General features: G+C 43.5%; 3 protein-coding genes across 3 annotated transcripts; 2 read left to right on the top strand and 1 right to left on the bottom strand.

Annotated features, from left to right (window-relative positions):
- Positions 1–4010: 4010 nt before the first annotated feature.
- Positions 4011–76045, top strand: PDSS2 (decaprenyl diphosphate synthase subunit 2). Its single transcript, XM_054393143.1, has 8 exons — positions 4011–4237; positions 35302–35433; positions 48131–48329; positions 59490–59564; positions 65740–65910; positions 67284–67415; positions 71140–71175; positions 75863–76045. Exons 1-8 carry the CDS (start codon positions 4011–4013, stop codon positions 76019–76021), a joined length of 1131 nt encoding a protein of 376 aa, XP_054249118.1. The 3' UTR covers positions 76022–76045.
- A 22775-nt stretch (positions 76046–98820) lies between these two features.
- On the top strand, positions 98821–106776 carry BEND3 (BEN domain containing 3). Its single transcript, XM_054393182.1, has 3 exons — positions 98821–98854; positions 99276–99499; positions 104524–106776. Exons 1-3 carry the CDS (start codon positions 98821–98823, stop codon positions 106774–106776), a joined length of 2511 nt encoding a protein of 836 aa, XP_054249157.1.
- A 6899-nt stretch (positions 106777–113675) lies between these two features.
- MTRES1 (mitochondrial transcription rescue factor 1) lies at positions 113676–118248 on the bottom strand. The gene is made up of 4 exons (XM_054393141.1): positions 118228–118248; positions 116067–116490; positions 115166–115238; positions 113676–114125 (listed from the first exon to the last, which is right to left on the bottom strand). Exons 2-4 carry the CDS (start codon positions 116480–116482, stop codon positions 113949–113951), a joined length of 666 nt encoding a protein of 221 aa, XP_054249116.1. The 5' UTR covers positions 116483–116490; positions 118228–118248; the 3' UTR covers positions 113676–113948.
- Positions 118249–143033: the final 24785 nt, after the last annotated feature.

Below are 143033 nucleotides of genomic sequence, written 5' to 3' on the forward strand. Positions count from 1 at the left end.
TGGATGCTTTGGAAGGAACTGACATATTCCTGTTAGCTTTCATTGTTGTAAACAGCCTTAGAGTGCACCTGAGCTTTAACATAACAAAAAATGAAGCAACCTCTAGAAGAAGGTTATATAGATGGCATAGTTAGCACAATAAATTGACATTGCTGGCCTCATTCTCCTATTTATTCTGGATAAACGTAGAGTAAGTGTGAAAGATTGAAAGGTCAAATGCTCCCAATCACATGAGAATGTTTTGAAATTGTTTTACTTCAGATGGTAGCCAGGAAAATATTTCCACATTTCATTTGTTAGAAAAGACATCCAGAGCTGGTGTTAGTGGTGACTTTGATGTATTCTCTGGTACTGCAGTCCAGAGCATGCTGATGTAAACAAAAGTGTCTCTTCACCTTTCATCTTTGTTCTTCAACTTTTGATACTGGCCCCCTGCAGTAGCTTCTTTCTCCTCCTGGGGAAGCTTAGCAAACTCAATTGATAGAGAAAAAAAGGAGCTTCATTTTTCTTCTCTACTTAAGGGTCTAAAGAAACAGACACATCTATTGTACAGCCACTGAAGCTCTTGAAACACTGTGGGTTTTTCTCCTGAATCCTGAGGGGAACCATGACAAGAAGGTGAAAAAAAAAAGTAAAAAAAAAAAAGTTAAAAAAAAAAAAAAGTGGTTTTGTCCACAACTTAAAATATGGTAACTAACATCATACTTTCACTTCTGATGGGGTTTTGGAGAGAATGAGAAACTCTAAATTACAGGCAGTGCAAGCAGCAATGCCTATGGGTAAACTGGCCCATCACTACCCATCACAAGCCCCTGGCTTTTGATGCCTGTAACTGTTAAATATTAACTAATCTGGAATGAATTTTTTCTGATTAGTGTGTCAGCCTGAAGCTGATTTTTAAAATAGTTCAGTCAGCCTGCAAAATGAGGTGGGCAAAAAATACATTTTGCTTGTGTTGAAACATATTGCTGGATTGCATGATTGAGAGACTGTCCTACCTCCATGCTCTACAAGCTCAGTTTGGCAAAGGTTTTGACAAGGATGTGATGGGTGGGAATGTCTCAGACTGTTTCCATGAGAAAAGCATAAATACAGACCTCTGGCCAGAATGGTCTTTCCCCATTATGCTGTCTGAAAAGTCCAACAGTAATGGACATCTGCTGCAGGTTTACTGGGGGTGGGCAAGATTTCCTGGCAATGGCTTTTCCTAGCAACAGAGGCTTTTGTGGAGGTGAGTGCATGATCTGAGAGAAGGTTCTGCTATTGCTCCCCACAGTCCCACCCAGAAACATGTATGAGAAGAAGAGTCCATGATTAGGATGCAGGCTGTGCAGACAAGAGAGTGATAGGAAGTTAATGAGAAAAAAATGAGGAGGCTGTGACAAGAATGAAAGAACAGTAGGGATTGTGTGTGGGACTGAAGTGAAAAAGTGCAGAAGCTCGAAGAAAGAAGCCATGAAGTTGGACCAAGAGTTAAAAAATGAACTACTGAGGTGAGACTGTTATATTGTTAAGAGAAGGGAAGGGATGAAGGCAGAGTTGAGAGTGAGGGACAGAGAGTCTTTGGGTACTACAGTATAACTTTTTCAGAGTCTCTGTTGCCAAAATAAAGCTGTGAAACTCACTGCCAAAAGCTATGCTTTATTTTTCCAGCAATTGTTGCATCGACCTACACCTGGTGAATGCTCTAGTGGCAGTGTGCAGCACTGTGGATATCAAAGGTCTTGACTTAGTTCTAAAGTTAGTTTAGACTTGGGAGAATTTCACATCAACGGGGCAGAGGTCATCACTTTCTTAGACTGTAACACAAAGAGCAGTGAGTTTGAAAAGCTAAAGTCTCACACATCAGGAGATGGTTGGTTTCCTGCTCATAGAACTCTAATTCTCCTCAGTTTATACGTATTACTATTTTAAGCAGACTTTAATTGCATAATCCTGTTAGTTTTCACAGAACACTTACCACATTAAGTGCAAGAATGGATATGGCTCCAGCAATGAATCAAGAAACTTGTCACCATTACAGGATAAGGTGCCTCGGTAGCTCCTCTTAAGTGCATCCCTCCGGCAGTTCTCATTAACTTAGACTTTCTGCACAGACACATGCCATTGCATTCTGTCATTTGCAGACTATTTATGAGCTGAAACTCCTCTTTTAGCAACAGTTTGTTCTGTGGCACCAGCTAACTAAACTGACTCAATGGCAGCTCCTTCAAAGGAAAGCTTTATTCCCTCAGAGACAAGCAGCACAGTAAGCAAAGACTGGACACCAGAACCTTAACTCTCCTGTCATCTCTCCAGTTCTTGCAGGTTCGCTCCACTCTTGTTATTCCCCTCTCCACTTTGAGAGAGGCTGCTTACAGGATGCCCCAAGCATGTGCAGCCATTTTTGATGCCACAGTCAAACCCCTTTCCTTAGGACAGTAACTTCTTACAGTTTTGGTGCTCCTTTTGAGTTGTCTGAGGTGTAAGCACAATAAACACCTTGTCATTGTCACTGGAATCAGGTAAGGAGGTTCCTTTTTAGCAGCTCCCCCCTTGTAACTTGAAAAGTTACTTGTGCTTTCCTGGGCTGGACTTCACCTTTCTTTGTGATGAAATTGTCTTTCTATTTGCACCTTCTTTTACAGTATTCTTCAATGTAACCCTTCTTAGTCATGTGGCATAATGCAAATAAAATAAAGTGACTTGCATCTTGTAAAGATCAAAACCTTATTTTTCACATGAATGTGGTCAGAAGGCCTGTTTCCTCATCAGAATTCTGCATGATTTGTTGCATTAGCACCTGGAAGTTACAGGAGGAATGGCTATGTGTGATTGTGAAGACAGAAGAGATCATATTCATATTTGTGGAATTGAGAAGTCACTTAAATCCAGTTTCTGAAGATGGCCAGTGAATTTTCCTCCTCCAGGGCACAGAAAATCCATTCTCTGAAGCCACAAAAGCTTTGGATGTGTGTAAGCTACAAAGAAGTGCCATTGATGGCTGTGCTCACAATAAAGGTTAATTGATATACAGCCAATTACACTGTAGAATTACAGGACCCAGAAGTCTTCAGTTAGGCACTCAAAATTAGTTGTCGTTTTTGCCATTGACTGTTTGGTTGGAAGCATCTCTTCAGCTCACAGGAAGGCTGCTCAGAACACCTCAGTTGTGTCACAGGGAGCACCACAGCACAAACCTGCACAGCAAGAGCATGCAGTAAGGCTTGCTGGTGCCACGGCCCAAACAACTATAGGAAAAGACATTAAAAAAAAAAAAGAGAACGCCCATACACTGCGATTATAGAAACCGAAAACGTGACTGTGTAGCTAAAGCCTACACGTTGAACACCTTATGTGGGAACTCGAACGCTCTCTCCCGTTGGTCTCTGTATGCAACGCTGGGGGCAGGCAGCGCACATCAGCATCTCAGAGGATCCCCAGACAGCCAAACTCCGGCCCGCTGCGGGCCGCACTGCCCCTCTCGCTGGGCTCTCCACAGCCGGCACACACAGGCCGCTCCGGGAAGCGACAAGCACAAAGCGGGGAAAAGAAGCGGCAGCCCCTTACCCAGTGCAAGGGTTAAGGGTGAAGGAAAAAGGCGAGAAACACCCCAAAGGCTTCAGAACTCCTTCCCCAAGTGCCAACCCCCCTCCGCTCCAGCACGGCCGCCCCGGCCGTCAGGCACGCAGCCGGGTGGGCGGGAAGGGGCTGTCGTACCGCTGCGCTTTACGGCCCGCCGTATTTTGTGATGCCCAAGATGGCTGCCCCCAGGGCGCAATGATCCCGCTTCGGCCGCCGCGCCGCTGTGGGAGACGCAGGCAGGTAGCGGGGCAGTTGCGGGGTCCCGCCGTCCGAAGCTGAGCCGGCCTCTGACGAGAGGGTACGAGGGGATCCTCTGGTCGCAGCGAGCTTGGAGGGGCACTCGTCTGAGCAAGTGCCCCGGCCGCTTGCTCTGCGGAGCCCCGCCGGGGCGAGTTAACAGGAGAGAGAAGCCAGCGCCGGGAGCCTCCCCGGGACGGTGCAGTGGGATGTGGGGCGCTTTGCTGCGGCGCGGGGGCCACGGCGCCGGCGGCCTGCGGGGTCTGGCATCAGGCGCCCCACCTTGGAGCGAGGTGGTGTCGGAGGCCGAGAAGATCGTGGGGTACCCGACGTCCTTCATGAGCCTGAGGTGCCTGCTGAGCGACGAACTCAGCAACATCGCCATGCAGGTCCGCAAGCTGGTGGGCACCAAGCACCCGCTGCTCGACACTGCCCGGTAAGCACCCGGCCCGCCGAGAAGCTGCCCCCTTCACCCCCGGCTGGGGCTCCCCAGGAGTGTTGGGGTCTCGGTCTTTGCGGTTGAAACTGCCTGCAACCCTCAGGAGCCTTGTCAAAACCTGGGGGTAGTTTTGGGCTTCATTAGCTGTCAGGAGTTAGGCTGGGGTCTGTGGTGGTGGTCAGCATCGCTTCACAGGCCCTCGGGAGAGCAGACGCCTTGGCCGTGGCAGGCCATGGAGGACTGAATGCCCCTAGGGTGTCCCCAGGAAAATACTGCCCTTGAGCCTTTTGCGTGGGCAGCTAGCTCTCTGTGCCAGGAGCTTCACTGACTTGCTGCAACAGGTTTTCCCTCTGCCATTCAGAATTTGCTTGGTTGTAGTGCCACGTGTGATGAATGAGTTTCCCCATGTTATATGCAAACAAACCTCTCTTGATAATGGGTGAATTGTGGCTGTCTCATTAACAATTATGTGGTTTCTTAATATTAAGAACTATATTGCAAGGAAACTAATGAAGAAAAAGGAGGAACTCATCAATTTAAAGGCTGAAAATGACACTGCCTTAAAGTGCATACTTGATTACTAAGAGCTGCAGAAAGCATTGCGTGTTTTGTAATATCCAGCTGAGAGATGTAAGGTTTTGTATATTGTTGAGGTTTTTAGGGTTAGTAAACTAATGATCCACTCTCATTGGTAAGGCAAACTAATGGAAGACTTCCCTTCCTGCTAGCAAGCAGAAGTTGAGGTTGTTGGTTCTTTGACTGTAAAACAAGTCGGTTGGCAGTGTTTTCTTAATAAAATGCCAAAGCTTAACAAAGGGAAAAATAATTAAAGAAGTGTAGTTTTCTAATGACATTGGGTTGTGGGTTTGAGTTATTTGGCTGGGTTTTCTGGGGGGTGTTTTTTGTTTGACAGAACTGTGTTTGCTACAACCACAAGTATAGAAATGTCAACAGAATCACAGTATGTTAGAAGTTGGAAGGGTCTTTGAAAGATCATCAAGTCGAACCCCTCTGCCAGAGCAGGATCACCTAGGGCAGGTAACACAGAAACTCATCCAGGTGGGTTTTGGATGTCTCCAGAGAAGGAAACTCCACAGCCTCTCTGTCACCTTCACAGTGAAAAAGTTTTTCTTTATGTTCACATGGACCCTCCTCTGCTCCAGCATGCATCCACTGCCCCTAGTCCTATCATTGGACATCACTGAACAGAGCCTGGCTCCATCCTCCTAACACTGCTCTTAACATCTCTGTCAACATGAATGAGGTCATCCCTCAGGCTTCTCCAAGCTCAAGAGCCCCAGCTCCCTCAGCCCTTCCTCACAAGGGAGATGTTCCACTCCCTTCAGTATCTTTGTGCCTCTGTACAGGCTGGACTCTCTCAAGAAGTTCCCTGAGGCCCTTCTTGAACTGAGGGGCAAGAACCCAAGTTTAATATGCATTAGTTTTGAACAAGCATAAGCCAAAACATGAGCATTTGTTCAAAACAAATATTCTGCTTTTCTTTTAAAAGTTGTAGCTGCGTAGTGGTCCTTGGTAACTCCACAAATTGATATAAACCAAGATTTGCTTTTCAGGCTCTCTGTCCCTAAATCTGGTTGTGTTGAGTGAATAAAAGGAGCACAGCGGGACAAGCCTGGCTTTAAAAAGAAACATTAATTTAGGGGAAGAGGATTGAAGCATTGTGGACTTTTCTGGAAGAAACAAATCAACTTTTTAGTGAAAAATGAAAAATAAACCTAACTTTAGAAAATGTTTATAAATGCAGGTTGTGATGTGATGAGTTTAGCAAAGATTTTGGGGTTTATTTTTTTAAGAGGAAGGACAAGAAAAAATGTTTTTTTGCCTTTGATTCCGTCTTTAAGGTTGGTGGATGGGATGCAGGCAATAGAAAGGCCAAAGTGCAATAATGTATTTGGGCTCCAAGGCTTCCACTGCAGGTCTAGAAATACAGAGACCCCACAGTACTAAAGTGGGACTTCAGTGTTAGCTTTAGAGAGTCTCTTCAGTGTTGTAGTAGTTGCAGGTTTATTTGTGAATGAAGTTTAAATGTGGGACTTTGGGGTATGGTTGAAGGTTTTGTGGTGGAGCTGTGATGTGTAGGAGGTTTTTTGTTTATTTGTTTGTTTGAAGTGTGTGGCTTCAGGCTTCATTCGGTAAACCTGTGGCTTGTGGAACAACAGGAGGAATATAGTCATGCAGGTTGAATGCAGGGTGGAATACCTGAGTTTTTAAATTCATATATGTTTCAGAGCACACTGCTAGCCTGATGTGTTGTGCTGGCAATAAAAGTCAGAATTTACTCACAGAAAACCAAAACTCTGTATCCATATATGAACATTCTTCACTGCTGTTTTCAGAGGCTTCATTGCAGATGAATTTCCATTTTTGACCTTTGTGTTATAGGTAGAGTTAATTTCCTGCTGACAAGTCTTAGTACACCTGTAGCCATGCACAAATTGTACCTCACCTTGGTTTATGGTGTGATTTTGCAATAAGGGGAATTCTGACCTTGTTCTTAGCCATCTCTTTCTGATATTTGACTGTTGACTGTTGCATGTTTGACTGTAAAAGTGATTTATTTTAGTTATGGGTCTGGCTTACCATAGGAAACAGAGCTTGATTATTTTTTTTTCCCCTCCCTGTTTATTTATTTTAATTTTTGGTCTCACTATGTGTTTTAAATCTCTGCCTTGTTACCCATGCTTATAAAGGAACAGAGGTTTCCTCTTGTGTGGTCAGGCAAATGTTTTAAAGTGTGGGTATCTAAAAGATGTCCTTTGGTGATTTGCTGGAAATACTTAAGTGGTTGCTATGTTCTGTAACTCTAATCTTTCAGCCTGTGAGTGCATACATACTGTATCTAGCTAGTATTCTAATACTTGAGTGTTTTCTGTTTGTGGGAACATCTAAAAAACTTGTGCAGTAAAACTGATTAATTGCCTGTGCCATTTCTCAGGTTTCTACTCATTTATTTCTGAGGTTATAACTGGTGACAATCAAATTAGGATTGCTTGCCTTCATTTCTTTAACCCTCTTTGACTGGTGGCATTTTGTCATCAGTGGTTTTGTGTTTGCCCACCCTACCTATCTAAATGCTTTGCTAGCCTTTGAAGGTCTTCCTGAGACCTTTAGGGATTTCTTAAGTGCTAGGAAGAAACCACTCTGCTTTGCCTGCACAGAACAGGTTCTGAGCTGAGGTAGCACAAGACATAACTTCCACCACACTGAAAGCCTTTAGTGTAACATCTTTAACTCTTTGCCAGGCTTTGAGGCTGTTGCTGAGAGCCTTAAAGAAGGCAGCTTAAAGGTGAGTGCCCATGTGAGACAGGACATGTGGAGGAACAGCTGTTGGGGCAGTCTAGGTTTCTCTGATGATCCCATCCATTTCTTCCTCTCATTTGGATGTGGCAGTGCCTGGGTGTAAGTGCCTGCCATGAATCAGGGCTGCAGCAGGTGTTCTTCTGGGATGATGTGCGACCCTGATGCTTCCTACCAAGGCTGTGCCTGGCCAGCGGCTTTAAATCTGTGACCTACTGCTGAACCTGCTCTTGGAAGGGCAGGGATGGGTGACTGGGACTTCAGAGAGGGATTTGGAAGTTCTGTAATCCCTGTGATAAAACTGACTTTAAGTTTTTGGTTTCTAAAGTGAGCCATGTGAAGTGAACATCCTCAGTGCTAGCTTTGCCAGACGTGTCAGCAAGAGGGTGAAACGTGAGGGCAAGGTTACATTTCATTTGAGAAAGGCTAATGTCTAGTGGTTAACAGATCATTGGAAGCTGGAGTGTATGGATTATATTCACAGCTGTGCTTTTGGCTCTTTCACTAGGACAAGTCACTTAATTTTTCATCCTTGCATTTGCTTATCTGGAGACTGAATAATGCAGCATCTGCTTGCTGGAGGTGTTACACTTCATTCATTACAGCCTGTATTGATCAGTGATCTCAGAGTGGAAAATGGTGTGTAAGCAATATTGATAAAGAAGTCTTTAAACAAATGCTGTCCTTAAAATATTCACCTCAAATGGATGCTCTGGAAACAAAATTGCAATCTGCCTGCTTCTGGATCTCTCTACTTGCAGTCCTGTGAGTCATTGTATGGTTCTTCAGAGCTTTTACTTTTCTTTCCCTATAATGAAGTGTTTTCAGCAGTTATTCAGAACCAACATTTACATTTTTTTTTTTGCTCTTCAGGCTTTGTTGGACTAAAAGAAAACTTTTTTTCAACACATGAACGTATGACCTCCTTTTCAGTTGGAAAGCAAACAAATTTCCAGTCTTCTCCCTTCCCTCTCCTTTCTCAGCTAGCTTACATCCTTCTTAATATAGGAAAGAATCTGTAATTGGCACAGTGATCTCCTTTTCTCAGATGCACAGTGTGAATAACATGGTCTTGATTGTTCAGTCTCCCTTGAGAAGGGTATAGCTCGCTGCAGATTGTAAACAGTAAATGTTATGGCCAATGCATCACTTTTATAATATCACTAAATGTAATGGAACACTTCATCCACCTAAAATTATTATGGGATACCATTTAGCTCTAGCCATTCTGTCATTAGCTTGCGGGAGGAATGATTATATTTTAGTTGTGTCAGAATTGTTTGTTGGTGATAAATGCTTAAGTAGACATAGTTATGGTTTTCCTGGATTGCTACAGAAATAAAAAGCCTCACTGAGCCTGGGTTTTGTGCTGTTGCAGCCCTCTCTGTGTAGATGCCTCACTATTTTAAGCACCCAATGTAAAGAGTAGCTTCAGGATGATGTGCTTTTTGGTTAAAAATGTCTGATAACACTGAGTTACTGATAATTCTGGTTCTCTGTCAGCTTGAAATGGCTTAGCTCAGTTACACATGCCTTGTACCGTCAGATGCAGCCTGCACTTGGCCTCCTGAGTGACTGATTTCAGCACAGACGTAGGGATTTGTTATAGCCTGGTGTTGATGGAATTCTTATTGCCACTTTCTAGTTTGTCTTAACAGAATGGTGACCTTAAAACTGCTCTTTTCTTTTTTTTTTTTTTTTCAGAACTGTAGGTGCTGTAATTGACCACAAGCAGCTTTTTAGCAACTAGTTTCAAATGTTAATTCTTTGGTTATTTTCTGGGCTAGAAAAATGAAAGTGTCTGTTTACTTGAGAGTGACTAATGAGGTAACCTGTCTGAAAACACCCAGCAGCAGGGGGTCTGCTCAGCTTAGAGCTTCAAAAACTTAAACTTACTACAGCCTTCTAATTTTTACTGAACTGCTCAACCTGTAAGGGACTTTAGGGACATAAAAGCCCTCTCTGGCTCTTGATACATCAGAAATTAAAGCACCATATTCATGTTTGGGTCACTGGAAACCGTTTTCACTCACTGAATCATCTTTTTGGCTAAGTAAATTAACTTTGCCTTGCAAGAATGAGGGAAAATCTCTCTCCTAGGGCTTTTACTCTTTCTGAGGTCTATATTTTGTAGCTTGCAAAAAGCTTCTCCTCTACTCAAGATATTCCCCCCCTGCCACCTTTTTTTGTTGGCACTGCCTCCCCGTTGACTTCTCTCCTTGTTTTGGAGGTCCTGACAGTGGCTGGAGACCCCATTTACAAGTCACCAAGACTGTTTTCACTCCTCAAAACCCTTGGGCAGCAGTATGTCCTCTACAGCATTGAGGAAAGGACAAAGTTCACAAGGGAGAAGTGTGGGCTTGGAAGTTAGATGTTTCTTTACTTAGGTTATTGCTTTCTCCTAGGGGTGGCAGACCATTGTCTTAAATTATTAATATCTTTACCCCACATCTGAGTGTCTTAGTTTCCCTCAGGGTAGGCAGACTGTCTGCACTGCTTGCCCTAAAGGAACTGCTGCTAGAGAGAAGCTTGACAGAGTATAAAGGAACACCATGAATTTAAAAACCAAATCCATTACAAAAATTAAGTTTCAAATCTGTAGCAGCTGCTTTGCTGTCCTTGAATTGTCCCTGCCAATTCCCTGGAATTGACAATCACTTTAGCTTTATTTTTTTTAAATCTTCTCTCCTGCTGTGTGAAAGTTTCAGTTAAGGAAAGAATGCTCAAGGAAGCTGGAAGTGTGGTAATTGTGGGGGAAGCCCTTCTTCCAGTATGTGTTTATTCAGGCAAGGGAAGGTGTTAAAGGAGTTTCTACTATTAGAATTTACAGCATATTTTATGTGTCTTTTGTCCATAATATAACTTCATAAAACTGAAGCAAATAGTCTTGCCAGTTGGAAAGTAGGAAATGAATCCATGTAATGACTATAATGTGTCATAGCAACCAAGGTTTAAAACAGTCAAATTCCAAAAGAATGTTATAAAAATGACATCAGAGGGAGGAAAAAAGATTATTAAGTAGTATGTTATAGCAACAGAAACGGAGGCTTGTTTGTTTGTTTGTGAATCACTTGGGATCATATTGCTGCCTGTAGAGGGAAGGAGGACTGCAGTGTGTGCCCTAACACATGTTGCACTTTTGAGGAGGTGTTGTGAGGGTTATGGTTTTTTTGGTCACCCTTGTTCCTGTGACTCTTTGAAAGAACTGAGGTTAAGTTTTCCTGGTTTTAATGTTTCCGATAAAGTACTCACTGAACATTTACTTTCTTTGCTTTTCTGCTTCTAAGACTTCAGAAGTTCCCTTGAATCTTTTGGGTCTTTTACCAGGGCTTGTCAGAAAATGATTAAACTCGAGTAGCAAAATGTTATGAATGAAACTTGAAGAGGTGAGATTTTTTGTTAACGTGAGTGTGACGCTCTTGGTGGATGGCAGCTTGCAGGGTGAAGTTTTTGCACTTCCCAGAGCAGTAGTGAGATTCCCAGTGGGTCTTTGTGCATCCCTCTTGCTGCCTTGTGCTCACACCAGACTGCGAGCTGGGAGGAGCTGCCTGGGTGGTGATGCAGGTTCCCAGTTCATGCCTTCATACCCAAGTGCCAACTGAGACTGGAGATCTGCAGTAAGCAATTGGCTTGCAAGCACGGTGCTGCACTGTCTCATGGCTGCGTGAATGGAAATGGCTGGCATCAGATTCCAGGTGTGGCCCCAAAATGGGGTGGATTATGTCTTTTTCTGCTTGCACAGATGTTCTGCTTTGTAAGATTAGCATGTGCAGTTAGCTGCCTTTGAATGTGTTTTCGTTTGAGGGCTTTGGTTTCTAATTTTCACAGGTCTCAGTCCGCAGTGTTCTTTCAGACAGACCACCTTCCTAATAATTCATTTACCCAAAAATACATATTTCAGATAACTCCTGTGAACTAAACATGCCTTGCAATCACAAGTTCAGGTGTCTTAAGAGGTGTTGTTCCCCTCTCTTCCCTCGTCTGTTGTAATTGCTGGGTGACTTAATTGCTAGGAATATCCAGTCTGGATTAAGATATCATCCCTGGGAGGTACCACTGCTTCAGATTACCTTGGTGTGCATGTAGGTATTAAATATTGAAAGCTGTTTTCATGTTCTCATGTGGTGAAGCTCTGTGTAAACAACTTGGGAAGCACAGACTGATATGCCTTAGGAAATCTGCCATTTAAGCCTTCCTCCTGATTTTCTCTGGCTATGATAAATGGAATGGTAGACTAGGAACCTTAATAGTGAGTGTTATTGACAGGAAGAAGCATTGTCCTGAGAATGGGAAGAAAACTTGTTTAAACTCATGAATAGCTTAAAAGCTACTAAATGCCAACTACAGTCACGAGACCTTATAAAGCATTTTTCAATCTGTTTTTCACAAATTTAAAAGCAAAAGTCTCTGCTGTTGTATAAAACAGTGTTCATGCCTTAGAGTTGTAATCCCATGTGTTAGATCAGGAGACAAACAAATATAAGTCCTGCTTATCAACACAATTATTAGGAAGGCAGGAAAATGCATTGAAGAAGAATGAAGGCATTGTTAATACTTTAAATCTCCATGGAATGAGTGTTGCCGTGCTGTAGAATGTCATGCCAATATCTGAAACCTAGGAATGGCACTGCTAATTACTCACTGTAGTTGTGCACCCCACATTTAAAAACCACAACCAACAAAACCCCTCCACTTCGAGAAGTGGTGGTGTGCAAGTTTTGCTTTCTACCTCCAAATGTGTGTTGTTAAAGACAGCAGAAGCTCAAACCTTAGATGTTTAGACCCTTGTCTCGTTAGAAGTAATTTGGAGATGTTTTTGTGCTTCTCTATCAGGAATGGGAAATCCTTTCCTCCTTTGAGTGCTAAATAAACCTTTCCAGAGGTGGTCTAGCTGTAGAAAGAGAGTTAGAGGAAGAAAATGAGAGCTAGCTCTCTTTTAGCTCTAAATTCCCTATTTATGATCCTTATGAATTCACAAACCAGTGACTAATTTATTTTCACTACAGAGACACCAAGGCAGAAGCCTGCAGGCTGGTTTTGGTGAAAAGAAGTGTAACTGTGAGAAGCCTATTGTGTTTCCATACCTGATGTAATTCCATTTAAAAATGGAAATTTGCATTAGATTACCTCAAAAATGTCATCATTTGTTGATGCAAATAATTTTAAATTCTTCCCTTCCCTGCAAATGATGAATTATTCTTTCATGAGAGATCTAGATTATTTTAATTAATTACTTGGGGGTTTAAATCTTTAAATTTTAAATTAAGTTACAGGTGAGTTAAGCTCTTCCCTGAGGAGCTTTTACTATGTTAGCTGTGCAGAAGGATAATATTTCTGCATAATTCTCTAATGGGCTGTTGGATGCTGCTCTGCTGAGCATGACTGCTGGTTTGCTTTTGATTTCTGGTCTGTGGCCAGCATTTCAGGGAACAATGTGGGCAATTAGAAGATATCACCAGAAATGTATTTTCCTGTTGGCTGTGGAAGGGAAAGATCAGGACCCTGAGAAATACATTGCTTTGGTGCAGTTGTGGAGAACTGCAGCAGTGTGATGGAAAACTAAATGAGGCACTGATAACCTCATCTGTGAAATTTCTGTACAGAGACAAATTGATTGGTGTTAATTTCATATTTTGACTTCAGTAGGTATTGCCCTTGCTTCAGCTCTTTCTCATGCATGTATACAATTATACAAATGTATGTCTGTGATTGTATAAAGGTATCCTTATCAGTTACTTCTGGGCTGTGGGGTTTGAAGCAATGCTGCTTTTCCTCTTCTCAAGTATGATTACTTGTTGAAGATGTGATACATTTAGGTCATATTTGGCATATGTTTAAACTGAGCCTGAGAGTGATTTATGAAAAAGGGGGAATAACAAACCTAAATTGTGTTTTCCCTTGTGTGGCTGTTGCAGCCAAGCTGCAATTTATTTTGTCGTGTCTTAAGTTACTAGAAAAGATACATTCATAAAATAGGGTAAAGAGTTCAGACATAACATTTTATTTATTTATTTTTAAAAGATGAGCTTTCCTCTTTGTGCCTTTGTGTTAATTACTTCAAAGAATTTTCTTAGAGGCTAGTTGAAAAGCAGAATCAAAGGGGCAGAGAAATTGCCTTAGGCAAAGACTTTTTGGTGAAATCATTCATACAGGAACTTGAGAGAAACATCACTAAAGCAGTCACTTTTAACACCTCCCCACTTTTCAAGCTTTTTAAAAATCTTAGTGGTTTTGGTTTCCTAATAGTTTTCCAGAGCACGATATTCCAATGCCTGTAGGCAGTAGTAGAGAGCTAAGTGTATGCCCTGTAATCAGAAGTTTCTCATGTATCTGCTAAGAACTCAGCTGTTGAATTTGGTGTGCTCTCTTGGCTACTTTTTTTACCTTTTTCCTCTCCTCAGTGTTCAGTGGTTAGAGGGCTGAGAAGCCCAGACTGGATTCTTCATTCTGCCTGTGGGACTGTTGGCATGTTCTGTTTTGTTTTGTTGTTTTGTTTTTTTTTGTCTAATCTCCCCAGAGCCTTCTCTTTTCCAGGCTGAACAACCCCAGCTCCCTCAGCCTGGCCTTGTAGGAGAGGTTTTCCAGCCCCCTGATCATTTTTGTGGCCAATATTAATATTGGAATGGAGTAACTGTTTGAGATATCAAATAGCAAAAGCATTGTTTGCAGAACACATTGAAATTCAAAATGCCAACTCAATAGGAACTTTTTATTGGCATCCTGTGATACTGAAATAAAGGAAATCTTCCTTTATTTCCTATATAAAGTTGTATCCAACCTGACTTATTTATTTTCTTGCTTCATGCACAAGGGGTCCTATCACATTTTTTTTGACTGAGGCAGAAAGTAATCTCCAGGTAACAAAATTCTGTGCTATTTTAAGGATGTGTGCCCTGCTGATGGTTTTTAAAGCACAAAATAATGATGACATACCATGCAGAGGTCTTGCTTGCCTGAGGCAAATGGTCTTGAATGCACTTGGTGCAGACTTCTGTTTCCTGATGAAAGTGTTGGAAAGGAGCTGGGTTTCATTGTTTTGTGGTTGTTTGTGGTGTGTTTTGTTGTTAAAGTTTCGTGGGTTTTAAAGTTAACGTTTTCCTCAATTAATTCTACTGCATTCGATTACCAGCTGAAATATTTTACACAGAATAAGAAAAGAAGTGTAAGCCTCTGGAAAAGAAGTTTGGTGCTCAATTTTTGGCTGCAGTAAGGCTGAGTTGGTTGCTTGATAATGGGAAGAAGAATGACAGGTGGTTTGGATGAAGTGTGTCATGCCAGGGGCAAGGTAGCTTTTCAAGCCAAGGCTAAGGATCCCAACAGATTTCCTAGCAAGTGGGGAGTAGGATTGTTACCACTAAATTAGAGAAACAGCTAATGAGAGGAAGGAGGCAAGAAGGCTAAGAAACCCCCAGATTTCAAGAAGCAAGAATAAGAGGAGTACTTTCCAGAAGTCTGATTAAAGAGGGGTTGGGTGGAGAGTGTGCACCAAGGGCTGATCACAGTGAGGTGGTTAGGGATATATATGAAACAATTCCAGTTTGTGTCCAGAGCTTTTCAGTGATTTTTCAAGAAGGTTTTGGCCTTGTGGTGCTTCTAAATCTAAGCACTGTGCTCTTTCATCACTTTAAATTGAAAACAAGAGAAAGATGTAGTTCAGTGGACTAGCAGCTCCCCTTATGGGCAGCAATTCATGATCTTGGATTTCCAAGGAGTGCACATCTGCGTTGTGCATACGTGGTCTGACAGCCTTTTTTTCAGCATCAGTACCTAGCTGTCATGTAAAATTGGAAATACTGAGCAATTTTCATGCTAATCTTTAATTTTGGCTTCATGATTTGCTGAGGGATTTAATATTTCATGTGAAATCTTGTATCGATTCTTGTAACAACTCTTGAAATTTGAATCTCTGCAATAAAGGCAATAAAGCTCTGCAAAGCTTTTCCTTTGGCAAGAGAAGCTCTCAGGTAGAGTAGGCTCTGCAGTTTTACTCCTTACTCACTGTATTGTTGCTTCTTGTGGTTCAAAAGAGCTCTAAGGAGGAAAAAATTGGAGCAAAAGTAGTTCTTCAAACAGGTAACAGGGTAGGAAAGAAGGCTCGAGGGAGATGTTAGAGTGGCCTTCTAATACCTGAAAGGGGCTGCAAGAAAGCTAGGAAGGGACTTTTTACAAGGGCTTGTAGTGCTAGGATGAGGGGGAATGGGTTAAAGCTTCATTAAGGCAGATTTAGGCTGGAGATGGGAAAGAAATTCTTGACAGTGAGGGTGGTGAGACACTGGAATAGGTTGCCCAGGGAGGTCATGGATGCCCCCACCATGGAGGTGTTCAAGGCCAGGTTGGATGAAGGCCTAGATCAACTTGGTCTGGTGGGAGGTGTCCCTGCCCATGGCAGGAGGGTTGGGCCTGGATCCCTTCCACCCCAAACCATTCTGTGATTCAAGCCACGATTTCGGTTCCGTATCTGGATTTTCTGTTTCCCCCTTCATTTCAGGACTATTAGTAGGGGAACGCAACTGTTGACGTTCCTTGTACACATCTGGCAGGAGCATTCCTTCTGTATTTCATGATAATATCATCTTAGTACAGAGCTCAGTGTAAGAAAGGATGTTTTTGTCTTTCACAGGCTGTCTAGCCTTGTGAGGTGAAGAGGTGTCAAATATGCCTTGAATACTTTAACAAGCTAGTTTTGTCTTAGCCATAAAAAAAAGATTACAGATTTATGTTCCTCTTAAGGATTGCCAAGGTCAGACTTAGTCACCTCTACATGTTTTCTGAAATGTAAGTTGTCTTAAGAACTAAATGCATTTCAGTGCTATTCTATTTTTTTTTAATACTTTGTCTGAAGAATTTCAGCTAAGCTGAGATGAGAATGGCTGCCCTCCCAGACAGGGTAAGTGGGATGTTTGAAATCTTCCAGCTGTTTGTCAGATACTTAACTCTGCTCTGAACTGCTGTGCCATCTGTCTAGCTAAAAAAGGTGCACTGAGCAAGAAGAAAAACATCTTTCCAATTCAGATGAGTCTGCTGCATCCTGTGAGGTAATCAAGCCACAGATGAGTATGGGAACAGTGAATTTTGAATTTTATAGGGATAGCTGCATAAAAGACATGAAAGATGAAGTTTAAATTAATTCAGCTTCAACATCAAGAGCCTGGAATACTTTGTCCAGTTTTGGGTGCCCCAGTTCAAGACAGACAGGGATCTGCTGGAGAGAGTCCAACAGAGAGCTATGAGGATAGTTGCAGGACTTGAACATCTCTTCTGTGTGGAAAGACTGAGAGACCTGGGGCTGTTTAGTCTTGAAAGGAGAAGGCTGAGAGGAGATCTTATTAATGTCTATAAATATCTGAGGGGTGGGTGTCAGGACAAAGGTGCCAGGCTCTTTTTGGTGGTGTCCAGTGACAGGACAAGGAACAGTGGATACAAGCTGGAACACAGGAGGTTGAAACACAAGAAGACACTTCTTTATGGTGAGGGTGCTGGAGCCCAGAGAGCAGGCTGCCCACAGAGCAGGCTGGCCCAGGCTGTCTCCTTCTCTGGAGACTTTCCAAACCTGCCTGGCTGCGTTCCTGTGTGGCCTGCCCTAGGTGATCCTGCTTTGGCAGGGGAGTTGGACTGGATGAACTCTGGAGGTCCTTTCCAACCCCTAACATTCTGTGATTCTGTGGTCTTAAGGGGCAATGGTTTGAAACTGGAGCAGGGCAGGTTTAGGTTGGACATGGAAGAAGTTCTTTATGATGAGAGTACTGAAATACTGGAACAAGCTGCCCAGGGACTTTCTTTGTAAGTAAGCTCTTGCGTGCTTTGAAGATAAGAAGGTGGCTGTAGTACAACTACCTGAGCAAGTGATTTGAACAACTGTGCCTCTCTGGCCTGATTAACCTACCATTATGTTTCAGAATCGTAAGAAGTTTTCAATTTAAAATCAGCTCTTTGCTTGTACCAGACCAAAAAGAAAGTTCTGAAGTGTTCCATCACTCCTGCAAACCACCAGAGGAAAGTAAACAAACAGGAAAACTTGGATGTATTGTCAGGGTGCAGTCGTTAAGATACACATCAAGCAAGTAGACTGCTGGCTGGGAGCTCTCCTAGGAATGTTATGCCTTTTGATACCGTCCTTTTTAAAATGAAAAATAAAATATGAAAGTGAACTTCTGATGTAGCTCAGACATTATCAAAAAGCAAGGGTGTGTAGAAATGGTGCTGATGCTCCATGAACAAATTATGGAGAGGTTGCCATTGGGCACTTGCCTTTTAAATGTGCAGAATAAGTGTCTGCTCCTATGAAAGCAGCTGGAAGGAGATCCTTTCTTTCAATCTACAGAATAATGCTGGCTTTCATTGTCATTTGTGTCCTGTTTGTTTTGATTCCATCTTGGTTTAGACTACTGTAGATGTCTAGATAGCATGCAGGGATAAAGGAAAGCCTCAAACAGCAGGTTCTGTGCAGTCTGTGACATCAGTTCTGCCTCACTACCAAACCCATCCATTCAAATCTTTAAAAGAAGTCTAGCAGAAGCAGTATTTATTTGCTATTGCTTATTAAGAGCTAAGCAGGAATCATAGTTTGAGAGCAGCAGAGCAGTTTGTGCAGATCAGGAGATGTTTCATTGTTTAAAGGTGGGTGCTAAGCAAAGCAGAGTTTCCTCTTCTTTAGCTGAACATAAGTTATACATAAACTCTCTCTTCATAACTGATTTCCAAGGGGCTGTGCAGAAGAGAATAATTCTGTTAGGCAAGTTTTTGTAGTAAAAGCATATGGAAGTTTGGCCCAAGTTCTTCTCTAACTTGAATGATTTTCTTCAGAACAAATTTGCCTGTGAATGGCTGTGCACCCAAAAGCAAGGTTAGCATTAACACGAGGCAGTGAAAGCAGATGCCAAAGTTGATCCTCGATTAGAAGAGCTTTCCCCTCAGTTTTAAGTGACATGATTAGCCCTTCACAATGACACGGTGGGGAAGGTTTTCAATGCAGCATGCAAGAGTACAACAATGAGTTCCTGCTCACAATAGGAACAGTGTAGTTAAATCCTCACACCTTGTGCTGAACGTCTGTCACATCATGTCAGTTATTAAGATACAAACCTACTGGGCAAAGCAAAGAGCACAACTTAAAACACTTCAGGATAGCATTTTTACAGCTATTGGAAGCTTTTATATTAGCAGGGCACCCAATTTCTCTATTTGTGTGAATGTTTTCCTTTCTCTGTCCCTTTTTATGTGAGAACTTCAGAGAGTTGCTGCAGAAGTTGTTAGGAGCAATACTACTATGTCACCTGTATAGTCATCACCTGTGCTGTGCTTGGATTCCAGTGAATAAAGTGACATCAAAAAAATCCATCCAGTAGGGTGCTTACATCCTTACAGCTTAAGTAGCCCACACTTTGGTATTTCTATTCAAAAGCAAGAACAGAGAGAGGAGGATGGATTTTTCTCTTTAAAGCTCTTAAGATAATTTGACAAAAAACAATTATTATTCTTCCTGTCATAGCAGTGAAAGAGCCTGCCTGGGCTGTGAAAACTTTGGATTGAGGGTTTTGGTTTAATCTCCTGGCTTCTTTGAGCCTTTTCTCTCCCCTTTGTCTTCTGTTATTGAAGAAAACTAACTAGCTGAGATGCTTTTTTTTTGGTGTGTGGATTGGGTTTGGTTTTTTTTTTTTTTTTTTTTTTTTTTTTTTTTTTTTTTTTTTTTTTTTTTTGTCATTTTAACATGGCTTCATGGCTGCAGGAGTCCTGATGCTGGTGAAAGTCCTGAAAGTGAATGAATTTTTTCTAGTGTAGGGGCAGTCTCCTGTCACAAAGCTTTCACTCAACTAAAGAGGGGAGCAGCAGCCAATGAAAGTGGAAGATTGCTCAGTGGCCAGGAGTCAGGAAAAGCCCTGGAGCCAGAGAGAACAGGAAACTTTCCCTGCATGGAGTCCTAGTTACAATGTGGAAAAAAAAAACTGTTCCCATTTCCTCTTTCTTTCTCTGGAACCCTCCAAGAGACCCTGTACTGTAGAGTTGTGGCCTAATGGGATGATTTTTTGCTGCATTTTTGAGAAAGGAGGAAACTTCCATCAGAAATCAGGTGCCTTTTGGAGAGGAGCAATCAACTTCTCTCCTTGTGTTCATCTTCCCATCTTTCTGCAGCACCTTCCATTGTTCACCAGTTGTGTGTTCTTCAGAAGGTTTCTACAACAGCTTTCCAAAAAGGAAAAAGCGAAGAGCTCTGAACAGGAGCAGAGGAGATTTTCCTGATGGAGGACTGCTGTGCTTATTTTGGGAACCCAGAGGACATACATGTCTGGATCCACGTAGGTTAACATACTTGGACATTTGGATCTGGTAGAGCAGAATGATGCTGTTATGGAAAAATTACTGTTCTCTGCAAGTAACTGGATCTTTCTGAGCTGTCATGGCAGGCCTGACAAGGCTCTGAGCAACCTGATCTAGTGGAGGATGTCCCTGCTGACTGCAGGGGGCTTGGACTAGATGACCTTTGGACATCCCTTCCAACCCAAACCATTTTATGATTCTGTGGAATTAATGTGGCTTTTCATTTGGGAGTAGATTTTAGGAATATCTCACTTGAGATGGTAATCTACACTTACAAAAATGATGTAATTTTTGTATCCTATTTAAAAAAAAACCTAAAAATACAAGTCCTACATTAGAAGAGGTAGACAGCTGTTAAACACAGACTTGCACTGGTCCCATAGTAAAAATTCTGTACATTCCTTTCATGTTTTAATCCTCCATTCAGGTGCACAATAATTTGTGTGTGTGTGAGCACAAAAACAAGCCATGTGCTAAATTTCAGGATCTATCCTCTGTATTGCCAGTGGCAGCAAACTGTTAAGTGTACAACGTTATCTCAACATGTGTAATTGAGTCTTAAAACCAGAAGTGTTAATAAAGAGTGAGCAGTCAGGTTAGTGCTCATCAGATGAGCTGTGAACACTGAAAAATGTGTGTTCACCTAGCCCAGAGCAAATGCAAAATAATGCAATGCAGCCTGACCTTTTCTCATTGCAGGTTAACCTGAGTCTAATTATCTTGGATGTGCCTCAGGCTAAGAGTGGACAGGAATCACAGCTTGACTGAGTAGAAACTTTTTAACTCTTAGTGACTTGCTTTTGTGTTTACATCCTGTGCTGCTAGGAGGGGAGGCAAGGAATTGGGGAACAAAGGAGGACAAACCAAAAATGCTTGTAGCAGAGGTGATAGTCACCTGCTGTAAATCTTAGCTGAAGTTCAGGACCCATCTGTTGGGCATTAAGCTACAGTCTTCAGTAGCTTGCAGTCTAATCATCTTTAGGACCAATCCTAAAAATAAGGAGATTAGAAGCTTTGTATCAGTAGCAGTGGAGAAGGGTGTGTTAAGATATGCTAGATATTACAAGGAAATTCTTTACAGGGAGGGTGGTGAGACTCTGGAACAGGTTGCCCAGGGACATTGTAGATGCCCTCACCCTGGAGGTGTTCAAGGCCAGGTTGGATAGCAACGTGCAGAACATCTGGTAATACAAGGTATTTTGCCATTGACCTAGGGGAGGGAAGGATCAGCCTATACTGATAGCTTAAATGAAAAGCAAACCTGTTCACAACCCCCTCTGCCTTTCTGCATCTGTTCCAGTACAAAAAGCCTTGTATATATTCTTGAAATAGTCCTGGTGCCCTCTTTTTAGCTGCAGACTAACAGCAGAATTGTAGCAGAACCCCAAGAATAAGAGAGTGCTAGAAGCACCAAGTATGTGGTATTGGAGAGAAGAGCTCATTTTCCTTTATTAATGGGACTTTATCCTTTAGTTGAACCAGAGAAGTACAATCACTCAAGCAGCATCATTCTGTTAGAGTTACAGGATGCAGCTGCTCTCTGCAGAACTGGAAGGAAATACAAGGTTAGCAAGGGAATATTTGTTCCCCTCTCTTTTCACCTCTCCCTAAAAAGAGAGATGATTCTAAGAAACTGTCAGAGGAACTTTTATTGCATAATCCTAAAGCTGGGATGTTAATATTCACTGCAAACCATTTTTCACATGAAATTGAAGGCAAATCATGACGCAAAGGAAGAATTAAAAGTCCCAAGACAAGCTCTTTTTGCATTAGCACACTGTGTATTTACTCCAGGGGTTTTTATAAGAGAATCTAATGCAAGAGTAAAACTCTGTTCTGAGTGTTTATGTTCATGGCTACTATTATAGCTGACTATAACAAGCATAATCTGTGCAGATATCAAAATACTGCATCATTTCTATAGGATGAAAAAGGGAAATGAGTTGAAAAGAAAGACTTGGTGGTGCTTTAGAAATTATTGGCTTGAAGTAATTTAAGTCTTCAGAGTCTGACATTTTGATGACTTGGGATATACCTGGAATTACAGATGATGTGTGTTATTTGTCATTTATACAAGCTAACTTGAATTGCCTGCTTGATGCACTGTCATCTTCTTCAGAGCTAAATTGAAGCGTGTTCCATGTTCCTAATTCTTCATTTTTTGGGTGGGTTTTGAAGATAGGTTTGTTCAATTTGATGCAGTGTTGTTGAATTCAGATGTCCCATGTTTAGGTGTTATTTTATATCGATGCTGTTCTACACTTGTGTTGTTTTGCAGAAAGAATGGTTTACAATTTTGTGGTTTGATTCTTCTGCCAGCTTGTAGGCCTGGCAAGAGTGAAACCCCAATACTACCAAATCATTTGACAAGGGCATGTAATAGATAGGACAAGGAGTAATGGCCTGAAATTAAAAAGAGTCTAGATTTAATGTAAGGAAGAACTTCACCATGAGGGTGGGGAGTCACTGGAACAGGTTGCACAGAACAAGCTCTTTACCACGTGGGTGATGGAACCCTGGCACACGTTGCCCAGGGAGGTAGTTGAGACCTCATTCCTGGTGCTATTCAAGGTCAACAAAGCTCTGAGCAACCAGATCTAATGGATGATGTCCCTGCTGACTGCAGGGAGGCTTGACTAGATAGCCTTTGGAGGTTCCTTCCAACCCAAACTATTCTATGATTCTATGTCCCCTTCTTGGAGAAGTGTTGAAGGCCAGGCTGAACACAGATGGGGCTTTGAGTGACCTAATTTGATAGAAGGTGTCCATGGCAGTGGGGTTGGAACTAGGTGATCTTTAAGGTCCCTTCCAACCCAAACCATTCCATGATTCTATGTCTGTCACACATATTATTAAGAACTTGCAAATATAAGTTAAAGGCAGTGGTACATTTGGGTTTATATTAAAATGGAGTCTTTAAAAGAAGGATTATCCTAAGACAGGAATATGCACTGGAGCCCTGGCCAAGGACAGTGTATTCCAGTAAATGTTAATATTAAAGTGAGCAGATGAAACATACCAAGAATTACTGTGGCTGTTCTCTCTTTTATTGCCTGGAAGAAGCATTTGCATTAAATGACGACATTGTCATTCAAGTCTCTAGATGGCATTAGCAATGTCCTCTGACACAGTCACCAAATTTCTCCTGGTATGAAGGCTTAATACACTGGTTTTATTCTTTTATCAAAGTAGGGTCCATGGAGTCAGTTCTTAAAAGGTCAGTAAGGGGAGCTAATTAAACTTTACTTGTTGAGAGTTTGCACCAGAATTGACATTTTCCATCTCCAGTCTATTAACATTTACATGTTCATATTTTTTACATTTCTAACTTGCCTATAACTTTTTGATGCACCCTTGACAATTGAATCATAGAATTACAGAATAATTTGGGTTGGAAGGGATCTCCAAAGACCATCTGGTCCAACTCCCCTGCAGTCAGCAGGGACATCCTCCACTAGATCAGGTTGCTCAAAGCCTTGTTCAGCCTGACCTTGAATAGCTCCAGGGATGAGGCCTCAACTACCTCCCTGGGCAACATGTTCCAGGGTTCCACCACCCTCATGGTGCAGAACTTGTTCCTAACATCCAATCTAAATCTGCTCTGCTCTAGTTTCAAACCATTGCCCTTTGTCCTGTCACTGCAGGCCTTTGCAAAGTCTCTCTGCAGCCTTGTTATAGCCCTTTCAGGTACTGGAATGCTGCTGTTAGGTCTCCCTAGAGCCTTTAGTCTTTAAATCTAGAGAACAAGAATCTGATTGCTCAAGGACTACAAATTTTGATTTGATCTCAAGTTCTGCTCAGTGAATACAACTAGTAACTAATCTTTTTGTTGAATTTCGTTAGCATGCGTTGTTCCAGGTCCTGCTGCAGTGTTAAAGTGCCCTCAGGAGGTGCTGTGTGAACAAACTGGGTTTGTTCCTTTGAATTTTTAAACTTTGGGGAAGGTAAGCATGAAATCTAGAAGAAAGTTTTATCACCCTGTGATTCACCTTGTACTTCAGTACCTTGTAGTGTTTTGGGAGTTGACCTGAAAGCTTGCCTAGCAGCTTGGGCAGGAAAGCCAGACCACATGTCAGGATCTATTGGTGGCTTTTTTTCATCACTGACTTCTGCAGATTTATCTGAAAAATTATCCAAGTTATAAAAAGCACTGTGTGTTCTTGGATGGTGTTTTTTTTTTCTTCTTAGAGGTTAAACAATGTTTGTGGCAGGAGATGATGGAGCTGCAATTGTCTTTCCACACAAAGGCTTCTCAGGAGGCTGGGCTGTTAAGGAGCAGTGTAGATGGGCAACAGTGCATATACAGATGGGTTTGTGGATTCTGGCTTGCCTCTGGGTCAGACTCTTCATTGTGTCTGGAGGTTGATGTACACTTTCTGCTTTCTTTCTTCTCATGGAGTAAAGTGTTTGTAGTTTCCTCACCGCAGGGCTGCATGTCTCTGCAAAAAATTGTCATGAGAGGCAAGACTTTTTGATTATTATATTTTTTTTCTTGATGAATGAGTAGCTGGAATAGAAAAAAGCAGAGAAACAGATACTGGGGTTTAGGGGAGAATCCAATTTCTTCACTTCCTGCCTTTTCTTTACTTCTGATCACTGAGACTTCACCACAGAATACTAATCTTATTTCATTTGAAAAACCTCAGGATCCGCTGTGGCTGGCCTCGTTGGCAACAAGGAGACGATCAGAGCACGAGCACAGAGGCACCAAAAGGTTCTAGCATTCTAGCTGGCTAGCTTCTAGTCTGGTGAAGAGACAAAATGAAATCCCTCAAATGTTTTTTGGAATGGCATCTAACAATGCTAAAAGCAGTGTTTGCCAACTGGCAGAAGCAAAGTTGATAGGTAAAGAAAATTGTTGTGAGCGCTGTGTGTTGTGATCGCAGCAGTGCTGGGTTTTTTAAAAGCTCTAATATGTAATTCCAGTGCCATGCTTCTTGGGTATCTGTACATTTTTCATTTACATTTTGACATTTAAATTTCCATCGTTTTCTGATCCTGTAATTTTACAGCTCATCTTACATACGCTGTTTTTTTTTTCCTCAATGGCAAATTGAAATCACAGCTGAAGCGCGCTTAGCTTGAGTGAAGAGGGGAAAAATGTTTAGTGGGATGGGGAGAGAAAAAAAAAAGTCATAGCACACAAACATATTCCTTGGCTGCAAGCTTGTATGTGCAAGCTCACTTATGAGAATGACCTTTTTCATTTTTTTTTCTTGAGCTAACAAATCCCAAGGAAAGTGCATATGGTTCCTCAAAGGATTAAAATGTATCCCGCTGCTGGCATGGTACGGAACAGAGTTTCCTGTTCAAGAAGTTGCCAGCAAAATGCAGTAAAAATATAACTGGACTTTGGGATTTTTTAGTGAAAGTTTAGCAAGTTTGCTGGAAGTACTTTGACTGTGATCCAAGTTGAGTTCTATCCTTCAGATGTAAGGTAATACAGGAGAGAAAAAAAAAGTCCTTTATCTCTTTTGGCATGCTCTAGCTCTTAATTCTTTTAAAATATGTTGGTTTTGCAAGTTGACATTCAAGGTCAGGCTTGATGGGGCTCTGAGCAACCTGATCTAGTTGGGGATGTCCTTTCTTATTGCAGGAGGGTTGGAATATTTGACCTCTGGAGGTCACTTCCAACCCAAACCATTCTATGATTCTGGGTCATGAATCCTGGAAGCATTTTCTACTGGAGAATTCTCCCTAATGTTTGTCTTCTAAAAGATACTTCATAATTACACATCTGTACATTAGACATAATAAATTGCAGTGCATTGGGAAGAAAATTTTGAATATGTGGTAGTGTTTAGACCAAAGATAGCCAAATTATAGAATAGAACAGGCTGGCACTCATACAATTGCTTCAGTTGGAAAAGATGTCTACGATCATTGAGTCCAACCAGCAACCTAAGACCACCATGGTCATTAAACCATGTCCCAAAGTGCCATGGCCCCAGGTTTCATGAACACCTCCAGGGTCAGTGACTCTACCACGTCCTTGGGCAGCCTGTTCCAATGCCTGACTACTCTTTCAGGAAAGAAATTTTTCCTAATATCTAACCTAAACCTTCCCTGGCACGATTTAAAATCTTGAGCATGCAATCTTAATGTTTTCCTCCTGGACTGAAATTATGTTAAGAATATTTAATTCATCATATAAAGCATGAACTGCCCAATCAAGTTGTTTTTATGTGCAAGTAGTACAGAATGTCTGTTTCTGAAATCTCATAGAAGGTGTAGAAACTGAAGTGGATGTTCCTAGGCTGTGCAGTTGTGTTTAAACAGTAGCTCTCTCCTCAGGTTCATTCAGATTTACTTACAGGAAGGTTTGTAGTTGCATGGCAGAAGCAGAATGTGGTTGGCATCATTCTAGTGATTAATTAAGGCATGGCACATCAGGCAATGTGCATGCTGGAGCTAGTCTTTACCACTGTCTCATGTGAACTAAGTGAGGTCAGGCATAGCTGGTGCTTAGCTGAAGTAACAGCTGGAGAACTGGTGGAGGAAAAAGCAGTGTCAACAGGTAGCTGGTGGAGGAAAAAGCAGTGTCAACAGGTAGCTGATGGAGGGAAAAGCAATGCTAACAGGTAGCTGATGGAGGAAAAAGCAGTGTCAACAGGTAGCTGATGGAGGGAAAAGCAGTGTCAACAGGTAGCTGGTGGAGGAAAAAGCAGTGTCAACAGGTAGCTGGTGGAGGAAAAAGCAGTGTCAACAGGTAGCTGATGGAGGAAAAAGCAGTGTCAACAGGTAGCTGATGGAGGGAAAAGCAATGCTAACAGGTAGCTGATGGAGGGAAAAGCAATGCTAACAGGTAGCTGATGGAGGGAAAAGCAATGTCAACAGGTAGCTGATGGAGGGAAAAGCAATGCTAACAGGTAGCTGATGGAGGGAAAAGCAATGCCAACAGGTAGCTGATGGAGGGAAAAGCAATGCCAACAGGTAGCTGATGGAGGGAAAAGCAATGCCAACAGGTAGCTGATGGAGGGAAAAGCAATGCCAACAGGTAGCTGATGGAGGGAAAAGCAATGCCAACAGGTAGCTGATGGAGGGAAAAGCAATGCAACAGGTAGCTGATGGAGGGAAAAGCAATGCAACAGTAGCTGATGGAGGAAAAGCAATGTCAACAGGTAGCTGATGGAGGGAAAAGCAATGTCAACAGGTAGCTGATGGAGGGAAAAGCAATGCCAACAGGTAGCTGATGGAGGGAAAAGCAATGTCAACAGGTAGCTGATGGAGGGAAAAGCAATGTCAACAGGTAACTGATGGAGGGAAAAGCAATGCCAACAGACAGCTTGTTAACTTGTTTCTGCAAGTCAGCACTGGACTAATCCTGACAAAGTGTCAGTCAGGAAAACTGCTTCAGAGAAGCTGCTAAATTTGGGGTGAAAATTATAAAGATCCTGAAATCTGAGAGTTGGGGTTTTGTATGATTTTTTTTTCTTTCCCTACAGACAAGATGTGGCACTGCCATTTCTGTGCAACAGTTGTTAGAGGTTTTCTGGAGCATTTGGAGGTTTTCAGAAGGTGGTGATGATTTGTCTGAACAATGTTTCTTTATTTTCCTTTTTCCTGTGTCTTTTTTTCCTCTTTCCTGGTTCTATTTTTTTAGGATAAGAGTTTACATATTTTTCTCTCAGTGTTGATTTGCACTGTATATGAAGGGAACTATTAAGCAGAAGCATTATTTCAGGTCTTTAAAGAAGAAATGGACAGTCTTCAAAATAAGCTGGACTTCCTCTAGGAATTTGGGTTTGTTTTTCCTGTAACACACTAACATGCCATCATAATCTCTCCAAGATTAAACTACTGCTGAAAACACCAATCCTGTCTTGAGGTACTGTCCATGCAAACTTGTAGAGTTGTGGGCTACATGGCAAAATGTGTGCCAGGTTAGAATAGAAGATCAGCTAACCTAATAAAAAGCTACTTGTGAACTACGTGCAAAATACCTCAGTTGTCTTCCTGCATGGCATAGGCCAAGATTTCTCTCTCCTTGCTCTTACTCTGTCTCAGCAAAGGTTTAAGATCAATGCTGGATTCCTTTGTCAGAGCCTGGCATTTCATTTTTATTTGCCTGTGTATCTCTTGGAGGCAGGATCAGATTAGTGACTTCAATTTCCTTCCTTGTGACTCTTAATTCTGGGGTACTTTTGCTTTTGGCAGCTTCACTTTGAGGTCTCTTCAGGTTTTTCTCTGAGTAGTGGACCTTGGAAAATCTTTATTTTCAGATTGCCTGAAGAAGATTCCTCTCTTTTCACTTTTCCTATGATGATGTTTGCCTTGGAAATGCTTCCAAGGTTGCCTGCCTTGTATAACTAACTTGAATAACAGTTTTCCTTGCACTGCAGGCATCTGAAGTCGTAGATATGCTTCTTTAAAGCACATTGACAAGTCTAGCCTGTCATTCATTTTTCATTTTTCTTTTCATTCTTGCTTCTGCTCCAAGAATGACATTTTCATAAGGTGCCCTCCTTTTTGGCAGTTCTGGAGTGTCATTTCTCCTTCTGTTAGCAGTGCTGCTTTCCACTTGTTTGCCATGCAGTTGAGGTCACTCCAGTGAGGAGCAATGAGGCTCTTTCTTCACATTCCACAATTAAAGGTTTTGGCCCTACCTGTGTACTTACAACTATCTTTGTAATTTCCCAGTCTTGTTCAAACCAAATTCTCTTGATACTTTCAGCCAACTCTGAAACAAGGATACTTGTATGTGGTGTGCCATGGCTATAACTGAAAGATTACAATGCAAAGGGATTTTAAAATCTGTTTTACAAATTGCCTGCACTTACGAATGCAGAGTGAAGAGAAGTTTCACTGAGTAATTCCAAATGTGACACAACAAAAAGGTAATTCTAAGTCCACTTTAATACCACTGAGTGAAAATCACAGAATGGTCTGGGTTGGAAGGGACCTCCAAAGGTCATCCAGTCCAACCCCCCTGTAGTCAACACGGGCATCCTCCACTAGATCAGGTTGTTCAGAGCCTTGTCCAGCCTGACCTTGAATAGCTCCAGGCATGGAGCCTCAACCACCTCCCTGGGCAACCTGTAACCAGCGTTCCACCATCCTCATGGTGCAGAGCTTGTTCCTAGCATCCAGTCTAAATCTACTCTTCTCTAATTTCAAACCCCTCATCCTATCCCTGCAGGCCTTTGTATATAGTTCCTTTGCAGCCTTCTTGTAGCCCCCTTCAGGCACTGGCAGGCTGCTCTAAGGTCTCCCTGGAGCCTTCCCTTCTGCAGGCTGAACAGCCCCAGCTCCCTCAGCTTGTCCTCGTAGGAGGGGTGTTCCAGCCCCCTTATCATATTGTCACATTTCTATTTCCTGTTCAAATTCATTATTTTAATCCCTGTCAAATCCATATTTGTGGCAGTAATGTACCCTGCATGGCAAGTGCTGAGAAAACATTCATAAAAAGCTTTGCCAAAGAAATCTGACTCCGTGGACTACAGTGACTTCACTGTTGAGACTCTTCATGTGTTTATGGAAAAGGAAAAGGTACTAGTTAAGCAAGGCTGATTTGTAGGTTTTGTTGCTCAAATACCCAAGTTACTTAATAACTCTAATACAGGAGATGGAGTAGTACAGCAGCTCTATTGATACGTTGGCAAAGAAGCAAACATGACCAGTCTTTACCATCTGTTTATCATGCTATATAAAGAAGACCTTAGTAGTTGCCATGGAAACCAGCATTTCCAAAACCACAAGTGTTTGCTTAAAAACTCAAGCCTTCTGAAGTCTTGTCTTTTCTGAGGGGAAAAAGAATAGAAAATCTCTAAAGTTTTCCAGTGATTTTAATTCTTTTTTCTCTAACAGTTGCTTCGCTGTAAGACCCTTTCAGTGTTTTGCTCTGTATCTTCTTTCATGACTTCAGAAATGTAAAGCACGCTGCTAGTAACTTAATGAGCTCAGCAAGCCTCCAGGAAAAGGTGGCAGGTATTTGGTTTGGTGTTCATCCTTGTGAGAGGAGGTTTTTCTTGGTCAGAAGAACAAGTGTCATTGTGATATTGCTACAGCAGAGTGAGAACTATTGGATTTCAGTGGAGGTCACATTGAAAATACTTCATACCTGTGTGAAAACTCAGATTCATCTTAATTACTAGAGTCAGCCAGCTGGGTCTCCCTGAAAGGAGATTCTCTAGGATCAGTTATCAGAATGGATTGAGGCTAGAGGAGGGCAGATTTAGACTGGAGATTAGGAAGAAATTCTTTAGCATGAGGGTGGTGAGGAACCCAGGGAGGTTGTGGATACTTCCTCCCTGAAGGTGTTCCAAGGCCAGGCTGGATAAAGCCTTGAACAATCTGGGCTAGTAGAAGGTGTCCCTTGCCCATGACGGAAGAGTTGGACCTAGATGTTCTTTAAGGTCCCTTCCAACCCAAACCATTCTGTGATTCTATGAATCTAGAGAAAAGCATTAAATGAAGATCATACTGGTAAGTTTGTCTGTATTCTCCACTGTTGGCTTAAAATGGATTTTTAGTTTATTCACTTTTTAAACCCAGAATAAACCATTGAAGAGCCCTCAGTGTACAGTCTTTAGAAGTAGATATAATTGTTCTAGTATCAGGGAGCATTTATATCTCTTCCCATTGCTGTCTGTACATATTGCTGCCTTGCACTCTGTCCTGATTCTCTACTTTGTTGTAAGGTGTTTTGGGTTTTTTTTCGTTTTTTTCCACACTCCACCATTTAACAAAAGGCTTCTTCTATGTGTAACCACTTGACTCTAGCAGGTAGTGGCACATGGAGAGATGCTGCCTTTGGACTAATGGTGCTGGTTGGTTTTCAACCATTTAAACCAATTTCCATTTCTTTGTATTTAGGAGAAAGATTTGGATTTACAGGACTCTTGGTGTGTGTTTGGCTTAAGCTACTTTGAGAACAGTCTACTAAAGCACAGAACCTGGAACCTCTTTTTCACCACTAGTAAAGAGCTTTTCACTACTGGTAAAGAGCCTTCAGTGTTTTTAAGGAATAAATATTTGTAATGAATTCATCTGAATGATGCTGAAGGTCGATTAAGTTGTCATTTAGAAACATTGTTGAGTACAGAAGGTTAAAAGAACTTCTTAGGTCATTCTGTAATGACAATGCATGTTCTAACTTTTTTGGGGCCATTTTATGTGTATCCATTTGTAAAACATGCTGTGAGCATTTCCAGGGTGAGATAATGGCCAGGAGTTGACCTATTTTGTTGCTGCATTTCCCTAGTAGAGTTTATTTAATGCAAAATACATTTTTATGACAGGCTTTACAATCACTGTGTTGCTGCAGTGCCACTGGACCTGCAGAGGTGTCTGAATTCATTTAGCCTTGTCAGGCTAATCAGCTTTCTGTCATTCACAGAACTCTTGCAAAATATTTGTGTTTATTTCACTTAGCAGAATATTCTGTGCCTGGGAGAGGCTGTTTTTGAAAAAGTTAGTGGTGTGCTTGGGTAGACCTGTTGATATTGGTCGACAGCAGGGTGCTAGACCTCCCACAAAGCTTAAATAAAGTAAATATTGGTGGAGAAATCAGACACACAAAAATTAGGCTTCTGTCTAAGTATTTGTGGTTAGAAAAATAAGAGTGCCAGACCTGCAAGCTGCTGCTGGTCAGAGTAATTGCACTCAGACACTGACTTCGTTTTTTTTTCTATTAGCTTGCCTGACGTTGCATTCCAAGATCCAGTCAAATACTGACCAGGAAAACCAGCAGAGACTGGCACTGGGCTTAAAAAATAAGTTTTGGTGGCTTGAGTTGTCACATCTGGGATTGGCAGTTTGAATAGAGGGGCTTCTTTTTCACAACAGTTTGCATTTCAGCCCCAAAACCAGCCTGTTTTCAGTGGCATTGTCCTAAACTTACAAATCCTTTTCATCAACATCATTGATTTTGGTTGTGTTACAGATTTCTCCAGCTGCCTTCTATTACAGATGTGTGGCCAGGTGATTTTAAAAATATTTTCCCCTCCTTTTGTTAGACATCTAAAGTGGGAAGGTAGAGGAACGACTGATCACCACCCTGTATGTTTCCTCATTTTCCTTCTCCTAGTAGCTAAAGAGCTCTTGTATGATCTGAAACAAAATGATTGATCTTGTCAGTGGGACACCTTCAATAAAATGCATGAACAGGAAGGATACCTTGCCAGTGGAGGTGAAAAGAGGAGAGTGGTTTATTCTCCTGCCAGCAGGCCTGGGATATACAGGAAGGCTGGGGTGGGACTATTTAGAAGGGCTTGTAGTGATAGGATGAGGGGCAATGGGTTGAAGCTGGAAGAGGGGAAATTTAGACTGGAGATTAGGAAGAAATTCTTGATAGTGAGGGTGGTGAGACTGGAGCAGGTTGCCCAGGGAGGTCATGGATGCCCCCTCCTTGGAGGTGTTCAAGGTTGGATGGGACTTTGAGCACGCTGGTCTAGTGTCCTTGCCTATGGCAAGGGGGGGTTGGAACTAAATAGTCTTCCAGGTTTCTTCCAACCCAAACCATTCCACAATTCTATGAACAGTCTTTTATTTTTTTTTTTCCCTTTCTAATGAAAGTGTAAATTACTGCTGGAGTTAAACCTGACAATTTTAACTGCCAAGTCTACTGGAATGGCTGCACATGTGGAGAAACACACAAAGCAGCAGCAAGTGAAACGCTCACGTTTGCCTGATTTATTCCCTGCAGCAGAGGGCCACTGGCAGTAGGAGGTGTGTAATTTGCAGCACAGTAGCTATTAGGCAGTGTCAGTGCTTGAGTGGGTGGTGTGAGGCTCTTGTGCCTGCACACTGCTCTGCTGCGCATGTGGCCGAGCCAGGCACTTTCCCTGGCTGCAAGAGGAATGTTTGATATCTAAAACTGGGAATCTGCCAGTTTTCAAGTGGCTTATTCTGTCACACAGGTAATATCTAGAGGAAATGCTTTTTTTTTCCCCCTTTTTGTTTTCTGGGGGGTTGGGGAGCAGAGTTTTTTTCCTCTTTTCTTCTTATTTTTCCCGAATTCTTAATGTCTTGCAAAGCAGAACTGCAGAAACATTTGGCTCTACCTCCTTATTTTAGTGTGTGGTCCCCTGAGGATGAAGGATGCCATTTGTAAGATACTCAGCCTCTAACTTAGAGCAAACAAAATTCTGCTAATCTTTCTTTTTTGGGTACCTTCTCCATGTTCAGCAGAGGTTTTCCAGAAGAGTCTCAGCTTGATGCATCTCTTTTCGTGTGCACAATTTCACTTGGGTTGCTTTTAGTTCACTTTTTTTTTTTTTTTTTTTTCCCCCCTAGAGGCACCTGTCTCCTGCCACATGCCCATCAAGACTAATTGCACCATCTGGAAGACTTTTGTGTAGCTGTTACTCGTGTAGAATATCTCTAGGGAGCTTAATTCAGAATGTGAATGTGACCCCTGAAGCCATGTCAAGTAGCTGCAATAGTTAGTATGATCACCACAGGCTTTATTTGTTTCAAGTCTGATGTAGTTTGCTTTAGTGTGGATGTGTTACATGGCAGGAGCACAACATCAGTCATGTTTTGAATGGAGTTAGCCTTTGACTACTGGTTTGGTAATTCATAGAAAATCCTATCTGCAGTTACATCCAGACCCTATGTAACATGTAGCCTGTATGATTAGGTGTAGAAATGACAGACATGATGCTCCTTATTATTACACTAGTTGATTATTTTATGTCCTGTTCTTCCCCTCCCTCCCCCCCAGCTACACTTCTCATTAATAGTTTTCTGCTAAGAATCCAAGGCTTTTGTTGCTAGAGGTGTTGCAAGCTCCTTGAAGAGCTCTGAACACTCAGCTTGGTCATTTTGAGTATTTTCAGTACAGGTAATTGTTGTCCTGTACAGGTATTGAGTGTTTTGAGTATTGAGTACAGGTAATTGTTGTCATCTTCTGTTCCTTGCTTAGCCTGAGTCAGGTGGAAGTATTGTAGAGTTTCACTTCTAGTGGTGTCTATCTAGGCTTATTTAATGGCCAGTGCTTTATAACCCTGTGGTGAACACCTCTCTTCTCTACTCCTGAAATATTCTTCCCCTGGGCAAGCTGTATAAAAAACCAAGGTGTTCAGATTGTTAAAAGTATTGCCATAATTTGCCATATTTTGGGTTGGTTTTTGCTTTTTTTTTTAACAGAGGTATGGGATCTTGGATTTAGTAAGACACTGATTTTACCAGCATGCATATTTGGGGGAGGGGGGGAAAACGCAATTTCTTCCTGAAACTACTTTACTTTTAAAGTTACGGAGTTATAAATAGTGTTGAGGGAAGCAATTGGTAGATATATTTGTATTTAGTTGCATCACGTGTAATTTGTGTGGTTGTGAGTAGTGTGGTAAGCTGAAGTTCAAGGCAGAGGAGTGTTTAAAGCACCACAATCAATGATGTGTTCTGTGTACACACTCCATGTATTTTGTGTTTATTTCCCTGGGCAGTGTAATGCTCATTGTGGGCCTGACTTTGGGCATCCCTAGGGTTTGAAGTGTTTGACTGTCTTCACTGCATTCTGTTCACTGTATCACAGAATCACAGAATGTTAGGGGTTGGAAGGGACCTCCAGAAATCATTGAGTCCAACCCCCTACCAAAGCAGGATCACCCAGGGCAGGTCACACTAGAACACAGCCAGGCAAGTTTTGAATGTCTCCAGAGAAGGAGACTCCACAGCACATCTGGGCAGCCTGCTCCAGGGCTCAGTCACCCTCACAGTGAAAAAGTTTTTCCCTGTGTTCCCCTGGAACCTCCTCTGCTCCAGGTTGTACCCAGTGCCCCTTGTCCTGTCACTGGACATCACTGAGCAGAGCCTGGCTCCATCCTTCCCACACTGCCCTTCACATCTCTATAAACATGAGTGGGGTCTCCTCTCTCCAGAGCCCCAGCTCCCTCAGCCTTTCCTCATAAGGGAGGTTTTCCACTGCCTTCAACATTATAAAGTGAAGGCAAGCAGCTGCCTCCTCCTTAAAATCCCTCTCTGCATGCACCTGGTAAACAATTACGGTGCCCATGGCAGGACCACAGTGTGTGCTCCTGGGCAGAGATCAGAGCTGTGCACAGTTACAGAATTTGGTTGCACCTTTCCTCCTTTCCTTTTCTTCTCTTGAAGGACAAAGTTTATTTTGGCTTTTTTTGTACTTCAAACAACAAACTGAAAGCTCTTCTGTTCCTGTTACAGTAAGTCCCATTAAATTATTCTGAAATACTCCTTTCATGGCATGACATGAAATGCAGAACATATGCTGCTTCTTGGAAATAAACAAGAAAAATCCTGAAGGTTTGCTTTTCTCTGCAGCAGTATGTCAGCGTCAGGTAACGGATGACAAAAGATCATGGTTAGTAACTGCAGCTGATTTCCATGCAGATGTGAATATTAAAGGCTTGATGAAACGACGGCAGTCTTTTCTTTCCACTTTGGTATGACCAGTGAAAATGGGTTGTTAAAACATGCTGCTCTTTTTTGTCCCTTCCTTTCTGCAGGGGTTTTGTGTATGACAGTCGGAATAATCTGCAGATGCGAGGCTTGGTCGTCCTGCTCATTTCCAAAGCTGCTGGACCCAGCACAGCAGAACTCTCCTTCCAGCACAACATGGTCAGTGGAATTTATTCCAGGTATGTAGTAACTTTCTTTAGCAAGATCATAGAGTCATAGGACAAGGGGCAATGGCTTCAAAACAGAGAAGAGTAGATTCAGATTGGATGTTAGGAACAAGTTCTGCACCATGAGGGTAGTGTAACACTGGAACAGGCTGCCCAGGGAGGTGGTTGGGGCCACATTCCTGAAGATATTCAAAGTGAAGCTTGACAGGGCTCTGGGCAACCTCATCTAGTGAAGGATCTGCTTACTGCAGAGGGGGCTGGACAAATGACCTTCAGAGGTCCCTTCCAACCCAGACCATTCCATGATTCTATGAAATTCTATGAACTGTTTTGGTTGGAAAAGGCCTCTGAGGTCATCTAGTCCAACCATCAAAGATACACCAAGCTATGCTTGATGGGCAGCTTCATGGTGATATCAAAGTATCTTAAGTGACCTGCTCAACTGTTGAGGAAAATCAGTACTTCCCTCATCGTAAAACTTTGGTTCCCAGGATTGTTATCAGCTTTCCACAGTGAAAATAATTTCCCATGCTTTGTATAACTCTATAATACTGATGGCTGTATCTTTAGTGTGGCTTTTGGGCACAACCAAATTAAAACCATTTGGATCAAGACAGTTACTTGGAAGTTTATGTTAAGGAGTACTGAGAGTCGAAAAAAAAGTGAAGAAACTAGCAAATATGTTTTAACAGAATATAATTTTGAATTATTGAGGTGTTACTTGGGTACTTCCTAGAAATGTCAGAGTCTTGTGCAATGCCTGGAATACAGCTGGTTTCACTGAGCACATAAAGTTTTGTTATAGCCCTTTTGAAGGATATTTTCTCATACAACAGCAGTGTAGAATAAAGCTTTTACCTTCCACATGTCACAGCAGAATTACTGAGCCTACCATTAAGATTCCTCAGGCTCTCACTGAGTTAATTCAGCTTCATTAAGTTCCTAAATATATTTTCAAGTATTTAAACTAAATTCCTTAATTCTAGTGACAACAATAATCCAATATATGGCTGCTCCTCTTTCTGTGTTTGACAGCTAACTGTTCTGCTGAAGTAGCAAAGGGAGATCTGGTTGAAAAATGGTAGAGTGAGTTTTTGAAATCCTTTTGATAAATTGTGAGTGTTGCTTGGTGGGAAGAACGGACTGCTGTATTTTTGGTTAATTGTGTTTCTGACAACTGTGATGTATTGAATGGAGATGCATGAGCTCAGTGACAGGTTTGTATCCTGCTTTGCTTTGGAAGTGCAGAGATACCATTGTGAAATTGGGAAGACCAAACAAATAAAGATGTTAAAATATATAAAGTAGCTTAAAATAGTAGAGAAGGAAAAATATGTATGAGTGGGTGCAGACAAAAATAACAGTAAGAGAACAGGCAAGGCTATCCTCTTTCCCAAAAAAAGGGTTGTCAATCCCAGGGCAGTGGTGTAGTCCCCATCTCCAGAGGGATTTCAAAGCCATGCAGATGTGGTACTGAGGGACATGATTTAGTGATGGACTTGGCAGTGCTGGGTTAAAAGTTGGGCTTGAAGATCTTAAAGGTCTCTCCCAACCTAATGATTCTATAAAAAAGCCTTCTTGTGGAGGGCTGTGTTGTCCCTTTAGCTGTTTAATTCCATTCCTGTTTTGTTTTGTCCCTAAGGTCTCCCTAGGGTTGTACAATGTTTGTATTTCTCTTGCAAATGACCCTGTGTGAAAGAATAATTCTAGACAGTTAATTATGGCACAGGAGGTACTTTAGTTTGGTTTGTAAATGATGTTAAAAGTTTACCTTGAGCATGCCTCAGAAAAGGAGAGCAAAAAGCATTATTTTTTTTTTGATAACTAAGTTCTTGAGTATGATAGGTCTGACCATGGAGGTAAGGTTTGAGGGTTTAAAGGTGCTGTTGGGAAGGTGACTAGTGGATGTATTCATTAAGGAGCAAATAAGACCTTGAATTAATAATGAGCCATTTGGTGTCAATGGACATCCCTGGAACTCTGCCAGTTCAACCATCTGAAAATCTAGCCCAATAATCTTAAATTTGAGCTAGTCAATAGCCATTATAATATCTAGTTCAGAGTTACAAAGGTACTCTGAAAATGAAGCAGTTTTGGATAGGCCCACACAGGTTCACTTAAGGCTCATTACTGTCTGCAGAAGTGAGAACTGTGGAGTTGTCCATTTAAATGGGTTTTTAATGACACTTTTAAGTCTCTGGCAAGGTGTAGATAAGAGCCAGTTGGTGCAGCTAGGAAAATGCTCATGGATTCATCCAGTCAATGGACCACTAGGTGTGGCTCAGAGGAGTAGAGTCCCTCCCACTCTAAGGGAAGGTCAAGTTCAGGACCACCTGAGGAGCCTCAACATATATACATTTATGGAACCTGATGAGATGCGTCCTGTAGTTGTGAAGGAATTGGCTGATGGAATTGCAAGGTCACTCTCCATAATATTCAGAAGTCGTGGCAGACAGGTGAAGTCCCTGGAGACGAAGGGAAACATTGCACCCATCTATATAAAGGATTAAAAAGAGGACCCTGGAAACTATTGACCTGTCAGCCTCAGTGCTAGGGCAGATCATGGAACAGATCCTCCTGGAAGCTATGCTGGAACACGTGGAGTACAGGGAAGGTGATTTGAGACAGCCAGCATGGTTTCACTCAGGGCAAGTCCTGCCTGACCAGCCTAATGGCTTTCTAGGTGAGGCTCCATCCCTGGAGCTAGTTAAAGTCAGGCTGGACAAGGCTCTGAGCAACCTGATCTCTAGTGGAGGATGTCCCTGCTGACTGCAGGGGAGTTCCAACCCAAACCATTTTATGGTTGTTTCACTTTGTGCCATTAGCTGGTTCTTGCCCTCCACTGAAGTCACTGTGGGCTTTGCCTTTGGGCTCCTTTATTTTAGGAGACTTTTCCAAATACACCCTTAAGTGTGAGTCTAATTTCTGATTTGGATTTCTCCAGTGTATAAAGCTAAGAGAACAGGCAGCTTGTAAAACTGTGATCTTCAAGGGCTTTTGTGACTGTTTTATGTGTTACAGACAGTGTTTTACAAACTGCTTTCTCCTGAATAAGAACAAAAGGACATCGGTTTCCATTAGTGCATTTGGATCTGCTATCTGGGTCACAACTGATATGTGGTGTGTATATTAGATACACATATCAAAGGCAAAGTATTTCCCTCAGAGATAGGAAGAAATACACTTAAACTTTCCTTCATCATATATGTCTGCAGCTTTGGAAAGTATTTTTTGGAAACAGATTCTTAGAGATTTTCAGCTGAGTTGTAAACTCTGCAGCTCTTTTCGTTGCCATGCCATATAATTACTTCATCTTAATATATAATATTTTGCTGGAAATATTATTTCTGGCACTGTAATGAGCATCTTCATTGTCTGGTACTTACATGCTGTGAATGTTCTATTGTGGACTATTAGCTGGGGTATGGCTCACTTGATTTTAGGGTACTTAGTAAGTGATTAATTAATTGCATTCTTGAAATGTGAGCATGAGTTAAGTTGTTCCAGTACTTGTCAGTGATTCTAGCAGCCCAGTCTTTCTTTTCCCACTGTTTGTGTTGGATTCAGCTCCTCTGCTCTCTTTCAATACTCAGTCCCACAGTGGATAGACAGGTTACATCACCCCACTATATCTGGTACTACACTACATGTACAATCTGTGACCAGGAAGATGTGATAATTATTTAACTTAGAAAGCCACCAAAAAAAAAAAAATCACAGTGGACTCTTCCATCCTGGGACCTGGCATGTTCTGCATAACCCCCTTTCCCTGTTTTTCATTCCTGACTCACAATATAAGCAAGCAATACAATAAGTGTAATTAAACCAGAAAGACACAGGGACCTGAATTTGGAGTAGCAAAGTCTGGGGTTTTTTATCCTATTCTCTTGTACTCCAGATATGCCAATTCATGGCACAATTGACCTAAATGTATAAAAATAGATGAGCTGCCTGCTTAGCTGGCATCTGTTTGTCTCCTGTGACACAATGGAACAAAACTGATGCCTGCTACCAGAGAGCAATCTTTTCCAGAATGATAAGGATTACAATTTAGGTAGTTACAGGACCAGGGCTTATGTAGTTGTATGATGCTGCCTCTGGCCAGCGTTGCCTCCAGCTTCAGCACCTCATAATTTGCAGGAGATATGATCAGCTCATATTAAGCTGGGGGCCTAAGGGTCATTGTATGCAAGGATATCACAGTAACTGCTGGTTGCCTTATGAGCCATGCTGAAGATAAGGGGGGAAGTGTTATAAAAGCCTGCTTGGCATGCTTTGCTCTGTACAACCACCTACCTCCCAGCATGGTGCCAGCAACCTGACTTCATTCTTGTTGGTAGGGAAAAGAACCTGGTTTTACTTCCAGCTCAGCACCAGTGATCCCAAACCAGGATGAAGAAGAGAAGTAGTACCACAATCACCAGCTCTATTTCAGCTGCTGGACAGATTACCTAAAGTTGAAACTTTCTGCCAGTCTCCTAGCCTTAAGGAAACCAATTCCTTGGCTACAGAAGCATTGCAAATGTAATGATGAAGTGCAGTGTTCACTACAGAGGATGCAAGCACTGTCATGTAAGAGTTGATGTCATTGCCTGTACTCCAGCAAAGTATGCATCCTGTATTCCCTGGAAACTCCTTCCTACTCCTGTGCTGAAGAGAAAACAAAATTCACTGTTGGGTTTAGGCAGAACCTAAGTAATGATCATTTAACATGCTGCTGGTATCAGAGAACATCTTAGATGTGGCACAGGAGTATGTGACTTTGCACCTCACATTCAGACCTTGGCCCTCTTGCAGTTTCCATGCTCTCAACTGCTCTGGCAGGGGGGTTGGACCTGATGATCTCATGAGGTTCCTTCCAACCTCTGTGATACTGTGAACTGTACAGGGTATTAACTTGGGAGATTGGATTTGACTGCATCTTACCTTCTTAAGGTAAATAAATGATGCCTAACTTTATCATGGTCCCCTGTCATCTGAAGAGTAATTCTATATTTGTAAGGAGGTTGCTTGTTGTTTGTTTTTTTTTTTCCTATTGCTACTCATCTGATTTTACTGGTAATAGAAAACTGAATGGATTTACCCTGAGCTGGTGCAATGCAGAGGGAGTGGCTGTGAACCCCAGTTTGGGAGATTTCATGCTGCATTGCACCTATCCCCATCACTGTATCATCATAGAACATGTTTAAACAAAATAAAAAGCAAGAAATGAGATCTAGCAAGAGCCTTAGTGTTTGTAGGGACTCAGAATTCAAAAGGCAGCAGAGCTTTTTCTTTTGTCTGATCTAAGTATTCAGACTGGGAGTTTCAGTGCAGAATAGCTGTTGCACTTCAGATTTGCACTGGCTTATTACACACACAAGCCCTGGGTCTCAGCTGCAGATATTGCAGAGATTAGTCTTATTAATGGAACTGCTAATTGGTGTTTGACTTCTAATTATAGTAACAATAGGCCATAACAATCAATCCTCACCTTTACTGGGGCACATTAGGACTCTTTATCATCAAAATTATTTCCTTTGGGATTTACCGTTCTATTTACTGTCCTATCTTGTGGAAGGCAAAGGTACAGTATCCCAGCTTGCATGTACTTTGAAAGCTAATTAACTGATGGAGAAAATGTGTGGCCCTAAAATATTCAATACCTAAGTACATTAGGAAGTCTGATGCCTTTGACAGAATTATTTGTTTGAACATTAATGGGAAAAGCATCTCAAAATATGAGCAGTGGTGTCTTTTATGATCTTTAAGAAATGTATCATTTCCTTTCCCACTCCTTGGTAGCTTTCCCCTTCACTTTTAGTGAGAGGAAATCTAGGCAATTATTCTAAATTATTCTATTTAGTTTTTGCTTTCTGTGATAAATCCTGTGAGATTCTTCATCTCATTTACAAGATGAGTCTCAGGAGATGAAAAGCACATACAACATGATTACATATTCCTATTGATCATCTTCCACACACAACAATACAAATCAACTCCAAACACAAATCTAACAATATTACTAATTCATTGCAACCAGTACTTTTCATCATTAACTTTTTATTGTTTTCAGCATGCACAGCATGTGCAAATACAGCAGTTATGTGTGGAATGAGAAAGGGTCCTCTCCTTACACTGTGGAATAAATCAGAAGGTACTACAGGTAAAGACTCTGCAGAGATACTCACTCAAGTCTTGTTCAAAACAAGTCTGTTCAGCACTAGATTGCTGAGCAAGGTAAATTCAGTATGTACAGGAAAAAGGGTTTTGGCTTTTAGAAAGTAAGGAATTTTTAGTGTCTAGAAAGCACAGTACAGATGGCTTACCTTGGAGAAACCATGATGCTGCCTGCTCTCTGTTTGTCCAGCCCACCCTTCCCCTGGAGTTTCCTCCTCCTAGTGCTTCTGAAGTGAGTACTGGGTGGCCACAGTGTGCAGCAGAGCACACACACCAGAGCAGCACTGAGGAAACTCTGCAGTGGGTCAGGAGCAACAAAGTCCTGCCCTCACCCTAGCCACAACTTTTCAAAGAGCGACCTGTGGATGACAAGATCCAGCACAGCCTTCTTGGGGTGTGGCATCTCCATGCACCAGAGTGCTTCACCACAGCTGTTCTTTGGTGCTTTGCTTTAAATACTTCCCCTTGCAACAAATTCCTGCTTGAGAGCTTTCACTTTTTCTTAAAAAAAAAAAAAAGTAGTATTTGTGAAGAGAAATTTCCAACCATCACCTAAGTGCAATCGACTGCTGTGAAGAAAGCACACGACAGCTATGGGGTCTGCTTATGTCTCAGAACTATGATGTCAATGTGACCAATTGCTTCAGAGCAATTCTTAAGTAACTGTATCTATGTAATTTATTTGTTGTACAGCCCCAAAATATCTCCCATGTTTTCCCATCTGCTGAGGTACCAGCTGGCCTCTTCCCAGACACAGCCTATTAACTTCTCCCTTGACAAATTCTACAGCACAGCTATGCAGTTTCATTATAAATTCCTGCAATACTCAGAACATTGTAGCAACATGGAGTTGAGCATTGCAAGGCTTACAGTCCCAGTTCATTCATTTTCTTAATATGATTCAGTCAGTACTTGGATGCTGGATTTAGTTAGCAGAGTATCTGCTCACTTAGCATGAGCCAGCGGTGTGCGTTTGCAGCCCAGAAGGCCAAAGACATCCTGGGCTGCATCAGAAGTGTGGTGTGCATGTCAAGAGAGGTGATTCTGTCATTTTACTCTGCACTGGTAAGACCTCACCTGGAGCACTGCATCCAGCTCTGGAGCCCTCAGCACAGGAAGGACACGGACCAGCTGGAGCAGGTCCAGAGGAGGGCCACGAAAATGATCAGGGGGCTGGAGCAGCTCTGCACCAGGGACAGGCTGAGGGAGCTGGGGGTGTTCAGCCTGCAGAAGAGAAGGCTCCAAGGAGACCTAATAGCAGCCTGGCAGTACCTGAAGGGGGCTACAAGAAGGCTGCAGAGGGACTGTTTGCAAAGGCCTGCAGTGACAGGACCAGGGGCAGTGGCTTCAAACTAGAGAAGAGCAGGTTTAGATTGGATGTTAGGAACAAGTTCTGCACTGTGAGGGTGGTGGAACCCTGGAACAGGTTGGCCAGGGAGGGAGAATTGAGGCCCCATCCCTGGAGCTGTTCGAGGTGAGGCTGGACAAGCCTCTGAGCAATCTGATCTAGTGGAGGATGTCCCTGCTGACTGCAGGAGGGTTGTACTGGATGACCTTTGGAGGTTCCTTTCTACCATTCTATGATTCTAGACTTACGTTGCCTGGTATTAATGGTATCATTTATAATTCTGTAAGGCTTTACATTTTGAAGACCCTATTAAAGAAAGAATCCTTTTTTTCTTTCAAACAATTGCAAAACATGGTTAAGATTTGTTGGCTGATTTAATTAGGAAATTACCTAGGTGAGTTTCCTGGACTGGGGATGTGCTGCTGCTTCATGTTCTTTAGCCCCTGACTGAACACTCACTGAGCATGCAGGAAGTCGTGTTTTGGCTCCCTCAAATATTTGGAAGTAGGCAAATTCCCAGTACTCCTCTGCCTGACTTTCCTAAAAAATCCCCTTCACACTTGGGTGTAGGACACCTAGGTGAGCAATGCCTGTGTGTGTAATGTTTCCTTCCTGGTAGTGTCATCAAGCAGGAGCTGGAGTGCAGGTGTCCCACCTTTCTCTGTGGTAGTCTCCTTGAGACTGATTGACTCAGGTGAACTTTTCAAGAGTGAACTTTTGCCATCTGGCTGCAAGAGTAGTTCAGTGTGTTGTGTAAGGGCAGATTAGCTCAGCAGGAGTGGCTGAGGGTACCTTGGCCTTGTGAGCTGGGTGGCTGCCTGATCCAAGTCCAGATCTGAGTGGTGCTCTGCATGCTGCAAAAGAAGAGCTTGGACTGAAATCCAGCTCTTTGTGATCCTGTTGTCTGGTGGCGTGTCCAGTGCTCGGCTCCTCTCGCTCACGCTTTCTTGAGTTCCAAATGCTGGCTGTCACTTGCAGTTTGACACCAGCATTTTTTTTGGTTGATAAACACATCCTTGCTTGTCCTGACAGACTGCCACATTTGCCCTGTTCCAGCTTTTCACCCACATACCTGTTACAAACGCAGAGGCAGAAAAATACTTGTGTCTCTCAGTCATTTTCTACCTGGAAGTCAAGATATTAGCTGGGTAGAAAGGTCCTGTGGGTGTTTTCTCAGAGGTGGAACTCAGGCTGTTTGCAACAACTGTTTTTCCAACCTGCTGTGAAGGATGTGGGGGTTGCCTTTTGGACACTTGAAATACTTCTCAGCAGCAAATTGAAAAGCAGATGAGACAGTTGAAAGGCAGGGCTGAAAGTTCAGTATCAGCTTTTAGTTTTGTGGTTTTCGTCACTTTGTGTCACAACCTGACTGGGGTTTGCACTTAGTGTTATTAATTAAGTAATAGAGAGTTTGCATATTTAAAACAGGCTATCTGTCTTCGTGGCAGATGACAGTGAATTTCATTCTTTTTAGCATCCTGTGTTAGATAATAGTTGAGAGAATAACAGATTCCAGTGACCTTTGATCCACCATTACTGTAAAATAAAAACAGAGCTTAATTTTAGATTTTTTTTCTTCCCTCTGACCATAATGATTTTAACCTTGTGTACTAATCTGAATGGGTTTGTGGGGGCAGAGTCTTAAATGAGACACAAATGAAGGAAAAATTGCTAATGCTGCCACTGTATATCTAATGAGCACTGTGTAATAAACCATAACCTCTTCAACATTTCTGTGGAAAATGGTGTGATTATTTTGGATGGCTGGCCCTTTGTGTATGGCTCATTACCATCTGGCATAATGTGTATTGATATAGCCTGTAATTGTCAACTCTTATTTGACATGCTGCCTTTACTAAATGTGACTTGCATGGCTAGAACCCCCTCTTGGTTATATGGAAAACTGTAATTAAAGAAAAATTTGTGTGCTTAGGTAAAACACACACCCTTAGACACAGAGAATCATTTTGGAGATGGGCTCTGCTTTTCTTTTACCTCCTGTTCCTGGCAGGAATACTTGTGTGTATTCCCACCTTAGTACAGTGCCAGCTTCATGGAATGGTTTGGATTGGATGGGACCTTAAAGATTATCTACTTCCATCCCCCCTGCCATGGGCAGGGACACCTTCCACTAGACCAGGTTGCTCAAGATCTTGTCCAACCTTGCCTTGAACACTTCCAGGGAGGAGGAGCATATAGTGGCCTTCCAGTACCTGAAGGGGGCTACAAGAAAGCTAGGAAGGGACTTTTTACAGGGGCTTGTAGTGATGGGATGAGGGGCAATGGAATGAAGCTTGAGTAGGGCAGATTTAGGCTGGAGATTAGGAAGAAATTCTTGACAGTGAGGGTGGTGAGACACTGGAACAGGTTGCCCAGGGAGGTTGTGGATGCCCTCTCCCTGGAGGTGTTCAAATCCAAGTTGGATGAGGCCATGAGTGACCTGCTCTAGTGGGAAGGTGTCTGTGGCCATGACAAGGGAGTTGGAACTAGACGGTCTTTAAGGTCCCTTCCAACCCAAGTCATTCTGTGATTCTATGGACTTCATAACAGTGCAGGTTGTTGGGTGCTGGCCTTCCCAAAGTCATGTCAAGAACCCTCCTGTATCTGTAGCAGCAGCACAGACTTCTTACTGTGCTTGGGTATTATGGAGGTTATCATAAAAACACAGAAATCTATTGCCTGCCTGGGATGTCTGCACTAGCTTTGGTTCTTAGATTTTGAGTTTGCTAGAAAGAGAGTGTGGAAGAGCAGCGTTGCGAGATCAGAATTAGATGCAGATTATCTGCCTAACATGGATCTTGTTAGCACAAATTATATGAACAGAAAAAGAAATGAAAGCATCCAGATCCTGAGCATTTGGAAAGGCTGACACTGATGTATTTGTGTAACCTTTTCATGAAGAGCGATGCTGAAGTCAAAGAGGGGATTTTGCTTCCCTTCATTAAAAGCTTATTAAATGAAGAAATAGGACAGTCGTTGTTTTGCTTCAGTAGTTGGGGGTCAGAGGGGTGGGCCTGGTCTCCTCAGGATATTAATGCCTGCTTTCAGCTGGGGGAAATGAGCCTTGCTGCAGCTCGATGTGCTCGTCACCAGGGATCCCCATATGTCCTGGGCTCGGCGGCAGCCGGCAGTGGCAGAGCTGGCAGCAGGGAGCAGAGGGCTCTCATTGCTATTCAGAACAGGTAGCTCGGCTCAATCTGCCCAGAGCAAGGCTGTTTAATGTTGATCAGCTGTCCATCTGATAAACCCAATTGATATGGACATTTCCTCCAAGGGCTGCCCTGACAATGACAGCAGGAGCATCGGGATGTCTTGTTAGTCTTTTTCTCCAAGCTGGAAATTTTATTAACCCTTTGTTAGGACTCAAATGTGATTGCAATACTGTGGCTGTAGAGGCTGTATGAGTTCCTCCCTCAGCTCTTGGAAAAACAGCATCAGCCTTCAGGTTTGTTGTGTAGAATCGCAGGATAGAAACTTTGTGGTTGGAAAAGGCCTTTAAGCTCATTGAGTTCAGCCACAGAAAAGGGTAGCTGTTCTGTTTTCAGATTGGTTTTCTCTGCATGGAGCAAAAATTGTGAATTGTAAAGGCAGCTTTTAAAACAGCTCAGGTTTTTTGTGTGTGTAGGATAGAATACATTGGGAACCTCTGTTTATCTTCCCCCACCAGCTTGTCTACCTTTTGCATGCCTGCCCAGGCTGTGTGACTCTACCAGTGCTTCTCTCTTGCTAATTGGCACAGATCACTGGCCTGAAACAGTTGCTGCTGGGGCTCTTCACAGGTCAGACACATCTAAGGCAGAAGGTTACTTTAGATTAATATCAGGGTGGGTGCAACACATCTGCACTATCCAGGGGAAACAGCATTCATGTACTCAATTGTGTTCCACTATGGAGACAGAATCTAACCTGAGCATACATCAGCAGGTGCATGCCTGTGTGAAGGTGTGGAGCAGTTTGGTTACTCAATGAATCAGTGCTTGGCACTTTTTGCATAAGCACAGGCAGCAAACCTGCCTTTGTCCTAGGGTGCAATTTAATTTGAACTTTAAGGCCTTTTAGTCATCTGTCTAGCTGAGGGCGTGCATTGTGGTTTTGCTCATGTGTGAAGTCCATGACACAAAGGGAACTGCCTGAGTCAGAAAAGATGTGAGTGTGCTGGAGGTTTCATCCAGGGGGTTGGATGGGCTGTGTGCAGCCTATGTGGGTTTGCAGTGTTATGAGGATCCTCCAGTGTGTTGCTCTCTTCCCCCTCCCCTTGTCCCTGGCTCACTTATGTCTGTTCATCTCCCTATTGTAGTGCTGAGCTAAGGTGACATCCCTGTGCTCCTTGGAGTGACAGTCACTAACCATGAGGGTTACCAGATTGACCTGTGGGAGAAGGGGAGGGGAGGGCTGTGCTAATGACTACTTTCATGCCTTTTCCAAAAAAATGAAAACAAATAGAGGGCAAACCTCCATGGGATAACCTCTGTGGCAAACCTCTCACAGGGATTTCAGGCCCCTAAAATTCAGAACGTAGCAGACTGTGTGTTGAAATAAGAAGTGATTTGTAAACCTGTCCAAATAAAAATGGGTCTGCCCCTTTGCTGGACACTCACCTTTGCTCCTTCTGGCCAAAGCAACCTGTGAAATTGCATTAGTACACAGCTCTCAAATGCTCAGCTGGTTCTTCTCTAACCCCTGCTCCCTTCCCCCTTGATATGATTGAGCTGCAAGGTATCCTGTTATTAATTTAACTCTAATTTGAGCAGTCATTGACTGAGGCACTCTTGCAGTATTTGGATCAGCTTGCTCATGACTCCCCTGCTGATTTCTCCTTTGTTCCTTCCCATCAGTACCTTTTGCTTGTCGTTTTCTTCATGTCAGTGTCCCTCAATCTTCTAGAAGACAAAACAAAACAAAAAAAAAAGCAAACATCATGAGGACTGTAGTGATTACTTTGCTTTGTTCTGTGAAAGAATTCAAACAAAGGGCAATGTTCCTCCAAATGGAACTCCTGGAACCCACAGCTGACCTGGAAATGCTTAGTGATAGTAGCCTGTGCGTAACATCTCCTGCTTGTGGCTTCTAGAAGTACATAGAAAAGCTACACAGTAGCTCATAAATATCTGTTTAGCACATGCTGTTGGTTTTTTAGACACTTTAAGAATCTAGATTTTGTTCATAGCAGCAACACTACTTGTACTTTTCCTTTGCTTTCAGTCAAAGAAGCCTGGCTGAGATTACAGAGCTGATCCACACAGCCTTTCTGGTGCACCGTGGCATAGTGAACATTGGGGAGCTCAAGCCCTGCGATGGCCCTCTGAAGGATATGCAGTTTGGGAATAAAATGGCTGTTTTGAGTGGAGACTTTCTTCTAGCAAATGCTTGCACAAGCCTTGCTCAGCTGCAGAATACCAAGGTAAAAAAGGAAAACATTCTTTTACGGCCAGAGCAAGTAACTGTTAGTGAATCTTCCGGACAAGAGGCTCTTTAAAAGCTCAGCAGTGATGATGTGGAGCATCAAAGGATGATCAAATGATCAGTATGGTTAGAGATGGAGAGAGACTGGCAGGCTGCTGCTACTCTGAGCATGTTTACCACTCCCCTGTAAAATCACTGTGGGGAGATTTCAATGTGCATTCTGAAGCACTGGGTGAGTGGTTAATGTGGTGAACTTAACATATATGCAGTGGCATCCTGTTCTGGTGGATGAGAAGCTGGACATGAGCCAACAGTGTGTGCTTGCAGCCCAGAAGGCCATTGGCATCCTGGGCTGTATCAAAAGCAGTGTGGCCAGCAGATGGAGAGAGGGGATTCTGTCCCTCTGCTCTGGCAAGACCTCACCTGGAGTACTGCATCCAGCTCTGGAGCCCTCTACACAGGAAGGACATGTCTAGAGGAGAGCTGTGAAAATGATCAGGGGGCTGGAGCACCTCTGCTATGAGGACAAGCTGAGGGAGCTGGGGGTGTTCAGCCTGCAGAAGAGAAGGCTCCAAGGAGACCTAATAGCAGCCTGCCAGTGCCTGAAGGGGATTACAACAAGGCTGCAGAAGGATTGTTTGCAAAGGCCTGCAGGGATAGGATGAGGGGCAATGGCTTGAAATGAGAGAAGAGGAGTTTTGGATTGGATGTTAGGAACAAGTTCTGCACCATGAGGGTGCTGGAACATTACAACAAGTTGTCCAGGGAGGGAGAGTTGAGGCCCCATGGCTGGCGATACTCAAGGTGAGGGGACAAGGCTCTGAGCAACCTGCTCAGGTTGAGGATGTCCCTGCTGACTGCAGACACTTGGGAACATGGTCTAATGGCCATGGTGGTGTTGGGTTGATGGCTGAACTTGATGATCTTAGAGGTATTTTCCAACCTTAATGATTCTAAAGAGTGCAGCATTTTAGTCATAACAAAATGGGGTGCAATTGATTGTATTGGTTAGTGTTGATTTGTATCCTTTTTTGGGTTTAGTACCCATTCATTTTATATTTGATTTTATTTTATATTACTTTATTTTATATTTATTTTTTATTTTATATTATTTTTTATTTTATATTATTTTTATTTTATATTATTTTTATTTTATATTATTTTTATTTTATATTATTTTTATTTTATATTATTTTTATTTTATATTATTTTTATTTTATATTATTTTTATTTTACTTTATTTTACTTTATTTTACTTTATTTTACTTTATTTTACTTTAAATTTAATTTTATTCTATTAATTTTTTTTTTTTTTAATTTCTTAGTAAGATTTTTTTCAAGACAGACCAAAGAATTTAACCTTCCATCAAATGTTTGTTTCAGGAGAAGAGAAAACTTTGCATTTAGTCCATCATTAAGTATTGCAAGCAGCAATGTGTAATCCCTGAAGGCTTGCCAGAAAACCAGCCTACAGGGATCCGAAGCACAAGTGCAGAGAAAGACTTTTTTATGTGTTTTTTTTTTTCCCCAAAGCAATCATTATAGTGCATGTCAGAAAAATTCTGCCAAAACATTTTAACACTTTTTTTTTTTCCCCATTTTTCTGACATCTAAATACTTTCATAGCTTCTACATATGATAAGTGGGATGCCATTATGGAAACTGATTGACTTAGTAAATTATTCTTTTTCATATGCCTAACCCCACAAGCAAAGTTAGGAAAATTGAAGTAGGAGCTATAGAAATCTCTTGACAGGTGCAGTGATTTAACCATACTGTATTTATTCTTTTGTAAATGATGAATTTTCAAATCTGGCATCTGTTTTTCAGCAATGTGAAATAACTGTGACTTTTTTCCCTTCGTAATGTTGTGTTTTCTTTGATGTAAAAAAGTAAAAATCACAGTACTGCCTTCCCCCCCCTATTTTTATTGTTATTATTGCTGATATTTATTTGGGAGCCCAGGAATTCAGCTGGAGAAACCTAATAGAAGCTTTCAAGCACCCGAAGGGGGCCTACAAGAAGGCTGCAGAGGGACTGATACAAAGGCCTGCAGGGATAGAACGAGGGACAATGGTTTGAAATTAGAGCAGAGCAGATTTGGATTGGATGCTAAGAGCAAGTTCTGCACCATGAGGGTGGTGGAACACTGCAACACCTTGCCCAGGGAGGTAGTTGAGACCTTTCCCTGGAGCTATTCAAGGTCAGGCTGGACAAGGCTTTGAGCAACCTGGTCTAGTGCAGGATGTCCCTGCTGACTGCAGAGGGGTTGGACTGAATGACCTTTGGAGGTCTCTTCCAACCCAAACCATTCTATGATTCTATGAAACTGAGCAGCATTATCCATGGTACTGCCCATGCTAGGCTGTAACCTCTGTAGATGTGTACAGCTGCTGCATAGACTGGAATTTAAACTAAAGGGGGAGGTTACCATTAACTGAAACTACTGCTACCAAGATAATTTTATTGTGTTGTTAAACTCTTGTCTGAGCTTGTGTGTGATGCATTTATCTCAGTGCTTCTCTCGGGGCTGACAATTAGATGTGAAATTCTGTAGTCGTAATGAAATGCAGAGCTATTTTATAATTGCCAAGGGTAAAATTAGCAAAGTCAATTATTTTCCCTTAGGCTTTTCCCTGTAGACATTAAAAGGCTGCAAGGTAATTGCCTTAGGTAACACTTTGATTTTTAAATAACATTAAACATAGGAATTGTTGTTGTTAATTCGTAGTAATTTTCTTCTTCTTGCTACTGCTGTAGAATGTAACTGTAATGATGTTAACAAGATTGAAGGCTGGTGTTAGGGGGGTTCTTTTAAACTAGGGCTCCTACCAGGGTAATGAAGGGAGTGGAACATCTCCCTTGTGAGGAAAGGCTGAGGCAGCTGGGGCTCTTTAGCTTGAAGCAGGGGAGCCTGAGGGGTGACCTCATTCATGTTTATAGAGATGTGCAGGGCAGTGTGGGAAGGATGGAGCCAGGATCTGCTCAGTGATGTCCAGTGACAGGACAAGGGGCACTGGGTACAACCTGGAGCAGAGGAGGTTCCAGAGGAACACAGGGAAAAACTTTTTCACTGTGAGGGTGACTGAGCCCTGGAGCAGGCTGCCCAGATGTGCTGTGGAGTCTCCTTCTCTGGAGACATTCAAAACCTGCCTGGCTGTGTTTTAGTGTGACCTGCCCTGGGTGATCCTGCTTTGGTAGGGGGTTGGACTCAATGATTTCTGGAGGTCCCTTCCAACCCCTAACATTCTGTGATTTTGTGTGTGCTACGTCTGCTATGTTTGCTAAAGTTATGTGAAAGAAGTGTTTGAGGGGAGATATTTTGGGGCTTTTTTACATAAATCTGAGGTATAGGGACTCAAGGTGATTCTTCCCCTTTGCTCTGCCTACTTTGAATACTGCATCCTGTTCTGGTGTCCCCGAAAGAAGAAAGACACAGAGCTCTTGGAGCGAGTCCAGAGATGATCCAAGGGCTGGAGCACCTCTGCTATGAGGATAGGCTGAGGGAGCTGGGGTTGTTCAGCCTGGAGAAGAAAAGACTCTGGGGGGACTTTAGAGCTGCCTTCCAATGCCTGAAGGGATCCTGCAGCAAGGCTGGAGAGGGACTTTTCCTGAGGGTGTCTAGAGACAGGACAAGGGAGAATGGTTTGAAGCTGAGGGAGAGTAGGTTTAGACTGGATCTTAGGAAGAATTTCTTCAGTACGAGGGTGGTGAGACTCTGGAACAGGTTTCCCAGAGAGGTTGTGGATGCTCCCTCTGTGGAGGTGTTCAAGACCACATTGGATGAGGCCTGGAGTAGCCTAGAGTTGTTGAGAGGTGTCCCTACCTACAGCAGGGAAATTGGAGTAGCTGATCTCTGAGGCCCCTTCTAACCTACCCTACTGTGTGGTTCTATGGTTCTATGTGGTTCTATGATTCTATGAAGAAAAACAAACAAATAAATACAACAAAAAACCAACCAACCAAAAAAAAACCCCAACCAAGCAAAAAAACCCCAACCAAACCAAAAGAAAGGGAAAAAAGACAAAAAGAAGACAAAAGGAAAGCCCAGCAAAATATGCTAGTGATATTCTCTGTGGTTCTTACTGAGATCTTAAGAATGATTCTCTTTTTCCCACTATCAGTCAGCGAGCTCTTGTTGGAATGATTAAACTGTTCACAGAAGCACTTCAAAATCTGCAGCCTGAAAGCTTGGAATTGAATTTAAGAATCTTGTCTGTCAATGCAGAGCTCTGCCAGAAGACTATGTTATAGAGCATTGTTTTATTAAGCATTATTTGTTTAGAAATAAACAGGAGCACAGATGCAGTACTTCCATAGTGGATGTGTTTCCTTATGTTAAGTTTATGTATTCCTAGAGGCATAAATGTGCTGTTTACGAAATAGGCTTTGTGTTCCCATAAACATCAATAAGTTATTTATGTAAAGGATTCCTCTTTCTTCCTGTTGCAACAATCAGAATGTACATTGTGCTTCAGAAAGGAATTGCTTCATTTCAGCTAGGGCCACAAAGATGATGGGGGGGTGGGGTTGGAGCACCTCTGCTATGAGGACAGGCTGAGGGAGCTGGGGGTGTTTAGCCTGCAGAGTAGAAGGCTCCAGGGAGGCCTAACAGCAGCCTGCCAGTGCCTGAAGGGGCTGCAGAGGGACAGTTTGCAAAGGCCTGCAGGGACAGGATGAGGGGCAATAGTTTGAAATAAGAGATGGCCAGATTTAGACTGGGTGTTAGGAACAAGTTCTGCACCGTGGGGGTGATGGAAGACTGGAACATGTTGCCCAGGGAAGTGGTTGAGGCTCCATTCCTGGAAATATCTAAGTTCAGGCTGGACAAGGCTCTGAGCAACCTGATCTAGTGGAGGATGTCCCTGCTGACTGCAGGGGGGTTGGACTAGATGACCTTTGGAGGTCCCTTCCAACCTAAACCATTCTATGATTTTTCTATAGCATCAGGTGTGGTCCTATGAGGAAGACTCAGTTTAGACCTCGAACAACTTGGTTCTTTGTTGCCCATTGAAGGCTATGGAGAGAATCCCCTTTCTGGAATTGTGCCAGTTGCTCTTTGAATGTAAATTGACATTTTGGGGAACTGACAGACAAGTCAGCTAGAATCAACAATTTTAGTTTTTAAATGTTATTTAAGAAAAATAGTTCTTGTCTCAGGCCTTTTCTTTCCCTGAGTGATACCAAGAGAAGAACATAAATGTTTCACAAACATGTTTTTATTAAAACAGTGAAAAATCTTGGTTCAGCTAAAGAAATGTTTCATAGGATCAGTGTCACTTTTCTGGTCTGCTTTTCAAAACCAAAAGCTGCTTCTAAAGACTTTATAGAGTGCACACTATCAAGAATCCTGTAGGAAACATCCTTTTAAAAGCAAATGCTTTCCAAGAGCATTTAAAGCTTGCTAGAAAACCACTGCGAGGAGTCCATTCTGTGTGTTTCAACTAAGAGAGGGCCAGCTTCAAAAACCAGTAAAGCTCAAGATTATTTTGGTTGGTAAATGGGATTAATGGAAATAGGATTCAATAAGCATTACACTAAAAAAAAATTCTGGAGGCTGGCACACTTAGTTACCTGTAAGATAATGATGTTTGAGGAGATTACCAGGAAAAAAAATTGAATTCCAGTGTTCTTGGAACTCCTTGGAGTGTTTGCTTCCATTTTTTAATTTTTTTTTTTTTTTAGTTATTGTTGAACAATCAAAATCCAATTTCAGCTGCTTACTGAGTTTTGTCTTTAGCTTCCTAGTGCTGCAATGTTTCTGTGTCAAAAGCAGGAGAATATTTAATTTTAGTTTGTGTTTTTTTTCCCAAGTGTGGGCAAAAAAAATCAAAAAATTAATGCTTGTTTGGAGAGGGAATTGAAATGCAGGATGAAGGAATTGTTCTCTGTATATTTTATGTCTCTTGGCTATCTAATTTTCTTCTTTGCTTGTGCAAAGAAGTCTTGCTGTGTTTTCAAGTCTACACATCTGCAGCAAGGAGTAGGGTCTGTCAGAGCAGATGTGTGAGGAAAGGATATTGTTTCAGCAGTAAAAAAGGAAGGCATTACTTGTGGTCCTTCTTGAAAGAAATTTGGCAAAGCAAGGAAAGATCATCAAATAGAAATGGGGAAGGATGAGGAACAAAGATTCATCCATTGTTGTGTTCTTCCTGGTGCTGTTTCCTGTCTTCCCACAAAAGCTTCATCCTTTCCTTGATGTTCCCCTGGAAAATATCTGGTAGAGCCTGGAGAGACACTGCATTACTGCTCTGAAACAGAGTGGTCTGTGTAATCAATTCCATTTCAGCTGCTGAATTTCAAATTAAACCACCTCACATTGAATGAAACTCAAATTAATTCCTTTTTGTTTGTTTTTTATAAAGGAGACTGAAAACCAGATAAAAATACACATGCAGTGTTATGATGCAGTGAACTTTAAACAAACTATTTCAAAGACAAGTGAAGACAACCAAGTGCCTGAGTTGCTAAACTGATGGCATCCAGGGTGTTTAAAATCTAGCGCAGGATGAGTGGGGCCCAGAGTCCATTCTTTTTACTGTGCTTGAAGGAGTCTGAATCATGTCTTCTACCTTCAAAGAAAGAGGTCTACCCTAATGTCTTACAATTTTTTATTTCCCTGCAGTCCTTCTAGCTTCAAGGTTTCACCTGAATTAAAAATGCACCTCTGATTTTCATAGACAGAGCTGGATTTCCCAGGGTGGTCAACTGCAGGGGGCAACTGGGCTGCTGAACTTTGATGGTGAACATGGGGCCCTATTCTGTGTCATTCCTTATGCAGAATGCTTTGGGAATTCTGAAGCCTGAATTACATCTTATAAATGAGTCCTCAGAAAAGTGCCTGAAAGATTTAGTTTGATTTCAGGAAAAGGAGGGAGAAAGTTCAATGTGTGGTTGGTGGAACATCCTGAGTAATTTTCTGAACCGCTATGAAAATTGCCACTGTTTGGTTTGAGTTTTTTTTTTTTCTTCAATCAATATTTAGAAAATCTTGAGCTTGAGAAACTAGACTCAAAGTAAATTTAAAGAGCCTTGAAGTGCTAAAGATGTGCATTTTTGACAAAGAAGTTACAATACCAGAAAAGGATGAATTAAATTTCTTCGCTCTTCAAGGTCTTCTGACCTTGAAGCATAGCTCAGTCTTCTGGACTATTTCGTATCTGATAAATCAGAGGGGTCAGAGCATGAATTCTCTCTTGCTATGGAATCAGCAATCATACTTGAGCCCAGAATTTGCATCATGTTATACACTTAGCCTGCCTAGATAGTAGGAGAGATTTTGGTTTTAACAGTCCATCTCTTTTCCCTCCTAATGTCCATTCTAAATGGATGGCCTTTGTGTTGACCTCTTAAAGGCAGAAGAGGTCACATCTCTACAAAAGGTGCTGAAGTTGTACCTTCTTACTAAAAAAAAAAAAGAAACCAAGATCCAAGCACTGGCAGAAGTGTTACAGAACATGAATTTAAAAGGTGTGACATTATTTACATGTGCACTTCTCACCTGCAAGCAACAGGGTATCCCTCCTTGGGCTGCTCCTAGCCCTGCAGGTGCTCTGGGGGAAGCAGAACACACAATGCTGTGGAAGATGGAACAGGTTGCCCAGGGAGGTGGTGAAAGCCTCATCCTTGGAGTTTAAGGCTAGGCTGGATGTGGCTCTGAGCAACCTGATCTAGTGTGAGGTGTCCCTGCCCATGGCAGGGGGATTGGAACTGGATGATCCTTGAGGTCCCTTCCAACCCTGACAATTCTGATTCTATGCTGATGCAGAGTAGAAGTTTGTTTTCTCTCAGTACAAGGTTACTCCTGCTCACCTCGATTACCTAAGAAGGACCAGGCTTCTCAAATATAGGTAGAGGAGTGGAAAAATAGTGGGGAAAGAGATTCTGAATAAGGTGCCCCTGGTGTCTTTAGAGACTGCTGTTTTCAGGCACTAATTTTGGCAATCCTCTCTTGCCTTTCCCTATCTTTGAACTTGTTTAAAACGGAGCTCAGCCTTCAAATGAGAGAGAAGAAAAGTAGTTGGGAGCACTTGATTTTTTTCATCTGCCTTTCCTGCTCTTCAAACTCACATCTCAGAAATGTCAGCAAGTGGAACAGGGTACTGGTCAAGCAGAAAGACACAGAGTCACAGAGCGTCTTTGGTTGAAAGAGACCTTCAAGGTCATCCATGACAACCTTCAACCCAGCACAGCACTAAGCTGCATGATCTGGGGGAAAATCAGTTCCCTGTCACAGTTTTCCCCTTACATAAAACAGGAGGCAATAAATTTTTCAGGGGATGGTGATTGCTTTCAGATTTTCTGATGAAAAGTGCTACTTAAGAACCTAGTCAGTGGATCATTGACTGCATGAATGCTACTGAACCTGTAAGAATTTTTCTTCCCATATGTCAGCTTGGGATACAGAGGAAAATTTCCTGGTTTCCTCATCTCTCCATTCCATTCCCTAGCATTCAAGACCCCAGGCTGCTGATGTTAAGGAGCAGGTGCTTTTCAAAGCTCAGATTAAGGACTGATGAAGTTACAGAGCCTCATGCAAGCATCCCACTGTACTCCTGAAACTGGAATTTTGTTCCTGGTAGTGATCTGTGTGGTCTTGAATTTACCTTAAAAAATACTAAAACCCAAACAAACAAGGAGATGCTTGGAAAGAAAGGAGGTAGAATTGATGCAAAATTCTCACTAACATACAGCATTCAAGAGGTATTCACTATATGGATTCTTCTGACTGGTGGATGTGTAATTCTCCTAAGGTGCTTTATAAACAGTAAGGGGAAGAGGTACAACTGTTCACAAATGTTTCACTGAGACTGTTTTAAGCCAGTTAAAATTGCCTTTGAGAGTAGAGTTGCACTAAAAGGAGAGAGGAGAGATGGAAAAAAGAAACCTCGAAACAGGGTCCTGCTCAGTGTAGAGTTTCAGGCAAGAGAGGAAAAGGTCTGGTTATCCAGAGCCAGCTGCATTGTTCAAAGTTCATACTATCACTTTGACATTTCCAGTAGGACTCAGTGTCTTTGTAAATTCCTCTTCGTATTACCAGTGTAGGTCTCTGAGCTCAGACCATTTCACAAACCATAACATTTTTTAGTGAGTGATTGATCTGTATTATGTGTCCCAGCCATCAGAAGAATCTTGGGATGTTGCTTGTATAAACTGTAATACAATCTGATCCTGGGCGTTTGGTTACAGACTTTCATAGACCTATTGGCGATACTCAGTCCTCCTGGATTTGGGAATGAGGCTTATCTGATACCTTTTTAAAAAAAAAAAAAAAAAAGACAGAAAAAGGGGTGGGGGGGATAAAAAAAAAAGGCAAAAAGAAAAAAAAAACCCACCACCCGCATTTTCTCTGCTCCCCACTTAAATAACTCAACACATCTGGTAACACTGTAGGATCATTGTCCTCTCAGTTCCTTTGCAGCTCATATTGCTACAATATTTCTTGGGTTTCTAGTTTCCTAAAGGGCAATGTGATTTTTTTTTTTTTTTTATTTCCCCTCCCTCCTTACATTTTTTTTATTTGGAGGCTGTTTTATAGGTCTTGCAAATGAACCCATATGCATTGCAAGGAAAAAAAAAAAAAAACCAAACCAAAACCCAACAACCCACCATGACTTTTAATCAGCACCATTTCTAAAGTTAGAGCTTGCTCTATGGGTATGAATATGGATAGGAACCAGTGTTCAGGAAAAAAAAATATCAAAGAGAAAACACACAACCTTCCTGCTAGTACTCAAAAGTGGCATTCAAATGTGTTTTTATTATCAAATAAAGTATGCCTGGATGTTAAAATGCCTTTCTCTTAGGGGCTTTTATCATTTTATTTCTTGTCTTCGGTTACAAGAACGATAAAAAAAGGGAAACTAAACCTTTTAATTCAATAAGAGCTCCGGTGAATTTTAGGAAGCTAAAAGAGGAATCAGACTCATATGCATAGGAAATGAAACATCCCAGAAATGAAAAGTTTGTGAGCAACTGAAGGGCTAGCCTTAAGGTGTGCTGATTCGAAATGCCTGCATTTAATTTTGCAGTAAATCTGGAGTGGTTTGTTCCAATTAAGGCAGTTTATGTGCACGGCTTTAAATTGTACAGTAGTTCCTGGGAGACCTCGGCCTGCTTGTTTTACATTCTGGATCAAGTTCAGATTTTTTAGGCTTTGCTTGAATAAAATAAAAAAGTCTGAAGCCTGAAGATAATACAGATTGATAAATCTGATTTAAACATTCCCGTGTCGCAGCCTCTGAGTGTATGTGGTACAGCTGAGCCTCGGGCCATGCACTAAATACATCCACAGTGCGCTCCCAGGGCACCCAGTACCGAATGATCGCGTTGGAAAGGTTACCTTGCTGTGGATTCTGACTCTTTTTGTATCAGCCACAAAGATTAGAATTTTAACAGCTCCCAATGAGAGGTATTGTGAAGCATTTACTTGGCAGGGAAAAACAAAACAAAACAAAACAAAGCAAAGCCCAGACGAGGCAGTGTCTCATATTCATGAACTGGGATTTATTAGTTGTGTGAACGTCCTTGTGAGAATACACTGCATAGTTCATGCTTTAGAGAGAGGGGGGAAAGTCTTGGTTTTCATTTGTATTAACTCAAAACTCTGATAGAGGAGTTACTGCACGAGAGGTTTAGCACAGAGACAGGATCATGCTTCTGCAGAATTTATCCCAGTAAATTGTAAAATGGCTTAGGTTGGAAGGGACCTCAGAGATCATCTACTCCAAACTCCCCACCACGGGCAGGGACACCTCTCAACTAGACTCAGCTGCTCAAGGCCACATCATACCTGGCCTTGAACACCCCCAGGGAGGAGACATCCACAACTTCCCTGGGGCAGCCTGTTCCAGAGGCTCACCACCCTTGTGCTGAAGAACTTCTTCCTAAGATCCAGTCTAACCCTGCTCTCCTTCAGCTTCAAGCCATTCCCCCTTGTTCTATTGACAGGCATCCTTATGTAAAGTATCCCTCTGCAGCCTTCCTGTAGGATCCCTTTAGGTATTGGAAGGCAGCTCTAAGGTCCCCCTAGAGTCTTCTCCAGGCTTTCTGCAAGGAAGGTTATGACCATTTATCCTTCTGGAAACCTGTCAGCAGCTTTGTTAGGAAATTTAGTGGTAATTGCAGATGTAAGGCTTTTTCTCCTTTTCTTTTACAGGTTGTGGAGCTCATTTCAAGTGCTATTGGTGACTTAGTTCAAGGTATATATTACGAAAACTCAAAATCATCTGAGGTAAGAATTCCAAGTTTTACTTACTCAAGAAGTTTGGTGATATTAATGTGTGACTGCAATAAATGTAATGAATTTCTCATGTCTGTAAAAGGAGGAGTGAGAGTGAAGTATAAAAGTAGCTGCAGTACTCTGGTGAGTTTCAGCAGTAACATCCTTATGGCACCTGTGAACTCGAATGGAAATTTCTAGAAATGCTCAGAGAGCGACCAAAAGTCACCATGCACACAGCGTGGGCAAAACCAGCAGCTGCCAGCATTTCACACCAAATCACAGAATCACAGGATGTTAGGGGTTGGAAGGGGCCTTGAAAGATCATCCAGTCCCACCCCCCTGCCAGAGCAGGATCACCCAGGGCAGGTCACACAAGAACGTGGCCAGGCAGGTTTTGAATGTCTCCAGAGAAGGAGACTAACCTCATTGAAGCTCTCATTTTTCTTGACAGCAGTTAGGTAGGGAATGATCACAGTGATGAGCCAAGCTCTTTCCTTGGAGGAAGCAAGAGCCTCTAGCAGGGAAGGGGTAATGGCATGCCTGGGATATGCCCAGGGCCATGGGCTGGCCATGCAGCACCAAGTGGGACCTTCTGTACCTGCTGTGTTTAACCTGTGGACTTCAGCCTTTGGGGTTGCCCTCAAGTACTCTGCTCAGAGTTGTATGTTAAAATAGATGATGTCTTTGGGATTTTTGCAAAGCAAGTTGAACATTTAATTTTCTATATTCAGGCAGATTTCTAAATACAAGTAAGTCTCAGACACTGAAAATATAAAAAAAAAAAAGCAGCTAGCTACTTTTTGTGTATAGAAATAAAGCTCTACAAATTCAAGTTGCACCAGGGGAGATTTAGGTTGGATATTAGAAGAAACTTCTTCACTGAAAGGGTTCTCAAACACTGGAGCAGGCTCTCCAGGGAAATGGTTGAATCCCCATCCCTGGAGATGTTTAAAAGAGGCAGAGATGTGGTGCTGAGGGACATGGGTTAGCACCAGACTTGGTATTTAGGTAATGGTTGGACTCAATGATCTTTAAGGTCTCTTCCAGCCAAACTGATTTATGACTCTGTAAGTTCATCTCAGCAATGAAACTGCATTTTATTTTAACCATGGCCCCTGTATAACTGAGAAATGTTGTGAACGATTTTGGGTTCCTGCCACTGCAGAAGGTCTTCATCTACTTTTTCTTAGTCTTTCTTTTTCCGTTTATTTTCTGTTGAATTGCTGAAGCACTCCACATGTGTAGCTTGCAAGGGAAGTGTGAGATAAACTGAGCACAGCTGCATGATGTTTATCCTGGCCTGGCCCAGTTACAACTAGCAGACTGGCTTTGTTTCTGTGACTTCTTCTGTCGGAGAAGAGTTGCAAGTACAGCATGTCCTTTCTAAGGGGAGCCCAGCTGACATGAGACACAACCTGTGTGGTGGCATAATAGACACTGAAATTTACATGGCAGGGTCTGAATTTATTCTGGTAGTTCATGGCTTCTTATGAGACTGAGAACAGAAAGTTCTGCTTTACAAGTAGATCTACAAGATCTGCTTTATTTTTTTTTTCCAATCTCATCCCCTAAGAAATTTGGTTCCATGCTGAGTATGAGAGAGATCCCTTCTGCTTTCCTCACGCTACCCTGCTGAGAGAGTGTCCCATTCATAACCTGAACACCTCTCCAAATCATAGAATCACAGAATGGTTTGGGTTGGAAGGAACCTCCAAAGCTCATCTAGTCCAACACCCAAGCAGTCAGCAGGGACATCCTCCACTACATCAGGTTGCTCAGAGCCTTGTCCAGCCTGATCTTGGATATCTCCAGGGATGGGATCTCAACCACTTCCCTGGGCAACATGTTCCAGTCTTCCACCACCCTCATGGTGCAGAACTTGTTCCTAACAATCTAAATCTGCTTTTCTCTCATTTCAAGCCATTGTCCCTCATCCTGTCCCTGCAGGCCTTTGCAAGCAGTCCCTCTGCAACCTTCTTGTAGCCCCTTCAGGTACTGCCAGGGTGCTGTTAGTTCTCCCTGGAGCTTTCTCTTCCCCAGGCTGAACAACCCCAGCTCCCTCCATCTATCTTATTTGTATCCTTTGTATATCTTCACTCCATCTCTAATTGCAATTTGACTGAAAAAAAAAAAGTGAGCTACATTTCCTGGAGCTAAGAGAAATACTTTAATCTGCTCTGCAACTAAGTCTCAAATGTCAAACTTCACTTCTTTTTAAGAGTAGGGCATAGGGCTGTTAGTAATGGCATTTGCAGGAGGATATCTTCTCACCTATTCTTTGGTGGTTGTTCCTTTTTGAGGCAGGAAAACTGTACTTCATATGTTAAATGTCTTTAATGCAGTTGTTGCAAAGCCTCTCAGTACCTTAAAATAGACTAATTCAGCAGCAAGTTGTTTTCAGTTTTGCTAGATGTCTACATAGATGGTAGACAAAAATAACTCTGTAAAATTAACCTTTCTGCTCTGAGATCCTAAGTTCATGTTTACAAAAAATTCCCACAACAGTTTGTTTGCTTCATGTGGATGACCCAGCAGGAAAATTGCCCTAACAAGACTGACCTTATTTACTCCTAAAGACAAATAAAGGATGTAATTGTTTGGCAGCTCTCATTATCACTTTTCAGACCACTTGCAGTCCTGCAGCCATCCCATTTTAGTGCATTCTGCTTGGTGATTCTCCATCTCGTCTGCGTATGGAGTCATTAGATGTGTATGAAAGGGGAAAAATAAAGATGTTGTTTAACTTTTCATTTTCATTTGAAGTTGCAGACCAAACTACAAAGTGTAGGCTTTGGGTGAAAAGACAGCCTGAAGGTCAGGACTGCCACTTGTATTCAAAGACTAAGATCAAATCAACTATACCACCTGGAACACTGTGTCCAGCCATGGTGCCCCAAGCACCTGCTGGAGCAGGTCCAGAGGAGGCCATAAAGGTGATCAGAGGGCTGGAGAACCTCACCTCTGGGAGGCAGGCTGAGAGAGTTGGGGCTGTTCAACCTGGAGAACAGAAGACTGGGGAGACCTTATTGTAGCCTTCCAGTACCTGAAGGGGGCTGCAAGAAAGCTGGGGAGGGACTTCTTGCAAGGGTTTGGAGTAATGAGGAGCAATGGCTTTAAGCCTGAGGAAGGGAGATTTAGACTGGGTATTAGGAAGAAATTCTTTACAGTGAGGGTGGTGAGACACTGGAACAGGTTGCCCAGGGAGGTTGTGGATGCTCCCTCCATGGAGGTGTTCAAGGCAACGTTGGATGAGGCTTTGAGCAGCTGAGTCTAGCTGAGAGTTGTCCCTGTCCATGGCAGGGAGGTTGGAGTAGATGATCTCTGAGGTCCCTTCCAACCTAAACCATTCTCTGATTCTATGATCAAGCTGTAATCACTATTCAAGCTCCTCCAGTTCCTGCAGCTGATGTTTGCATTTCTGTTGCTGCTCAAAGGCTCCAGCGAGCAAACATTCTCAACTCAAGGGCCTTCTGAAAGACTTTCTAACTTCATAAAAATTGGTTCAGGATGCCTTTCTAGAATGTTTTTGTCTTAGTTGGACTGAAAACAAATAATTATGAAAAAACCCTGCCAATTTTTCAATGTCATCCAGGAAATTTTTAGTAAATACTGGTTCTTTTCACTGAGCAGATTGGTTGTTAAAGGCAAAGATTGTGTTGCGTCTTCCAAGAGCTCCTGATTTGAAATTTAAAATAAATTGATCTATATCTGAGTGGAAAAGAGAGGAGGGGGGAAAAAAAAAAAAGACTTGATATATAGGAAACTACTTGAATTAAATGCTCATTTTGATATTTTGCCAGTCATGGGAATTTGCACATGCTCTGGGCTGAGTTAAGATATTAAAACAAAAATATGGCAGTGAAATGAAACAGGAGGAAAGTTTAGGCTTCACTTTGTAAGTTATCATATGCATAATAGCAAACATGTGGTTTCTCTGTTCCTCACTTCCCTTGTAGAAGTTAATAGCATGTCTGAAAGCAAAGGCATTTTGATACAGCTCTGTGTTCCTTGGCATTGCAGAATCCTCCTACTTTTTCCATTAGTCTCAAATTATCCTCTCCCTTGTAACGCAGCACTTCTGGGTGATATCCATAAGGGAGGAAAATCAGAGCTGAACGGATGGATTCTATTTCATTTGTTACTGATTGCATGACAGATAATACCTTGCTAGAAAACTGTAGGGTCACACAGAATTACTTCTGGCTCTTTTCTCAGTGATTTGATTGACGTCACATTGAGGGGAAAAGGCTTCTTACATAAGAGGGTTTTTATATTGCTCTTTTAAAGACCTTTTGGCTTAGTCTGTGCTACAGATTTGGCTGAACTGAGAAGTTACAAACTTTTAAACATTTTTATGCTTGAATTTTTTTCCCCTGTAGCTTCTCATTACTGACTTTATTATTTTTTATTGTATGATTTTTATTGTATGATTTTATTGTATGATTTTATTGTATGATTTTATTGTATGATTTTTATTGTATGGTTTTTATTGTATGGTTTTATTGTATGATTCTATTGCATGATTCTATTGCATGATTCTATTGCATGATTCTATTGCATGATTTTATTGCATGATTTTTATTGCGTGATTTTTATTGCGTGATTTTTATTGCGTGATTTTTATTGCGTGATTTTTATTGCGTGATTTTTATTGCGTGATTTTTATTGCGTGATTTTTATTGCGTGATTTTTATTGCGTGATTTTTATTGCGTGATTTTTATTGCGTGATTTTTATTGCGTGATTTATGTTGTATGCTTTTTAATTTTTTAATTCTATTATTTTAAAAACAATATTTAAAAAATTTATTATTTTTAAATTTTATTATTTTTAATGTTATTTTTAAATGTTATTTTTAAATGTTATTTTTTAAATGTTCTTTTTTTACAAATTTTTAAAATGTTATTATTTTGTAAATGTTATTTTAAAAATTATTATTTTTAAAATGTTATTATTTTTTAAATGTTATTATTTTTACTGATTTGATTATTTTAAAAATTGTATTATTTTTACTGTTTTTATTATTTTTACTGATTTTATTATTGGCTTAATGTGGCTCTGAGCAACCTGGTCTAGCGTGAGGTGTCCCTGCCCATGGCAGAGGGTTGGAACTAGATGATCTTTGAGGACCCTTCCAACCTTGACAATTCTATGATTCTATGATTTTCTAAGTGAAACAATTGTGAACTTTTATGGTTTTGTATTTTTTTTTTTTTACCTAAAGGTGTGATAGTAACATGCATATGTGAGAAAAATTACAAGTCATGCCTAGCTTTGAAGGCTCATTAGTAAAATAGTGGCATGTTAACACCTTGTGAGCCAAAAGAGCTGCAGTTGAATTTGGGCTTGGGGGAGAAAGAATTGGATCTGTGTTAATTAAAACAGTGTGGAAAGTAATCCGAGTTAGTATTTTTTGGATACAAAGGATTTCGAGAAGGATTTGAGCATCTCTGCACTTAGAGTCAAGGTGACAAAGTTCACTACAGGCATCACTGAGATCTCTTACCAGTCCCCTGGGAAAGTTAATACCTGGCATTCGAAATCACACCTCTATTTATTTATTTATTTATTTATTTTATACTTTCAGTCATTTCTTGCCCTTAATCTAGGGAGTAGAAGAGGTACAAGTCCTCCATCACAACCCTTCATTTTCCCAATGCAATTCTAGAAGGACTTTTAATATCTTTTGTAATTTTTTTTCCCCAGACTACAAAGGAGAAATTGTAGGCACTTCTCAAGCTTGTTTGGGATTGTTTGTTCTTGCTAACTGGCAAGGGGCTGAAGTGCAGCTGTATGCTGTTTTTTTTTTGGGGGGGGGAGGGTGTTGTCTTTTTTCTTTCTTTTTCTCCCCAGTCCCTCACGTGGAATATAGTCGGCTGCTCTCGTTCAGTACAATGATGCAGTCATTAAGGATCTATGTTGAATCTTTTGACAGCTGCACGTGTTTTGCATTGTTCTTTTTTGAGCGGAAAATGAAAATGCTGTTTGCTGAAGCTGCCAGTGGTTTTTTTTCTGCTCCTTTTCTCTACTCACACCCAAAAGAATGCCCTTCTTCATTTAGCACTGTGGCACTCAGAGTTTCCTTAGTGGCCCCACGTCATGTTATCCTGTGCCATGCTCTGACAAAAGGTGACACAGCTGCAGTTGTGGTGTTTTCATGTTAGCCTTTGTTTCATTTTCAGGAGAACTGTCTTACAGATGATATCAGTATATCTACATGGAAGGAGCAGGTTTTCCTGTCACATAGTGCCTTGCTGGCAAAGAGCTGCCAGGCTGCAATGGAGCTAGCAAAGCACAGTGCTGAGATTCAGGACATGGCATTCCAGTATGGAAAGCACATGTCCATGAGTCATAAGGTATGCCTTTTGCTTTCCTTTTGGGGTCTGAAATACAGAAAGACTTGTAAGATGTGTTGCTCTTGAGCTCTCTTGTATGCTGCCACTATGCTGTAGACTTCTGCCAGCAGGTCAGTGAAGGTGAGAGATTTGACTGCTGCCTAGTGTGAAGATGTTTGCAGAAACTCCTGGCCATGTAGCTTATTTTATTCAAGGTTCTGTTAATGTCCCTACATCTTCCTGTAGAAGCTTAAAACTTTACCTTCTCCTCTCCTATATTTCTCCCTAAAGCCACTGTCCCAGCAGCAGGAGTTGCAGGAGGAAGCATGTGTTGGGTCTTAGCTGCCACTATACAGAAATCTGTACCAAGAGGCTCAGCTGCCTGCAGCAGCACATGAGCTGCAGTGGCTGAAGGACCTGTGTGTGTTCCCTTGTGAATAATCTGCTGTGGTGGGAACTTCCAGAGCGAGTAGCTGGAGGACAAGGAGAGAGGTCACCAGACAAGAGCAGCCTACACCTCTGCAGCAGCAGGATTTCCCAGACAAGGCCTCTGATGCCTATTAGAAGTCTGTCAGTCTACAGCAAGTTAATCCAAAGGAAAACACAGAGTGTGAAACTCAGAGCCTTGGCAGTCTCTGTTTTTGCTCTAAAGATCTGCTCCTTCTGTATTGCACTACTTGCAAGTATAGATGTAGCTTGAGACGGACAGGAAGAGCTCCCGTCCACCTCAGCTGAGCTGGTTTAGACAGTTTCCAGTTCCTCCAGGACAAGGATGGGGTTTTACAAAGCACAGCTTTACTGCTATTACAAGGTACAGCTCCACCAGTGAATTGCTTCTAGTGCAGGCTGCAGTGTTAATGTTTTAATGTTAACACCTTCACCATTGCCATGCAGTTGGGTGTAAAGCATTGCATCATTTTCCTAGAAAGCTCCTGGCTGGGGAATGTTTCCTTTGTCAGAAGGAGGGTCATATTACATCAGCTTCCTTGAGTACAGAAAAGTAGACAGCATTGCCCTTCACAGATTAAAAATTGATATTCTTCCCATCAAAGACTGAATCATTCTTTCCTTCATATTTTTCTTCTTCCTGCTGCTAAGCAGTCACCTACCTGGCTGTGTCCTGTCGCTTGCTCAGCTTTCCAAGCTGTCCTTTACCCATTTCTTTGGAGATTCTCTACATGTTTCTCTTTGCCACAACTTTCCTCCACTGCAATGCTTTCCACATGTTCCTACCCCTTCCCCAAACTTGAAAAAGTGCAACCAAAGTACCAAGTGTCAAAGCAGAAAGTGGTGAGCAGGTATGGAAGTAGGATATGGACCTTGGCTTGGTGAGTAGGTGGATGATATGTATAGGCTGCTCCTGGGAACTGAAGAAAGATGTTCTTCTCTTTCAGCTGCATTCAGACCTCCAGCCATTTGTTAAAGAAAGTTCTAGTGACACTATGGCCTTCAGTTTGAATTCTGCTCCTGCAGTCCTCCATCAGGAATTCCTTGGAAGGGAAGCATGGATTAAACAGATCCAAGAGGTAAGAATTTCTTAGGTTTGCCATGTGTATCTCTTCCTGTCTGTACTTTCAGTCTGCAAAGAAACTTCAAAACTAACAACGGACAGGTCAGCACAGGGGGCTCCTCTGCTCTCCAAGACTTACCACCTCTCACTTCCATGCTTTCAAGAGGGGGAGGTCCAAGCACCTGGCAGTCAAGCTCTGTCAGACTTTGTCAGTGCAACAAGCAATAATATTTGCATGCAGCATGTCTGCTTCTCTGCACTACTAGTGCAGTCCCAGGTCTTAGCTTCAAGCTGCTCTCACTGGCAGCTTGCATCAGAGAACCTTGCGTGGTAGTGCTTGAAAGGTAGGCACAGATTTCCTTCTGCCAGCTTGGCTGGGAGCAGTAATTTTGGGTGGGGGGGAGACCTGGGAGACTTGGCTTCCTGACCACTAGCAAAATATTTGTGAGATCCAGCTGGCTGGTGTCCTTATTCTTTGTTCTCTTCATTCAGCTGTTCTTTTCCTCTGATCCTTAGATGAGGAAAGCAGTAAGAACTTGATAACTACATGGTGTAGACCTTTTTTACATATCATGTAGCACAGCAAGACTCTAGTCCATGAATAGTTTTCTGGGTGCTGCTGAAACACAGATTGATAACTGTAGAAGACAGCAGGGAGGGAAAACACCAAAATGGCCAAAAATAAGCATTCTGTCGAGTTCCTGCCTCAGTTGGACGTGTTTTGTCTCTCTAAACAGTGGTGATGACTACAAATTGGAAGTTCCTGCAGCTGTTACACAGATTTTTCAAGTGGAAAGTCTGCTGCCTTCAGTAAGAAGCTCTCTCTGTGCAAGCATATTCATTCGAGATGTGCTTGCTGATGGCTCCTTTCCTTGGCTGGTGTGAAAGCAGCAACCTTGGGTAGAGGGTGTGGAGTCTGTGCCTCTGCCTAGTTCTGTGTTCATGATGGCCAGGTTGCAACCTCCCTTCATGTGCTGCAAGCAAGAGGCAAAGTGAAATTTTGGGCAGTAGCTTACAGTGGTCTGGAGTTAGGGGATCTTTAAGTGTAGCAAAGCCTTTGTCCTGTTGCAGTTAGGCTGTGGTGGTAGTTTGGAATGTGTGACAGGGAATTTTGGAATTCTGCAATCTCAACACAAGGCTCATGTGTGAGTTGCATGCAAATGATTTGGATGATTGCTGTTGGAGACTAATGGTATTACTACAGCACAGGGGATAAAAGCTTTGAAACAATTTCCCATCTGCAGAGTGTAGAGGAGGCTGCAGGACTCCAGGAGCGCCGTCTGTCTGCTTGCTAATTCTCCTACCAAAAATGGGCATTATGGAAGCCATGAAGCTGTTCTCTCTGAAGGGGCAGGGGGAAGTGACATGCCCTGTACAAAAGTATCTACCAACTGCTGCTTTTTAGCTCAGTACAAAATGGAACACCTCATCCAGGAGCCTTTCTTGGCTTGTGTTGTTTTAGAAAGGAAAACTACCTTTAGCTAGCTATGTGCTCTTTGAGATGTCCTCCATAGCCACACTCACTATGTGACATTCACTGTAGGCCAGGCACTCAAACCAGAGATGTTCTCATGCTGGCAGCACTCAGAAGAGCAGGCTCCTAAGCCACTCTCCTCCACCCTCCTGTGCAGTGTCATTTGGTTTCAACAGGCAAAGCACACACAGTGCACTCAGTCCCTCTCAGGTAGAATTTTTCTTAATAGCTGAGTTTGACTCATGGGGAAATGGCTTTATGGACCTTTAATTACTGCTAATTCTCCTTTATTGTTTGCCCATAAAGCATTCATAGGATCAACTGAAGCCCACTCCTCTTAGCAACTTCCTCCTCCTGCATGAAGGTCTTGAAGAAAGTGGATGTAGAGAGAGCCCCATTGCACCCAGTAGCCCCTACAGTGTTACACTACTCAGAAAGCTTGTGGCTAGGAGTCAGTGCTTGTCTTGCATCTCTCAGATGAAAGCAGCCTTTCAAGAGAGGTCATGAAGGATGGCTGAACTGCCATGTCTGAGAACAGGGTCAGTAAACATCAAAGAGCCAAACTACTGTGAGCATAAAAAAGAGAGGAAAAAAAAGCAAAGGTGCAAATGTACTGAAGAAGGCCTAGGAAACAGCTCAGAAAAGGTTGCTGCTTGGAGAAGCACAACTGCCATTGACTTGAGTGCTTGAGAGGAACAGAGCCTGAGAAATGTTCTTGCAATGTGTCCTAGGTGCAGGAGGAGGCACGCTGAGCACACCGCCTGAGACTGTTAGAACTGAAAAGCATCTTCCTCAAACACCTTGGCAAATCTCCACTGCAGGGTGAATCTGCATGCAGGCAATCATTTGTTAAAGAACATGCTTCTGGTGTGTTCTGATTTGCAATCTCACTACCAGATCTATTTTGAAGAAGCTGTAAGATCCAACCGGTGTGAATAAAAGTTGGCAAATCAAAGAGCTGGGAATACACAAATAAGGAAGCAGTAATTGGCAGTAGTCTTGCTGCTCCCAAATGCTACCAGGCTGTTTTCTTAATATGCATTCCAGAAAAGCTGACTCTTAAGAAGCTTAATGAGAGCAGTAAAGAGGTTTTGTGGATCAGTCCCCTTTCCCCTTTGGAAAAATCAGGTTTCTTATCTACTGTTTTCCTTCCTGTTCTGCTTGCTTTAGTCTCTTGCTGGTTCTTTATTTTATTTTTCTGCCCTTACAAAAAGTAATTTATTTTCCAAACCTGTGCCACCTCAGCAACACCTCTTCAAAGCTGTGCTTGCCCTGTGGTGTTCCTCTTCAGTGTAGGTCTCAGGCCTTCTCCTTGTGCCAGCTGGCCTGCCTCTTCTTGGCTGCTCTCTGAAGTCCTCACAGTGGACATAGAGAGGCAGTAGTCCTCATCTTTGCAGGAGACATGTTACAGAAGAGCTGAGGTTTATGGTCTCCCTTGGTGGAAGCCAGAGGGAAAGAAGTGGGTGATGTTTTTCTTGGTGTGTCTGAAAAGAGAAGAGCTGGGGTTGGATGAGGTGATGATGACACAGCTGGATCTGACCTAAGGGAAGGGCTTCAGACTGGTTAAGCAGGAATGTTCTGGGGCTGACAGAGCACTGCCTCTGGCATCTTCTCCTCTACATCATCCTGTGACAAAATTGAGGAGTTTGGACTCCATACTTTTCTGCTTATGGTCAAGAAAAAATTAAAAATTGTCCCCATACTTCTTTGTGAACCTGTTAGGAGTTAGGTTGTGTACCTGCTGCTTAAGTAAAGGGTGATGCTGAGACTTACATAAATTTCTAAACCAAAAGCACATCCAGCCTGGATCTGATAGCACTGACATGGTCCTGAACCTCCCTTCTGGGAGCTCTAGACTATTGCCTGTGTGCCAGTCACTATAGATATGTGGAGAGTTTCTTCTAAGAAAATAAATCCTGTTATTGCTGATATGCAGTAGAGTTTATTTCAGCATCTCATGGGAGAGATTAATTAATGCAAACAGCAAGATTTCTTAAGACCGAAACATTTTGGATTCAACAAATGTTTAACTACAAGTTATAATATAAAAAAAAAATACATTGAGTTTCTGCAGCTCTCATCTGAAACAGAACCATGTTGTACAAGCTAGTAACACATTTGGTTATATTTTAGGGGTTTCCATATCAGATTTCTAAAGAAAGTCAGTTATGTTTGGAGCAGTAGCTCTTTTAATTGCAGTCTTTATTCTTGCAGCTCAAGTTTGTAGTATGTAATGTCTTGTCTAAAATCTCCCTTTCTCTCTAAGGCCCAAGGAAAAGGAAATATAATGGACTACAAGAAGGTTGGTAAATTACATTTAAATCTTATTATTTCAAATGGGTTTTTTTTGTAATAGTTCTAAGGATATTCTTGATAATTGAGAGAAATTTCCTTGTTAAAGTCCAGTTATAATTGGTGCATGTGTACACAGAGGGTGAGAGATTGGCTTGTGCAGTTTCTTGACTTTAAAAAGTCAGCTGCACTGCAAGTATCAAATGCAGCTTTTTAATAATGGGATTTGCCATTATTTATCCTATTTACTTCCCCAGACATGGTTTTGAAACCAGGCCTCTGATGGCTCTTGCTGTTTTCTTCTGCAGTCATTTGCAGCTCAGCTCCCAGCACTGGTCTCTATATCTTTATGGAGTATTATATATCTTGATAGAGTGTTATTTAGAGATTCATAGATTCATAGAATGGGTTGGAAGGGACCTCAAAGATCATCTAGTTTTAACCCCCCTGCCATGATGATTTTTTTTAATCTCACCTTAATGCCATGATATCTATTAAAAAATACATAAACACATGTTCAATAAGTTGTGTTTCTTCCAGTCACCATTACAACTTTCAGCTAAGCCACCACTGTAGTTGCTACTGGGACTGCCCTGTAGTAAAGGCAGACCTGAACTACCTCCCCTTATCTACTGCAAGGAGCTGGGGCACCATGAAAGTCTTAGAGGGGAAAGCAGGAGATGGCTGGGAAGGTTCCCCTGGTTCAATACTGGAGCACAGCTTTGGGTTTTGTAGAAGTCAGTTTCAAAAGTATGATGTCACATCCTTCTCTTCTATGTGGTCAGTAGTTACATCCTTGCTAAAGGAACCCAGTAGCCTGCAGCTCACCCCAGCAGAGCAGCTTGGCCAGTGCCTGCAGAAAGCCAATTAGAAAGCATTTCGTGCAGCACAAACCAGGATTTCTTTCTTTTTTGCTCTTTGCTGTGTTGTTTTTCTACATCTCTAGGTCAGTGTTTTACTGACTTGCTCAGTCTCTTTTTTTCTCATCTTTCTGTATGGTTGCTGGAATTACTTAAACATTCCAAATCAAACCTGGGAGCTCATTTCTCACTGAGCCTTCAAAATATCTCATTAATTTTGTTAAAGCAAAGGTCACCAAAACTAGCTGTAGAACTTCTGAACATCTGTATTGGTTTTGTCCTCTTATTTTTTATAATCAGTTTGGGTTTCATTATCAACTTAATTTTTATTATCAATCTAATTTTTATTATCAACTTAACTTTTATTATCAACAGTGTGCCACTTGGCTGAGAGAAAAATGTTGTTCCTTTAGTCGAATTGTTAAATCTAAGCACACAAAACTTCTTTGCTGTTTAAGAACAGTTTACCTTGCTCGCTGAGCCTTTCAATTAAAATAAAGAATGGTAATGAATGAATGAAGGTAAATCAGAAATTGAGATCCTCCCTCCTTCAAATGCAAATGTCTCATCCCAACTTTGAGACTGCTCGAGAAGTTTAAATTGTTCTGTGGCTTCATGTTAAATTAAATTGATATCCTTGGGTTTTCTCACTGACAAAAAGCTATCTGGAAGGTACAGTACATTTAGTGAGGACTCTGCCATAAGTATAGAAGTGAAATGCTTTCTAGTAATTTAATTAGGTGTGAGAAGGTCATGTCAATAAGGTCACTGTGGCTGCAAAAATGTTGTAGTATTTTTTTTCTCCTAGCTTTTCTCAATCTTTTTATCAGAAGGACTTTAATATCAGAAAAAAAATTATTTTAAGGTCTGTGTTTCTGAATACATTTTCTCATGTTAGTAGCTTGATGTTTCACTCATCTTTTTTTTTTTTTCCCTACACCATCACACCACCTCCAGACAAATTATTGATCCATTATTGTGGTGTGTGAAAGTCTCTTCCAGAGATGAAAAAGTACTTGGAGCTCTGTTTTAGTGGTGTTTCTCAGATAACAGAAGAGAAATACCAGCATATGGCAGGGACAAAATTCATGTATGTCATTGAAAGAGACAGCAACTTTCATGTCACCCTCATTTCTGGGTGGGATTTTGGCAAAAAAAACTCAAGACTTTTTAAAATCAGAAAGCTTTTTGTTTTCATTTTACGTCTACTTTGTATGCAAAATAAGCTGTGTAGTTTTCAAACAGCAAATTGAGATTCTCAGTTTAATTGTTACAATTATTTTATAATATTGATTAAAAATTCTCTGCTGAAGTCAAGGCCTTAATGGTGCTTGGCATTATACTGACTTGTTAAGTGACTGTGACAAAGGCACAACTGGTAGCAGAAATGAATAAGCTAGGAATAATTCTCAGTTTCTGGCCAAGGATCTAAAGATAAAAAGAAAAGGGTAAAGAAATAATAAATCCTTGGCGTGTGCTTATTATCCTTGATATCAATCCAGGCTGGGGGATGATTAGATTGAGAGCAGCCCTGCAGAAAAGGATTTGGGGTGCTGGTGGATGAGAAGCTGGATATGAGCCAGCAATGGACACTTGCAGCCCAGAGGGCCACTGGCAGCCTGGGCTGCATCAAAAGCAGCGTGGACAGCAGATGGAGAGAGGGGATCCTGCCTCTTTACTCAGATCTGGTGAGACTTCACCTGGACTGCTGTGTCCACCTCTGGGACATGGACCTCCTGGAGTGGGCCCAGGGTAGGGCCACAAAGATGATCATGGGGCTGGAGCACCTCTCCTACAAAGAGGAGAAGAAAAGAAGGCTTCAGGGAGACCTTAGAGCAGCATTTCAGTATTTGAAGTTTCCAGTCTAACACATCCAGTATATGGAAGGCAGCACATCACAGAATCAGAGTGTTACAAGGTTGGAGCAACTCTCCTATGAAGACAGGCTGAGAAAGGTGGGGCTGTTCAGCCTGGAGAAGAGAAGGCTCTGGGAAGACCTTATAGCTACAGTTCAGTATCTGCAGCGGGGTTGCAATCTGTGACTCACTGAATATAGAACAGGTACATTTTTCAGGGCTATGAATTGTCCATTGCAAAGGATTGTTCCTTGCAGAGCAGATCATCTGAGAAAGCTGAGGTAGGAGCTTGCTGTATGAGCAGGTGTTTTCCATGTTGAGGTTCCTTGAGCTTTGCTTGGGAACATTCAGTCATGGATTAGTCTAATTTTTGTGTAGTGATCCCTCTGTGTAGAGCTTGACAGGAGCTTTGTCATTGTTGTGGCTCCAAGGCACTGTGTGTGTCTGAAGGCTCACACAAGACAGGCATGAAAATGGATTGTGTCCTTCTGTTGGAATTCTCCCCCTTCCCACACCATGGTGTTGCAAGGCAGTCCTAGTGCACATGTGCTTAGCTAAGCTCCTCTGATCTTGGACCACTTTAAAGACTTTTTAGGAGCTATTTTCTTTCCTGTTTACATCTCAGTGTGTACTTAGAGGAGCATTACACTGCACAGCTTCACCTTTTTAGTGAGCTTTAGCACAAGAGCAGTTTGCTTTGAGATGGGTGGGTCCTACCACCTCACAAGGCTATGCCTCAAGGAAGGGGGAAGAAACACCTTTTCAGGCTGCTGGCAAACCTCATCTCTCCCATCCCCACCTTTGCTGCAGCAGTGTGGCTGCTGGCTGGTTCCATTCCTTGGAGGATGTGTTGATTTAGCTGTGCAGCGCATCGGTGCCTCAGGGCAAGTTCCTTTTCAGCAGGCGGTGCAGGAAGATTCCAACCGAAGTGGAGAATAAAATTTTTATGAACTGGGACCTGAAGACTCAAGTGCTGTAATATGCTTTCAGCTAATTTCATCTTTAAACACAGATAATGAACCCACTTCGGGTTGTATTCAGATAAGAAACGTCCTTCATGTGGGTGAGTGCAAGCACCTGTAGAAAAGGGGTGACTGTTACAATCTGCTCAGAGATTAGAGGTTTTGGGTTTTTTTTTTTACATTATTTAAATTAGATAAGGTTACACCTGGAATACTGCATCCAGTTTTGGGCTCCCCAGGTCAGGAGAGACAGGGATTTGCTGGAGAGAGTCCAATGGAGAGCTATGAAGATGATGAAGGAATTTGAACATCTCTCCTGTGAAGAAAGACTGAGACACCTGGGGCTGTTTAGTCTGGAGAAGAGAAGGCTGAGAGGGGATCTATGTCTATAAATATCTGGGAGGGGGGTGTCAAGATGAAGGTGCCAGGCTCTTTTGGTGATGTCTAGTGATAGGACAAGGAACAATGAGTACAAGCTGGAACACAGGAAATGCCACCTCTACATGAGGAGAAACTTCCTTACAGTGAGGGTGCTGGAGCCCTGGAGTAGGCTGCCCAGAGAGGTTGTGGAGTCTCCTTCTCTGTAGACTTTGAAAACCCACCTGGATGTGTTCCTATGTGACCTGCCCTGGGTGATCCTGCTCTGGCAAGGAGGCTGGACTGGATGATCTCTGAAGGTCCCTTCCAACCCCTCACATTCTCTGATGTATTTGTAAATGAAGTGGGCCAGTGAGCTGGGTGCTGGAGGAGAACACAGTTCACAAACCCTGTCTGATTAGTTGCTGTAGGTACCTGCCTTCAAGAAAAGCCTTTTCTGTACAGCTGATAGGGTGATGTGAGCCACACTAAAGGTGTGGCACACTAAACACTCTGAAATGCTGTCATGCTGCTGGGATGATCGAATCCCAAAGATCCACCTGGCTTTGGTCTTGCCTTTACTTAAGGAAGGGGTGGTGGAAGCCCTGTGCTGTTGGAGGTGACAGCTGAAACCCACCCATTGTGCCTGTGTTTTCCGACAGCTGTGGGAAGCCATCAAGGCTGGCAAAGGTGTGACTTCTGCCATCGACCTCTGCTGCTGCCACGGAAACAGAGCGCTGGCAGCCCTGGACTGCTTCCCTCCCTCAGAGGCTAGGACTGCCTTGGCCAACATTGTCTATGCTGTGACCAGGTTCCCCTGACCTGCTGTCCCCCTGGGGGTGATCCTGATGCCCCGCACCGCTGTCACCTCCTTTCCCCCGTCCTGACAGAGGAGCCTGTGCTGGCTGCCACCACCAGCAGCAGCAGCAAAATTCGGGAGGGGGAAGAAAAAAAAAATAAAAAGGTCACAGAAGGCTTTTGGTTGTCCTGCCAGAAGCACACTTGAGGCTGCACCGGCAGAAATAATTAATGAGTCCCCGTTTCCGTGACCTCAGCAAATGGACAGGAAATAAGCTGGTATTGATTGGGCACCGGCGGGGACGGCGCCAGGGCGGAGGCCGGTGGTTTTCCTGCCCCGGGGAGCGATGGAGGGGCGTGAAGATCCAGGTGTCACAAGAAACCTGCTCCAACCTGCCCAGAGAGAGCAAGCTGCTGAAGCTGGGAACCAACGTACCTGCCTAGCGAGGGGAAGGGCAGTTTGGGAGGGGAATAGGGGGGAGGAAAAAAATCTGCCTACAGCCATCTCTCCTCACGCTGTTTTTGTGTGTTCAAATGTAAAATTACCCTGTGCCTAATGCTTTCCATATTTGAGAAACTTGCTGAGAAATTGTGTCAAGCATGGTAAGTAAGAGCTTTAAAATATTTAATCAAGTATTAATTTGGCTCTGTTAAGGGAACTGATTGCATGGGTTTTATACTGTGCGTATATAATACGTTGCTCTGGGTCAAAGAATGAGGTGGGGTTTTTTTTCCAGCTCTTCTGGGGGAGGGAATATCCCTCCCTCAGATGCAGCAGTTTGTTTCAATACAGTCTTACACAAAAGAATTTCCTGGGTTTGTGACACTTGTGTTCATTTAAGCCAAATAAATGTTAATTTGTAAGGCTAGACGGCAGCCTGTGGCAGAAAGGAAGGAGGAAAGCTCTTCTGTGAGTACAGGCTTTCACCGTGCTGAATAAAAACGCAGAAAATAGTGAAGAAGTCTTGAACCTGAGTGTGTTGAATTTTCAAGTCCAATGACAGACAGCAGCTAAGGTGTATCACAAGCCTGCAACCCGAGCCTGTCTCTGTGTTGTCCATAGGAGATGATTTCTGTGGTTTGCACGCCTGCAATCTGAGAACCCCGTTGACAAGAGGGCTGAGTTTACATAAATGATCCAGATTGAGACTCAGCTACCTTTCTTCCTTCTGTGGTGTAATTACAGCCCAATCTGGAGACAGCTAGCACAGCAAACAGATTTCATTACATCCCTCACTCAAACACTAAGTGAAGTTATTTCTGTTAAATTCTCTCCTCCCTCCCTCTCCCCCTGTGCTCCTTCTCCCCGTCACTCAGTTTGTTTGTCGTAGAGCAGCATGTTGCGTCCCACCGACTGCAAAATACAAATAAAACTCTCTCCTCTAAAAATGCACTGCAGATCCAGCCTGCAGAATGCACAGAATACTCTGCCTCACATCTGCAGAGATTATTCCATAATATTATGTGTCTCATCAGCAGCCTTGAGGCACAATCTTTGTTCAGGAGTCCAGAACTCAGGACTCGCATTGCTGTGGAGAATGGCTTCAACACCAGATCCTTCTTGCTTGCACTTTCCTTCTCATGCCTGCCCTGGCATTTTGTCTCCTCCAGGGACTGGCACTTTTGCCTGAGTTAATGCTGTTGCTGCAGCAGGAAGGCTGGAGGAGCACCAAGAAGTGTGGGTTAGCCCAGGCAGTAGCAGTCTCGGGCATCTGCCTTAGCTAACCACTGAATATTTTTCACCTGTGAAGTTCCCTGAAGTTCTGCTAACATAAAACATGTGCTTGAAAGAAATATCTTAATTCAACCAGAGTCATAGTTCAGCTTTTTTTCCTTTTTTTTTGGCTCTGTTTTTTCCATATAGCAGGAGCCATACATCACCTTCTCTTTACCTTCTATCTACACTGATTGGTTCATAATGAGTTAAGGCTGCAAGAAGCTTGGGTTTGCTGGAGCTATTCTGAGCCATCTTACCTCACTTTGTGTGAAAGAAATAGCAAAGATCCTGCAAAATTGTGTACTCCTGGAGTAGCTTTCCATGAAAGTACCATTTTATTTTTTAAATATTTGTACTTTTTATTAATAAAGGGAAATTGGCAAAAAATGAACGAACCTATTTGGTATTTCTGTCACCAGAATGCCCTGATTGCTCTGCAAGCTTACTTTTAAAAAACATCATGAAATCAGCATGAATTGTCTCTTATCAACATTACCAATTCTTCTTAACATTTGAGATGTTTTGCCTATAATTGTTGAGAATTTGTTGTTGTTTTGTTCCTTCCAGGTGAGCTACGAGCAAAGTATTACACCCCTTTGTCAAATTCTGTGTGAATTAGTCACTGCTGAGCATTGTTGTGCTCCCCACACCTTAGACAGTCTCTAAGTAGTGATGAAACCTGAAAGCTGTTCTGCATTTATTTTTCTCTCCTTGGTTCCTTTCCTCCATAAGGAGGTCAGAGAGAGGGAGGCCGTGGTCTGGGGCATGGCTGAGGAAGGCATTCACACCATTTACTGCAGTTACCCACACACCTATCAGTTACCCCTCTGATCTCATCTCAGGTGTTGTACCACTCTGTGAGCGTTCCTGGGGTGCACAAAAAATGAGACAAGGTCCCAACTGCTTTTTAAACCAAACTGAATTCATCTCCTAAAATGAGCACATCTGCAGTGGCTAGCATGGCTGTTCCTTAGGTCTGCAATGGAATGTCATTTAGCTGCCAGCTGAGTGTTTCCACCTCCACAGTTGTGGCAACACTGCATAGGGAGGTTGTTTGGAAAATGAGGTGCTTAGAAGAATAGAAATGTTAGAAGGGACTTCTTAAAGTCATCTAGCCTAATCTCCCATTTGAAGTGGACTGTTGCCAGCATGAAGTCTGGTCTTGGAAACCACCAAGGGTGGAGCATCCACAGGTTCCCCATGCAACCTGTCCCAGTGCTGCTCCACTTCCCCTCTGAAGTTTTCCTGAAGTCCAGCATGAACCTCCCTCAACATAACTGGTGGCCATTACCCATTATTTGTCACCTGCCACTGACAAGGATCGTTTGGCTCTGCTGTCTTTGCCAATTCCCTGTCCTGCAGTGGTGTGCTGCAGTTGGATTGCCTGTCAGCCTTCTCTTAGCAGCTGGAGCAGCCCCAGGGCTGACCACAGAGATATTCTGTACCATATAACATCATGCTCAGCAATAAACACTGGGGATGAGCTGTGGGGGTGTTCCATGGTGGTCTGCTGCTTGGGGACTGTCTGGGCATCAGCTGGCTGGTGGTGATCGGTTTTGCATCACTTGTTTTTCTTTATATTTTGCTTGCCCTTTTTCTCCCCCTTTCACCTATTAAACTTTAACTCAACCCACACATTTTCTCACTGTTTCTCTTCTGGTTCTCTCCCCCATCCATCTGTGAGGTGCTTAGCTGCCATCCAGGGTGAGCACAGCACAGTCCTTTTTGGTGCCTGGTGTGGGACATGTAGGGTTCAGGATAAGGAGACATTTGACTGCAGTGTGCTCGAGGGAACTTCCTCTACCTGTTCAGCTGTTGCTTGATTGTTCTCTCTGCAGGTTTATTTGTTCCTTACCTGCTCTGTGCCGTGCTCCCTCTCTTGCTGTACACAGAATTTGAGAGCTTGTGAAAGGCTGGGGTTGGTTTTTGCAGTTAGCTGTGCCAAACCGAGCACACTCTGGGTTGTGCTTTGCCCAGCAGAAGGATAATGAAAGCACTGGCCCTGAGCCTGATCTGCTGGCTGGGCCCTGCGTTGCTGCTGTCCCAGTACTTCGGGAACCATCTCGTGGAGACAATTAACAATTGCACCTTTTCCCTCTTTTCCTCTGAGAGCCAATTTGTGGAGGAAACAAAGAACAATACCTTCCTCTTCATCTCCCACAGGGTAGTTGCTTTCCATCTTGTTACAGTGACCTCAGGATTTTGCACATCCCTGGGCGATCAGAATGCTGACATCGGTGTGTCTCAAGAGTCTGCTTCCAGCTTTTCCTGAGGTTAGCTGACTATTTAGGAATATCACACAGGGATGTATCCTGAGGCACTGTGGTGGTGGGTGGCAAGATGCTGGAAGCAGGTCTTCACCTCTGATAGTGTGGGACTTGACCCCTGAACAAGTGTAAGATCCTGATAAAGTGACAGAACCTTTGAGAGAAGGACACTTGGCTGTGCTAAAGGGACACAACTTCATGCACCGTGCCAGGCCTGGCCTATGCCCACCAAGCTCTGTTCAGCAACCTCAGGCCTAGAGGGATCTGAAGACATGGACACCATGGCTAAGCCAGAGACCCAACTCTAAACCATGGCAGCCACACCTATAGTCAAGAAGAAATAATGGAAGAAGTCAACTTTGGTAGTCAAGGAAGAGGAAGCTTCTCCTAAGAGGGAACAGGAGGAATCAGGCAGCCAGTTGTGCAGCAGAGCAGTCACAAGAAGAGGAGGGGGAAGAGCCAGAAATAACCAACTCCTTATCCCCAAGTAAGCTGCCAGGTATGCACAAAGATTACAGCCAGCAGCCTGGTGAGATGGCTGCTCCAGTGCTGGGATCCTGGGGCCAACAGTCAGGAAGCAGGGGACAATGAAGCCCAAAGGGGAGTGGACTAGATGATCTCTAGAGGTCCCTCCCAACCCAGCACATTCTATGATTCTATGATATAATGGTAAGGAAAACCAGCAGCCAGAGGGAGTCCTTGCAAGAAAATCAATGCTGCAGTTGCTGTTGAGCAGTTTCCTGGACAGTGTAGAAGGGCTGATGCTCCTGACCCAAACAAGGAACTTCTGGTTTGCAGTTCCAAGAATCAGGGAATGGATACTCCATCCAGGGTCCCAGAGGAAGGAAAGAGACAGCAAGGTTTATGGATTTGGTGGCCTGGCACCCCTGCTCAGCAGACTGTGCTTCCCCTAATGTAACCCAGTGTGTGCCTTGCCCTGCATGCAATGAAGAGGGCAGGGGTGGCCCAACCTTGACTTAGCATCCAGTGTGAGAGAAGTTGCTAAAAGACTGAAAAGCTTTTTGCAGTTTAATGGAAACATGGAGGAGGCGTTCTCTGGAGGGGCTGAGGAATGCTGCTTGCTCCAAGAGGCCAGAGCAGCCTCCTCAGGGCTACAACTGCTGGTGAGATCTCTGCTGCTTTTCCTTCTGGGCAGAGAGGGTTTGAATGTTCATAGATGCAAAAGGCTAACTCAGGCAACTGTGCCACGCAGCAGATTTATCAAGGAAGTGGCTTCTGGGTCACTGGCTGCTGCTGCCCATCAACTGCTTCAATCTCACAGAGAAGTGAGGCATCAAGCTTTTTTATTATTCTTTGTAGTCTTCAAAGTACTTTTTACCTGCACAGTGTCTTATGAAAAATAAAGAGCTTTTCAGTCTCTCAAAGCAGTTCAAAGAAAAGAGTGTTTCCAGTTCTGGAAGTCATCTTTTCTGATGGTCTTTGCATTAAGTTATCTTTTATTTCCTTCCAGAAACCAATCCCTAAAATGCATTAATTATTTACATCCTTAGCATTCCCATGTTTCTCTTTTAGGGCAGGCTTGCTTTTCTAGAGCTAACAGAAAGTAGCCATTAAGCTAAAATTCTGATGGCAAACACCCTTAAAATAACCAGAAAGATAAAGCACAAAGCATGCTGTCGGTTGTGAAGAGGAGGGAGGCAAATAAGTTGGCAATCGATAGAGCAGAGCTTCATGCAAGCATCTTTGCTGGCATCCTCAGCCCTGGGTACTTGTGCAGAGACTCCGCGGGGCTGCCCAATCGACAGGCACCGAGCTCAGGCAGAGGAATCGCTCGGGCTCCCCCACGTGTAGGAGAATCCTTCCCTGCACTGCCTGCAGCTGACTCTCATCCCTTCCTATCTGCAAAACGTTTGTTTCAGGACACAGCTCTTGAGAAAGGCAGCCTCCCAAACACAAACAGCGACGAGACAATTCACTTACCTGCCTGGGAAGTGGCATTTGACAGGTCTGAAGGGGGCTACAAGAACGCTGCTGAGGGACTTTTTAGGGTGTCATGAACTGGGATTTACTAGTTGTGTGAACATCCTCGTAACAATACACTGCATAGTTCATGCTTTAGAGAGAGGGGAAAGTCTTGGTTTTCATTTGTATTAACTCAAAACTCTGATAGAGGAGTTACTGCACGAGAGGTTTAGCACAGAGACAGGATCATGCTTTTGCAGAATTTATCCCAGTAAATTGTAAAATGGCTTAGGTTGGAAGGGACCTCAGAGATCATCTACTCCAAACTCCCCACCGCAGGCAGGGACACCTCTCAACTAGACTCAGCTGCTCAAGGCTGCATCCAACCTAACCTTGAACACCCCCAGGGAGAAGGCATCCACAACCTCCCTGGGAAACCTGTTCCAGAGTCTCACCACCCTCGTGCTGAAGAACTTCTTCCTAAGATCCAGTCTAAACCTACTCTCCCTCAGCTTCAAATCATTCTCCCTTTTCCTATCTGTAGATATCCTTACTAAAAGTCCCTCTGTAGCCTTCCTGTAGGATCCCTTTAGGTATTGGAAGGCAGCTCTAAAGTCCCCCCCAGGAGTCCTCTCCAGGCTGAACAACCCCAGCTCCCTCAGCCTATCCTCATAGCAGAGGTGCTCCAGCAAATGACTTACATCAGCTGCAAGGTTCCAATGTTAGCAGTTACTAAATGTGAAATTACAAAAATTAAATGTTCTGTGGAAGTAATTAGAAAATTCCAACCCAAGTACAGATAGATTACATTAGGGTTTGGGTTTTTTTCCCCTCTAGCACAACATAAACACTGCTTTTAAGAAGCTTTCCTCTCTGCAGATGAATGTGATGCTTTCTATATGTGACCAGCTTGAGCAGGATTAGGAAATGAAGCCTGTCCCCTCTTGGCTAGTTGTGATGAAAACTCTCCAACTCACACATTGTGTCTGACCATTTCTTCATTCACAGCATGTGCCCATCGAAAACTGTTTGCTGTTTGCAGCATTTCAGCTGTACTATTTATAAGCTGGTTGAACAATGCTAACCAGAGGCAGTAAAAGGTGTGCATTTCATATGCAAATCACCAACAATAATTTTCTACAATTACACTTAGTTGCTTGCATCATTATTTTCAGCACCAACATAAAAAAAAAAAAGGGGTGGGGGGAGGGTTTAGCAGGAGAACATTACAACAAAAGACGTCTGTATTAGTAAGACACTCTTAATCAGTTTTGTGGCTTTTATCAGCCTATGGGAGTTAATTTGTTAATGTTTTCTGTCAATGTAGAGAGATTATCCCTGCCTCTGCTCAGGTGCTGTATGCTCACAAGATGTAGGTGGGTTTTAGAAGTACATGTGCTAAGATCAGCTATTTTTGCAGGGAAATAAACAGATTTTAAGATTCTTAAAGGCTGCTAAAAATCGTCACATTACTAATGACTGGAAGGATTTCTTATACAAATATCTATGAAAAGTAATTGGGTTTGATCACATTCTACTGGATTTTGATCACATTCCGTTGGATTTTAATCACACTCTGTTAGTTGGACCAGAGGATCCTTGAGGTCCCTTCCAACCTGGCACTCTGGGATCCTATGTGATTCTGTGTAGTAACAAATACTAAGCAGGCGAGGATTGTTGGTCTTACAAACCCAGGTCCCCAAACCTATGTTTTTTTATTAACAAACACTAAGCAGGTTGTGGGGTTCAGTCCTTATAAACCCAGGTCCCCACACCTCTATTTTTTATTAGATCAGTCCAAATTAAACTTTCTCAATTTCAAAGGCAGATTTCTGTTGGATAAAATGCATTCACTGTTTAAATTCTTGAACTTAGAAGTTCTCAAAGTCATTACTATAGGGTATGATGAGGTTATAACTAGATGGGTTAAAGTATCTAGTAGCCATGAACCAGAGATCAGAAGGGAAGGTTCCCAGCCATCAAAAGGAATAGTTCAGGAGTAGCTTCCCGATAGCAGTGAGGCTAAAGACCCAAAAGGAAGATCAGTAGTTGCTGCTAAGACAGTGCTGTGCTTGTGAAAGGGATTGAGTTACCTGCTGACCGTGAGAGTAGCATTCAGGACTCAAAAAAACTAGAAAGGCTGTGTAGTTTCAGGGTTCTGAAGCAGAGAAGATTCCTTCCAGAAGGATTTCTACAAGCTGAATACTGCTACTTCCATTAAAAAAAAAAAAAAAGGAAAGAAGAAAGAAAAAGAAAGAAAACAAGAAGGCTTTACATAGGAAAAATAAAAATAAAAATAGCAAAGCCACCAAGTTCTCAAAGAAACCATTTTCCTGTATTGCTTACCAGTTTTATTTTGTTTTAATATTGTAAATATTTGAACTTGGATATCTTAATGAGGTATGAGACCGTGCAGCAGGTCCAAAATATTCCTTCTCTATGTAGTGGACATGGAAGTGAGTGTTGTTAAGCACGCAGAGGAGTGTGTGCTGTTTGCACTTGTCTGGGAGATGTGGCCATGTGAAAACAAAAGGCTTTCCACGCTGTATTTACCTTTGGGTTTTTGGACATAAGACAGCAATTTGAGAAGCAGCCCGTGGTGGGATAAACGTTTGCTGATTCCGAGTTCTGGTGTAGATAATACAAAGGGTGTGCAGTTAAGTGAGCGTTACTCCCTTTTTAAATGCAAAGCTGTGAGATGGCATACAATGGCACAGCTCTTGGCTGAACTAACTGCAGTCAAGAACTGGGATTGCATTGCCAAGAGATTAAAAGAGGCTTATGTTTCCAAGAGTGAAATTGCTCAGATTTGTCAGTTTTGAAACAGTTTTGCATGCAACTGATGCATAATAAACTGCTGCAGCACAGAAGGAGATCTTTGGTTGCTCACTGGGTTCGTTACTCTATTCTTGAAGCTCCTTTATATTTCTGTTCTACTCCATCTTCCACTGCAGCTTTGATCTGATTTTTATTTTAAGCTTTTATATCAAATTCTCCTTCCTTTGGTGCTTGACTGTTAAGATATCTGCTACCTTGCCAGTATGCTCTGGTGCTGCTTCAGGCTGGGAAAAGGAATTTTTATAATGAATGTTCATGGCTTCAAAACTTTTTTCCTGTGAGCTGAAGTGTAAGATTTCCACCCCATGTGTGCTTGGAGACAAACTGCTTTGTTGTGGATTCTCTATTTTGATATCCTTGATTCAGCAAGAAATGGATGTTTCCTGCCCATCTCTGTGAAGTCTGTCTGAGCAGCAAATTTGAGAAGTTTCCAACACCATCTATCACTGTCCTGAAGAACGAGATGTTGTTTTGTTATAAAACTAAAAAGAAACACAAGAGGATCATGTAACAATTTTGGTTCTCAGAGAGGGAAAAAAAAGCAATTATATTAACTGGCATCTAAACCAGTGTTTCCCTACCAATTGCTGGCAGACAACCCTCCAAAAGTGATTGCAGCCATAGGAAGTTTAAAAATATAAATGAAGCTCAGGTGCCTGCCACTCTTCTTCTCTGCCTGGGTTATAGCAATGTATGGATAGTGCCTAGAGCATGTTGCTTGTTCAGTATTGTTGCCTGTGAGCCAACAGGACTCCCAGATATTCCTGTGCAATGTGTTTAGTGAGGGACTTTTTAGGGTGTCAGGAAGTGATAGGAATAGGGGGAATGGAGCAAAACTAGAAATGGGTAGATTCAGATTGGATGTTAGGAAGAAATTCTTCCCCATGAGGATGGTGAGACACTGGAACAGGTTGCCCAGGGAGGTGGTAGATGCCCCATCCCTGGAGGTTTTTAAGGTCAGGCTGGAGGTGGCTGTGAGCAACCTGATCTAGTGTGAGGTGTCCCTGCCCATGGCAGGGGAGTTGGAACTTGATGATCCTTGAGGTCCCTACCAGTCCTGACAATTCTATGATTAGTCTGGCTGGCAGTGTGTGTGAAGCTGGTTATCATGTTTGCCTTATTTGCCATCAGGTATTTCTGCTTTTATAAACTTTTAATTGCAGACCATGTTTTACTGCAAAGCAGATTTGTTCATTGGACTGATTTTTTTTTTTTAATGGCAATTCAGGACATGGTTTAGTGGTCATGGTGGCCTTAGGTTGACAGTTGGACTCAATGATCTTAAGAGTTCTTTTCCAAACAAAACAATTCGATGACTCCATGACTCTCATTCTATGATTCTATGACTCAGATTCCCTGAAACTGCTAAAAATCACTTTGGTTTTTAAACTTAATCTGAACAGAAGATTTCAAAACCTGTATGCCCTCTGTTGGTTTTTAAACTTAATCTTAACAGAAGATTTCAAAACCTGTATGCCCTCTGTTGGTTTTTTTGCAAACCTATTCAGACTCTTTGAAGTTTATTTATATCAAATACACACCTAAATAATTTAAGGTGAATTCTAAGCTCCGTCATTTAAGTACCTGCCCAATTTTGGTGAGTCAGTGCTTGACTCCTGACAATGCACTCACAGTGTAAAGAATTCAGCTGGATACCTCCCTGACTTCCCTGGAGAGGGCAACCCAGCCCATTTGAACCCTGGCCAGCACCCAGGAACCCACAGCCAATATTATCCTCCCTCCAGTAGGCAGTGCCCAGGGTGAAGCACCCTTCCAGTGGCAGCTTCCCAACCACATGTGGGTAAAGAAATCATCCTGTATTCCTAAGACAACTGCTGGGCTCTGAGCTGCCTTGCCAGTGTGGGCACCTACTGTTGTGGCCAGCAACATGGGAATCACCAAAATTCATTCTGAGAGCAGGCAGAAGGAAGCCTGGTTACTGGTGAGGGCTTGTCTTTTGGGGAAGAGGCATGTTTTCCCAGTAGGGTCTTAATGTAAAATGCACATGAGTTGCAAGGACCTGGCTCGGGAGACCAGAGTGTGCTCACCACTAAGGCTCTTCTCCCTTTGCTTTCTTTCCAGACCCAGTGACACTTGTGTCTGGCAGCAAGGTGGCCTACTTTCAAGATGTGTGGCAGAGAAAAGTGACAGACAACGTCCTGGTACCCTAGCAATACTTTTTACAGAATCAAACTGCCAAATTCTTTGGTGCTGAAAGTGCTTTCAACATCTCATGCCACAACTCTGCCTACTGAGTGCTGTAGGCTATTGCAAGGATCTACAAGGAGTCTTGCTGAAGGTTTTGTGTTAGAGTCATGCTTATTCCAAATTTATGTGGCACAGAAAGCAAAAAGGCCTCTAAATTTAGGATCATTCTTCTGTTCTGTGTTGCTGTACCAGCCGTCAGCATACTGAGCTATTCTGACTCCCAGCTCAGGCCTGCAAAGACCACTGCCAGCTCTGCCACCTCCCTGGCAGCCATCGTGGTTCCTCACCGCTGTCCAGAGGAATCTTTAGCTGACTAGATCCTTTGAACTGACACAGAGAGGACATTGTCTATGGGAGGGTTTGGCATCTTGCAGATTCTATGGTTAAATGTGTAAGCATCCTCCATAGGCCACCCTTATAAAGCTCCATATAGCTGCAAACAGCGCTTTCAGCTTTCCAGGGGCTCAGAACACATTATTTTGCTGGTGGCAGTGGCTGAAGTCTGGTTGGGAGTTTGCTCAGGTGAGTAATGGCCCATTGTACTTGAGAGCAATGGTGATTTTTACCTAAAGAGTTCTCTTGCTGGAGCACCACAACTCCCCTCCCCGGTGACCTGGAATTTTCCAGAGATTGCCGCAGTGCCACTGAGTGGTTTTTGAGCCAAAGGCATGAAGGGGGAGGAAAAAAAAAATGAACATTTGAATAAATTACTTGTGTAACACAAGTTCAAATGTTGAAAAAAAATTGGGACTTGTCTGGCTGGAAAGCCAATCTAAGCTTGCTACCTGCATTGCCTGGAGACAACTTGGCTCGCTCCCTTTGCAGCGAATGCTGTTATTGCAACAATATGCTCGTGCTTCTTTATGCTTAGCTGAGGCCCTTCAGGTCTCCTCCTGGGCTTGGGTCCCTAGTAGCTACAGTGCCTCAGGCCAGCACTATAGAGCAGAAATGAGGTGGAGTTCAAACTGGCAAGCATTTTCTCAAGGGCTCTGAAATTGAGTTTGGGATTCCACTGAGTTGCTTTTGCCTTATGGTTGCTTTTCCTTAGTCCCACTAAGTAGAGCGTTCAAGTAAAACCCAACTGAGATCTAGCACTACTTAGCAGCTGGGCCAGGTGTTAAAACATGGTACCCTTTAAGTAAACCTTCAACTAGCCTCACGATAAAGGGAGAGGACAAATCATAATGTAAACTTCAGTCTTCCTAGTGCTAACAGACTCAGAAAAGTTTAAGGGAGGTGATATTGATCTCTACAGAGTGAAGGAATTGCTAACTGCAGAACACTTGTTAATGAAATGAATCCTTCATTCAAGTGATTCATGCAGGAGTTACAATGCTGGGAGTTCCTGTTTGTAAGGGCTCCTTTAAGCATCTGGCTATTAATAACAATAATAAAGAGAGCAGTCAGAGTTAAAATCAACAAACTATTATCTGTTAGGGTTGTTCATGAATGACACTGTAAACCTGCCAAAAGCCCTGAGTGCCAAATTTAGAATAAGCGACATCAGAACAAAATTTTAGAGACTTACTTCTGCAGGAAGCACTGAAAATCTGAAACAGTGAAGAGATTTTTAAGAGCCATGCTTTGTATTGTTCAGTTGTAAGGAAATAGGAAGTATCTACAAAAGTGCTATGTTATTTATGGGGCAGAAGATTGATCTGATTTTTTTTCCAGACAGCTAATTGATTTGCATGGGTTTATATTTGCTTAAATAAATCACAAGTGAACAACCCCCCCTAAAAAAAGCCAAAACCAAAAAAACCCCAACCAAACAGAAAACCCCCCAAAAAGAAAAAAAACCTACAACCAAACAAAACAGCAACAAAAGACAAGCAAACAGAAGACCCCAAACAAAAACCTAGGCTTCTTCTAGTGCAATTCAGTTGCAAAGATAAGAAACAGAATCACAGAATGTTAGGGGTTGGATGGGACCTCTGGAGATCATCAGGTCCAACCCCCCTGCCAAAGCAGGATCACCTAGGGCAGGTCACACAGGAACACATCCAGATGGGTCTTGAAGGTCTCCAGACTTTGAACAGTCTCCAGATTGTTAAATTCACAGCATTTCTCAGAGCTCCTGTGTTCCACTTGCACATGGTGTGTACTTTCCTTTCTATTTTTATTGGATACATGCTGGAATCCCTCACCCTTCAAGGCAGGATGCATCCTCACCTATTTTTTAACAATAAATGGCTTTTATAAGCACCTTTAGACAAGTCCTGTCACTGTGGGAAAAAAAAGAACTGAAACAATTACAATATAATTAAAGCACTTGGCTGTGTGCTTTTATTACAAGGCAAAAAGCAGGAATGACAGCAAAGCAGCCGAACTGATTGTGTAAAGTAAAACATTTCATGAGAAACTGTCAAATTTTGATATGGTGCTAATTTAGGAGTCATTAGATATAGCCAAAAAAATGAGAATTGCCATAACTGGCCATAGGTTACAAATCCAGACTTCCCCTCTCCCACATTTCTATGTATTTGTTCATCTTTGGGGAACTGTTTGTTTTTCCACAAGCTGTTAGCAGAAAGGGCACGTACGGTTTGCCAGCCTCGTGTAATGTCTACTGTGCTCCTGTCAAATTCAGGGGAGATAAAATCTACAAGGATAGTTAATTAAAGAAGCATGTGATCTCTTTTTATAAATCATCGCTGCCATCCGCTCCCCACATGTGAAGAATGGGAACAGTCTCTTGTGAAATCGGTGCAGGAAAAGAGCATCAACTCTTTAAAGCTTGGATGTGAAGTAAACCAACTGACTGAGCTCACTTTTTTTTTTTTTTTTTTTTTTTGCAAGTACAGGCTTAAGCCTCAAATGGGCACCACACGCCAGCCTTTCCACTTGACAATACATGCAGAAATCCCTGTTAATGCTGCTGCAGCCAGCTCTGGGCTCCCCACTTCAGAAAGGACAAGGAACTACTGGAGAAATTCCAGTGGAGAGCTACTGAATAAGGGACTGGAACATCTACCTTAAGAGGAGAGGCTGAGACATGGAGGACACTGTGAGGGGGCATCTCATTAATGCTGAGTATCTAATGGGTGAGTGTCAGGAGGATGGAGCCTGACTCTTCTTAGTGGTGTCCAGTGACAGGGCAAGGGGCAGTATACACAAACTGGAATGCAGGAGGTTCCACCTAAGCATAAGGGAAAACATCTTCACTTTGAGGATGGCAGAGCACTGGACCAGGCTGCCCAGAGAGGCTGTGGAGTCTCCTTCTATGGCGATTCCAAACCCACCTGGACGTGTTCTGTGTGATTTGCTTTGGGTGATCCTGCTCTAGCAGGGCGTTTGGATTAGATGATCTGCAGAGGTCCCTTGCCGCCCCCACTACGCTGGGATTCTGTGAAAGGCAGGCAGCACTGCCACGGGTGCCGGCAGCCAGGCGTGGCGTTGCTGGCAACGCCGGCAGTCGCGGGAGCAGCCGTACGCGGCCGGGCGAGTGGCCCGCGGGAACTACGTGCGACCATCGCCACCGATTTGCGCGACTCTCTTCGTCTTTCCCCACGCACCGGCGGGGCGGCTGCCCCGGGGCTAAATCACGGGCGTGGGGATGTACTTACTGGCTCCACAGCCAGTGCCTAACCACGAGCTCGGGAGCCATCGGGCTGCCTCCTCCCCTCGCCCGGCCGACTCGGGATGAGCCGGCTGAGCAGACCGGGCAGGCCCGGCTGCCCACAGTCCCGAGCAGCGACGAGACACGAGTGGGTCCCCGGGCAACTGCCGTTTCGAGGGGCGCTGCGGGGCTACGCAGCCACGTGCTCGCCGCCTCCTGTCACCGGGCACGGTGTGTCCCCTCCACCACTCCCGCTTCCCGCCCGATGTCTGTTCGGTGCCCAGCTCCTGGGGAGGGCAGCGCACGCGCACACCTGCTGCTGCCCGCGTGCACGTGCGCGGCTTACGGGTACCGGAGCCGCGGCCACGCGAGTCCGCGGCTGCCGCTGGCACCTTGGCCCCCGCTAGGCCGAGGGAGCGATTCCACGCGGCGGCCGCCCGCGGCGAGTGTCCCGCCGCTCCCGAGTCGGACCCGGTCCCCGTCACCCCCGCTTGTGTCCCCGAGCTGTGTCCCCACGTGCGGCCGTGGGCGCCGCGCTGCCCGCGGATGTTGGAGGACAGGAAAGGGACATCGCAGCGCGGGCGGTGCCCAGCCGTGTGGGGGGTGGGGGTGGCAGCGCGGCGCCGAGTGGGCGGCGGGGGCGGAGGGGTCTCCAGTGGGAACCGCGCGTCCCCAGTGGCAGCGCCGGAGAGGGCGAGGGGTGGGGAAGGAGGGGGAGGGGGGAGAGCGGCCTGCTCCTCCCCCCTCCCCTCCCGCCTCTGCCCCTGCCCCGGGGCGGCGGGTGGCGCTGGCCGCGGCGGCTCGGGGCTCAGTGTCCTTGTGCGGAAATGACACACGGTCCCGTCACGTCACGCGAGAGCGCAGCGCGCGGACCCTCGCACACAAAGAGCGGGGGGGGGGGAAAACGCGGGCACCAGCCACGGCCGCTCCAGCCGCCCCCCCCGCCGTCCCGGGGCTCCCGTGCCCCCGCGCACAGCCGAGGTAAGTCCCGCTGCTCGCCGCTCGTCGGCTGGGCGGCGGGAGGGGTGCCGCTTTCGGGCAGCCCTCGGCGGGGAGCGCCGCCCCGGTGGGTAGGGGAGGAATGGGGACGGCGGACCGAGGGGCGCACCAGCGAGAGCGCTGGGGAGCGGGAGGCGCGGGGCCAGCCCCTCCTCCCGGCGGCGGCTCGGGCCCCCCCCCGCAATCGCCACCGCTCTCCCTCGCGTCCCCCCCGCCTCCTCACGCCGCCACGGGCTGCCGGGGATGGGGGGTTCTTTGTTCGTTGCGTGGAATGTTGCTATGGCGCGGGGCGCGCCCGGCCCGACTGCCTCCATCAGCGGGGCGAGGTGGGGAGGGGAAGGAAGAGGCGGAGGAGAGGGGAGAGTGGAACGGTCACGCCGCCGTCACCTCCAGCCTCACCTTATCCCCTCCCCCTTCCCTCCTCCCCCCGCGCCGGCCACATAGATCCGCCCGGGCAGGGTTCGGACCGGAAGCACCAACCGCGGCCGCCGCCGCCTCGGGCTCGTGGGTCTGACCGCGGAAGCGGCCCCGGCCGCCGCGTGCGGGGCGCGCGGGGCGTCCTCACCGCAGCCTCCGCCCCCCCCGGGCGGGGCCTCGCCGCCGCGCCGCGCTCACACGTGGCGGCCACCGCTGCCGCCGCCCCTCCGCGGGGAGCCGTGGAGGTGCAGGGGCGGAAGGGGAACCTCGGCGGTGCGGTGCGGGGTGTCAGGGTCTTGCGCCCCCCGACAGCCGCTGCTCTCTTCCCTCTGATCCCCCGTGGTACCGGCTCCGCCCTCCTCCACTCTTCCCCCCCCCCTCCCGCCGAGGCGCCGCGCGGTGGCTCCGCGGCACCCCGTGGGGCAGCGTGGGGCTGCAGCAAGGCTGGGGGCAAGCTCCGGCTTGGTACAAGTGTTGGCAGTAGCTCGAGTGGTGATCCTGAGGTTCTCGGGGCTCGTGCTCTGCGGGAATCGGAAAAGGCCAGCGTGGAGGGACTACCTCCGCTGCCCAGTTTGCCCACTGCCTCTGCACAGTTCGTTCTCTGCCCAGTTCACCCACTGCCTCTGTCCGGTTGACCCTCCATCTGGTTTGCCCTGTGCCCAGCTCGCCCGCTGCCCCTGCCCGGTTTGCCCGCTGCCTCTACCCTACTTTCCCCTGTGCTATGTCCACACAACCTTTTGTAAATAGAAAGGAACAAACTCTGAACCAGCAGAATGCGAGCCGGCGGCGGGCCAACAGCCATGTGACAGCTTCCACATAGCCTTGACGCAGTCCCAGAGCTTTTTGGATTGAAGTTGGGGGTAGAATTTGTTGCTGCCACCTATTAAAAACCAGGGTATGCCCAGCCCCTAGGGCAAAGACATTTAAGCAGGGAAAGAACAACCTTTTCTCTGCGTCTGGCTGATACCTAGTCATCAGATTATGAGTTTATGTGAATGACTGCATCTATATAAAACAAAAGAGTTGCCAATATATGTTGGTCCATTTTCTCTTCTCTCCTGCTAAATCAAAGTCAGCACTGGACCAACGTCTCTTTATATTTTTGCTAAGTATTTTCATAGCTTAGGTGAGCCCAGTGGATAAAAATTGTCTTGGTTTTTAATTGTCTGCAGGAAGTTAAGATGGAACAGTATTTTAAGAGTGAGGAGAGAGAACGCAGAGCATTGAGGGAGAGAAAATGTTCTAATAGACCAGGGGAAGACACCTAACTGAAGCAAAACAGAACTGACACATTAATGCTGGCAATAAACTGGGTTAGTATTTTACTGACCCCTGAAAAATTCAGTTGGTGTTTGATAAACTACAGGGGATAGCTTGAGAAAACTTCAGCATTCGGCATCTTGTGGGAAAACTGAGAAGAGTGATTTTTTTTTTTAAACTGAAACTGCATCTGCAGATGTCACTAAAATGAAATGAAAAAAAGACCCAAATTGAGAACATGCCCTGAAAGTCCTATTGGCAAAATGCCCCTGTTGCAGGCTGTCTTCAGTGAAGGCTTGAGGCTTCCTGTCCTCCTCCACATGGCAGCAAAGGAGGTTTTCAAACTATGTTAAGTATAGGGATTGTATTGTCCATAAAGGGTAATGCTTCCAACTACATCTGCTGGTGCTTTTAAAAATACCCTTTTTCTTTTTTTTTTCATAGTTTTAGGACTTGTTAAACATGTATTTATAGTTGGAACATGATTGTAATGTTGGGATACTGTTTTCTAAGGTATTTCATATTTCAAATGTCAGTACTGGATGTCAAGAATAAATCTGACTCCCAGACTCCACTCGTGTCATTAGCAGCAGCAGCCAGCTTTCAAAACTGATAGAACAGAAAACATCTGCTTTTAGTATTCTTTAGAATGTGCATTTCTTGTTCAGTTAAGTGAGGCAAAATTCCTGTTTCACGGTTTCTTTGAGATGAGGAAGTCAATTTGAAATTAATTATCTTTGGGGTTTTTTTTATTTAGGTGCTTTCATTAATGAGACGTCCTCAACCTGCTGCTTTTTTGAGTAACTTCCCAAGCCTTTTCAAAATTTTATGCTCATGAAACTCACAGGTTAGAGGGAAACTCACTAAATATGTACAAACTAGTCAGGTGCACAAATCAAACAATACAGATTTCCCCACACACAATTTCTGTCTCTTTTAGGTGCATCCACACCATTAGTAATTAATGCTTCAGGCAGCATCCTGTCAGTGATGTTTTTGAGTCACTTGCTTACTCTGAACATCATACCAATGAGCGTGGTGATGAGATTTTCAGCAGTAGAAGGATACATAAATAGAAAATAAAAATATTGATGTAAATGCAAAACACAACAACCCAAAACCAACCAACCAAGCAAGCAAAAAAAAAACCAAACCCAAAAAGACCAGAAAAAATTTGCTTTATTTTGTTTTATTGAGGTGACCTTGTCAAAATTCTCTGATATTTCAAGTCAAATCAGTGGCCCATGCAACTGAGCAGAAGGCAAACATTGCCTCTAAGGAATACATTTCATGGCTCAGTTTTGGAGTGGTTATTTGTGTGCAATTCAGTTGAATTGAATTGGAGTTGCATTGTTTCTTACAAATTGAAGGAATCAAATGTACCCTGAGGATAATTGCAACGCTGAAATTATTGAACCCAGTGCTACAGCTAGGAAGTAAAAGATGCAGATTCCTTGGCTCCTAAAGCAGAGCCCAGAACTCTCAGTTCTCAAGGCTTGCTTCTGCAGCCCAGCAGGAGAGCATTTGGAGAGGCAGCCTGGAAAGCAACATGCACCCCGAGTAGGAGGTAGCTCCTGGGCAGCCTGAGCCTGCCTTCAGTCCTTCTCCTCCCGGGACTGCAAGGCTGTGTGTTGAGAATGGGTGTTTGCTGTCCCGCTTTCAAAGCATTATGCAGGAACTGTTTTTCTAAAGCATGATGAGGGACAGTATTTTGTGGCATCAGTGGGTGGTTAGAGCACTGTGTGGCAGGACTGCTTCCACCCACACCTGCTTTTAGGACATGGGCATCCCTTGGGAAGCATCTGTCGCTCGCGGTGCTTATCCACTTTGTGTTTCCTGCAAAACAGAGACCCAGAAACAGGGAGCAGGGCCCCAGACACTGGGCTGTCTGGGGAGTGTCTTAACCACTGGACTGATTAACCACGTCACTTGCTGAGGGTGAACAGATACACAGCAGTTTTGGCTGGCTCTGGGTAGGCCACACTAATTATGCAGCATAATGCCATTGAAGTTTTGTGATGAAGTCCTGTTGCACGAAGGCATGTATGAGAGGAGGTGTGCTTTCAGCTGTTAAACAGCAGCTCAAGGTATAGATCTTGTAAAATTTAGCCAATTTGGCCTCATGAGAACATCAGCTTTTTAGGTATTTCCCTTATTTATTTAACTTTGTTAGGTTACCTTATTTATTTAACTTTATTAGGTTACTTATGCTTTAAGAGCAGCACTATATCTTCCACTGAAAGCAAGGGAATTCACCAGTTTTATTACTATTATTATTATTATTGTTGTTATTGTTATACCTATTTAATGTTCCTAGCAAGCACATGTATCTTATTTTTGTCCAAAATGTAAAGCACAATTCACTTCTTCAGAAGCAAACAGCACTCAAGTAGAATACTTCTCACTGAAGCCTCTGAGTTTTGTATATGAAGCAATGTACCACCATGAGGCTTCAAAAGGAATAAATATAATCCACAACCCCCTGATATTTTTAACATTCTTAGAGTCAATAATGAAAAATTATGGACATTCCTCCCAATGTACAAGAAGGTGCTGAAATATTTGTTGGGTGATGTACATGCAAGAGGCAGCATCTACATATTTACCATGCACTAATGAACTGAACAGTGCCATGTTGTGCAAGCAATTAAATTACAAGTAGCAAACCTCTATAAAACTGGTAACAGGCATTCTTACTGTATTAGAGTATATTAGTTAAGCTAATGGTTCATTTACATTTGTAATTATAATTAGTATTATGAAATTAGAATGACTTTCCACATGCAGCATGCATACACTTCTGTGCTTTTCTACATGCATTTTTTCTACATGATTTTCAGATCATTTTTTTTCTCCAGTTGTTGGAACATAATACATTGTATATGAGAGTTTGAAGAGTAAAGAGTTATTTAGTTATGAGCAGCAAAACAACAGTTTGTTTTTTTTTTTAATTCATATTTTTGTAAAGCATAATCATTATTTTTTGGCCAGTCCAGGCAGAAATACAAAATTTTTCAGCTAAAAATGTAGACATCCAGGTGGTTGGGCTACAGCATCAATCAAGTTGGTTAGGGTGAGGATCTGGCCCTTGCTGTAGCTGGTGGTGTAGGTGTTTGGTGTGTTTTTGGGATCCTCCATCCAGATCTCCTCTCACCAGTAAAGAGCATTTACAGCTGCGTCGGTTGGGAGCCCAGCAGGATGGATCTGCCAAGGCTGCTTGCTCTGCCAGTCAGGGCTGCAGACCTGGGCTCCCAGCTTCAGCTCAGGGTGTTCACTCCTTCCTAGAACTAGCTAAATGCTGTCCTATAGATAGCATTGCCTGGGTGGTAAGCTAAGGATGATGAATACATGTATCCTCTGTTTTGAAAACAGGCATGTAACGTAGGAATTACACGTTTGCATACTCAGCAGGAAAAGGAACAACTGCCAGGTTTGCACTGTTTTGTCCCAAGTTCTTTTAAGTCTTTTTTTTTGATTCCAGCTTTGTTTATTCTCACAATCTGTGCCAGAATGTTACCTCAAACCAGATTTTGACACCACTGCAGAGGCAATAATTATTATTCATAAGTACTGATTCACTGCAAAGAGTATTTTAAAGCATCTGAAATGGTTGACCTTTAGCAGACTTAAACAATAAAAAAAGGACAAAAAAAAAGACAGTTAACCTTGCTTCAGTGTGCAAGGACATGCTCACCCACACAGACTTTCCCCCTTCCCATAGCCCCCTGATTTCCTGTGGAAGCCATGGAAAAATTGTTCTGTGTCTGCTCACTGCTTGTTTGTGAGTCCATTGCTACCCAGTTTTGAAGCAAGGTGATGGTGTGTATGGATGATAAGTTTCACGCAATGCTTGAACCAAGCCAATGGCTTGCTGGTATGACAGAGAGATTTTAATTCCTCCTTCCCATCCCCAAACTTGTGCATGCTCCAGAGCTGGGCCGAGATTCTTGCCTTACCCTTTGGCTCTCTGAATTAGAAGGAAAGTAACCCAGCAAAGAAAGAAGTGAATTGTTTTCTGTCAGCTTACCAAGCTGGAGTAGCTCACTGAAGGTTAAGGTGGGCACCCATGCTTGACTGGGGGAGCAGGTGGGACTATGAGGCAGGAAATCAGAGGGACAGATGAAGCCTGTCTCTTGGCAGGAGCTGTTATATCTGCTTCAACTTCACATAATACCTCAGTTCTTAAAAATCTCACCAAGACAGAATACCAGATAAGGAGGCAGAGAGATTACTGGGGCTCCCAACAAGGGAAAGGTTGGAGCTCAGGCTTTGTTTGACACCAAAGAATTCCAATACAAAGCCCAGTCTTCCTTGGCCTCATTAATTCTGATGCTGACTATTTGATTTTAATTGTATTCTGGTAGTTAAAAAAAAAAAATCAAAATAACAACACTTGTTTCAAATCTGTGAAATAGTAGGTGCTGATTTTAATGTTGTTTGACCTGAGTTTGGTTAACTTTGGTCTTCCTGATGTTATCTCCTTCAGAAAATGAATTGTCAACCAGGGTATGTGCTTTGCTTTATTCTTCACTTTTTTTTTTTCTATCCATTTTTTTCCATCCAGTGTGGCTATTCGGATCCTCATTTATCTTCCCCTTCCAGTGTGCTTGTATTCTGACAGAGCAATTCTTCAGAGGCATTCTTCCTATTCTAATAGCAGGAATAGCAAGAATTAGAAAGGAAATATAACTCCCTATATCCCCTCCTGAAGTATTTTGTGCCACCTTCGTAGCCTTCCCTTCTGGCTCTCTATTTACCATCTTTTAGTGTTCTGCTGTGATAGAGCAGTCTGGGATTATCTGGGAAACCATTTGATTTCCATTACAGGATATTCTATAGTGATATTAGCTGATTTTCTTACTGTCACCTCAGGCTGTCTGAGAAGGACTCTGTGTGACATTTCTTGAGCACTGGCACACGTTGGTCTTGCACCACATCCCAGCAGTAGTGTAAGAAAGATTTAGTACTATCTGTTCTTGAGATCCAGGGGAGCTTTCTGAGGGTGCTGTATGAAGTACACTGTCCTAGGGTTCTTCATGAAGAGCGGTAGTGACTGTGGCTAAACTCATAAATACTGTTGAGTTAGTAAGATTTAGTATTGACCCTCACCAGTGCCTATCAGGTGGTTTAGAAGCTGGTGTGGGCCACTTAGTTTCATGCTGTATTTCTCTGCTGAGTTTGTGTATTGCACTTCATGATTAGTTTTCCTTCTGCGATGACTTCAGGTCATTCACAATGCCAACAAAAAAGCATTGGTCACTCATAAGAATTAGTGACTTGGTAGAGGAGGGAGAGTTTAATACTTTCATACTTCTGCTTGCATACTTCCAAGATACTTTATAGAGAAGGTTACAATAACTTTTACTTCATACTAGACAAAGACAGTTTTAAATACTTTTCTGGCTGTCATGTATTTGTCTGCAGTAGAGTTTGTATGTTGACAGGTCTCTAGATGGCCATGAGATGTACTGAAAAGAGCTAATTATTGCAAATGTTCAGACTGGAAATTATCTGTGGGCTGTTAATGCCTGTTGGCTCTAGGTAATAATAAAGGCAGATATAGGTATTTCCTGATTCCAGAACACACTGATACTTACTTTTGTCTGTTTTCTTTGTTTCTTAGTGAGATAGAAGATGAATTCAGCTGAAATCACTGATGATGATGAAGGTAAAATGTTCTATTTTGTTGCATTAAAGCCTTTGTAACCTGATATGGACAAATTGCATTTACGTTTTTAAACAGCCATCTAACATACACCATTGTCTTTGTTATTCATATACCTTCTGCTCTACATCCTTCCTCCCCCCTCCAAAAAAATCCTCCTACTCTAATTGTATTACTTTAGACTCTTGTCTGGGGGAGAAGCTGTCATTTACTTGATGACTGAATGGTTCTAGCATTATAAAAACTTGTCTTTGGGGTGGCATCAGCATCCAGTTATCATACAAGTCATTAAAAAAACAATTGAAACAATTGGTTCTTTGAAACATATTTCCATGAAAATAATCCAACCCCAAAGGATTGTTTTAAGGGTGTCATGGTTTTCTGGAGAGAGTGCTTGATCTTTCTAAACCTTCTCTTCTTCCAGTAAAAATTCCTACAAAAACGACTGTGAAAGTAGAGACAGAAAATGAAGATGAAGCTCTGGACTGCTCAGTGACCTCCAGATCTGCTGAGAAGCACTCACTGGATGGCACAGTGACCTGCCCGCAGGATTCCAGCAAACGCAAGCAGACCTCACTTGGTTGTGATGGTTCAGGGAGCCAGCAAGATATCTTACCCAGCGTGAAGAAAAGACGCTTTGCACAAGAGGTGACCTCTCTAGACGTGACTCTGATTTTGCTCTCCATGTTTCACAGGCTAAATTGATGGCTGCTGTCAGCCAAATGCAGCTCATTTCACTGGGCTTGCAGTAGTAATGACTTTGAGGCAAATACAGGGAATTTGACCCCAATTTGGAGGCAAACTTATTCTTTCAATAACATGGGAGCAATCACAAATAGGAAATGCAGTTACAGGTGAATTCATTCATGTGCAGCATGTTTGTGAGCTTGGTCAGAGAGTGTAGGAGCAGGGAGTGATTTGGATCCACTGAGCATGGCCCTGATTACAGTTCCTCTCACATCATGCAGTCCTTCAGCTGGATCCTCAGTGGTGGAGTCGGGGCTGTAATTATTGTGTGGCATGGATTTTGATGTCAGTGAGACAGATACTATTTTTTTGGTATTATTTGAAAGATAAAAAACTAGGGATGCAGATGACTTAGTCATATCAAGAGCAGAATGTATTACAATTTCTGGTGCGGCATCCCAGTTTTGACAACCCAGATGTTTTTCCAGCCCAGTATCTTCTGTTACCTTGTTAGAGAAGTGTTTCACCTCTCTAGCAATTGGAGATTTTCAATTCATCTTTGGTGAAACTGAGCAAGTTTCTTATTGCCTTTGTTCTTTGCTGTAGGGAGAGCAGTGATCGCTGGTTCCTAGGAAAGTCTTCTGCACATAGGAAGCTTGGTGTGATGTTGTCCACCCTCAGCCCTTCCTTCCAAGACTAAAATCCTATTTTTCCTGCTCTTTTTCTCCTTGTATTTTTGTTGTTCTCTTGGAGATGCTTGCAAGGGTGGAAGTGCTGGGTATTCCCATCTCTTCTGATACCCTCTGGAGCAGTATAATGACCTCCTGTCTTTCATGCTCAGCACTTTATTAAAATAACCTAGATTCAAATTCATCCTCTTTTGAATAACTTCAGACCCTGGGTTATATTTAGTTTATGACCTACTCTAACACACATATCCTTTTCTCCTCTTCTGCTACCTAGCCAGTTCTTCCATGTTGTATTTGTACATTTCATTTCTGCTTTCAAGCTGCAGCTTTCTTCATATTTCTTTTCTTGCCTGTCATTTCTCTGACTTCCCAGGGCTGTTGTTTTTAACCTGATTGCCTGTGGTAGGTAGATTTCAATCTTATTACACAGTTTCTTTCTTCTCCTTTCCCTTTCCTTTTTACAATTGTTTTATTTACATTCAGATTCTTAAAAGAGCTTCATAATGGTCTCTGAAGTGTGCTTGCTTTGGATTTTACTGTTTGCCTTTAATACATTTTTTAATTCAAATTGAAATGAATAATAACTTTGGGCTTAGACTATCAGAAAGTGACCCAGTAATGAGGATGAAAATTCCTTCTTGGCTGACCCCAATGAATCAGCATGTTTAGTTAAATATCCAACCAGAAATAGTCCTCAATCCTAACAACATTTTTTTGAAGTTAATTACTTTTCCTGGTACCAATATTTCATTTCGGTTGATGGCTTCATTAAGTCTTATCTGTTTAAACAGAGGGCAACACTTTAATTAATTAATTCCTGAGAATATTGTGCTTGTAGTATATTTCTTACTACACATCACAAAGGCATCTATGTATGGCTTAAGCTGAACTGCACTATTGATTTTATCTAACTGTACATAACTTTTTATTTTACCTAACTGGTTGGGCTGGTGATTGTATGACTAAGTTAATTCCTATGAGAAAATATTTATCTTTTTTTTTTCTTTTTTTTTTTAATTCACTTCATAACCAGAAGTTCGTTTTCCCTAACAGTCTAAAAAAAACCAACCCAGAAACCAAAAATGTGGATTGTAGATTTATAGACTCTTTTTGTACGTTTTTTGCTCATATATTTATCCTTCTTTACTCCTATTCCAGAACATTATGCTCTGTATTCTAACAGATATTTAGACCATGATTATTAAGCATAATAAAGGTCATAAATTAGGTGGACTTTAGCACTGAGCAGAGCAGTAACTAAACAACTTTTAAAACTTGGCTTAGAACTCCAAGAGATAATGTGAGAGAGTATTTCACAATTACTTCTGTTGGTGGATGTTTACCAAAATAGTGCATTTTGCAAGAATGCAGGTGATAGTAAAAGCTGCTGTGCAAGTGTGGTATAAACCCAGGACTGTCTTAGCTGCACTGAGTCTCAAAGAAAACATCTTGGCTTATTTTTTGATGGTACATTAAAACTGAGTGTCGTAAATGGGAGTAGCGCTGTCTGAAATACATTGATGTTCAGAGATCAGTGGTGCAGAAGAGTTGTTAAAGTATATTAAATGCTGCTTTAATTGGAGAATTTATGAAAAGCCATGTGTTGATGCTGTGGATAGTGCTGTGCCCAGATGGAAACTGTATAATACAAGGTAATTAAAAGCAGGAGGAAAGAAAACGAGAACACATCTGAAACAGAAACCCCTTAAATATCGGCCCAAAAGGATTGTCATCCATTAGCTGAACACTGACTGTGTGTTTCTGAAATGCAGATAACCAAATCCATCCCACAGCCAGACCCAAACCCTGCGAGAGGGCAGAAGTTCTGCTGCCATCACTGCAGAGATCTGCTGTAGCTCCTGACGCAAATGCTTCTCCTCCAGAGACCACATCCAGCCCTGAGCATGCAAACGTGCTCAGGCCTTGCTGACAAAGTGCAGCAAGACAGTGAACTTGTGCTGCTTTAACACACACAGTGCTTTGCCCTGGCTCTGTGTGGGAGGTGTGCACTAATAGAAGCTCCCCCCCCCACATTGCCAGGGTTTATTACAGAGTTAATTAGGGCAAAGGTCCAGCAGGAGCTCTGACGAGAACTGACAGATGAGTGGTGGCCCATGGCAAGCTGTTTAGTAGAGAAGGAATTGAAGGAATCATACTCTTCATGAGAAGGAATATTTGGGATATTCCCTGTAAACAGCAGCGTTAATGAGGAGCTAGGTGTTCAGGTAGCAGGTATCCTTGTGTGTCTAGGAAATACAGTGTCCAGAATTGCAGTTTTGTTTTGTTCTCCTCATCTAAAACAGTCAAAGAAATTTGTAATTCAGTCGGGGTGTCTGCCTGGGGAGCAGGGCTGCATTTATTGTCAGGGGAGGTTTTCATGACCTGTTTTCAGGTCATGGCTATTTGGGAGAGCTCTGTTGCCATCTGGGAATACCCCTGCTTCTCCACTGACAATTCTAGGTGGTGTGTGACAACTCCAGTCCCAGTGAAAGAGCTAGGTAGGAGCAATGTGGGTCTTGGTCTGCTCACAATTTGGTTCTTGTGTTCTAGTATTTTACAAGTCACAAAGAGCTGATTCAGTCAAGGTTAGTTAGCTGACTTGGTATGATTTAATCACACCATTTGCTGGGGTAAAAGTCACACTCTAACAGCTGTGGTGTTACAGGACTCTGGTTCCTTGCTGTCCTCATAGCAAATGTGCTTTAACAGGGTTGGCACCAGAGGGACAGTCTTATAAATGGGACCTGGAAGTGAGGTGTCCTAGGCACCACCTTGGTTAGGGATTGTGCACACTGAGAACCCTGTTGCCTTTGTATTGTGCTTTCATTTTGTCACATCTCTGGATGGGAAAGCACAGTTACATCTGTTGTAGGGTTGTATGATGTGAATAAGAGCAGAACTTGGAAACACAACTTCAGTTTCATGGAGTCTGCTTCCTTCTAAAGTAGGAGTGGAAACCAGCTTCATCTTTCTGAGCCTTTTTTTGAGTTGAATATATATTGCATTAAAAATTAAAAAGTAATTAGATTAATTTTGTCACTGCAGTAAGCAGATGCCAAGTGTGAGTACACATAGGGACCAGATTAGTTCCATGAATGTTGCAGTTCTGTTTTGGTTTTTTTTTTAATTATTTCAGAAAGGAAGCTTAATCCAAGTTCCTCACTGCAGGGGACAGAGAGGTCTTTGCTAGAATTCAAACTGCTTGTGGCTCTCAGCTCAGACTTCAAGTCTGTGTTCCATTTGCTTTAATAATTGAATGCGAATTCTGTGGCTTTTATCTGATGAATGTTCTGTGGAACAAGCCAAGCAAAATGTTTCAGTGCAGTCGTCTTTAAAATCTCTTGGTGTTCCCTCATGTTTGGATTCTATGTGTTGGATTTTGATTCTGTTGTGTCTGCTTCCTAAGAATCATTTGCAATATCCATGGATTTGCAAAAACCAAACCCCAGCCCACCCAAGCCCTGACTGTTTGCTGGGAGTTAATGAAAATGCTTGCTTCCAATTTCAAGCAGTGAGGAACAGTTAGAAATGACTGAGAACATTAATTCCTTAAGAGCTATTACTGGCTTTTATAGAAATGATTTAGACAATTAGAAAGCCATGAGTCTAAAGTTCCCTGCCTCCCAGAAATAAGGAAATCTTAGGCTTCCCTTTTGAAAAAGACAATCTCAAGGTGCCTTGCACTTTGTTTTGAAGTTTTTAGTGTTTGAATAGAATACTTCTGAAAAGTTGCAGCCGTCCTGGGAATTAGGAGTTGTACACCATTATGAAGCAACCCCCATAAAAACCTCTCACATCAGAAAGAAGAAAATCAGCAGAATTTTGGTGTCTTACAGCCTTTGTGGTATTCTCAGAAGCTAACCTAAAAGAGCATTGGAATGCTGTTGGAGGCAGTGGCAAGGTCACAGGACTAGGGAGCCAGAAAACTTAGGTTCTATTCTTGGCTCTGTTGCTGACTTGTTGCCACCCAAATTCTCTACAGCCCAAGGTCCTCATGTGCAAGGTGAAGCATAATGATACTTAATCTGGGAGAGTGAACCGTGTGGGTAAGGAGTACTGAGCATTATGATTGCATTTCTATTGCCATGGAGGAAGTGGGAAAAAAAAAAATATCAAAACCTAACTAATACTTCACTGTATTTTTTTAATGTTAGTTTTGCTGCATTTAACACAACAAAGTCCTCTGGAGAAGATTTGACTTTGCATATTTGTGTGAAGATGCCTGCTTAAGGGGCACGTATTTATAGGTAATGTTTTTAAGGCAGCCTTACTAATGCCATATTTCTTCCTTCCAAGGGCCCCCTTTCAAACATGAAGAACAGAGACACTGGCTCACCCACTCAGGTAAACACAGAGCAGCCGAGCAAGAACAAGACCCCCAACGTAACGTGGCTCTTGGAGGAAGACTCCTTCAGCGACGTCACCACTCCATCCTACAAAAAACCTCTCTATGGCATCTCACACAAAATCACAGAGAAGAAGAACCCAGCGGGAGCTGAGCAGTTTGCCTCTTACGAGCTGTTTGAAAAGATCCACCCCAGCAGTCCCTCACATCTCCGGGCTCTGAACGACCAACGCAAAAGGGACTCGGCGGCAGCCATCGCCCTAACAGCGGCCGCCGCGGATGCCGACCCCAACATCTACTCTTTGATACAGAAAATGTTCTATACGCTCAACACCCTCAACACCAACATGACCCAGCTGCACAGTAAAGTTGACCTGTTGTCCCTGGAGGTTAGCAGGATTAAAAAGCAAGTCAGTCCAGCAGAGTCTGTGGCAGACTTCAAGCCTCCCCCGGAGTACCAGCTGACTTCTGCAGAGCTCAAACAAATCATGGATCAGAGCACGTCAGGAGGAGACCTGGCTTGCCGCTTGCTGGTGCAGCTCTTCCCAGAGCTCTTCAGCGACGATGAGTTCAGCAGAAGCTGCAGCGCCTGCGGCTTCCTCAACAAGAGGAAGCTGGAGTCTCTCCACCTGCAGCTCATCCGTAACTACGTGGAGGTTTGCTACCCTTCTGTGAAGAACACAGCCGTGTGGCAGGTGGAGTGTCTGCCTCAAGTCAACGATTTTTTCAACAGATTCTGGGCTCAGAGGGAAATGGAAAACAGTCAGCAGAACGTGCAGTCATCCAGTTTCTATGAGGCTGAGCAGGTCGAGTCCTCTCATTTCATGGAGGATAAAGAGCAGGAGGAAGCGTTGTCCTTGGACAGGAGCAATGCCATCGCCTCAGATTACATGCTGGATGCTCAGGATCTCAATGAATTTTTAGATGAGGCTACTACTCCGGGGGAGTTCTGTGTTTTTTTGTTACACAGGTTGTTTCCGGAACTCTTTGACCACAGAAAGTTGGCTGAAAGGTACAGCTGCTTCGGGGACTCGGGGAAACAGCTGCTGGATCCGCATCGGCTCCAAATCATCCGCAGGTACACCGAGATCTACTTCCCAGACGTGCAGGAGGAAGAGGCCTGGTTGCAGCAGTGCGTTCAGCGGATAAACGACGAGCTGGAAAATGCCTACATGGATGGGAGTGAATGTGACCAGATGAGAGATGACTGTTACGATTCCTCCAGCCTCCCAGACGATGTCTCCATCATCAAAGTGGAAGACAGTTTTGAATACGAAAAGCCTGGCAGGCGCTCAAAAAAAATTTGGCTTGTACCCATAGACTTTGACAAACTTGACTTTCCCCCTCCTGATTTTGACGTCCCCGTCCCGGATTACCTGCTGAACAAAGAACAGATCAAAAGTATCTATGAAAGCAGCCTTTCCATAGGCAACTTCGCCTCTCGCCTGCTCGTGCTCTTATTTCCCGAGCTGTTCACTCACGAGAACTTACGGAAGCAATACAACTGCAGCGGATCCCTGGGCAAGAAGCAGCTGGACCCCACCAGGATTAAATTGATACGCCATTACGTGCAGATACTGTACCCCAGGGCGAAGAACGACAGGGTGTGGACGTTGGAGTTTGTTGGGAAGCTGGACGAGAGGTGCCGGCGCAGGGACACGGAGCAGAGGCGCTCGTACCAGCAGCAGCGCAAGATCCACGTGCCAGGGCCGGACCGCAGGGAGTTCCTCAGCTACGTCATAAACCCCGAGAGGTTCCGAGAGGAGTTCGAAGGGCCCCCGCTGCCGCCCGAAAGGAGCAGCAAGGATTTCTGCAAGATCCCACTGGATGAACTCGTTGTTCCCAATCCAGACTTCCCTGTGCCTTCTCTGTATTTGCTGTCTGATAAGGAGGTAAGAGAGATTGTGCAGCAGAGCCTCTCGGTCGGCAACTTTGCCGCCAGGCTTCTCGTCAGACTCTTCCCCGAGCTCTTCACTCCGGAGAATCTCAGACTGCAATACAACCATTCAGGTGCTTGTAACAAAAAACAGCTGGATCCCATCAGACTGAGACTGATCCGTCACTACGTGGAGGCGGTTTACCCTGTGGAGAAAATGGAAGAGGTGTGGCATTATGAATGTATCCCTAGCATCGACGAGAGGTGCCGGCGGCCCAACAGGAAAAAGTGTGATATACTGAAAAAAGCCAAGAAGGCAAAAAAGTGACAGCCTCTGGAAAGCCCTGAAAGACTTTGACCACTAAGTTATTGTCAGGATTGTGCTTTGGTTTAGACTGAAGGGCCTGTTGAGAGCTGAGGGTGTTCAGCATCCAGGACAAGTCAGGCACCGAGTGTGTTGTGGTTTAATGTGTCTAACGCATCCGTGTGGGCACCGCAGCAGTGGGAAGTGGCTTTTACTACTTTTGTAAGTGGTGTCTTGGTTTAGGCCAGCAAAGCACCAGGCAGCAGCTCGCTCCTCCCACCCTGAGTGAGATGGGGAGGAGAAGAGGCAAGAAAAGGCTGGAGGGTGGAGACAGGGAGGGCACACTTAGCAATTACAGTCATGGGCAAAAAAAGCAGATTCAGCTGAGGGAAACAGCATCAATTTCATCCAAACAACATTGCCACCACCAATTTGCCAATCAGATCTGAGCAGGATAGTGAGAAGTAACCCCAAATCTCAAAAAACACCTTTTCCCTGCGCCTCCCTTCTTCCCAGGCTCAACTTCATTCCACATGTCTCTACCTCCTCCCCCTACAGTGGCACAGGGGGACAGGGAATGAGGTTGTGAGCAGTTTGTCACACATTGTCTCTGACTCTACTTCTTCCTCAGGAAGAGGACACCTCACACTCTTCCCCTGCTCCAGTGTGGGTCCCTCTCTCAGGAGACAGTCCTCCACAAACTTCTCCAATGTGAGTCCTTCCCACAGGACTGCAGCTCTAGCTTGGGTCCCTTCTGTGGGATGCGGTCGTCCCAGTGATGGACTGCTCCAGGATGGGCTTCCCTCAGAGTCATGTCCTTTGCATGCAGTCACCTGTCCCAGCATGGGACCCTCCATGGGCTGCAGACATGCATCTACTGCCCCATTAACCTCCCTGGGCTGCAGGGGAACCTCTGCAGCCATCTCACCACAGGCTGCAGGGCAGTCTCTGCTCTGATGTACTTCTCCCTGTCCTTCACTGACACTGGTGTATGCATGGTTGTTCCTCTCACAGCCCACTCCTCTCCTCCACTCCCTCAAAAAATTTGCCCACCAGGTTTTCCCCTCTTCAATATGTTACTGCAGATGCACTGATGGGCTCGACCTCAGCCAGAGGCGAGTCTGACTTGGAGCTGAAGAAGCTTCTAGAAGATAACAGGAGCCAGCACCTCTGTAGCCCCTCCCTCTCTACCAAATCCCCACACAAACCCAGAGGGCATGGGGGAAGGCATCAGTGATGAAGCTGTCAGTGACTCTGAGAGCATGATTGTCACTGGTGCAGATACAAGTCTTGAACCTCCATTCCTCCACTCCCCATTTCTGCAGCTTCCCTTTTTTATCACTTTCTAATAATAAAGAACTGTGGTGTTTTTTTTAAATCATTGTGCTCTTCAGGGTCAGTTCTTTGTTAGACCCTTAGGAGCAATATTGTTAGTTAATTTGGAGTTTGAAATTTAAACTGAATTTCCATTTGAAAGTGCCATGTCCATTGGAAATCCTTGGAATGTCAGACTTGGCTTCTGCAGCTTCATGTTTGTTGTTGATGATACTGAGGTACTGAAAATAGCAACACTGTGTGAAAGGCTGAGGCTGAATGGTGTCATTGGCATTGTTGACTGTTACCTAGGGTTGATTTCAAAACCCAAGAATTAACTGTTGAAGAATTGAGATGTGAGCATAGACACTGTGAATGTTTTTTTTTTCCCCTACTGACACCACAAGCCTGATCCTGCCCCGCTGAGTTCTCTTTTTGTTTGTCCAGTGTCACTGCTGGTGTGACTGAGGATGGCTCCTCTGAGTAAAGCCAGCAGGACAGACCCTATACCCCTTTGCCATCACCTGCTTGCTACTCTTGTTTCTAAAATAACAAAAGACAACAACATCATAAAGACCTGAAACCAGAGCTTAGAAAAATAACTCTTGGTCAAAATCATGATTCCAAAGGTTTCCAGTGTTCAGGTTTAATCTCTTAGACAAAAGGTATGTGCAAAGACTGGGCTTGTGATGGAGCTGAGTGTTTCAGGGTCCCTGTGGCTGAGCTGTAGCAATGTCACCCATTCTTAGTGTGGATGTTGGGGTGCAGGGCTAAGACCTCCCTCCCTTTGCCAAACTGGTTTAGTGTCATTTGTAGCTATTTGGTGACAGAACTCTGTGTGTGTAACTTCGGTTCATGCGGTCAGGTTTGCATCATGAACATGACTGAGTGTAACAAAGCCCACCCAGACCCCACTGTGAATTTGCTGTATGGCTCATCACTGGAGAGTGCTGCTTTAAAACCAGATTCCCTCTTTTTCTTTGTTTTTTTTCTTTCATTTTAATACTGATTGAAGTGGTGTGAGAGAGTCAAATGTGGATTTTTAGGACAGTGCTCACTTACTGACCTTCACTGGAACACCTTGGAGCAATTGCTGATGTTCTCTGTGGTCCTTTTGTTGTTGTTGTTGTTTACTTAGATGGGTCATAGTATCAAATTTTAAGTCAGTTCCAGTGTAATTTTCTATTTTAGCATTTGTAAGAAAGTACAAAATACTTGATATTTTTACTTCAGATGTTTAGAATTTATTCTTAGAGTCCTATTGATCCCTTCCTTTTGAAAGCAAAACATTTGGGGTTTGGTTGGTTGGGGTTTTTTTCCGATGGCAAGAACTAGTAAAAGTATTAGGTTAAATTGGGAGTGATTCCTACTAGATGGTAGCATTTGCTCTTTATCCCCCCCTACCTGCTAGCAACATCCTCAAAGAATGTATGAAGAAAGGAATGAATGTACTAAAAGAACACACTGAGAACTGTTTAGATCCAGTTAAATGTTTCCTCTTGGTTTAAACAGTAGCAGACCATGCACAGAATGGATTAGCAGAGCAAATGCAGCTAAGAATAAAACAGAACAACATTTTACCAAAGACAGAAAAAAAATAGCAAACAAAACCCTGATACCACAATGTCTGCATCTTCATTCCAGGGCATAAAGGTAGCAACTTGAATGTATCAGAAACCCAAGACTTTCTCTTGCAGTTGTCTGCTACCCAGCACTTCTGTGATTTATTTTATTTTATTTTAATTTTTTTACATGCACTTTGATGTGAGATAGAAAACAAGAGAAAAATATTAACAGCTGCTTAAACTGGTGGTGGTGGATGGCTGGCCAGAAGGTAAGAAATGCAGTTCTGCTTTCTTATCTTACAGCCATGCATGTTTCACCTCTTGGTGATGTTCAAGTTTCCAGAAGAACTGGGTCTCTGGTGAACTTTTCTACACCTGACAGATGTTACTAACTAGCATCCAATTTGAGACATTCTCCAGATGTTGACAATGAGTCCAAAACTCAGTTTTCTCATATTTTATCTACAAAGGAGTGAAAGAAACAAATTTCACCTTTTAAAATCCTCTTTGGTTTTTTGTTGTTTTATTTTTTTAAGTGGGTATAGAAAGGTTTTCATTGGTTTTTCCTCTTCTAATTGCTGCATACATTCCTTTTATCTCACTCTTCACAGCCCTTTGGTGATTCATTTGATTGTATGTTTGAGAACTGATCTCAAGGCAATGCAGACATATGACTGGTGACACAGTTCACTGATGAGAGCTCTTGCAGTGCATCTCAAGTACAGCCACTTCATCCAGTTGGTCAGTCTTGTAAATATATTAAAGGTATATTATTTTCATACAAGAGGAATGTTGTCTGGTGATTGCTTGAGCACAAACAGGGATTTTTTTTTTCCTGTGAAGTCTGTTACTGAGGTCTGAGCTGCACAGTGCACAGATGAAGATATCCTGCTTGGCTGCAGCCATTTAAGCAGGTTTATTTTTTTCTGTTTTTCAGACTTGTTGGTTAAAAGAATAAATTTGTCCTTTTGAAAGTGAGGCTATGATAGGAAGATTGCTAGATGGGGAAGTGCTTGGAGCACCTGTAGCTATGCACACAGTGACTTCCCTGTGGATCAACATTCTACCTACTGAACCCTGTTAAGGTGAATATCAAGTTTTATTTACTTCTCACAACTGGCATGTATCAGCTTGGAGGAGCGTTGAATGGCCCCTTCTAGCAGCCTTCTAAAAGAAACAGTGCAGTGTGTCCTAACTGTGTTTGTGGTTTACCCATATTAAAAACTCCCTTAGAAGCTGCTGGAGATGTAAACCAGAAGATCAAAAGGGAGATGGATCCTTATGTTAACTGCCTTCAGCTGGCAGGCTCAACAACAAGATGACAAAAGAGAGACATTTTTACTTGAAGTCAACCACTTTGTTATGCTGATGCATTACACCACCAAAGCGTTTCATGTTGCAGGAAGTATTTGTGGCTGGTTTTTTTCTTCTCTTCAGACTGCCTACAGTTTAGGTACATGTATTTAAATCTCTTATTTACCTCTTTTCAGTCATTGTCTGATTATTTCTATCACTTTACAGCAGTGAGGATTGTATCCTTGACACTCTACAAAGGCACACCAGGTCTAATTCGTGCTGGAAGGGGTTAACATGAATTCTACAGCCCCAGGAAGCACAGGAGATAATCTGCAGGGTTTATTCATAATTTATTTTGATTCAGACTTTGTTTCTCTCATTAAAGGGACGTGAAACAGATCAAAAATTCAAGATCTTAACCTTGTCTGTACTGAGGATGGGGCATATATTGACAAGTGTTCTGATTTAACCATGCACAGCTAAGTTGATTGCACCTCAAACTTTGGGGAGTGGCAGGTTCAAGCCTATAATTTTTCTGAGTAAATGAAGCAAACTTCTTCAGGGGCACTGCCAGCATTTCTTCACTTCCTCAGTCTGACTTCTTTGCTGAATTTTCCCATTGTTACTGCCACTCAGCACCAGCAGAGTTATGGGTTTTCCCTCAGGAACATTCTGAGAGCATCTTTTTAAATGTGCTTGAAGTTGTGTAAGATGAATACAAGTGATGGTTTAGTTCCCTCTGTTAATTCTCTCTGACAATTGTCTTTGCTAAGACAGAAAAGGAAAGAAATCTCCATTTGTTTGTCTTCATTCTTCCCCACCTCCTTCTTGTCCTACTAAATACTTAGATAAATTTCTAGTAGTAACAGTGCTGTCAAAATCCTTTTTACTCCTGTGTTAGAAGTCATTCATCTCAGCTTCTCACTGGTAGTGATAATCTTAATTTCTTACAGCAGTTTGTGACAAGATACACAATAATCATGATTAGCTATGTCACTGCTCACACAAATCCTGCCCTGAGAGGTGATGTCTCCTGCAGCAGAGCACTGGTGGAAGGAGCTGCCCTGGGTTGGCCAGTCCCAGTGGTGGAAGCAGATGACTCAAAGTCAAACCTCCATCATCTTCACACTTTCCTCATACCCCATCTGACTGGCAGGAGATTAGCCCTTACACTATTATTATATTTGCCCAGCATCATTCTTTTAAATTTTGGTGGGTTTTTAGGTGGCCACAAAAGCCTGTTCCATGGGCAGCCCACCTGCTTACTCCAGCTCCTGATCTGTTCCGTGATGGGGCTGTGGTCCCCACTGAAAATTTTTCTTTCATTAACAATTCAGAAAGAACTTTTAATTCTCACGGGAAGGGAAGAGCTGCAATAGCAGGGAAATTAAGCTGTTCTGGAGAATACAACATGTTCTCTTCCCACTTCTTCCCCCTCCAAAGACAAACCAGAATAGAAGAAACCTGTTTCCTTGGCTTGGTGTGGTTTGGAGGTCCAATCACACTAAAATTTGTGTTAGTAGATGGAAATAAATTGTGATCACTGAAGACTGGAGGAAGATCAGGTAGTTGGTATCTACGCACACACAGATGTGATCATTCCCAATTCCCTTCACAAATCTCATTATGGCAGAACAACAGTTTGTCATTGTTCCCAGAGGCATTCTGTAGTCTTGTGTGTTAGTGTTCACCTCACTTCTTTGGAAGGCAAAACATTCCTTTAATTGGTAGAAACCCCATCCCTGGAACCATTTCAGGTCAGGTTGGTTGGGGCTCTGAGCAACCTGATCTAGCTGCAGATGTCCGTGCTCCCTGCAAGGCGGTTGGACTACATGACCTTTAAAGGTCCCTTCCAAACCATTCTGTGATTCATGTACCACTTTGGTTAGCTCATAAGGAAATCTGTTAGCAAGGGCTACAAATCTTTCCTGTGAAAAGAAAATCCCAAGGTACCTGTGAGCAGTAGGACTTGAGTCACTCGGTGGGATCACCTCCTACGTTTGTCTGTGAAACCTAGGGGCTCAGCTTTATGTTGCGTAATGCTGTCCCTTGTCTCTTGCTCCCTTTTCCAGGAAATAAAACACATACACCAAAATAAAACTCCTGTCTGCACCCCACTTCATCCAACAAGTTGCCTGTGTTGAGAGAAGCATATGTTCAAAGTTACAAATGTGAGTGGTTGCTCCTGAGATGTGTCCTAAGTGACAATTTCTTGCTGCAGCAGTACAGACAAGTGCTTTCATCCCAGTCTGGTCTGACCTTTGCTCAGATCTTCACACCATCCAAGCACTGAAAATTCTCTTAAATGTTCCACTGAAATGAATGTGACAAACTGAGCTTTCCTTTTCCTCTGCAGTTACCCCAGCAGTAAAAATCAGCAGTGCTGCACACACCCCCTCAAGGCTCTGCCTTCCCCCTGAGAGCAGAGCATGGCTGCCATTGACTCCTTCTATCACTGGGAGGTTTCCTGCTCACAAACAGGCAGCTGCAATCAATATCCTTCTGCACTGGTGGTACAGCAGCAGGGTAGATGAGCAGGGAGCTGGGACTGGTAACCAAGGTCAAAGCAATCATGTAAAAGGCAACAATTTCACATAACTGGGTTTTTTTTTTAATCACTATTACCCTTAACTACTCCTCAAATCTAGAGATAAAACCAAGCAAGCAGTTCTGCTTGTTGTGGTGTCAGCTGTAATGTAATCTTTCTGATCAACAGAATTAGATAGCAGTTAAACAGTGATCCAATGAGTCTTTATTGGTTCATTATTTATAACACCTGTAAGGAAACTGCCTGGAAGTGGCAGGGTTGTTGGATCTTGTACACCCACAGTACCATGAAACAAAACCAACAGCAAGAAAAAAAAAAGGTAACAGGCTTATGGCATGAACCTTGAGGTACACAGCAGAGGGAAGTGACATTCTGACAGGAGCCCTTAAAAAAGGGTACAGTAATTTTGTTGAACCAAAACTGGTACTTAACAACAAGTCCAAGAATCTGCTGCTGCCACACACAACTCCCTGTTACTTCAGCACGTCCTGCTTGGGCACTTTGAGGCTTTTCCAGCGCCTCACAATTACTTTGTATTTTTCACTTTCGGTTTTGTTAGATACTTTTTTTAAGACCACCCTCATCACTACGGCAGTTCCTGTTTCTTTATCCTCACCGACTAAGAGATCCAGCGTGTCACCAACTTTCACCTGGAAACAGAAAGAGAACATGTGAGTAAAATAAACATTCCCTGGGGAAAACAAATCCTCACAGTTTATGTTTAATTAAACAAATCCCAGTTTATGTTTAGTTAAACAAATCACCACAGTTTATGTTTTAAATTTGTTCCTTTCCTTCCATTTAATACTCTGAAGTGAGGAAGGCAGGCAATAGCAGACCCAATATAGATCCTCCAGCTATCACCTTCTAGGAAAGCCCTGGCAATAAACAATTAAATGTCTCATGACCTTCTCTTGCCAAGAGCTTTGCCCTTCCTGTTTCACAGCTGACACCTACCTCTGAAAAAGGTGTCATGTGGTTTGTTTTCCTGAAGGCTGTTTCCTGCCAATCTGTATCAGCACAGAAACACAACAGCAAAATGTAAGGTTCTCCCTCTTGCCTTTAAAACAGTGTTCTGAAGAGCAGAGTGCTGCTCAACTGCTTGTGCTCCTTTCAGAGGTCACACAAGCAGTATGCCTCTCGGAAACAACCTTTAACTTTAGGGCATCAGGACTTAAACCTTCTCTTCTTACTGCCCTTGAGGACAGTAACACAGAAGTATGTTTGCCACCATTTTGGTGATCCCTGTTGTGAAAGACTGTGGCCTGCAAGCCTCTTCTCCCAGCTGTGTCCTGTGTGCTGTACTGCAGACACAAGGACCTTTCCTGAGCTACCCCAGCTTCAATCCCTTTCTATTATCAAACTGTCTCTTTAATCATGTGCTTGCTCCACCAGTATCTCAGGTCTAATCATTCCTGCTCCACCCCTCTTGCACCTATCATCACTTCCTTCAGCAACTTACAAAGTGCTGCCCTCTGTCTTCTGACTTTCAGCCTTAGATTTTACCTTTTAACGGCCCAAGTCTTTGTGCCTTAGGGAATAAAGTCTTAGACAGGGAATCACAGCCAAAGCTGGAAGTGGTGTTAGCAGTGCTATTCATTCCCATTTGCAGAGCAGTTTAGAGGGAGAAGAGGGTCATGCCTTATTTTCTTGCATTGTATGAAAAGATTTAAATTGTAAAGAGTCTTACAGTTCTACTTTTCTTCCACAGCTTTTCTCCATTCAGCCTGAGTTCATTATTGTAGAATGCATCTTCTACTTTACTGAAGAAAAACAAGGTGTTATTGCATTTACAGTGTGCAGCAGACCACCTGGCAATTGTTTCTCTGCAGACACACAAGAACACCATTCATGTCCAAGGCACATTTTCACCACTCTCATTTGCACATAAAGGATACCTTTATGTAAGGTCAGGACAGACTTCAACTGGCAGAAAAAGTCTTTTACAGATACTAAATGAAATAACAAAAGTACAGCTGCTCCATGCCACACCTGCAAGCCACAAAAAGCTGTTGCTAAAGACCCCTCTCCTGAATATCCAACAAATCAATGTCCCCTTTCCTGCACCAGCCAGTTTAGTGATTTGAAAGTGATTTATACAAATACTCTACAACACTGCAATATAAGGCTTCTGTAGATTGCTTTAGAGCAAACATTGTGATGTATTTACAGGCTGCAAATTCACCTGCTTGAGCTGCTGCACTAGGTTTATAATTGCCATCACCCATTTCTGTAGTGCATTATTTTGCTCCCTCAAGCTCTAATTAGATCTTTTGTCTTACTTTGCACAGTATTTTGTATTTTCTTCATTTTAAATAAACAGTAACTCACAGAAAATGCCTCCTTAGTTATCTTAGGAATGCTGCAGGCAGTGGAAAGCAGAGAACAGGCTGTTTCAAGGGAGGTAAGGTGAAACGAGTCAAGAACACCCATACATCCAAAATGTATTTTTAGACAAGCAAAACAGCTATACCAAAGAAAAACCCAAACCAACTAAATATTGAGTTATTGCAGCAATAAGAGGGTATCAAAACTCAAATTTGAGATGCATGACATCTTTCTCATCAGCAGGTTGTTTCTTCCATACTTACTTTCTGGCAATGTCTAGCCCAGCCTTCATGATCACATCATAGCGAAGAGACTGCACTATTTTTTCAAGATCTTTGTAATCTTTTACTACATTGGGGTCATTTTCAAATTCATCTTCCAAATCACTTTCCTCTTCATCCTCTTCTTCCTGTACAGTTTGTCTGCTCTTATTAGAGCTTTTGTTACTTTTATTCCGCCGGGAAAGCACTGAGATGTACTCTGGAGAGAGTTTTAGTGTGCAGAGTTTTACTGGGAAGAAGCTGAAACATCTTTTGTAGTTTACTGTGCTTGCTGGGCAGCTACAGAATAAGCTTCTCTTCCAAGAGGGATACAGTTTGTTAGAGGGGAGTTTCTCCCACAGTCCAAACCAGACATTTAGTTTTCTGAAAGCAGTGATGGGGAGTCTGAAGCCAGTCATAGCATACCCTAAAACAAAACATTCATACGTGAAAATGAGCAACAGCTTTGATTATTGGAAGGATTTCTCCAGGTACTGCATAATAGTTACTACAAAAAGATGATTATCTTGCTCCCCATGGAGTGATGCATCATGTAAAACCTCAAGGCTACACCAGCTTTATGAGCTGCCTTTCTCATACACTGGCCACCACACAGAACTAAAACACCAGATGAAAAACAAACACTAAATCCCCCAGTGGAATACTCCGTTTATAATTCCTTTTCCGGTGTTTAATATGAAATGTCTGAACACATTTGTAGCATTTTCTTCCCTACCTCAGAAATACAATCCACAAAAGAAACAGAAATGAAGTTAACTGTGTCATAAGAAGCATGGGAAGACCTACAGCCATCACGACCCATTCTCAATGAAGGCAACTTGTTCAATGCTGCAAGCAAGGAAACCCAGAAGACTCTACAGCTGCTTAACTTCATTTTCTGTTTGGATCACAACACTCCTACATGGCAAAATGCTGCACAGTGTTCCCTCATTTCTCCAGATGGGAATTAGTATCGTGGTAGAGTTCAGGAGAAACAGCACTGTCTATGCAACAGGACTGACTCCAGCAAGAAGAGTCTGCTGTGCAAGCTTCCCAGTACTGCTCCTTTTTGCAGCCATCTCTGACCTGGGACAAGTAGGTGTAAACATCCCCAAAACCCCAAATATCCTTCAACAGTCTTAGAAAATTATTTTAGGTCGTTCCTAGCTAGGTGGAGCACTGGTCTGTATTATGGCCTTGTACAGAAACACGTTTCTTCAGGAGACCGGACTGTGTTTTCCCCACATTCCAATGAACTCTGCCCAAATCTGAACCAGGTAGGGGTTTTGTGGTTGGGAAAAGGCCCTGATCAATGAGGGCACTTAAATGAGGCCAAATCAAAATAACCTCACCTGCCATGGCTTTTCTGAGTTTAAACATGTGGACTTAAAATACATGACAGAGAGTTTAAAATCTGGCATGTGCCATCCTCACAGCAAACTCACAGCTCTCCTCAGTTTGGGGAAAGATTGAATCCCCATCCCTGGAGGTGATGTGGTGCTGTGGACCACGGTTTAGCACCACACTTGGCAGTCAGAGAATGGCTCGACCAGATGATCTGGAAGGTCTTTTCCAAACGAAATGATTCTATGATTCTATAAATTCCCAAAACAGTTATTTGAACGTGTAAACAATTATTACTGCTCATTTTCAGTGCTTGATCTTACTGAGTTCCCCGTTCACCCGCGGGTGCCACTGGTGGCTCAGACAGTCCCAAATACGAAGGGAAACCTCAGCGCGGACAGACAGACACCCACCCACCGCCCGCCCGCGCCGGGGGACGCAAGGCCGATGGTAAAGGCTCAAACCGCAGGCAGCCAAGGCAGGGCCACCATCTACGGCGTGCACCGGGGGCCCACTGGCACCCCCGCGCCCCGGGGCCGGGTCCCTGAGCCGCCGTTAGGCCCCCGGTGGCGTAGTCCGCCCCGAGTCAGCCGTGGCGGGAAGCCTCGGCTCCACTGGCCGCTAGCTCCAGCAGAGGCCGCGGCGAGCAGGCCTGGCCACCGGGGGAACCACGCCGGCTCCCGCAGGCTCCCGGCCCCCCGACCTTGAGGCCTCGGCGGATCCGCCGCTGCCTCGCGCCGCCCCGCCCCGCCCCGCCCCTGCCGGAGCGGAGTCCCAGCGGGGCTCGGGGTGCAGCGAGACGCGGCCGAGGTGCGGTTACCTGGGTCCTGCCGGCGCCTCGGGCCCGGGCCTGCCGCCGCGCCGCTGCTTGTAGGCCGTAGGCGGAGCCGCCTCAGCTCGGTCTCGGCGCCCTCTGCCGGGGCCGGGGCCCAGCGGACCGGCTGCGGGAGGTGGGTGCGGCAGGCGGGAAGCGCAGGAGCCTTTGCCCTTCAGCCGTGCCCGCCAGTGCGGGGGGGCGAACAGAGGGCGACAGGCAGGCAGCAGGGTGGCGGCTGATGGGGGTGTCCTGATGCGGGTGTCCTGATGTGCGTGTAGTAGACAAAAAATGACCACTCCAATTTTATGTGGTTAAATTTAAAGTTTTATTTGGTAAGTGAGCAAAAACAGCGCTGGGCAGCCGGGGGAATCTCCTGTTCCTCCACGGCTCACAACTGACAGTATCGTATAGACTCCTTTTATAGGGTAGGAGTTCAGCATCATCTCAGTCTCTTTGCATTGTTTCAGTTCCTTATCTCTTGTTCTGCATACTCGGAGCCAGTTTATCATTCTGCATATGCGTAGATATCCAGCAAGGAGTCGTGGATCCGGCTTAGGAATGTTAGAATACAGGACTTTGACAGATACACAAAGCTGCCTATGATACACAAGGCTGTCTGTTGTAGTTTAGTTACAAGTCTTGGCAAATAAGCAAAGCAACCTACATTCCACTATTAAGCTATTATAAAAGATAATTATTAATCTAACATCATTTAAACTTAACATCATATGATTAACAGATAATTCCATTTCTATTTATTACAAAGACTTCGGATTAGATACGTATTTTATGGGTAAGAAATATGTAGAAAACAATTATTGTTGTGATAGAGTAGGTGGTTCATTACATTTTAAAGTCAAGGAATTTGAAACTCTCCACTAGCTACGGCACAGCAGATTTGTCCAGGCCAGTGAAACTCTTCTCCTTGCCATGAGGAGGGAAGCAATGTATATGATAGACATTATGTAACAGCTACATATTTAGTATCCACTCCTTAAATCTTGTTTTTCATATTTCAGTGGCTTTTTAGACATCCCAGCTCAGCTGCTTTCATTATTGCTGTGATTTGAACTTGAGCTTTTTGTCTGTCTGATACAGGAACTAGTTGAAGTGCCGAACAACCCAAATTCAGAGACCTGATGTCTGAACCCCACAGTTAAACACTCATTGCCCCAGATTTCCTGCTCCTTTAACACTGGCTGCAGGATTTAGCAGATAGGATGAGGAACTCTTTGTCAGAGCACTAACAAAATCCACAAATCCAATCTGCCCAATCTGGAGACTCCCTAGCTGTATTCACAGCCCATATCAACCTCCCAGGGCCTTCAGAGTCAGGTCTACAGCTCCCCCACAGCCCTGCCCTGGCCTGGGCGTTGTCTCATCAGCAGAGGTCTGAATAGAGGAGACAAGGTGTGAAACGTTCTATCCCTGCCCCGATGACAGCAATAGTCACCTATTGTCACTGGTCCCATAGGTATTTACGGGTGTGGGGAGAAGCCCTCTGGTATTTGGAAAGGTGATAAGGGGGGTATTGCACATTTTGGCTTGAACAGATTGTCTAGGAAAGGGTAAGCAGAGAACAGTCAGGGTCCTGACATATGATTAACAAATAATTTCATTTTTATTTATTACATGCGAGTGTCCTGATGTGCGTGTCCTGATGTGGGTGTCCTGATGTGCATATCCTGATGTGGGTGTCCTGATGTGCATGTCCTCATGGGGGTGTCCTGATGTGGGTGTCCTGATGTGGGTGTCCTGATGTGGGTGTCCTGATGCGGGTGTCCTGATGTGCGTGTCCTGATGTGCGTGTCCTGATGTGCGTGTCCTGATGTGCGTGTCCTGATGTGCGTGTCCTGATGTGGTGTCCTGATGGGTGTCCTGATGCAGGTGTCCTGATGTGCGTGTCCTGATGTGTGTGTCCTGATGTGGGTGTCCTGATGCGGGTGTCCTGATGCGGGTGTCCTGATGTGGGTGTCCTGATGTGCGTGTCCTGATGCGCGTGTCCTGATGCGCGTGTCCTGATGCGCGTGTCCTGATGTGCGTGTCCTGATGTGGGTGTGCTGATGTGCGTGTCCTGATGTGCGTGTCCTGATGCGGGTGTCCTGATGTAGGTGTCCTGATGTGGTGTCCTGATGTGGTGTCCTGATATGGTGTCCTGATGCGGGTGTCCTGATGTGCGTGTCCTGATGTGTGTGTCCTGATGTGGGTGTCCTGATGTGGTGTCCTGATGCGGGTGTCCTGATGTGCGTGTCCTGATGTGCGTGTCCTGATGTGCGTGTCCTGATGCGGTGTCCTGATGTGCGTGTCCTGATGCGGGTGTCCTGATGTGGGTGTCCTGATGTGGGTGTCCTGATGCGGGTGTCCTGATGCGGGTGTCCTGATGTGGGTGTCCTGATGTGGGTGTCCTGATGTGCGTGTCCTGATGCGGGTGTCCTGATGTGGGTGTCCTGATGTGCGTGTCCTGATGTGGGTGTCCTGATGTGGGTGTCCTGATGCGGGTGTCCTGATGTGCGTGTCCTGATGCGGGTGTCCTGATGCGGTGTCCTGATGTGGTGTCCTGATGTGCGTGTCCTGATGTGCGTGTCCTGATGTGGGTGTCCTGATGCGGGTGTCCTGATGTGCGTGTCCTGATGCGGGTGTCCTGATGCGGGTGTCCTGATGCGGGTGTCCTGATGTGGGTGTCCTGATGTGGGTGTCCTGATGTGCGTGTCCTGATGTGCGTGTCCTGATGTGGGTGTCCTGATGTGCGTGTCCTGATGTGCGTGTCCTGATGTGGCTGTTCTGATGTGCGTGTCCTGATGTGCGTGTCCTGATGTGGCTGTTCTGATGTGCGTGTCCTGATGCGGGTGTCCTGATGTGCGTGTGGTGATGCGGGTGTCCTGATGTGCGTGTCCTGATGTGGGTGTCCTGATGTGCGTGTCCTGATGCGGGTGTCCTGATGTGCGTGTCCTGATGTGCGTGTCCTGATGTGCGTGTCCTGATGTGGGTGTCCTGATGTGGGTGTCCTGATGTGCGTGTCCTGATGTGGGTGTCCTGATGTGGGTGTCCTGATGTGCGTGTCCTGATGTGCGTGTCCTGATGTGCGTGTCCTGATGCGGGTGTCCTGATGTGCGTGTCCTGATGTGCGTGTCCTGATGTGGTGTCCTGATGCGCGTGTCCTGATGTGGGTGTCCTGATGTGGTGTCCTGATGTGGTGTCCTGATGTGGTGTCCTGATGTGGTGTCCTGATGTGCGTGTCCTGATGTGGGTGTCCTGATGTGGGTGTCCTGATGCGGGTGTCCTGATGTGTGTGTCCTGATGTGTGTGTCCTGATGTGGGTGTCCTGATGCGGGTGTCCTCATGTGGGTGTCCTGATGTTCGTTTCCTGATGGGGGTGTCCTGATGCGTGTGTCCTGATGTGCGTGTCCTGATGCGGGAGTCCTGATGTGCGTGTCCTGATGTGCGTGTCCTGATGTGCGTGTCCTGATGTGGGTGTCCTGATGCGGGTGTCCTGATGTGCGTGTCCTGATGCGGTGTCCTGATGTGCGTGTCCTGATGTGGTGTCCTGATGTGGTGTCCTGATGTGCGTGTCCTGATGTGTGTGTCCTGATGTGCGTGTCCTGATGCGGGTGTCCTGATGCGGGTGTCCTGATGTGCGTGTCCTGATGTGCGTGTCCTGATGTGCGTGTCCTGATGTGGGTGTCCTGATGCGGGTGTCCTGATGTGCGTGTCCTGATGCGGGTGTCCTGATGTGAGTGTCCTGATGTGCGTGTCCTGATGTGCGTGTCCTGATGTGGGTGTCCTGATGCAGGTGTCCTGATGTGCGTGTCCTGATGCGGGTGTCCTGATGTGCGTGTCCTGATGCAGGTGTCCTGATGGGGCTGCTCCTCCTCAGCGCCGAGGCGGAATTCCTGGGCTGCAGCTGCCTGCACTTTGGCACCGGCCTCTGCCCCCTCCTCAGCGAACAGATCTACCCTGCCGCCCCCGAGGTTTGTCTGAGGTTCTTCCTGTTATAGAATCAGAGAATCGTTTTGGTTGGAAAAGACCTTTTACAATCTAACTGGAAAAGGGGAAACATAACTCCCATTTTCAAAAAGGGAAAGAAGGTTCCCAGTCAGTCTCACCTCTGTGCCCAGTAAGATCATGGAGCAGATCCTCGTGGAGACACTGCTGAGGCAGAAGAATAACGAAGAGGTGATTTGGTACCATCAGCACGGCTTCACCAAGGGCAAATCCTGCCTGACAAAACCTGGTGTCCTTCTATGACAAGGTCACAACATTAATCCATGAAGGCCAAGCAACTGACATCATTTACGTCAACCTGAGCAGAGAGCCTTCGATGCTGTCCCACACCACATCCTGGTCTCCAAGGTGGTGCAGTCTGTATTTGACATTTGGACCATTCAGTGGATAAAGAACTGGCTTGGTGACTGCACCCATAGAGTGGCTGTCAATGGCTCCATGTCCCAGTGGAGGCCAGGGACAAGCAGAGTCCCTCAGGGATCAGTTCTGGGACCAGTCTTGTTCAACATCTTTGTTGGTGACATGGACAGAGGCATTGAGTGCACCCTCAGCAGGTTTGCTGATGACACCAAGCTGTGTGGTGCAGCAGACAGGCTGGAGGGAAGGGATCCATCCAGAGGGACCTGGACAGGCTGGAGAGGTCAGCCCATGAGAACCTCATGAGGTTCAACAAGACCAAATGCAAGGTCCTGCATCTGGGTCAGGGCAATCCCAAGCACCAATATAGGCTGGGCAGGGACTGGCTGGAGAGCAGCCCTGAAAGGGACTTTGGGGTGCTGGTGGATGAGAAGCTCAACATGAGGCACCAATGTGCACTTGCAGCCCAGAAAGCCAACCAGAGCCTGGGCTGCATCAAGAAAAGAGTGGCCAGCAGGTCGAGGGAGGTGATTCTCCCCCTCTACTCTGCTCTGGTGAGAACCCACCCGGAGTACTGCATCTGGTTCTGGAGCCCCTATTACAAGAAGGATCTGGATGTGCTGGAAGGTGTCCAGAGAAGGGCCACGAGGTCTTAAGCTCCTCTCCTATGAGGACAGACTGAAAGAGTTGGGGCTGTTCAATCTGGAGAAGAGAAGGCTCTGAGGTGACCTTCTTGTGGCCTTCCAGTATCTTAAGGGGGCTACAAGAAAGCCGGGGAGGGACTTTTTAGGATGTCAGGTAGTGATAGTACTAGGGGGAATGAAGCAAAACTAGAAGTGGGTAGAGTCAGATCGGATGTTAGGAAAAGGTTTTACACCATGAGGGTGGTGAGACACTGGAACAGGTTGCCCAGGGAGGGGGTAGAAGCCTCATCCCTGGAGGTTTTTAAGGCCAGGCTGGATGTGGCTGTGAGCAACCTGATCTAGTGTGAGGTGTCCCTGCCCATGGCAGGGGAGTTGGAGCTGGCTGATCCTTGAGGTCCCTTCCAACCCTGACAATTCTATGATTCTATGATCATCAAGTCCAACCACGAGCACCACTGGGCAGGTCTTTGCCTCCCTCACCACCGATGCTGCCCTTCAGGTCTCAGGGTCAAAGTTCTCAGGAGTTATTACGTTAATACACTTCATCCCACTATGATTTTACACACCTCTGATATTGCCTTTGCAACACTTGATGATGTGTTTTTCCTCCATGAGACCAAGCTTCTCAGACCTCAGTGCTAAGGGCTCCTCAGGCTCTGCCTGCATGGCCAAACCAGGAAACAGTCTCACTGGGGAAATGACTGCAGCAGATAGTGAAGTTTCCTGACCACACACTAATTTGAAAGCTTGTCCACCATGACTGTCTAATCCTAATCCCATTGTGGTCTGGGTTTTCCTCATCCTTATCGTTGTTACTTTCCTTCACATTATATCTTCCTTTCACTTTACATCTCCATTGCTGATGGTAATCCACAATACTTTCTTTTTGGAGCTCAGAAGCTAGGAAAATTCCACCCTTCCTCCTGCCTTCTCCCAGCTTTCATTCTGCCGTGCACCAACTATACCTCTGTAGGTGCTCCTGGAACGCTCAGCATTTGGGGAATTCTCTGTATCAGTACAAAACAGGTACAAACTGCCACCCCATCATATTGGCAGCCTCTTGCCCTGATGTAAACATCTGTACAAGATTCAGGGTAATTTTTGCAGATGGAAGAACTCCTCAGCTTTAAAGTTCTGCTTCAAAACACTCATCACCTCGCTTGACAGACCAATCCTCCCTTGGAATGCTCTGGGGAAATAAGTGATATAACCATGGAGCTGCTGTTGCACAGCAGCTGTGCAATTAGCATGGGGCATTAGAAGTGATTGCTTAATTTTACACCTGTATAAACTTGATCATAAAACACTTGAATGGGAGGGTTTTATGCCAGGGATATTTCATAATGAAGCAATTCCTTGGCAAAGCTCCTTAGAAACCTCAATGGGAAGGAAGCTGCTAACATCTTTATGTATTTTGAATGTTTCAGGGCCCAGTTCTGTGAGATGTTGACCAATTTCAGTTGGGAATATAACTATTAGCTTTTTACCACTTTAAGCTCCTCTCTCTTAAAATATACATCCATCCTTATTGAAGAAAAAACAAAGTTGTGAGAGTAACTTTCTTGCCTTCATAGCAGCACTTTGTGAGTCAGAACAGAAATGAATGTCTGAAGAATGGGGATTCCCTGAACAGAAATGGTACCTCCTCTGTGGGGAAAAAGCCTCACACCTAAAACCCAACAGAAACCCCCCAAGCATAGCTTTCCATACACCCCATTCTTTTCAGAGCGTTTAGCATTTGATTTGTCTTACATGGTCTTTGCTAAGGGTGAAGATAACTTAGTAAAGAATCATATAAGTATTACTGCTTTACTACCTTAGTCTGGCATTATACATCTTCATTGCACCTCCATGTTGAAAGGCAAAGTAAGCAACAAGCCTAAAGTCACTCTGTCTTTTATTCTTCAAATATGGTGATACAGTGGCATCTTATAAAACTAGAAAGTAATCAGCTTAACATTTGTTATCCTTCCCTGCAGACCTTACAGTTTGCAGGAAATTAATATTGTGGCACTGACACAGGTCCCTCTCCTGCCACAGAGCCACATGCATCTGATTTATTTCATCACTGAGCAACCCATGAGACATCTCCCCTGAGGCGACTGTTCTAGTTGTGTTACTTAGAAGGTACATCATATCTCAGTCATGAAAGCAGAGCCTTACCAAGGCTTTTGTCAAGATTCATTCAGCCCTGGAATAGAGAGGAACTTCAGTGTCACACAGGTCTCCTTGTCATCAAATTCATTCCATACCACAGAGTAAGAAGGGTCATGATAGCTTTTGTCTTTAAGGTTTGTACTCCAGTTGTGTGAGGTCTTGGCCACTCCCAACCTGGATCATTAAGTGCTTTTTTTAATGACAAAAAAAAAGAGCAAAAATGCAGTAAATATTCATTGCTCCTGCTATAATTATATCAAACTGTAATTAACCAAAAAGTTCCGACAGGGTGAAGAGCAGAGTCTAGCTTTGATCTTCTTCCAGTTTACCATTAGATGGCAGTGAGCAGCTCCCTCAAAGCTCAGACTGCACTCTCAAGGGGCATTGCTCAAACGCAGGCTTAACCAGGATCTACTCTAAGCTGCTTTCAGGTGGTTTGAAGTTTTGTTGTTTTCGGTTTGTCTTTCAATCCTATGACACTTCAGCAACATACAGTTAAAGTTTAAACTTTGGTAACAAATAGGGATCAGTGGTGGTCTGTGCATCCTTTTGAGGTTTGGGTGAGAAATTAGTCTGATGGAGAGGTAGCCTGTTTTCATAGAACTGCTGTTGTTTTTTCCTTCTGTGGAGTCACATCCTGTCTAGAAAGGGTGATTCCTCTCTTGTTTACCGTTTTCATTTTGTGTATTTCAGTGTACTCCCTATATATTCACTCACAAGCAGATTAATCTTTTAGTTTTGATAGCTTAGAGAGAAAATTCTTAATAGCTTCTGAGGTGTATGTTGGAATCCATAACTGGGAATTCCCTCCTCACAACCTAGGGGTGTTTATTAGCTTTGTTTTCCTGCAAAGCCAGTCAAGTGACAGCAGTAGATCTGCTGACACATGCTCCAGCTCAGAGTAAAGCCAAGAGCCCTGAGTTGCCATTCTAGCCCTGTAAGCAGCTCTGACTAACATTCTGCAACACACATCTCACCAGATTACTTGTCACTGCAGATTTAGCTTCAGCATTACTTTATTGGAGCCATATGCCCTTTAAATTACACTGCTTATTTCAAGGTGTGCTCAGAAGATGAGTGGGCAGTGTTCTATGCATATTTATGCAGCCTGGGAAAACACTGTGTCTCCGTGTCAGCATCACCTGTAGGGCTGTCCATATTCACCTGAATAATGAACTAAAACTCCCTGAATGTTAATTCACCTCTTCCAGTGTTGTAACTGCTTAGAAGTTCTCTTTTCTTAGTCCCTAGTCTGGGGCAGTTCCTCTAGCTTGTTACTTGCATCCAGTCTGTGATCAAATATTCCTACCCCCTTTCTCTAAAGCTTGTCTCTGAGAACTAATCTTTCATGCAGCAGAAGCTCCTTTTCTAGCCCTTCCAGTGGTGCCTTTTCACTCAGCATGCTGCTTTAAACTGCTTCCCCTTTTCCACATTGATCCATATCAACTACTGTGCCATTTTTACTACAAAACATTGGATTTGTTCTCTTTAGGATGCCTTTAATGTCTCCAGACCCCATATACAACAAAACTTGGCTCTGTTTTGCCCTACTTCTCAGCTCCTTTTGTTGCCATTTCATCTCTTGCAATAACAACTGCGTGAAGAACTTCTGTCTGCTTTTTGCTGCAGCCACATCAGTGTCCTGCACAGAGAATCCCTTTCCAAAAGTGAGCAAGTTCATACCAAGCACCTTTGCTTGCAGCCTCCTGATTCCTTGAAAACTCACCCGAGACATTACAGATAATTATCTGAGTAAGGTAAAGTGGGTGAATTTCAGGCATTGCTTTATATTTCTTTAAGCCATGGAGATAAAGGCACATGCTAAAGTAATTTCCTGCCTTCCTCCCCCCCATCCTTTTCACTACCTGACTAATTTGGCTTTTCTCTGCCTGTTCTCTTTTGCAGTATAAGGCCACATGGAGTCATAACAAGAAAGAAGAGGTGGGCAGTGCAGACTGCCCTGGCCTGTGCTGAAGAAGCTAATAGAAGCCACCCTAACAAGTCAGAGCATGGAGACCCACCTAAACCAGAAATACATATCTGCCTTGCCAGTGAAAACCAGTGTTACATCAGTGGTTAAGCAAATGGGAGCAAAACAGTGAGTAACTTCCTTCAGTCACTCTCATAGTCCACCCAGCTGCTCAGAGATTGAAGGCTCTGCAGTTTCACTGCTAATTCTTTAGTGCCTCAATTTAGTGAGGGGTTTGCAGTGAGATTTGGTTGTTTTGGTTTTTTCCCCTCACTTTCTTGTTTGCTAGTTGTCTAAAACATGATATTTTTGTTGTTGTTTTGGTGGGAAGAGTTGATGTTTCTAAGACAGGATTCCAGGCTTTTGTTCATTCTGCAGTGAACAAGCTCAGGTCCAGCTGGGTTTAGTTGCTGCTCTAGGATTTATCTAGCTACTACTAACAGTGGGTGGCAAATGCAAGAAAAAGGAAAAGCAATCAATTAAGCATTTGTTATTTGAACCTTACTTATTAGCCATAAAACTGCACATTCCATGAGCAAATGTTAATTAGTTTGAATTATTTGTTTACCTCTGTGTTTCCTCTGTATTCTTCTCAGATTAATGGCTTTACTATTTAGTATATAATGTTCCCTTCTCTAATTGATAGCAACTAATTCAAGATAATGCATGCAAGTCTAGCATAGTTAATTTCCAATGAGGAAATTTAGATTGTTTCTCCATCTGTGTATAATTGAAGTTTGGGTTGTTTGGGGTTTTGGCGGGGAGAGGTGGTGGTGCTTGTTTGTTTTTTTGTTGGTTTGGTTTTGGTTTTCTCTTTATTATTATATTTTGTGTAAGGTATGCTTTTAAAAGCAGAGAAAAAATGCTGTTCAAAGTACTTCAGCTTCCATTGTAGCTAAGGGACAAAATTGCCTTGATTAACAGTAGGAAACATTACTGCATTAGGAAAGAAAATGTCTCTGTAAGTTTCATTACACCTTTGATATAAAAGAAATAATATAAAGTGCAAAAGGAAGGGACAGAATGTCAGACTGATCATACTGCTTCATGTCAAGTGTGTCTCATCTTTTCACTGTGCCCAGCTCAAGAGGTATACAAGAAATGTAAATCACTTAGTAGGAGGATCTGGAATGCTCTGTCTCCCAGGAAAGTCTGTCCTTGCAACACTTGCTATTTAAACTCTGGATGTTCTCATCACTGCATGACCACTCCTTCTCTGCACCTTGCCTAATGATACCCTGTGACAAAGAGTTCACCATCTAAAAGATTACATGAAGTCTTAACACTCTTAGTGATACATGATACCTTTCCTTTCAGCAGTTTGTCTTTTCAAATCCTAGACTGGTTCCTTTTTCTGTTATCAAAATGGAAAGAAGAGTTCATCTACCTTCTAGAACTTGTCCATCTATATACCTTTTAGTCATGTTTGTTCTTATTTTGTCTTCTAAAATAAACAGTTCCAACTTTCTCTCTTCCTGTTTATCAGATTGCTCCATGGTTCATTCTCATTCCCTTGTTATCTCTTCCTGCCCCATACTCAAAGTAGAAATGACTCAGAAAAACTTACAAAAGAACAAGCCATTGAGGATGTCTTGTCACAGTCATGACTAGGAATGATTTCTGAAGCTGAGCACTCTGTAAGGCAGCTCCCATTTTAGATAGACTGTGAAAACTGCTGGTGCTGCTCTCTTCTCAGTGGTAATTAGTGCTGGAGAACAGCCTCAGGCTGCAGCTGGGTAGGTTTAGACTGGACAGTAGGAAACATTTTTTTCACAGAAAGAGTGGTCAGGCATTGGAATAAGCTGCCCAAGGAGGTGTTTGAGTCACCAACCCTGGATGTGTTTAAAGGTCATTTGGATGTGGTGCTTGGGGATATGGTTTGGGGGTGAACCTTGCAGAGTAGGGTTATTGTTTGGACTTGGTGATCCTGAGGGTCTTTTCCAACCTGAATGTTTCTGTGATTCTGTAAAAGTCTTCTCTGCCTAGCAGCAAAGAGAAGGCAGTAAGTAAAGATAAAAAAATAAACAAACAATAACAAATAAAAAAGGAGACATGGAAGAATGATAGATTCAAATTGCAAGGTATGGACTTTGAACACTTCTCAAGAGAAGATAAAGGCTTCCAATGTTATAAGAAAAAAAGGCTTGCTAGGCAGGGCTAAAAACATAGGTCTCGAAATCTGTCATGGATTGAAGAAATTTCAACAATCACAAACTAGTGACAATTAATAAGGATGCAGAGATTTTTCATGAGCACTTCTTCATTTGTTTGGAAAGAAACAGAACGAAGTAGTATAATAGCAGGATAAGTACCTTTTCATTTACTGGTGAGAGAGGTAATGCACAGTGTTAGATCCAGTGAAAGAAATCACAGACTTGCAGAGCTAGTGCCCAAGCTAATGGTGAGAAGAACTTGGTTGCACTAATTGCAATTAGTAATAAATGTTATCACAAGTGGAGCTAGCAAAAATGCTGGCATTGCATTGTCCTACAAGAAATGGAACGGGGTAATGTCGATGTTGCATCAGACCACAATGATTATGAAGCTGCTGCTGCAAAAAGACAGATTTCTTTCTAAGCTGCAGCCACAGAGGTGTTAAATGCTGAGCTCTGAGCTCAAGTAGAGTGTGCTGCTTTGGACAACACGGTCTCATGAAGACAAATTTGAGAGTGTATGAAGGAAAGTGACAAAAATGCATAGAAATCCTGTGAAGAAACGTTGAAGGAACTGAACCTCTTCCTCAAGGGAAAATAGTGGCAAGTGTCTGAGTTCATCTTCTGAAGAAATGTAGGCATCTCCAGGATGTGATTCGCCTGTTTCAGATGTCCACATTGAGACGAGATGAATTACATCACAGGAGAAGTTGTTTCCCTTCATCATCTATCAAGGGTTTCCAGGGATGCTCACTTAGCTATAGATGGCTGCTGCCACACGGCCATTCCTTCCTCCTCTCAAGGGGAAGTGCTTCACATGGTTTCAACTGGTAAACACTTTGTTACAGATCTGGCCATCAGTATCTGTACATTTTGCTATGGTGGTGTAATAGATCATTACTTTAAACTTGCAGCAGAGAAGACTTTGTAGTGAGGGACATATTCTCAGAGATAGTTTGGCAAAGAAACAGGAGGTCCCTGGGCTGTGACAGTTGTCTAAACCTGCCTCAGATCAGAGGATGGAGAAAATGACCTCTGATAGTTTTTACTTCTTCACATCTATAGAACTGCTATCTGACACTACACCTCAGGAGCTGAAGGAAAGCCTTGTCTTGGTTTCGACCCCTACCAAGTAATATGATCCCAAACAACTCCTCAGCATGATTCAGGGATTGGCCTAGGCCAGGGACAGCTACCTACCAATAGGCAGTTTAGATTCAGCCTCCACTTTCTGGAGGCTAGAAGAGTTTAAATAGTATGGATGTGGCTAAACATGTCAGTTTGGCCTCAAGACCAAAGAACAGGCTCTGCTGTGGTTTAATTTGTTTGCACTGATGTCACTCAAGAGTTTGTTTGACTTAAAACCACACCTAATTGTGTAAGCTGACACCATCCCTTGAAGTCTGCCCAGAAGTCAAAAGATCCATGGTTGCTAGGGTGGCAACTCTTAAACATTTCTACTTGAGACTATTTCTGGAATCACAGTTTCACTTCTGCTCAAACTTCCAAGCTTATGATGCCGGGGCTGCAGATCATGGCTTTGTTTACTCTAGTTAAGCAGCCTGATGCTTTTTGCCTTGGATCAACACAGAAAGGAGACAGTGGCACTGCTGCAATCCTGGTGTAATGAGGGTCTGGATCATGGCAGCAAGGCCCATGTCTGAGGACATGTATAGTTGAATCCAATCAACATTTATTACCAAGTGGAGATTTACAGTACCACCAATCATGCCTTCCATTAAAAGCCCTTCTGGGCTAAATTTAATATAAACCCTCCAGTGCAAGAGAGAATTTAATGCTTAATATATACTCCAAGCTCTTACCCAAGACACATGCCAAACAACTTTGTCCAGCTGTCTAAAGTCAGTTTTGACCAGCTAGCTCCCATTGGTATTTCAGTCTTGTTCTCCAGTGATAGTGAATGTGCAACTGTAAGGAAGGATGCTTCAAACAAGCTGGCAAATGTTGATTATATGGCTGGAACTTTGATGCTGCTGGAAGATAGATCATTTCTGCTGACAAGGGAGCAAAAGAAGGGCTAGCCTAGCTTATGAAAAGATAGTGTGCCTATATATAGAAAATACTGACCTGTGAGTTTCTCAAGGCAAAACCCATATGGCAGAGATGGACATCAAAGAGTCTTATCACCAAATGGTGTCAGCATAGATCAGAGTATACAGGCTAGTCAATAACACCCTGCAAAGCTGGATTTCTCTCTTCAAAGTTGTCCTTGAGGAAAAAAAAGATATCAGATTCTAATGCATAAATGCATAGCATGTTCACAGATGGGTTTTAGCTAAAATAACTCATAATATGATCCAGGTGAGTACTGAGAGCTGTAGTGTACGCTAGCATGAGCTCAAAACTGATGAACACCCTGGGATGAGCCACAGGGTGTAGTGAGCTATAACCTAGGCACAGTCAAGGAGAGTGAAGAGCTAGCTGGGAACACAGGATCCCGTGGTTCTCATTGGAAACTGATCTTCCTAAATATTAAAGTTTAGATGGATCAACATTGGCAGCTAAAAGGCTTCCTTCTGCAGACAACCAATTAATTTTTTTTCTGCCACTCGTTTCAGCTGATCTCATTTGCTAATGCATGATACAAAGCAGCAAAAGCTCTGCTTCTGATCACTAGGCTGAGAGGTGTGCCTATTCCAAGAGTCAATTCCAAGAGCTGATTATGGAGGAATACACAGATGAACTTATATTTAACCCAGAAGATCAAAGCAGTTTTCTCCCTTCTCATTGTTAAACTTTCTCATCAGATATTATGTATTTAACTGGGTGAGCTACTGAGTGCTATCCTGACCTAGAAAAAAAAAAAATAAAGGAAACAGAACAATGGGGATTTAACAACATTTAATGCTCTCTCTCAGCATCATGAAAGCTCTTAGAGCATGCTGCTATCAAAGGACATTTAGCTGAGAGAGTATATTGTGTTTTCTAACAGGAAAAAAAAAAATCACAAATGCCTTTTGGCCACCAGATAGCAGTGCTTCACTTTGTACAGTTCTCAACTCAATTACAGCATTTCTTGCCTCCTAGAAAAATCCATATATTGAGTCCTGGTCTCTTGCTCAGATATATCTTTAGCAGACTTCATTACAGAGTTCAGATGAAAAAGAAATAAAGATTTTTGAATTAGGAGTGCAAGTGATTTATGTTTGCAGGATGAATCAAGGATATTTACAGCTCTGCTGAATGGTGAGAGGTGGTTCTGGAAATTTAATGGAGCATTACAATTTCCAGTGACAAAAGTTTCAAAGCAAGTCTTGGGCTCAAAATATTTGTAGTGCTTCTCCCTTGCTGCCAGTACATTCCCCTTACGTGCATTACTCTTGCAGGAACATTTCAGAAAGGGGTTTGGCCTCAGAACATAAACTTAACATTGTTTTATTATTTCAGTATTTCATCACTTCCGACAAAGGTTTTAAAACCTCTGGATTTTTCTTTATTTTTAAATAAAGGAATAGAATTATTAATATTTTTAGCAAAAGGAGAAAGATCTCCATTTTGACTGAAGGTTGTTAAAAGTGCAGTGCATTCTGCAACAATAATTAGCAAGTTGTGTAATGCTGTGCTGGTTCATGTTACCTTGCAAGAACCATGCATCATCCTCGGCTCTTACAGATGAAGCTCCAGATGTCAGGTGAGGTGCAGTGGGTAGAGAGCATGGGAAAGACCATCTGGTAGGTATTCCCTCATTCCCCTCTGTCCAAGCTTTGACATTGACATGTCTGAGCTGCTCTTTTAGCTTGCGACCACCATTTATGATCTGGACAGGGTTGTGCAACACTTTTCTCCCAAAGAAGGTGAGAGAGATTATAAAGGAGATAATCTCTGTCAGCTTTACATGAATATTCTTCACGTTGGCTATCATAGATAGCCAGAACTGGATTCCCTCCCTTTTGCATCTCCTCCAGGGGATCTGGTGTCAGGACAGTGAGAGGCTTCCTTTTAGTGCTGTGATTCACATGACTTCTCTCACAGGGAATTTCACTCTTCTGTAGCATGGGGCATGTCTGCTGAGTGAAAAAGGTGACCTTCTTTCTCATTTGTGATTTCACTGAACGTTGACCACTAAAGCAAAGTGTTTACAAGGAAATGTAGTTACAGGAAAGTTCTCAGCTTTGTCATTAAGATAGCCAGTTTCTCTTTTTCCTCATATCCCTGTGATGATGAAAACCCATCTTCTGGTAACCAGCTTTCAGCAAACAGTGAATATTCAGAGATAGAAGACCCTCCATTTGATGACCGTTCCCATAGTTACTTTACAGACAGACTACACGTCTAATAGTCAGGAACTGGACTCTGGCTGTGATCAGGGATGCATAAGAACTAGAAAAATGTTACTTCATGGGTGCTTCAGGCACAGTGTGCCTCTCAGAAGATCTTTCATCTTGGTATTGAGTAAGGACTGAGATCTTGGGAGGTATTTGTGGAAAAAGAAAATAGCTATATCTTTGTCAGGCATTCTGAAGCAATTAGTGTGAGATGAGGTTTAGAATTCTGTATATTGTCTAACACAAGTCCCAGCGTCCAGTTCTGCAGCACATCTCATCTCCTGTGCTTCAAGACTGACTTCTAGCAGTGGCCTCAGAGGCTCCTGAGGGGCAGTGCTGCCCCTGGAGATGTTAAATGAGTTGTGTAATGCTGTGCTTTGTTCTGAGAGAAGCGTGAATACATTGCAATTTAAGAATCCATTGATTAGCCTGAGTGCACAGGACATCCTCCTCTTCTTGCAGATAGAAATAACTGCTTTTTCATAACAAAGTCACCACATCAGTGTCTCTTTTTGTAGTTTACGAAGTGGATACAGATTATTTTTGCTAATTTGGCTGTGCACTGAGACAGCTGGCTGGTTTTGTGAGCCACTGGCACAATCTCTCTTCAAGTCTGTTAAGGGAGGAGATATAATAACTACAGTATTTACTGGGTCAGAAGCTAGAGCCTTATGTACAAGGCTACAGCTGGAAGAACCTTCTGTTCCACTTGTTACAACAGGTTTCCTACTAAAGAAATAACGGTAATAATGAAATATTTAGCTCCCAAGAGTGCTTGAAACTGCAACCTGTGGTCTGATGCCTGAGCACTAGTGGTCAGACTGCTCTGCACAGGATGGGATCTTAACTCCTCAGCCTCTGTTGCCATCGTTTGGAAATACAGACTTCTCTACCGCTCGCTCGTAATTTGGTTTTTATTTTTATTTAATAACAAAGCCTGATGTTGTACACACAAGCGTTTCTCTAGAGTAACTCCAGCTCACCCCCAGCAGCCCTGTGCCAGTCCCTCAGTACCAGAGGCACCGGACAAAGCTCCCACAGCCTGTAGGACCTGCACGAAACTGTCGAGGAGAGGTCCAGCAGAATCTGGGCTCACAGGAGCTGCCCCAGGGAGGGAAGCGGAGCCCTCCGGGGCCCAGGGACATGGGCCGAAGAGGAGAGAAGCAGCGACTTTGCGGGACAGCAGGCACCGGAGGGCGTGAGCAGAGGTGTGGGGAGGAGGAGAAGGAGGGGGAAGGCGGTGGCGGGGCGTCACGGAGCCCGCGCTGCTATAAAAAGGCCAGGCGCGGCTGCACGGCGCATCCCGCTTGTCCGCAGTCACAGCGGCAGGAGCAACCGGAACAGCGCGGACCGCGGTGGGACAGCAGCAGACGGGCATGGGGACGGCGCTGGCGGCGCGGCTCGGCCTGGGGCTCCTGCTCCTGGCCCTCCTCCTACCCACGCAGGTGAGCCCCGGGGCGGCTCGGGCGCTTCCCCACCGCCGGCCCAGGTGCGAGGGACGGGAGAGCAGCCACACCGAGCCCTCCCTCAGCCTCCCTGCCACGTCTCAGGGCCGTTAGAGTGGCTGCCGCCAGCCAGGAGTCCTCCGTGGAGCCTCGCCGGGTGGCCGTGGGTGGCGGGCGGCTCCTCCGCCTCCCAGCCGGGAGGAACGAGCCCGGGCAGCCTCAGCCGGGGAGGGGCCGCGCAGCGTGCGGGTGGTCTCATCCTGCAGCCCTCCTGGGGATGGGGAACGGGCGGCAGGGATGGGCCCGGCGCCCGGGACGGCAGTGCCGTTGGTCACCATGATCCAGTTAAATGAAGGATGTTGGGAGTTCGCCGCTTTTGTTCTCGTGTGATTCCCGAGAGCGGCGGCGGAGCCTTCGTTCCCCGCTGCAAAGAAAAGGAATAATCCCTCCAAACCCGAGTGAGCGCCGGAAAGGCACCAGTGTCACAGCCGGGGGACAGTGAGACCTCCCCCGATGTCAGTGGGGCTGTGGGTTCGGTCCCAGAGCTCGGGGCACGGCAGGAGTGGGAGGTTTGGGGGCGTGAAGCAGATGTCGGTCTCTCGCTGCTGTGCTGGCCAAGCCTCACTCTCGGTGCAAAGGCACCGAATCCAGCAGGGATCCTATAACAGCTGAGCCCAGCCGGGCTCCCAGGTGCCGGACCCACCTTAGGGACTCCCTTTTGAGAAGCGGGCAATACAGCCGCGTAAAAATAAGCAGCAAAGAGATTGCTTTAAATACTGATTTATTTGTTCTCCTTCTCTTCTTTGTTCGTAAGGAAGGGCATCCCATCCTTTCTCCATTGCGATCAGTGCGGTGGTAGAGCAGGATCGGAGCCTTTGGTTACGGCTCCTTTGTCACATGCTCGTTAAGATCTTCCTGGGGTCCCAGCTACCCTAAGGTTGTGGAACTTGGCTCTAAGCCTTTTTTCTTTCACACACACACACAAATAATCCAGAAACTAGGCTTTCTGTTTAAGGAAACAAATATATTAACCGAGTGTGAAACAGCAGCAAAGACTCTGTAAAGAAGACCGAAAAAATTCCAGGGCAGGTTAGGACTTGCCTTGTAGGTTATTAACTCTGCAATTAATTATTGATCACTTCAGGCTGGTTTCAACAGAAACTTTCACACAACGATTTTTATTCTGCAGCCCTAAATTGCTTCCAGCATGTTTCTGGCTGCCAAAGCCACGAAATGCCAGAAGCTTTATACCATCCTGATGTTTTTCTATTATATGCCATGGGGTTTATTCAGTAGAAAATACTTAAAATGCTCATGCAGTTTTCTAGTCAATTGAACACTGACTTCATGGCTTCAGCATTGAGGGACTATAATTATTTTGGATTTTTTTTCTGCTAAAGAAAACTTTCTCAGCAGGACTAGAAATACGAGACAATAAGAGCACCTTTTATAAAGAGTATTATTTATTAAACTAACTGCTCTTGTGTAAAAGAAAAAAAAAAAAACAAAACAAAAACATTTGTTTGTTGTACTTCAGCTAACTGCCATGGCTTACCAGAAGGCTCTGGTATAATACAGATTTGCTGCTACAGAGCTGAAGCCAAGCTTGCTGAACTGTGCTCATTTTGGGGGAGCAGCTATGTGACTTTTCCCTTTGTTTTTCATCCTCATGTATCACTTGCCCTTTTCTCTCACTTAGGTTTTAGTTTCCTGTGCACGCATAGGAAACAGCCCGATACTGATGTTACCTAGGGTGCAAATTTTTATGTTCTGTTCCTACAATGCAAAGTTATGAGGGAAGAAAAAAATTATTTTTTCCCCTGCATTTTTAATATTTGCTACTATTAGATAGTCTTTCCACTGTGTTTTCTGTCTGTATGCTCTGGCATGCTGATGGGTTATGACTTAATCAGCATTAGTTGTGTTAAGTTTTGCAATCTGCCACTACCGCTGCAAAACAGAAGATGAAAGAGGCTGAAACATTCAGTCCACTCACATAAGCCTCACCAGTGCTTGAAAGGAATCTCCAAAGCAGCCCCAGAAACAGCCTCAATAGATTCTTCCCAGGTGTTTGTTCATATTTGTGTTTGTGGCTTTGTCTGCAAAGAAAATGAATTCATGCAGTTGTCCCAAAGTCTTTTTTTCCCAGGTTTGTCTTTGTGTAGCTTTACATTTGCATTTTCTTTTTTTTTTGGTGTGAGGTTTTTTGAAACCTACATCTCTATCTTTTGGTTTAGTGCAAGGTTTTGATGAAGTGATAAGTATGTAACATCAGGGAAAATGTAGAAAAGCGTGAGATTTAGTTGTTTAACAAATGCCATGCGTGCATTTCAAAATCTCTTTGTTCTTAACTGCACAATGAGAGGCATGAGCAGTCGTGTGTGTCGTAGCTGAGTGCTGTGACTGAGGGGTGCTGCACGGTGTATGTTTAATTTGCCTTATGATTTAAACAAACAAAACACCACACACAAAAAAAAAAAATCCCCAAACCCCACCGTTTTTGTTACCTCTTTTTTTCCCCCCCTGTATTCTAGATCTACTGCAATTCCAATGGAACAAGTCCAACACCTTCAAACAATTATTCAAGTTCCACTTCTCTGTCAGCTGTCACAAATTCACTGAACAATACCACCACTCAGGGACATGGAAATTCTCTTCAATCCACCACAAGTCTTCTTTTCATTCTTTCAGTTTCTCTTCTGTATTTGTGCTGTTAAGAGACTCTGGCATGGAAATGGCTACCACTACCCACCCAGTTTCCTGAACCATCCGAGATGGCTAGATCTCTGACCCAGCATGAAAAGAAATCAGTCCAAACTCTGCATCAAACCAGCTTGGTTTCACTCCATACTCAAATTAGTACCAGTCTGACATAGAGAAGCACTCAGTATTCTGAATTTCCAAAGCTGACTAGTGTGAAAAGACCAACTTCAGCGAGGAGCTCCTTCACCAAGTAAGCTGGAGTTTGAAAAACAAGATGGAAGCAAAAGAAAAAGACGTTATTGACAACCCCTGATTTAAAGCTGAGAAGAAATGCAGTATCTTATAATATGGATAATAACACTCCACCAAGAAAAAATGCTAGAGGCTTTATCTACCCTTTTAAAACAAGGACTTGAAGAGCTTTTCCATTTAAATTCATTAGTCAGCAGGCTCATAGAACCACTAGAAAACAGAAAAGCTCAAATTGGTTCTGTTTCTTGCACAGCATATATGATTACAACCTCTGGGTAGTAGGACGTATGCAAAAGAAACAAATCCTCAAGTGAAAAGTTGCTTCTAGATTTCCTTTGTATGAAATTGTTCCAAGGCTCAAGTAGAATCCCCAATTTTTTGTAAGACTCCTCCTGCTTAATTTCAGAGTCCTAACCAAACGGGCTAGCCAGGCAGGGCTAATTTTCAAATGGCTGAACCCCACCAGTTTGAATTATTTATGGTGGGAATTTGAATCTGACATTTTCTTGAAATTGTTTGTTTATTAAGCCATGTTGTGCCAGAGAAAGGAGGCATGGAAACATTGGGAAAAGTACCAGGAGCTTTTTGTAAATAAAGTTCAGACAAAACATCAGAACTGAGAGAGTCAGTAGATAAATGTCTCTTCTTTCCCCTATTTCTCCTCTCAAGTTCTTTTAGCTCCTGGAACTCTCCTTAATTATGAAGGATTTGTGGAATCTTTTGAGTACTGTTCTAGTGCTGCTTCCCCCCCTCCCTATTTTTTATTGGCACAAAATGAATAACTTCCCATTTTGATTATTTTTTTTCTTTATTTTTAAGAGTTTTAATCGTGGTAGTTTACTCTAACCATGGGCTAATATTTGTGGTGAAGGGAGAAGGAATGGGGGGAAGAGAGCAAAAAGCCAAAAAAACCCCAAAAATAAAATATAAGAAATTAAATGAACAGAATTGTTTGAAATATGAAGCCTGGGGTCTTGATTGAATCTATGAATTTAAGTTACCTTTGTAAATACTACTTTTTACAAAATTGTTGTTTTTGAATCAAAAATTGCTACACTTGCACAGATTGTTTCTGTATCATCCAACATTTTAGGTAAATAGTATCTGGTACTTGATCAAAGCAAGCTTTGAGGAGGTTCACCCACCTTGATGATAATACCTTGTCAGCAAAAAAAAAAAAAAAAAAAAAAAAAAAAAAAAGAGAATAATGAATGTTAATATGATCAGATGTGAATATACCTTGTTAAACATGAGTGGCTCTCTAATTACTATTTTTTTTTTAAGTCCACATCTGTCCTTAAGTTCCATTATCACCGATCCAGAGTATCATATTAATAGCAAACTAACAAATCCCTGTCAGTGGGTGTAAGAGGACATTTCCTTTATGCATATTATTTGTATCCAGTAAAAAAAAAACTGTTAATGATTGTATTTTTGTGTTTGTGTAATTACGCTTTGATTTATTAGCTACTGATTTTCATTGGAAGAAGAGGAAAAAAATAAACAACAACAACAAACCACACACAAGAAAACCAACCTGTAAATAAACCAGTGGACAGGCAGTGTGTTTTTAGATGCAATTCCAGACACTCCTACAAACAACTTGTAACTTGCCTGCATAAAGTGAATGAACTGTTAAGCAAGACAGTGTATGTGATTAAAAACCTCAAGGCCTAGAAACACGCAAGTGTAATTAGTTTTATTTCTCTGGAAGGTGGAGTGACGCTGGGAGTCTGGATTCCACTCAAAGCAGTGAGATTTGATGAACATCTTCCAACAACTGTAGGATGTTTTCTGTCCTTTCACAGCCTCTTCCCTCTCTAAGTGTTGTTGTGCTTCCAGTGCTTGAACACATGTTCCGCCCCTGGCCCCTGGCCCTTTGCTTCTTAGCCCTGGAAATGAGTTCCCTACAACTGCCAAAGCTGTTTTTCAGCTTCTGGTTATCAAGAATGAATTAACTGCTTGAGGTTTCTGACTCCCACAGGCTATGTTAATATAATAAGAACTTCCTAATAAAACAAGTTTCACCCTGCTTGCTGAAGGACAGAAACTGAACCAGATAGGAATTTCAGCAATATTTGGCTGAAAAGCAAAAGGCGCAACTGTGCGAGGATTCAAACCCAGTTACAGTGTGTGACATTCCGAAGTTGTGCCTTCCTTGTTGCAGGCACTCTCCTTTCTAATAATTCTTAGAGGGCCAGAGATGGTCTGAGTGATTCCCTTCACTCCCTGGATGAGGAGAGAGGTGTTTAAAAACGCCTGGCTGTTTAGCATGTTGCTCTGCGGTTTTCAGCAGGAAAGAGGCCCCCGCAGAGGGCTCTGGAGGCAGTGCGGCACGGCAAGCCTTTGATGGTGTTCCTTTACTTTTTCCAGTAGGCTGAACAAACCCAAGGAGTGGCATGAGTTTATCAAAGCTCATCAATTGAATAAATCTTGGAATCTGCAGGGAGTATCAGAGCACATTGTTCCCTTGTTTAGCTTCTCTCTGAATGCTCCAGAAGAAAGCGTGGAGCTAAAATACGACACCAACCGTTACCTGGCTGTGTGTCTTACAGACATAGAACTGAAAATAGGCTCTCTCCAAAGACAGACAGAACAAGAAAGGCTCCAACAATGCCCCTTCATTCTATGGTGTTCTAGGAAAATAACTGAGGTACAGGAATATGTTTGAAGTTCAGGTTTTGCTAAATATTCAAATGAGTTTGGCTATTGCCTTCATCAGTGGAGTGCTTTGTTTTTTTTATTTCTTCCCCCATTTTTTTTTTTTAAGAACTAAGGCCAGATTGTTTTTCAATAACATCCAAGCATCTTGAAGCTCTTGAGTTTTTGAGTCTTCAACTCAACTAGATGAGTGATTTAGAACAATGATCTGGTAACCTTTGTTCTGTTCCATTACATCACAGAACAATGGAATCAATGATGAAGAAATCTACCCAGGGAAGGAGGACATGATGGATTTATTTAAGGACAGGGGAAGGAGGGAGGGAAGGGAGGGGGAATGGAGCCTACACACTTCACCACTATTTAATGTTTTTTAAATGACACTTAGAATAACTGGAACAGCTCTCACCTATGCCTCTGGCTTTCACAGGCTTGTCCAGCTGGAGTGTGTCTGGATAATGTATGTTGTAACGACTCAGAAACAATTCTGCTTCTGTTTGATGCATGGCACTGCTTTCACTGTAAACATGTGCTAGCCACATATGTCCTGAATAAAGTATGGTGGTGTTATTTCAATGAAATAACCTGAAATGAGCACTTACAGTTTGTGTGCAGCCCACTGTTCCTTTCCTCACAACCTCGTGTTCTGAATAGTCCTTATTTATTTTTTTTTCCCCCTTCAAATTGCACTTTTCAGCTGGTTTAGAAATCTGCAGGGACTTTGAATGAACAACTTCCATTCAGCAGAAAATCTCCAGGAGGTGAAGTATCTTGGGCCAGATCCAATGCTGTTATATCCATAAGCTTCTGCCAGTGGCTTCCTTGTTTGCAACAAGATGGAATCTGTGAAAAGCAGAGTACATGGTGGTGGTGCTGCTGCATTGTGCTAAGGGTAGCCCCACTTGGTGTGGCGATGTGACATTATTGACATCAATAAATGACTTTTCAGATGAGCTCAGGACTATTTTGACAACCCATTTCCAGCTTTTAGCTGTGGATTTGCCTGTGTGATGCAGACACTCAAGGCAGCTGGAGCCAGCAGGGACTCCCTGATGTCATTAGTGCAGTGTTTCACACAGAGTCATTTCTCCTGAGAGCTGTTCTTACGCAGCCCTTACGTGGCCTGTGGAAAGGCTCATGAGAAGGAACACTTACAAGCTGGGCTCTTTATCACCTATCTTTCCAAGTCAGCGTTTCCCTGCACTCAGGTTACATCAGGCTCCACAGCAGAGCTCACAATGACACCTTGTATCTGAAAGCCAGGATGTGTATGGGCATAGATTAGAGGCAGTTCAGAGCGATTTGCATTTTATGTGCATTCAGGCATCACAGGGATTTGAGTTCCCATACATGGTTGAAATTATTTAGGTGGCAGCTTTATCATCCAACAACTTTCTTGTAATGGATACAGTTGGGAACATTTCTTGGGTTTGCATTAAAGATAACTTTGAAATAGGATCTGTCAGCTCTGCCTGTTAGCAGCACAAAGCTCTTCATTACAGAGCACAGGCCACATTTGATGCACTGCACAGGTCTACCTTGCCCCAGCAGGTGGATTGGCTGTTACTTCAAATCCATCATTTTACCTGCAGCAGTCTAAAGAGCAGCACCAGACTTTCAGCAAGGTGCTTTAAGTTGTGGTGTTTTCTTCATTATGCAGTAGCCTTGGGAAAGATACTTGATCCTTACCTTGGTTATCAGCCTTCCGTTTTCCAAGTGAAGCCCTCAGCATCCTCCTCATGAATGCATAATTGCTCTGGTTTAGTCTTCATCAGAATGTCCAGAATGAATGACCTGGAGCTGAATTAAAAAGCATGATCAATTTTATACAGCACAAACAAACCCCTAAGCTAATGAAATCTACAAAGGGACATTCAATTCTCTCTTGAATCCAGCCATACACCTCACAATGTATGTGCTGCAAATACATGAAGGAAACACTTCCAAGCTTTTGCAGAAGTGACCAGAGACTCTTCTGCTTTCAGCTTAGCAGGAGCTGTGCTCCAACAGCTGATGGGTGGTACAGTGTCAAAATAAAGCAGGCAGCAGAACTGAATCGTGGCAGCTTGGTTTTTGCTGTGTGAAATGAACGATCCCAGTCCACCAAAATCGCTCTTGAATGACCTAGTGTGAAAAGTATTCTTGATGGGGCACAAAGGATTGAAGGAAGCAACGCCTCT

The sequence above is a fragment of the Indicator indicator genome, chromosome 27 (genome assembly GCF_027791375.1).
Source record: "Indicator indicator isolate 239-I01 chromosome 27, UM_Iind_1.1, whole genome shotgun sequence".
Lineage (NCBI taxonomy): Eukaryota > Metazoa > Chordata > Aves > Piciformes > Indicatoridae > Indicator > Indicator indicator.

Excerpts from the sequence above, each read along its gene's own strand:
- MTRES1 (XM_054393141.1), bottom strand. The coding sequence starts at position 116,482 with ATGACTGGCTTCAGACTCCCCATCACTGCTTTCAGAAAACTAAATGTC. Across the intron at positions 115,239-116,066 it reads GGGCTAGACATTGCCAGAAA|TAAAGTAGAAGATGCATTCT; the intron begins GTAAGTATGGAA and ends GTTTTTCTTCAG. Across the intron at positions 114,126-115,165 it reads TGTGGAAGAAAAGTAGAACT|GTGAAAGTTGGTGACACGCT; the intron begins GTAAGACTCTTT and ends TTCTGTTTCCAG.
- BEND3 (XM_054393182.1), top strand. The coding sequence starts at position 98,821 with ATGAATTCAGCTGAAATCACTGATGATGATGAAG. Across the intron at positions 98,855-99,275 it reads AATCACTGATGATGATGAAG|TAAAAATTCCTACAAAAACG; the intron begins GTAAAATGTTCT and ends CTCTTCTTCCAG. Across the intron at positions 99,500-104,523 it reads AAAGACGCTTTGCACAAGAG|GGCCCCCTTTCAAACATGAA; the intron begins GTGACCTCTCTA and ends CTTCCTTCCAAG.
- PDSS2 (XM_054393143.1), top strand. The coding sequence starts at position 4,011 with ATGTGGGGCGCTTTGCTGCGGCGCGGGGGCCACGGCGCCGGCGGCCTG. Across the intron at positions 65,911-67,283 it reads ACATGTCCATGAGTCATAAG|CTGCATTCAGACCTCCAGCC; the intron begins GTATGCCTTTTG and ends CTTCTCTTTCAG. Across the intron at positions 67,416-71,139 it reads GGATTAAACAGATCCAAGAG|GCCCAAGGAAAAGGAAATAT; the intron begins GTAAGAATTTCT and ends TTTCTCTCTAAG.